Raw genomic sequence first — 127,422 nt, forward strand, 5'->3', positions numbered from 1 at the left:
GCTGTAAATAGACATTGGTAGCAAGAATAAATCATTGAAGCGGGGTGTAAATTGGAATTAGGGAGCAAGGCTCTTCCCTGCGGCCGAGGACGGCGAGCCACGTGCCTCGAATACTTGCAGCTGCGGTGCTGCTGCATCCCCATCCCTGGGTCGCCTGCTGCCTCAGCATGGCCTGAAATACTCATGTTTCACACACAGGTACAGCAAATATTGTATATTTATGTCACGGCTCAGAGGGGATTTATAGCCGACATTTTGGGGGGGGGGGGGGGGTTTAAATATCTTTTGTTACAGTTTTGGAGCAGCATACATAGCGAAGAAGTCGATGGAGCTACATTATTTCACGTTATGTTAGGAACTGAAAATATTACTGGAAAACTTTATTTATTCCTGTGTCAACCTTATTTCTTAGGAAATGCATGTATTTAAAGCGGCGTAGCTGAATAAAGTAACAAAGATAGAAAAAAGGCGGCCCAATACCAGGTACTTTTCTCCCATCCCGCCGGCTGGCAAGTGTTCTCCTGCCCAGCGGAGGAGGCGACTCGTGCCCTCGCCTGGCTCTGTTTTAAGGCACCAGCGTATCCAGCCTCCGCCTGAGATGGGGAACGGTTTTCTGTGATGTGGATCATTTGTACCTGTCGGCTCCAGTCGCTTTCCTGTTTACTCTCACTAATAAAACACCGCTGTCAGGAGCGAGTTGTTCTGGTACTTGGATTTCAACATACGTGCTCAATGGGACCTCCTTATTCAGGTTTTTGACTGTTTTGTGTCTGCTGTGCCTTGTTAGCCTCCTTCCCTTAAATAAAATCTTCCTTCAAAGCTGCTGGTGATCCTTTACAGTGAAAACCCCCGTGGCACTTGATGTTCTCTTTCAGCTTCTGCCAATCTTATTTCCCACGCCCGTGCTCCTGCGAACCTGTTTTCCCATCAGCCATAGAAATAGCTTATTCTGCATTATAAAACAGTATAGAAAAATACATATGAAATGGATGGAAGTCTTTAAGGATGAGCTGCAAGCCATTCCTGGGTACTTAAAAAAAAAAGCTCAGACAGCAAGCAGCTCTGATCCTTTAACTGAACCCAAAAAGCAGCTGATGCAATGCAGCTCCCCCAGCAAACGGTGCGTGTCCCAGAGGCACGAGGCGTCGCGCTGGGCACCAGACCCCCTTCTCCTCGCGCCGCTCCAGCACGCGGCGTATCGTGAATAAATAGGAAGTTTTTTCGACACCGTTTTGCAATGTGTTACAATGGCAAATCACCGAGGGTTCAGCCGAGAAGCGTGGCGTTAATTCTGCTTCGTCTGCGCTTGATTTATACCCGTCAAAGACAAAAAGCGGGTTGTGTACAAACAGCGATGAGCAAATCCAAGGAAGGTTTCAAGGAGAAATAAGCCGGGAGTGAAGCACTGAATGCGAATGCTGTTCAGAGCAGGCAAGGAACCCAGGCAGAAATGAGGAGACACCTTAGAAAGGATAATTTCCAGAAGGCTGAAAGGCAGCAGGTACCTGGTCCCGCAGGAGGGAGCAGAACCGCGTCCCCTCGAGCTGGGAGCATCACGCATGCAGCAAATGCCATGGGCTGAGGCCATTTCGGGGGTACCAGGGATGCAGCTGCACTAAAGACATGATGCTCGCCGTTATTTTGCTGTGGCAAACAGCGTCCGCACGCTGGGACGGGACGCGGGGGCTCCAGGTTACCTGCCTGAACGCTTGTGCAGTGGATCATCAAATGTCAGGGAACGGGAACACAATTTTCTAAAGGAAATTCATAGTCAATTTTTTCCTTTCACTGTTAATCCAACCTGAAAAATTGTGTATTCAGAGTGAGTGAAAGGCTTTATTTAAGACTTCCGTTATTAATGGAAATTTTGTAGCGGTTGGCTACCCAGACTGCGTATGGATTGACAAAACTACTAAAACAAAACCCATTTTCAGAGAACCAGACACTGATCCAAATTACAAAGCCCAGAGAGGTTGCTTTGTCGTGAAAAGCCAAACGAAAAACTACCTCTGAAGTTAGGATTGCACCAGAACTTTAATTTAGGGGCCATTTAAAGCCTTGGTTAATATCGTGCGCTCCCTGGGCAGCAAAGGTGACGCTGCACCCCCTTTCAAAGGAAAGCCGTGGCATTGCCATCGCGTGTACGTCACACCACGGCCACCGTCCCGTCCCCGTGCGTGACTCACTCCCCAGCCTCCGAGTGCTTCAGTAATGCAGATTGCTGGCAACAATATCAAACTGTCCTCTGGATCTGTCTTGAAGCTTTAGAAATAGCAGTTAAGAACCAAATCATCCCCGGAGAAGCTATTATCTACTCGTCTCATCATCTGATGCTAATGTGAGATCCTGGCAGACCGCGACGCGCATCCGTTGTTTCCATTCAGAAGTGGTGTGACGGGAGAGTTGTGAGTATAATAAATTGTCACGAATCCCTTTTCTCTCTCTCCCATCGTGAGTACTTTGCCCTCCCGGCCGAGCAGAGACCGTAAATCAGCCCCACTGAAGAACTTCTTAGGTCTCTGCTCGGAAAAACAATAAGATTTGCGCAAACAAGGCTTCAGGCTCCGGTAAACAGGAATTTCCAGTCTGAGCTGCCCATCGTGCTGTTTGCACGATGGTTTGATCCAGTCTGAGGCAAGCAGGGCAGCTCAGGGCTGCGCTGGCACAAGCGTCCGGTCCTCCTCGGTTTCTGCCCGTCCCCACTACTGCATCGCCCCATCAAACTCCCGGATTTGATTTATTCCCCTGATTTTGCAAAGAAGCGGAAGGATTGGAACAGGCCGTTACCATGCGTATTTATGCCTTGCGTTACTGCCTGTGGGAGCGGCCTTCTTGTTAACAGAGGCAACACCCTTTCAGATGAAGAACTGCAAAATCCAGAATTTTAAACGTAGACATTCCTATGAGACGTATGGATTGAGTAACTTGAACAGAAGTCACTGTCCTCAGTATTAAAAAAAAAAATCTAGTCAGCCTACTCACTGTTAATACGAGATTTCAGAGTTTCACCTTACCTTAAACTGAAAATAAGTCTTGCTGTAAATTGAAGTCTTGTTTTTACTGCTTGAAATTAATTGGTGACACAACCATTTCAAGACAGTGTAGGAAATCAAGCAAAAATTGTGTGTTCTTTAGTGATCAGTTTGAAAGATTTCAGTTCATCATTTATGTCAGTGGAGCTGCGGAGATACTTTTTCCCTAAGAATTATAAAAATGTATGTTCTTGACACAGCCTCACTCAGGAAAATGGTAAAAAAATGTCCTTTGCATGCCAAGATCGACACACAAAATAAAAGCAAATGTTCAACATGGAAGAAAACAAGAATAAAGAAAAATATGATGATGGTTCCATGACTCCTCTCACAGAAGCTCATTGTGCATCTTTCTCACGCAAAGCTGCTCAGGCTCTGCCGGTGCAATTTTACCGAATGAATGGGAAGAGGTTCATTGTTAATAAAAAACAAAAGCTGAAAAGGTGCTGAATACAAAGCAAATCACAAAAAAATACAATTGTTTGGGTCTCACCGGGCAGAGGCAGAGGGTTGGTATCAATCACCCACACGGACCCCCATCACTACTATCCCCGTTAACTCTGTGTGCCCCCAGGGATGCTCAGGGTCCCGGGGACGTGGGGCTGTCGTCTTTCAGGACTCAGAAAGGGCTTTCACCCCCAAACTGGAGAGAGAATAAACAACAAGTGGCATTCCTGGGTCTGAGCTTTGCCAAATTCCCCCTCCACTCGCCCCACAACCCCTATTTAAACTTGACCTTTTGTCCAAAACCCCACACTTGGAATATCTCAGTGAGCATTATTGATTGTTGCTTGCTTTCCTTCCCCTACCTCCCACCGAGGACGTAGCCCTCGGTCAGACACCGCCTCGGCAGGAGTTTGGTATCTCCCTTTCCTTAAGTCTTTTCAAATTTGCTCTTCTCTGGAAGAACACTGCTCGGTGCTGGTCAGTGAAAGCAATTTTGTGCAAGGCCTGGCTTATTCCCCCAAACTTGGGTCGGAAATGCTGGTGCACGCAGTGCTCCCCTCTACACCGGTAAGTTGGAGCAACACATCCGTGAAGACCCACTAGAAGGCAGTGTTGGAGAAAACTTCATAGAAACTTCTCGTTCTGAAAGCCGCAGGTCAACAAACCAAAGGAGTGGATTTTCGAAGATAGGGACCCCTGTAAAAAACATGAACTGCTTCGTCCTAAATTATTTCTGCTAGATTTTGCGTGACTGCAGGAAGAGGCATGGAGATCAAACTTCATCCCTGCCAGGGAAACCCAATAGCAATATTTTAACACTGGAAAACACAATTTATTTCATGCCTGTTAAAGGAATGCCCTTAAAAAGGATCCAAAATTGAGATGCGACCTGCTCCTTGCTGCCCACACAGATCGGGCTGCTGGGACACCAGAGACATCCAGTTGAAGTAAGCACCAAAATGACACTGAAACGAGCCCAATTTGCCAATAAAAACCAAGGATGGAGTTTCCAACCTGTTGCTAGAAAGACAAGAAGTGGCTCCCCTGAATTTCTTGGCAGCGATCCCCACTCCTGCGGAAAGGCTTGCGAGCCAGATCGCTGCATTTTTCAAAGACAGGCAGCAGCAGCAGCAGATATTTGATGAGCTCTATGAATAGAGCTGTTGATTCACTGGAAAATACAGGAAAAATTGGGGAAAAACAAATCAAGTCAATTTAAACTGCTGACACATTTTTGTATTGGTGAATGAAATGTAAAAAGTGTTTTGAAGCATCGCAATAGCTTGGTAGTCCACACAGAAGAATGAATTTCTGATTTGACGTTAAGTATACTCGAAATAAAAATACCAAGTGTGATTTGGTATACAAAGCCTTTTGGAACAAAAAAACCCACTTTCTGGAAAGTTTCTGGAAATGGAAATATTGGGTGATGGTTTTCAATGGGAATAGTCTGAGGAAAATGAAAATATAATTCATTAAATCTCTCATCTTGAATTAAAATATATAAATATTTTGAATTAAGAATTTATCCTTGCTCTCACGCCAGGCTGTGTTATTCAAGGGCAACCGGAGTGCAGCAAAATGGAATTACAGTCCTAAACACTGATGCAACTTTCCCCTCCGCTTTCGCCAGTAAACGTGTATGTCTAGAGGTTTGGCCAAACAGATGCTGCAAATGGAACAGAACCCCGGGAACTTAGTTCCGATTCACCGTTCAGGAGGCTTTCAAAAAGCTGCAGTTACAAGAAATTATTCTGTTCGGGGAGTGTTTGCTGTGACATGAAAAATCAGCAGTGTTGAAGGGATAAAAATTCAGTGTTTGAACTGGAACGGACAAGTCCTCCCGGGGTCTCTGAGCAGGAACGACAGACTGTTAAGCTGTAATAATCTACCTCGCCTTAAAGAAAAAACTTCTATAGGGTGATTAAATTGTTCTGGAATTATTTGCTTGTCTAAATGTCAGGAGAAGATTTTATACTCTTCAAAAAAATTATTTTTGGTGACATTTCTTCAACTGAAAGACTTTGCAAATGAAAACCAGTGTGTGCTGCCAGCACAGCTATAAAGGCTTTGTACTTCTTTTAAGCCAGCTCCTTTTAATGCATTTTACTAAAAAGTGTCTCTTTTAATGAATCTCATTCTGAGCATGTCGTTACAGAGCAGAGCTAAGGGGTTTGGGTAGCCTGATTTTAACTTAACGTGTTTGGCTTTCTCTTAATTTTCCCCTTAAATGTGAACTTCCTAAATTTATGATGCTCATTTGGGAAATAATTAAAAGAGCCCTCTCATGTACATTCTTTGAATCATTAAAGCAGGTCCTCCACCTTGGCTTCATCATCTCCAGGAATATTCATAAAGCAAACGTGCTCCAAACGAAGTCCCAGCCTTGACTCAGAAGAGAAAGGAAACTTCCCCAACCTGTTGAACGTTCATGCCCATATTACAATATCATTAATTACTTGGCTATACAGTAATCAGTCTCCATCTGAGGCCAATATTTAATGAGCGGCAACCAAGCATCAGGAAAAAACACTGAGGAATAAACTCGTAAAGTCTCATAAACCGCTGAAGCCATCGGTGGAAAGATCTGCTCCGAGGTGCAAAGGTTCTCATCTTTTTCTCCTACTTCTTTAACTTCTCACTGGTCCTCGTACCACAAATCCGTGCTGTTTCCTTGTTAATCCCGTACGCAAGAAAGAACGCGCCACCGGCTGCTGCTGCCAGCAGAGAAACCTGCAGCCCCACCGGCAAAGGAGCCAGCGCTGGGGGACCGTCACCTCCGCGCCGGGCTCCGGAGGAGCTTGCGCTCCATGAAAACCCCTGTGAAGACGCCCTGGCTGAAAGCACAAGGGGTTTTTTTTTTCCCTGCGCTTTACGGATAATCATTTACTGAGCAGCTCAACCAGTTCTGCAGGGCTGCCGGCGCTGGATGCTGCCCAGTGACCCAAGGCAGAGCTCAGCCAGGGCTCTCCCCAGGCTGGCGCTCGCTCTCCAGAGAGGTTCTTTGCACGGAGCCACGCTGGTGTTGTGTAAAGCGTGGTTAAATATAAGTTACGCTGCATTTGGATTTGCCACCTCCCCTACCTCGCTGAGGTTTTTTTCCTGGGAGTCTGTAAAGAGTCTTCAGTGCTTCCCAGGAGGCTGCTTTTGCATCCGCACGCAAAATGCGGGGGTTTTGATATCAGATGCAGAGGGTGTTTCCCAGGGTCTGGCCAGACGAGATGGGACAGGGCAGGCGGTGAGAGAGGCTGGTCGGGAGCAGGAGCCACCGCGGCACCGCGCCGTGACACGGCAAGCGTGAATAAAGCTCGTCCTTCTGCTTGCTGCCTTTGCGTGATTTCCGCTTCGGGAAACTTCCTCTGGGGTTGGTGGACAAACAGGAGAGAAAGGAGCCAAGAAAAGGCCACTCCTCCATGAAGCTTCGTTGGCAAAGTGGTTATTCCCATCTTCGTCCCATCGTACACCGTTCGGGATGCTGAGCCCAAACTCAGTGCTTAGGAAACGGCATAATTAAGGTTGCATTTGCTCCCCTTGTATGTCTGCGTTTTCATATCATCTTTAATTACATGATTGCATCTAGTTTTTAGCAACGAACACAATCTCTGGCCTCCTTCAGTGCCCGTACGGCCCGTCCTCACTTCACGAGCAGCTCTGCAACCTTTTGTTTGCTTCATTTCCCGGGGTTCCCCCTCCTTCCCCACTGCCCGGCGCTCGGAGCATGCTCCGGGCAGCGCGGTTAAGGGAGCTCAGCCCTGAGCCAAGCACATCCCCAGCCTCGGCACCGGGAAGGAACACCAAAATCACGGTCCCGCCACAAAACGCTACAGTTTTGGTGGGTTTCTTGGTGCTGCCTGGGAATGACGCGTTGGGGAAAGGGGGATGCAGCTCTCGGGGTGCCTGAGCAGTGAAAGCATCCCGGGATGCGGGGATGTCCCAGCTACATCCTTCCATCACGCCTACACGTGCCTCCCGGCGCTCCCACGGCAGCGGTGCTGTTTGACTTGTGCTTTCGACAAATTCCAGGGAAGAGAGAAACACAAAATTCAAGTGTTTGAATCACAAACCCTTGCTGTGCTTGCCATCTGTCCTGGTTTCGGCTGGGATAGAGATGATTTTCTGCTTAGTAGCTGGTACAGTGCTGGGTTTTGCATTTAGTGTGAGAAATCCCAGCCGAAACCAGGACACCATCCTGGATTTCCATTGCAGTTAATCTTCTATAGAAAAAAGACCATTTCTTCTCTCAGATAAAAAGTTGTGGGGGTTTTTAAAATGAAAATTAAATAAAGAGGTAACTTCTACTCATCAAGTTTTGAATGAAAAAGCAATATTCATTTGGACCTCGCAAACAAAAAAAAAGAAAGCGAAAGCGGGCAGGAGTGGAGGCCGCTCAGCCTGGCTCCCCAGGGCACCACCGCTCTCGCAAGGATGAACATTCCTGATGCTGGGAGTCTTCCAGGTCAGCAGAAAATATCCATATAGGGAAAAGAGGTGCACTCATCAGCCTGAAAATTAAGTTTTCTAGATTTATAAGAATTTAACCCAATAGATACACCAAGAAGTCATTCCATTTCTGCTCTTCATTAGCTTTCGGCTACCTGCTGCAAAGAAATAACTCACCCATCCACACTCAAGAGGTTATTGAGAAATTGTTTTATTAAGGCTCAGCCAGAAGATGAAAATAAAGCTAAGGGTGGCCGAGACAGCTGGGACCTGACCCCAGAAACTGCCAGGACACAAAGGGACCTTCCGCGAAGCGTTCCTGAGAAACTTAACCAGGCCCCGGTCTCTAATTTGAGAGGGTTTGGGAAATTCAAGTGGTATCGCGGGGACGGGAGAAAAGGGTCACACCAAGTTTCCAGCGCACGTGTGATGTTGGCTGGTTTGGCAACGTGCAGGTTGAAGCGAGAGCCCATCTCCTGCAGTCTCCCAAAAAACTGCATCGATTGTGTGAACCCGCTCCCGGTGTCACAGCACAGGGTGAGCCAGGCAGGACACCCGGCCACCCAGCCCCAACCTGACCGCCTGTGTACAAACCAGCAACGGCGAAAAAGTGACATTAATGCATGTAAAAAATGCCCAGGAAGTAGAAATTGGAGAAAGTGGGGGGAATAAAGATTCAGATGTGGTGGAGGAGCCTTCACACTGCTCCGTGGTGGCACCGAGCCATTGGGTCCCCTCGCACGTAACAACAAATGTGCCAAAAACTTCAACAGGCTTTTTTTTTTTCCTCTCACCTTTAAATAAAAAAAAAAAAAAGAAACATTAATGTTTGTAAGCTAGGTTTCATAGTATTAAAAGTGCTTTTCCTTGTTGGGCACTGCAGCGCTCTGGGTGCCTGTCCTGCAGTGCAAGTGTGGTCTCCATGCAAGGTGTGCATGGTTCCCGTGCTGCCGTGCAAGGTGTGTGTGGTCCCCACGCCGCCGTGCAAGGTGTGCGTGGTCCCCGCGCTGCCGTGCAAGGTGTGCATCGTCCTTGCTCCATCGTACAAGGTTTGTGTGGTCCCCATGCTGCCGTGCAAGGCGTGCATAGTCCCTGCACCACTGCGCAAGGTACGCGTGGTCCTTGCACCGTCGTGCAAGGTGCGCACGGTCCCTGCACCGCCACACAAGAAGTACAAGACAGCAGCAGCCTCTCGTGACACCACGTCTTGCACAGAGGCAGGGGGGAAATCCACGAGAGCCGCTGTAAAATCCTGCCGGAGCAGCTCAGGCTCACCGGAGGGTCCCGCCGAGGCAGGGCAGGCAGGCGCAGCAGGCGCAGAGGCTGAGCACGGCCGTCAGCAGGGCCGAGAGCCGCGACGGCCACTGGTACTTGAAGGCTTTCTTCACCTCGCCGCCGGTCTGGGCGACGTAGTCGAGGGTGCGCAGGACATAGCACTCCACGCTGTCGGCGGCCCCGTGCTGCTCGGCCAGCAACCCCTCCAGCTGCAGGAAGAGCCCGTGCAGCTCCGCCATCTGCGCTTCCAGGTCGAGGAGCTGCCGGTGGCGCGCCTGGGCCGCGGCCATGTGCTGCTTGGCCTTGAGCTCCTCCAGGTCCCGGCCCACGATGCGGGGCACCTCGAGGCTCTCGGCCAGCCGGTCCAAGTCCTCGGCCCCCAGGTCAATGCCCGCCAGCTCCGCCTGCCTCTCGATCTGCTCCTTCAGCCTCTGCCGGTAGCGGCTCTCCTGGGCGTAGTGGTGGGCGAGGACGGCGCGGTATCGCCGCAGCAGCAGCCATAGCTGGGTCTGGCGGACGCGGGGTCCCGCTCGCCCCGTGCCCCCCTCCGGCGCTGCCGGCAGGGCGCCCAGCTGGGGCTGCAGGGCCACGGCCTCGCGGGCGAAGGCGGCTCTGGCGGCGCTGAGCCCCTGCTTCTCCCGGGCGATGCTCTCCTCGGAGGTGCAGCACAGCACCGTCTGCTGCATCCTGTCGATGCTCTCGGAGAGCTGCTCCAGCCGGTCCAGCGCCCGCCAGAGCTCGGCCGCCTCCCGCAGCGCCCGGCTGACGGGGCTGGCGTCGTCCCCAACGAACACCGGGTTGTCGAAGCACAGGGCATCCTCGTGCGGGTCCCCCTCGGCCGCGGCTCGCTGCCGCAGCTCCGCCAGCCGGTCCCTCATGCTCCGTGCCGGCCGCCGGCACCATCCGTGGGACGGGCGGCACATCAGCCCCGGGAGGGGAGGCGCGAGGCCGGAGCTCCCTGCGTCAGCAGGAGCTGTTAAAACCTTCCCTCCCGGCGCCCGAGCAAATATTGATGGAGGAGGGCAGGCCGCCCTGCGTCAGCTGCCAGGCCGGACCCCACCGCACCGTGCCGCCGGCGGGGAGGGGAAAGGGGTTTCGCCGGGAGGAAGGCGGCCTGGGCCGGGAGGGCTGCCAGCACCGCCAGCGCCTGCGTCAAGGGAGAGGCTCTCCTGGCTCAGCATCTGATCCTCCGGGTTTGAAGACAAAGGGCTTTTATTCACCGAGAAACAAAGGAACCCAAAAGTCCGGGCTCGCTGGGGCAGAGGAGGGGGCCGCCCGCCCAGCATGTCGTCCCCCCCCCAGCCTCCCCTCCTGCCGCAGGGCCCCGTGGCGGCACCTCCGTCGTGCACCCCGAAAAAGGCCCTTCCTTCAAACAGCTTCAAAGGAAGAAAGGGCATGCATGCAAACACACCCTGCAGTCTATCTCAGACCTCCTAACGTGCTTCGAAAAGCACCTCCCGATGAGGATCCAATAACCGAAGGGCAAGCCATCGTCTTTCAGTGCCTGTTTTGGATTGAAAAGATGGGATGGAGGCAAAGCTTGGCTTCCCCCTCCCGCGACGGTCGGCAAGGCTCCGAGAGCCGGACGGTGCCCCAGGACCGCCGGCGTTGCCGGCAGTGCCCTGCACGCGTGAAGCAGCTGATGGGTGGATGGAGGAGGGTGCTTCGGGGTTTTCCAGGCTGGAGAGGAGCGTTGGGATGACACAGCTGTCCTGCACGTCAGGGCGAGGTAGTGTTTAGTCCGCGCACTGCTGAAACGCATAAAAATCACAACGTAATTCGAAAACATCTGCAAAAATTACTGTTAAAAAAAATACTTCTACAAAATGCATTTCCAAAGTGCATTGGAAGAATAATTGAATTGTTCTCTACCACATTGATATTTTATATCATATATTTTATAACATGTATTATATATGACCTAAACATACGATGATATAAAGTATATAACACCTATGATATCGTATCTATGGGACTGACAGCAAAGGGTGGTTTGACGAAGGCAAAGCAGCTCTGAAGAGAGTGCAATTTCTTCTCGCTGATGCCATTTGATGGATGTACTTAGCAGGAGGGCTTCAGCATCTGTGCAATACAAGTTTAATTTTGTTCTCTGTAACCAACAAGGCCAAGGAAAAAAAAGCCCTTCTGTTCCTGGGGCCTGGAGTACGAGCGTTGCGTTCAAAAGAAGATATTCATTCACATCTGAAAGGAATTGTCATTCGGCCCGTTGGAATCAGTGCAATAAAATGAAATGTCAAATAAGTCAGGAGATTAACGAGGGGAAAAGCCAAAATACTGTATTGCGAGAGCAACGCGTGGCGGGATAGCCTTGCAAGAGAGCTGAATGGCGAGGGCCAGGCTGACCCCAGGGAGGCTGGCCTTACTGGAATACCTTGTAAGAGCTATTTTTCAGTATTAAACCGTCTGTGCCTGACGGGATGCGAGGGCTCTAAAGCCTTTGCGCAGGGTGTGCGGGAAACGCCGCCCCGGGACAGTCCCCCACCCCTCCCCGCGTGTGTTCGGGCCGGCGCAGGGTCAGCCTTACCCAACTTTGCCATTGAACCGCTTGCGGGTGACGGTCAGCATCAGCCCCCCCGGCCGAGCCCGGAGACCCCCGGCCCCCCGGGGCAGCGCCCAGCCCGCGCTGGCCACGCCGCCGAGGCGGCTTTAAGCCAAAGCCGGTGCCGTCCATCCCGCGGCTGCGGGCACCGCTTGCGTAGGAAAAGCCCTGTTCAAACAATATTATCGCTGCTATTTAACAAGAGGGCAAGAACAGTGATGAAAAGCGAGTCGTTTTTTTTGTTTAGCATTAAATACCCCTTAAAAATAGGTAAGACCTCCTCCTCGAGCTGAATCTCACCGCCTGAACCGACCTGTGTCCCGCGGCGGCAGGAGGGACCTCACCCAGAAACCTCCTCCTCCTCGCCCGCTCCGGGGCTGCTGGGGCTGGCTCTGCGCAGACCCATCGCCCCGGACTGCACTTGTCGCGTAGTTTCCCAAGAAAGCATTAGCTGCGCCTCTCCTCGTGCCCAGGAAAACGGTATTCTGGAGCCAGGTCGGATGGTGATTTGGGTGACAGACCCCCAGCGAGCCCTCGCCCTTGCCTTTGGCCGCGGTGAGGGTCTCCGTCCTGTCCTGCTCGAGATCTGCACAGTTTATAGAAGTTTCTATATCCAGTTTATAAAAGCTTCCTTTTTTGTAAGTACAAAATTATCCAGTTGAATCAAAAAGTGATTTTCTTTTTACGTTGAAAACTCAATTTTAAACTTTTTTTTTTTTTTGGTCTTTTTAATGTCTAAACTATTTAGTAAGTAATGCAAAACCAAAGTAAGAGTTTATCTTTTTTTTTTTATTAAGACAATCCCACAGCTGGAAAATGAAACATCCTAGATTACATAAGTGACTTCAAAAAAAACTCTAGAAAAAAATCTTTACAAATTTACATTTGTACAATACAAAAACTAACAGCTCATTGCATATAAATATTACATTTGGTCTGCCAACAAGTGGCATCAAAATCCCTGAAGTATTCATTTAAAGGGACCTGAGATAGCGGATGTGAAGATATGGGCATAAATATCACCTGGAAAAAAAAAAATAAATCAATATAGAAAGTAGACATAATTCTAATAGTTTTGTGCATTTTTGGACTATTTTTAAATCATCCAGAACGTGAACCGTAGAGCCTAAATCACGTGAATTTCATCGCTCCAACATCAACTGGTATTTCTAAATGAAGTCTGCTATAATGACTCATGGAGGAATGAATAGCCTGTATTAGTATTTCTACAGAAAAATAATCATCAGACTTTGATTTCTGAATATATCCGAGCAGCTAACCACTCTCCGAGGAGGCATTTTTAGGAAGAGAAACAGAGGATTTTGCTTTTATCCGCCAAAGAGCGGCGCAGCCGCCAGGCAGGCGGGAACACCAAGCCCTCCTGCCAATGTTCAGGCCGGCCCTCGGCTCCCCCGGCCCCCGGCGCGGCTCCTCTCGCCAGCCCCTCTGCTTCTCACACACCCAGAGATCGGGAAGATACGCAGTGCTTGCCGACTAAAAAACCAAAAACTGAGAAACTGCTCTTAATTGTCCACCGGTTTAAATATTTTCCAAATATTTACACATTTGTCAATTCCCAAACGCGGCTGCCGTTATCTACCGGGAGTATTAACTCGCAAGTGCAGCACTAAGCTGCTCGGGTTTACTTCAAATTCTCACAAACCCTTATCAGGTACCCACATCCATGCACACAAATGTATTTAAGCACCATTTTTATAACACTAGAGTTAAGGCTGTGACAGCAATTCCACTGGAAATCTAATTTTTCAGGGATTCATAGCACAGTTGTGTAAGTTTGCTGTGGGCTGAACATGACATATTAAAAATGTACAAGCTTCCAACAGGTCTTTGCATTTCTAATACTAAAAAAGACAACTTTTAGACTAAATTTTGCAGGCTGTTACTTACTGTACATAAAGGAGTTTTTTTTTTTTTAATGTGTAAACCTCTGATATACTAATATTTGAAAATTATCTATCGCACATGCGCAGTAATTTTCTATAATACATACTTGTAAGAACACAATGACAGCTCCCTACAATACTAAATATAGATTTATCCTTGGATTGTTAACTGCTCCTCCAGTCTATCATGTAAATAATTAGCATTTTATAAAACTTTGCATGATGGTTTTTAAAAAAAAAAAAAAAATCAACAAATGTAAACACACAAAGACATTTTTAAAACATTGAATTCATGACACAGACCAACGACAGCAGGACACTCCAAGTCAGGGCTGACAAGACATCCTTAAACCTACAGCTATTCAGTTTTCCCTGTCATTCACCGCTCGGATTAAAGATGAAATATTAACCAAGTTCTTACCAAAAATCAGTGATTTAAACTTATTTTCTCACGTTAATACTGTGTGATTTTGAACGGTTGTCAGAAACATTCCAGAGACACCCAGGAGCAGCCTTTTCAAATGCCTGACAAGGTTCATCTTGCTTTTTGCAGTCAAGAGAGCCTCCAACATTGTCAAAAGCAATACACTGTAGTTGGTCTTTCCACATTTTTTAAATTACGTGAAAACTCTCTTTACTGTGCGCCCGGCGTCAGTTCTTTTCAGTGCTCTATGTACTACACAGTCTTTCCGCTTTCATGCAGGAGAAGCAGCTGAGGAGTACATTTAAGAAAACATTCAGGGAAAATGAAAATACGCAACAGGACGCAAAATTTTAAGCAGCCAAAAATCCTCCACAAATTATTTCTTCATGATTCTATTTAGCTTGTTTATCTGCAGGGTGGGGTTGATTGGGATAAGGGGGTGGCCTCTGCTTAGTTTATGGAGAAAAGAGCGATAGCAAGATAAGAGAGGAGGGATAAAACTGCCCAGACCCATCTAAGTCCAAGCACCAACATAAAAGTTTCACGGGTTATTTAAAACAGAAATACCGCGTGAGGCTGGAAGCACACGACTTCGACAAGGGTCACATTAACTGCAATTCACGTAGCGAGGGAAAAAAGGAGTAACTCAGTAGACACGGAGCACACGTGTTACGGGATACCAGGTGGAACTAAGTGTTGTTTTACGTAGCTGCGTGTAAGGCAGCACAACGGGAGCCGTCCTGCTGCCGTGCCTCCCTGCAGCCACCTACATCAGAGCAAGGGGAGGCACGTGCTGCCCCGACCGATCCGGCAGCCTCTCCTCTCGGGCGACGGACGGCCACAGAGGTGCAGGGCAGCCAAGAAGCCAGCCCTCAAACTTTCCATCTTCATTAAATCCACCTCCAGCAATTTGGGAATGTTGCTAGTAAACAAAGTAAGGCAGATATAAAAAATATGGAAAGTCTCGGGAAAAAAGAGGCATAGAAAGAATTAACTCTTACAGTCTAGCTGAAATAAAACTCATCAAGATATCATAAGTTTCCAAAAGAGTCTCCTAAATAACCTACGGGGGCAATAAAGGGAAGCTAAAGAAGAGAGGTGGAGCATGGCAAAGAGAAAAACAAAAGGTGATAGAGAAAATAAAAAGCAGGCAAAGTTTGGGCTCAGCTGAGAGAACAGCACATCACTACCGCAAAATAAGCTTCGTCATTCATGCCCTGGTGCGGGAAGAAATGGGAGCGCTACAAAGACAGCAGATCTGTAGCCAGGAGAAGTCTGAGAACAAAGATGCACACGAGACTTGCAGCCCCATCTCCCCAGAGGATGGAGCGCGTGGGGCTAACGCTCTGCTGCGAGTAAAGCCCTTCTCCCGGCTACTCGGGAGAGGGAGTGTGGAGATTGCACATCGGGAGAAAACTTTGAAGCGCTGAAGCCCGAGAATTAATCCTCCAGCAGCAGAGGAAGCCCTGGCCTGCCTGCACGCCTGGTTAGCCTTCAGGAACCTGATACGTCCTCAGACCCTCAGACCCTTTTCTTAGGCAGAATTTTGGAGTTTTTTGTTAAAAGAGCGAGGAGAGAGACTACAGTCCTGACTCTGCAACACACCGGGCAGCGCAGCCTCCCAGGAGCTCGGCGACTTCGCGAGATGCTGGCTGAGCACCTAGGTTTTGGATCAGGGAGCGAGACGGTACAAGGGTTAAATCATTTTACTGCTTCTGCGGCACCTGCTGGGTTGACACTAAGTTTTCTGCAACCATAAGTGGCTCCTGATAGGATGTGGGTTTTGAGAGAAAGTGTCCAAGGTACTACGAAATTATAATTATTCTACAGAACGAGGCTATGAGAAATCAATTGCCTAACTCAGAGAAAGAATCCAGATACAAAACCAAGTAAAAATAGCATCGCTAAAACCAAGTTATTTCTTTCATGCTCATAAAAGGTTCTCATGCACAAAAAAAGCTGTTTGTTTTTTTTTTTACAATAAGCAATAGTTCTGTTGTTCTAGCACACCCTGCTGTCTAGCTCTTAATCATGTAACACATTTGATTAATACTTACGCCACAGCAAAGTGATGCTTCACTGTTATCTTCACAGTACTTCATTACATAGAAAAGATACATTTAAGAACATATTTAATATTATTCTAATTGCCGCTAAAATACACAAACTTATAAAATGATTTCTCTGGAATCCACGTGTTTTATCTCTCCCCAACCCCTACACAAAATAAATAAGTAAGTGGATCTTCGGCCAGTCAGAAATAGATGAAAAGCATTTCTTTTGCATTTCAAGATTTTCAGGCTTTAGAACAGAAACCATAGTGTTTACATTAGCTCAACAGGACTGATCTAAAAGGGGTATGATTCTGACTATGAACTGATGCATACATGCTATTCCTGGTTACCATATGTAGAAGGACCAATCAGTCAAAGAAATAATACATTTCTTATAAATATATATGTGTGTATATATATACATATATATGAGAGAGATGATAGGACAGGTGTTTATATTTTAAAGCCCAATACAGAACTAGGAGAGCCTCTGCGCTTTTTTTTCCCCCATCAAAACACAACTGAATCAAGTCCAGAAATGGATTACGGCCGATTCAAAACGTTCCTTAAAAAATTAAAAGTGTGATTTTTGTACGGTACCATAAACTCATGTTAATGCTCTGAGCAATTTAGGATATACTCTCCTCCATCACAAAACTAAACCTCTGCATTTTTTCAAGTCATTTTGCATCTAACTAGAATTTTTGGAAAGCGAGATAAAATAGCTAGTGCTTAATATAGAAAGTCAAAAATTAAATTCCTTCTGCGTCTGAGAATATACATGGGTCACTCTTTGCTGCCTGAGGTTTTCCAGAATTATTGACCAAGCTGTGCACAGAAGAACTGAAGGATATTGGATGAAAGTTTAAAAAAAAAAAAAAAAACCAAACTTGAAAAACTCCACCAAAACTTTCTAGTCTCTCTTTTCGTTTGTTCTCTCTGTGTAATCTAACTCACTCTCTTAACCAAGCTAGAACTGTCAGATTCGTTTAGACAACGGGAGAAAATTGAAGTCCCATATATATTCCGGCCAGACCCTACGAAGTAAGAGGCTGCTCGTCTCCAGCTCAGCCCACGCCAAACTCCTGTTTCTGTTCACCGAGGAGCAAGACGACAAATGTCGTCACATACTGTACTATTACTACCAACATTATTTCTGTTTTCAAGTTAGCATTTTTCAGGATAACAAGAGTACAGTGCAACACGAATTCTCTTCTGGAAGCTTGAGATGCAAGAGTCTGTCTGGAGGATGTGAACAGGAGCTTATCCGTACTGCCAGCCACCAGAGCTCCCTGCAGCTCCCTCATCACCTTCAAGGGGCAAATTAAACCAAACGCAGATTTGCACCGAGCAAGTGGCAGCAGAAATGTGTGGGAGACAGTCGGCCTAATCTGCACAAACAAATCACCATCTGCTGAAAACATTATGCTTCTGAAAACTCTGATAATTACTTAGATTTGTTTTCATTGTGTCAATATAATGAAGATATAGTTACTCTACAACTTCGCGAGCAATTCCATCCCTCTACGCTCCTTCTCGCCTCTTCTTCAACACGTACTGAATAATAGCATCTATTTTCTTTTAAGTTTCCAGTAGTTGTAAATAGAGGTAGCTGAGCTACTATTAAAAATCACTTTATGCTTTGAAGAGGAGGAACCTTTCAAATGTTGAAGTTACCCCTTAGCTGCACAATCTCTATTAATACTATAAAAATATGAGAGGACAAAAAGAAAATAGATGCAAGTAACTTTTGCATTTGGCACCTTTTGTCTAGATATTCATACTTCTCAAGTATTCTCTTTTTAATAAAGTTAATGCACACATAGGACACACCACATCAAAGGTTTGCTACATATTTACAAGGCACCAACCCTTTGTCACTTTTTACATGAATAAAGAACCGATAGAAAGCACATCAGGACCCCCGTAACTGTAGTATAGACATACTTCAGTTCAGCACAATTCATGAACGTTTGGCCTGGGAAGATTAAAATAATCCAGATCCTTCTTACAATATAGAAACTGTAAACATTTTATAGCTGCCTTTAGGATTGGTGTATTGTGCAAAAGTTATAATTATTACTGTGTATAAGGATTTATGGCAGAAACTACATAAAAACTCTGTAAGAAGGTGCTATTTCTATAATACAAAAACAAAACGAGGGAGAGAAGTCATAATCGTGACTCAAAATGTCATGTTCTTATTGAGAAGCTGGAAGCCTCTTGAATGTGATGAACTTGTAGTGTGTGGGGAAGAATTTCTGTAATTTAAGGCCTAATGAATAAGGCTTGTTTTGACCAATGAAGTGTGGCGATCTGAAGTTTTAAAATAAACGCAAACTGACATAATGGAAAAGCACCACTGTGAAACGTGAGTGGAGTCCCCGCACAACTTGCTTGGTTGATTTTCTGGTAAAATCCCTGCAGTAGAAGGCCATTGAAGTTCTTTTAAAATTGTTCCAAAGTTTTTCATCTGTCAATAATTCCATCCCATGAGATGGCTGACCCTGGCTTTTTCTGTCATTTTCCGCACCCTGCCTGACCTGGAAGTACCAAGGTTCAAAGGATCCTCGGTGTGCACAAAATTGTCATTATCAGAATCGTCGTTGTACAAGACAGTTCTCCTGCCCTCGTTCCTTGTTTTGATTCGAGGCGGTCTACTGAATCGCCCTCCAAACACGTTTTCACCAAATTGTCCTCCAAACAGATTTTCAAATTCATCATCTGTAATTCGGGCACGTTTCGCTCTGGTGGCTCCTCGCGAGGCTCCTCGGCCTCCTCGGCCTCTTCTTCCTCCCCTGCCGCCACCTCTTCCTCTGCCACAGCCTCTGCCGCCTCTACCACCTCTTCCCCCTCTACTCCATCTCCCCCACCTCCCCCATCTACCTCTCCTCCCTGTCCCTCTGCCCTGCCAATTCCGTTTCCCACCGGTGATTTTTCTTTTGATTTTTCTTTTGGGTTTTTTGGATTGCACAACTTTGCTGTAGTCATGGTCTCCATCAATATAATCCTGATCTGTTCTAGATGTTGATTCGGAGTCTGAATCAGAGCCACTTCTGCTTTCAGAACTTGAGCTGGATCCCGATTCCCCACTTTCTGATGAAGATAAACCAGATTTTTCCTTTAATTCTCTCTTCTTCTCTTCCTCTTCCTCCGCCTCCTCCAGATGCTCGTCTTCTGATGCACTTATTAACTTCCTCTTGACTCCCGTCCGAGGTTCTCTGCCATCACCATTTGTAAGTGGTCCATCAGGAGAGTGATCTAAGCAAACAGAAAATAACCCTATCGGTTATCATCATCACGCCTGAGGCAAATATAGCATACAAAAAGTGGGATTCGCCTCATCTGCCTTTGAGGAGTGCTCTGGGGATGGTCCAGCTCTGAGCTACTCGCCGTACACGACCTTTGTATGCCGCGGAGACAAAGAGGTGCTCTAAGGGGAAAATTTATCGGTCAAAGTAAACACAGTTCATCTTATCTGGAAGCAAGGACTGCAAACTCTCTTGACTAAGAGTTCAGTGAAGATCCAGTCAATAAAAGGAGCCCGGAGTGACGAGGTTAGACACAAACGTCTAACATTTAGTCAGATGAATCCTACCTAGACTGCCAAGGCAGAAAAAACTCTAAAATCCATTTCAAACCTATATACATTAAAATAGTACTTCTTCCCCATCAAATGCCTGTTCTCAAAAGGCTTAGTCCAGGGAACACTTGTGGCAAGCACAATTTCAAGACAGTAAATAACCCAAGAAAGCTCACTAGGATCGCTGAACACCTTAACTTAAAAATATATAAATATCTTGCTGGCTTGGGACCCAAAATACTACATGTTTTCAGAGTTACGAATCTGACAATGAAGATTAAATATCTTCTTTAACACGGGATACGAAAAGGTCACCTGCAATATACAACACTGCTACAGCACAGTAGTATGGACTTGACAAAGGCTTCAGGGTTTCAGCCAACGCTCATTCAATGCCTACCTCAGTGGAAAGTCTGATTAACATGTCCCAGAGACAAAATACCACAGTTTTCAAACGGTGTTTCCCTTCTAATCACAACCACTTAGTCTTGATTATGATAAAAATATTTAAATTTTTTTAAACTTTTTTTCATCTTTGGTTTCAACTTGGTCAATAAGAGGACAAGGTTTTGGGGTGGGGATTCTTTTGGTTTCCTTTGATTTTTGTAACTCCTGAAGGAATTGTAATCCTCAAGCAGTTTAAGAGCAATCAAGCTTTTCGATCTGGAGAAATTTTAAAGGACCTCACTGAAGTGCATGTGGCATCATGTACATGCCACACTTCAGACAAGAGACCACAGAACTGTAAGAAGTAAGGTAAATTCAATTCTTTAGTATGGTTTGGGAATATAGTGTAATGCTAGACTGAGGCAAGAATATCATAAGCATCAGACGGAAGCAACATCTTTCATTTCTAGTGAAACCAGTCATTCAAAGACCAGAATATTTGTTATTTCTCACCTAGTTTCACTGGTGTAGATTTACTCCTGATTGGTCTGCTTTTCCCTGGATCAATGGTATTTCCACTTCGGTTCTGTGCATTTGAGCCTGAGGAAGATGGCTGACCTTCCATCTCTTCACCAGTGGCTGAACCCAGAGGTTCTTCTGCTGTATCTGAAACTTTAGACAGAACACCACTAACGTGACAGAGTAATTTTTATCCTCTATTTATATAGGGTTGTAACGCCAGGCATTCTGGGCAGGTTTTGTATCACCTGAGTTAACAGCCCAAGTGAGGAGGTTAATCTCGCCAAGCTGCCTCTGCAGTCATGAAGAGACAGATTCCTCCGGGGTGTAATCCAAAGTAAGCTTAATGTATTCATAATCGCTGTATGAGAGAAGCTCGTATACGGGAAGTCCAGGCTCTTGTCACTAGATTAATTCTTACCAAGGACAGACCCAGGTTCCCTATTCTCTGACCCTTACCAATAACTTACCAACAGCTGGAGGGCCAAGTTCAGCTAACATAATCTACAGACAACATATTTCCATGACCTTGCTACTTGCTCTTTCAACAGGTGGGTTTTGCATGTGTCTCATGAATATGAGCTTTAATCTGCACATACAAGTTGCTGCAAGAGAAAGGATGCATTTTAGAAAACTTCTCCTCACCATGAGATGAAACTGAAGAACTAGTCCTAGTCAAAGGCAGTGAGGTATTCTGGTTGGGTTTAGGTTGAATCTTCATTTGCTTCTGTTTCCCTTTTGGGCTGAAGACGTAAAATATCCCAAAGAGATAAAACGGTTAGTACCAAAAGACTCAAACACAAAACCAATTTCCCCTGCAAAGTGCCTTGTTTTTTGCAGCAAATGCATAACACAAGTGATCTCTTTTTCCCAGTGCTTGCACAAGTGTAGTAACCCTAAAAATAGTTACAATATCATTCTGTTTGCTAAAAGCATATGAGTTTGCAAGAACAAAATTTTATCTCAGCTTTTAAAACAAATACTCAGTTTACTTAGATATCTGTATCATACAGAAGTCAGAAAAGTGTTAGACAACACCTTTTTCAACAGTTACTAAACAAAGGCAAAAGAAACTTGTCTTCAATTTCCTCCAGAGGGAATACTTCTAATCATATAGTCTTTCACTTACCAGAATTATGCACAAACTACAAATTGAGCATGGAATTTGAGCTCATGATTTTATCACCCAAAAGAGCAATGGCATCAGGAAACGAGCAATACTGCTACTGACTGCTTATTCATGAAGGCACGTCTACTACTGTCATCTCAAACGACACTGATAGCAAGTCTCACTATCATTACGTTACCTAGATGCTCTGCTAGTTGAGGGTGAACTGCTACTGCTTCTTAGCCGTTTTCGGTACCGTGGCCTTTTCCTCTTCTGACATTGCATTGCTGACTTGTACTCAGAGATTATATTTTTCATATGATTTTCAAATAAGGCAGATAGTCGAAGTGTCATGCTGTAAATCTGGAGTGAGAAAGCATGGGCATACTTATTAGAAGTTGAATAACTAGAAGATCAGCAAAAAAAAAAAAAAGAAAAAAAAAAAATCACAAAGATGCCCAGCCTTTGCAGCACAAAAGAAAAATTCATGGTGACATTCAACTATGAGGTTCTTTACACATAATTTCTTTCCATGGTAAATGTGTATTCTCGCAACAGAAAGTGTTTCATAAAAGGATTTAATTACTTACAGTACAAAATATTTACAGAGCTAAAGGAAAATGGATATCTAGATTACTGAAATATAGCCTCCTTTTTTAATGTCCGTAAAGCATGGAAGCACGCCATAAGATAACTTGAAGTACCAAGGGAAAAACAATTGAACCTCGCTGCCCCCTCACCTTTGCTGTTTGCTTTAATTCCCTAGTGAGGAGTCCTTACACCACCCCTGCAGAGCTGCACACAGAAGCCAACTAAAATATCCTCATTCCTAATTTCTGTAAGCCAGATGTCAAAATCCTTAAACCATTTTCCTGTCCTCTTTCTAGGCCTTCCCTCTGTGTAGCCTCATCCACAAATTCCCTCATGGCTATTTCTCCATATTTCAGACTGTATTTACTTCTGTTCAAGATTTTACCTTGGATGTGTTTGAGTTATGACAAACTAATAGTTCAAACTCAGCATAAATAAAACAAAGTTCTTGATTCCTTCCTCATACCCATACCCTTCTGCTGCATCCAGTTTTCTGAAAATTGTGTAAACACCATCAAGAAGATGTTATCGTCATCTTATACTCAGACCTCTTCCCATTTCTTGCAGTCTGTCTGAATATAAAATCTCTTTGATACAGAGTTTTCTTTACATTCATATAACTTAATTTTTGCCCAGACCCTTATATTTTAGCAATGGCTCTTTCTTTAGCTCTGGTATGTAGTACCCTGCCTTTCTTGCCTCCATTCAGGATGCTGTTGCAAAGATGGTAAAATGGGCTAGAAAACCTCAGGATGTCGGCACACGTTTGGCAGCAGACGATCCTGCAGTGGCAGAAGGCCCAGCTGTGTGCCCCAGCCCTCCAGCAAAGATCACCTCACTGAGGCACTTCACAGTATTTAAGCAAATGGATATTGATGGGCCACTCTATTAAAGTAATTTGGGAGTTGACTCACAAGCTGTTCAGTTATTAATACACAGGGAAGTTCCCAGGCAGCGTGCAGCAGTAAATAACTCACCAAGATTACTCTAATGTCAAGCACACATAAAACACCCTCAAATCACTTGTCTTCTTGCAATCCTCTACTGATTTCCCTTCTATTAAAGCGAGCAAAAGTTACCGGTCTTTATCTTCAGAGCTTACCCGCAGCTCACCTTTCAGCCCTTATTCAACACCGACAGTTCAATCTACCTTCAGCGATGGCAACTTTGTGCTTTCTCTCATGCTCCCTAACACTCGGCTGGAGTTGCCCTCTCCCACAGCATCATCCTACTTCAAGCTTACTCTCATCGTCCTGCTTACACAAAACACAGTAATTGTTATTCCACTGATGAGCTAAGACTATTACTCCTCAAGTGACGAGTAAGGTCGCACAACCTCCTGCTTCCTCCCATCCAGCGCCGTTTACACGTGCACTGAAAGCTCCTTGCAGCACACTCTGCTCCTTCTCCTGCTTGACAGCGCCTAGCATAATAAAATCTTGTGTCACACCATGTTAGGTGCCACATGAAAATTTTACAGTAATATTAAATTCTATGTATTATTGTGCTTTAAGTAACAGTATCTCAGACTAGTCCCAAATGGCATGCATTTCTTAACCATTTATAGCTGCTCCTGTTTCTACACAAGAAATATTAGGCAACTTTGTGACCAGCACTCTTATCTATGCTAAATGACATGTTTCAGAGATGTGATTTTGTCACAACTTAAGCAACTTATTGAATATGCAGCTTTTCCTTATAATAATAAGGACATTACAATTTAATGTCTAGAAACACGGTCAAAATTCTGTCTACTTTTATATTATGAAGACATCACCCACTCAAATTCTATTTTGCATCAACAGTGGTAAAAACTGCATCTGTGTCCTCCTGCCAACTTGTGATTTTTTTGAGCATAAACAATATATCATTAAAACATATGAAAATTGTAGAATCGTTTGATCACTTAGCAGCTTAGGAAAAGCTGACAGGCAATGTACTGCACAGGAACACATACCAAACATAGCCATGTTTACATGATCAGTCATGCACTAAGTAGTCATTTTACCTAGCTCATCTAAAAATATCTATATTCTAACATTTTGATCTCTCCCTTCCCTCTTGCCATATCCTGTTTAGGGCTCAAATCCAATACTTTTTTTTCTGCCTAAGTAGATTCCTATTCCTGCACACAGAAAAAAGCAAGATTAGCACCTGAGAAACACAGGCAACACTGTGTGAAAGTCTTGCCAAGTATACTAAGTAAACTAGAAAAAAATTAAGTATCATAATGCTCTCAGCTCCTCTGGTAGTAGAAATATTGCATAATACTTGCATTAACAGTAGATTTAAAAAAGATTTTTTTTTTTATATATATATATATACACACACACACACACGTGCAGTTATCAAGCTGATAGCCTTGTTTCCAGGAATAAATTATTGAAAAAATAACAGCAACTGGTGATCAGGTTTCTGCTACAAATATTCAAAGAAATAGTTGCAACAGTAACCATACAGTTTCTCAGAACTTTAAGTTCAGAAAGTTCAGGCGAAAATGAAATTCAGAAGTGATCTGCGTGAGCAGAACAAAGCAAATTTATAACGACAGGTCACAGAATTGACATACACTACTTATTTCACAATGCAGTGCTTTGCTCTTCAGATACAGACCTTATTTCATGCACTGTAGTCATGTAGGACCAGGGTCTTTGTAAAGAAGGCATTAAAATTCATTACTTACTCGAGACTTTTTATTAGGAGTGTAAGCTTTAGAGTTGCAGAATATTAAACGAATATCTTTGTAGAATTCCAAGGGACTAGTGTAGTTTCCTGCTTCCAAGGTTTCTTTCACAGTGCTGAAGTCCATAGGAGTGTCTACAATATCTCGATAATCCTATAAGAATACACAAGAAAATAATAAAGGCGGTCAAATCCTACAGCAATAAAAACACCTAAGTGTTCATCCACAACAGTGGTTCTCAAGTAATTATTTCTACTTGAGAGTTACTGCAGATAATTCTCTGAAAACATCAGTGCACAGAACACGGTGTGTTCCAGCTCATAAAGGGAGAGGTTAGAAACATGCCCAGCATGGATGTTTTGCCAAAGGATGAACAATAGGCTTTTTTAATTTTGAATATGGAAGTTGTACTTACAGGATAGGAGAAGAGATCAACTGGCTGTCTAAAAGGCTCAGAGTCCTCTCTTTCATAAATCAGGTTTAACAACTGCTTGCATTGCTCTTTCCAAGCATCGGGACTTGCTTTCATGGGCTGTCTTTTTATTCGTCGTCTTACCTGCAGGGAAACAGATGTATTTCATAATTTTTCAGAATATTCAAATTTTTCACTTTAAGTTCCTATTAATTTACCAGCGTTCTGATTCAAAGCAAATTTCCACAATTAAAACCAGAATTGCAGTAAGATTAAAGCATAGCTGATGGCACAACAATATGCAGTATGCAAATTGCAGAAATACGCCTTTTCTGGCAATACATAAACACTCAAACCCATGAGAGGTATGCAATATTTCAGATCCAGCCTTGTTATTTTTAACAGCTTTCATCCAAATTTGAATGAAAATTAAATCTGTTCTAAGAATCTTTCAAACCAAATGAAATTAAAAAAAAAAAGATTCTTCAGCAATTAAGTAAATTTTCCTGCACAATAACTTCCTTAGTCTGCCAACACTTACATACACATGCAACTGAATTCACACAGTTAGTCCTACAGACTATCGGCTGTGACAAATTTAAACCATTCCAGACCTAAATGAGTGTTTCAGTACCTGGTCTATCTCCCTTCGCAAGCTAGACCAAGCCGAAATGTTTACTCACTCGTCTTTTTCCAGAGGAAGTTCCCGGAGCGTCTGAATCTACATCTACTTCTGCCACCTAAAGGCAAAGGTAACGATTACACACACGCGTGCTGGTACGCGCCCTCGGCGATGGCAAAAACCCAGGCACCCAACAACAACAAACACGATTTTAAACTACTGAAATGCAATGAATGGTTCGAGCAAAACAGAAACGAGTTTCAAACTAGAACTGACATAACTTAAAAAAACCAAATTAGGTGGATAAGCTGTTTCATCTCTTTTCCAAGTTTGCTTCCATAAAAATTATATATGAACATGTGAGAAATATGAATGCCTTATTTTCAGTCCTTAAGACTCAGCTAAGTCCCAGTCCTGCAGAGCTGTATTCCCCTGCCTAAATGTTCATGCTCTGAGCAGCTGTACTGAGTTGATTCAGGTTTCATGTAGTGCCTTACTTACATCAAGCGTATGTGATATTCTTTTCAGAATCTGGATTTGGAAATTACAACAAAAACTCCTTTGTACACAGCTTTCTACCAGTAATTAAAAATAAATTATTTTGAGAGGACAGGAAAGTTCCTACAAAGAATCTGAAAGTAATTTCTTTCTTACTTTAAAACATGTTATAAACCAAAACATATTATAAACCAGCTCTTTGAAAGGCTGGAGAGAAAGGAAGGCAATATAGTAGCAATTTTGGACACTTCTGATCACTGCTTGACATGGAACAGATGAGATTCACAACTGACACAAGAAGGTTGAGTTCGGAAAGGAAGGTCTGCTATTTAAGTCATGGAAATCTCTCATTTTCTTCAAAATAATCTTTTAATAGTCTGTGAAAATAGATGCCGTTATTATATCTTCAGTTTTACAGAAGTAATTAAATTATTACATTGTAGTACAGATTTTAAGTTTCAATACAAATCCAAGACAATAGCGCCAGCCATAAGCATATAGGCGTTCAAGCAGCATCAGGTTTAACTTAAATATTTCAAAACTGCAACAATGGAGTATGTCGTGGGGAAGGGAGGAGGGAAGAAACCTCCTAACTACATCTTATACTAGCTCATGTATTAGAAAGCAACACCGAAAAAGTAAAACAAACCCAAGTGACTTAGGTTATAACAGGTCACTTCTTTGCAACAGAAACTACAGCACATTTCAAAATGTTTACAAACTGCATTTAAGGGGAGAAGGTGTAAGGAGAGAGAAAAAGTTAAAGGAAGTGATATCTAACCCGGTTTCTACCTGTCATTTCACTCCACGTACAACTGATGGGAAATGACACAGAATTACATAAGAAAACCAGCTCTGCTGCCTCACTGACAACAGGAGAGCTGTTGTCCTTCTGGTTTGGCAGACTGAGTAACAGCTCCAGTTCAGATTTCCCCTACTTGACTAATACTTCCTCACACAACAAAACATCATGTACTGAGAGAAGATTAAAAATAGGCAGTTCCAAGAATCATTTTTACTTACTTAAGGGAGCTTATTGCCCCAGGCGAGCAACACAAATGGCGTAAGTAGGCTTATCTCAAAAACTCAGTGCAACTACCCATAAAATAAAAACTCAACAAAAATCTTTGCTCAAATTTCTTCCAAGTGCTGAATTTAAAAAGGCAAGAAGTTCTGATGATCAGACTTAATGGTCTTACCTCCTCTTCTTCTTCAGTACTGCTTAGGTCTTCTGCTTTCACCTTGTTATATATTTCTAATATATCAGTACAACTCTGATCCCTGCAGGACAATAACAAAAGCCAAAATACATAATCAAATATCTCAGAAACTCAAGTTGTCAGGTCTATAAAGTAAAAAACATGCCTACCCAATGAAGCGAAGTAAGACATCTGTTACAATTTTGGCTGCTTTGACTATAGGACTGTCTGGCTCGTTGAAAGTCCTGGCATTATGTTCAATATATCGTACCTCCCACATCAGTGCAGAGATTCTCCTAAAAACAAAAAAATGGAAAGGGATGGAGAGGAAGGTGTACATTATTTTCCTTCTGAGTTCAGTAGGATTCCTCAGCAAAAAAGGAATCAGGTAATTCAGATCCAGGAGAAACAGGTTGCTAGAGACCAAGGTAAATGGTTTCTGTCCACATACTGCTGACTGCCCCAATGTGCCAGGCTGCAACAGCTTTGTGGAAAAGAGATGTCCCTCCTCAAATCAGCAATGAATGGAATGGAAAGAGGAAACAAACCGACTGAAGAAGACTGCTGCCTGCTCCCACTTAGAGAAAGCCTTAGAGATAAAGTGGTCCTCAGAGGGAAAAAAAAAAGAGCAGGACATTATTTATCCCCAAGTTAACTGGAAAAACTGACATTTCTAGTTTACAGCACTATTTAGCCCACTTCTGGCAACTGCAATACAACCAAAGCATCTGGTTCAAAGGCAGTAGAGATACAGATGAAGCAAATACGCTCTGCCTACAATGCATCCAGAGAGTAAGGCTCAGTATGTTAAACAAAAAAGACACTCCAGATCCAGATATACCAGCTTTTGCCTTAACAATGTGGCCAAAAGAAATTATTATTCAGGAAGACACATTTTGCCCAAGGCCAAATAGAATCTAATCTTCTGCTGTTGGCTCATCAAAGAAATATATTGCTGAAGTGGCATTACATAGTAATCAGCTAAACATATTGTCCTCGATGGGGCTATAGTAAATGCAGATTACAAACAAATAAAAATCCAACTGACCTATAAAACCTGTTTTCAAGTCTCCTCCTGATCGTGGTGAGGTCAGTTGGATAAGCAACAACAGTGCAATACATGGGATAGGCACTAAGGTCCACCGGAACAGCAAAGGGATTAGAAATGTCTGAAAGACAAAAGATCAAAATACCAGAAGGGAAGTTACAAGATAACTAGATTCCTTATAATGGTTTCTGGGTTTTCGTTCTAAGAATTCAGCAAAAGCAACGCAGATCTACAGCTGGATATGTCATTACCCAAAGAGTAGGATTCTTCCTCTTGTACCATCTGTTAACTACTCTTGAAAAAGCACTTTTTGTTTAAGTATTGCACCTGAGATTTGCATGCCAGCAGCCAACTGTATTGCTAAGAAGCAACATGGCATATGCACTTACAACAGGAATACTACAAGCAGCAACATAAACTAAGAATACAGACATGTCCTGTGTATAAATATAGGATAGAATTTAAATCATAGCGTGCTATTAAGCAGCTACAAACTAGTTACAAGGTATTTGTTGGTGAGGATGTTTGGTGAGGATTTGTTGGTTGTTTTTTGAGGGGTTTAATTCAGTGTTTTGCTCGTTCATATTTAGATATGGCCCACTGAGAATCCCCATTAACTTGAAAGGAAGCAGGTCAAGCTCCAGAAAAAAGGGAGCGTAACTGAAAAGGACACCATATGAAATTCAAAAGGCTTTTTTCAATGATTTAGCTGAGCACATTTCAAATACTCCACACCAACTCCCAACACTCCATCCTATCTACTCTTCAGTCATGTGCCACCACATTGATATTCTTAATCCTTCCACCTTTTCTCTCCAAACATACCAAGGGAAAGAAGTTGCTCAATCCCCCGGATTACTCGTTCACATTCTTCATCTCTGGAATGGGCCCCCCATTCTCCTTCCTGGGGTTTGTAGAGAAGAGCTGTCAGCTCATCTGGAGTCACAGGAACTCCAGCACCAACCTCCTCCGGATAAGCAGCTGAATATGAAGAATTCAACAGCAGTAAGTACTAGCAGTGGCAAAAACCTATTTGTATACGGACACGAATTCAACACACACTTACTTCCTTCTGGAATTGGTTCCATGTCCCATGGACTCATCCTCTCTCTTTCATTATTGTCCCAGCTATTAAAAAAAAAAATACATCCACATGCATAAGTTAGAGCTGAAGATAATGATATATGTTTTCTCTACCAGACTTAAAATAAAAAGGTCATGCCTATTAGAAACAAGACATGTCACTAGCTACTTTCCAACTCCTTATTTTTCTCTTGTATCTCCTATATATTCACTGCACTGCTGTTTACACTAAAAGCGTTGTTTTATGAATAAGTTCATAATTAAATAAATTTAAAAAGTGGCTGATTATGTATTTAAATGGAAAAAAGGATCCTGTTTCTTGGGGTACACATTTAAGTTGCATATGAACGTCTAGGAGACCCAGAGCATGTAAACATACATTACAGCTATGTAAATACTTACTGAACACAGTAGCACTGGAAGGAACTATCGGGATATTCTGCCTGGAAAGGCTGCTGACTCTCCACAGTTCCAAACCACCAAGCGTCATCTATTATACTGCGAAATCTATCCCCTATAAGGAAGAAGATTGCATTCAGCAAAAGAACAACATAAATAATTGTTAAATACTTCTTTTTAGAGAATCAACTTCATCTTTCATAAATGCACTACTTCAGTTCTTACATTTTGCCCTACAGGAATCAAGCCCTTTCCCTAAAGGGAGGACTTTCACGTATCTAGTACTTAGTCACAGCTGCCTCTGTGCCTCAAATCACAATATAACAGTAGATTCTTCTGCTATCACAGGCCTTGTAACAGTTTCTCTCATTTCTCTTTTTTTCTGCTACAGGAATTGCAGCAAACGTCAAATAAAGTTTCCAATGATCGCTATAGTATCATGTGTGGTATAGTCCTTTACATCACACAGTAGAGACGCCATATCCTGTTAAACAGCTGCAGAAATGTTGCAAAACATATGGAAGCGGAAAAAAAGTAGTCACCTATTTGCCAGTTCCTTTCTTTGGCTTCATTATAAAACTGATGCAGCACAAGGAAGTCAATAACATCTGGCATATCATGGTACCTTCATGAAATAGACAAAACAAATTGCTTCTATTAACCCATGAACATAGTTCCACATGTACAATTACAGACAGTCTCCAAACACAAAATTTCATGCATTTTGTTCTCATTGTTTGACTTAATAACTAATTAATGCCATCATCATGCCTTGCAAGAGAAAAAAGAAAGGAGGGGGGAAGCTTCTAAACTGCAGGAAAGTCTCTTGAAGAATGCCATCAGCATTTCAGTTACTTACTTTATGGAAAATGATTCTCCTGTCATTTTGCCTGTGATTGGATCTAGGAATGCAAGCTTCAAGCAGCAGAGCGTAGGAGGCCCAACTTCATATTTAATTCCTACAGTCTTCACAAATTCTTGTTCCTATTTATCAATAAGCATGGAACAGTATTATTTTAACTTGCTAACAACAAAAACATCCATGTTAAAGTACCAAACATATTAATAAAAAACAAATATATTTCCACTCTACAGCCCAGGTAATTTCACCCATAAAAGTTTTCATTTCCAAATACTAAAAATCAATCACAGTCACTTTAAAAAGAAAAATGAAAAAGATATAAGACGCTCATTCCCTTGGTAGATTTGTGCACAGGATACCCAACAAATTATTTCACTTTTGTAATAAGGTTCTGTCCTGGTTTTGGTGGGGATAGAGTTAATTTTCTTCTTAGTAGCTGGTACAGTGCTGGGTTTTGGATTTAGTGTGAGAATAATGTTGATAACACTCTGATGTTTTAGTTGTTGCTAAGTAGTGCTTATCCTAAGTTCAGGATTTTCAGTTTCCCATGCTGTGCCAGCAAGCAGGTGTGCAAGGAGCTGGGAGGGAGCATGGCCGGGGCAGCTGACCCGACCTAGCCAAAGGGGTATTCCATACCATGGAACGTCATGCCCAGTATATAAACGGGGGGAGTTGGCTGGGAGGGGTGGATCGCTGCTCCGGCATCAGTCAGCGGGTGGTGAGCAATGGCATTGTGCATCACTGTTTGGGGTTTTTTTTTTTCCGTTTTTCTTTTTCCCCCCTTCTTTTTTTGTTATATTCCTTTTCATTACAATTATTATTATTACTATTATATTTCATTATTCTTATTATTGTTAGTATTATATTTTACTTTCGTCATTAAACCGTTCTTATCTCAACCCACGAGTTTTACCTTTTTTCCCCAATTCTCCTCCCCATCCCACTGGGAGCAGGGGGAGTGAGGGAGCGGCTGCGTGGTGCTTAGCTGCTGGCTGGGGTTAAACCACGACAAGTTCTAAGGAACATACCCGCTCTGGTTTTAACCACACTGACAGCACCAAAGGTTATACCTGACCAAACCCACGGCCTCTCACCCTTGCACAACAACATACAGGGGAAATAAAAGGAAATTCTTCCTCTTAAAGCGGAAATTCAACAATAGCCTTTATGTTCACGTCCTGTCAAACATCAGCTGGTGGTAAGACCTCTATCCTAAGTGAAATGCTATTTCCTTTTCCTTATAAACTGATGATGCCTTTGAAGATTACAGCTGGAATCCCTGAATACCTAGGACTAGTAACTGGATATTTTTCCAGTAAAGCAATTATTTTCATTAATAGAACCACCGGCATACACATATATGAATATTAGCACATACACGTGCTCTTCTCTTGATATGAAATCTGAGTAAAGTAGAAAAAATATATGGCAACACTGTGGATTAAGTATTAAGGGACTCAGTGGTTCAAAGCAAAAGGATAAGAAAAATCAACATAACTATGTAAACCTAGTATCTACCCAAGCAATCCATAATACTTTTATTTTGTAAAAATATGTTGTAAGATATTGTCTTGCCCTTCCAAGAATTCAAGAACATACACAATTATATGCTTAGCTAGATCCACTGTTTAACAGAGCTTGTGCATACATTTAGGTCTTTACACCACGATGTCTTACTTCTTACCATAGCATTAAAAACAATACAATACATAGAACCTAGATGTTCAGGTCATTGTAGAGTGTTGATAGAACTATAAACAGCTTTTGAGTGGTGGGTTCTGAATGAATTAGTGTATAAGAAAAAAAAAAAAAAACAAAGTCGTAGAATAATTTAGGTTGAAAGTGACCCCTGAGAATCATCAAGTCCAAAATCCTGCTTACGGCAGGGCTAACGTCTAAGTTAGGTCAAGCCACTCAGAGCTTGTGCTATTGAGCTTTGAGAAGTCTTCAAGGATGGAGATTCCATGCTCTCTCTAGGCAACCTGTTCCAGTGTTTAACTACTCTCATTCTGACTTTTTTTTTTTTATTTAATATTGTACATTTTTTTAATCTATCAGGCAAGAATACCACACTAGATAAATCTTCACATTCTTTAACGTCCTTCTGGCTTCCTATTATCAAGAACTGAACAGATGTAAAGGCTTTGTGTTAATGAAAACACTAATTTTAAGATTTACAATTTTAATTTTGATATTAACATTTTAAAGTAATGCTTTCTTCATATTTTTCATACTGGTTTTTAATGTCAATTTAACATTACAGAGACATTCAGCTCTTTGAAGTATTTGTGTAACTTACCCTGAGTTCCATTTTGTTCCACGGTTGTTTTTGCATGTTAATACTGTAAATTTTTGCTTTCCTTACTGCCCGCACATAAGCTTCATGGCCTTGCCTAAAGTATATGATCTTAAAATAAAATTAAAAAAAAATAAATTATTTTACTGGTAGTTCTCTTCCTGTTTATTCTAAAATTTCTATGAACACATCAGGCATCATCCCTTTCAGAACATACTGCACACTTCTTTATTTCATTATAAAGCACTCTTCTCCTCAAAAATACTTCTATCAGTCCCCAAAGTGGCACCTGCTATGTGCTTTCAACCTTGGGATCATTAAGAAGCGTGCAGGTTTGTCTGAAGATGCACAATCAATTCTCCCTGCTACTCACAAGTTACATGTGCACAAAAAGAGACATAGGACTGCCACCTGTAAACAACTGATTGCCTGAGAATAAAAAAAAAAAAGTTATCAAAACTCAGCCTATCTTGAGCACTGAAAATATTGCTAGATGTAATAGTCCTGACCAAAACAAGCTCATCAGCCTAGGTGGGAATTTCAGAATTGCTACACTCATTACCTCATCTCCCATTTGTGGGACAAAAGGTGAGCGGCGGGGTATAGTATCCAAGATCCACTGCGGGGCAAGCCATTCCTCACTGGGTTCACCTTCCATCGAAAGCAGTCCACTTGGTTTCTTAAATATATTACATTAAACTTAGAATGCAAGCTGTAATTACCATGACAGAACATACGAAAAACTGATCATACAGCACTTAACTGAAGATAACTAGATATAAGGGCAAAGCAAATGCTGGAATGTCAACCTTCCAAAAACCTCAACTAAATAGTAGGGAATAAGACATGTTCATTATAAATATAATAGAAGATTAAAATGTTCATAAATAAAGAGATTATATTTCTTTAGAAACATTCTAAACGTCGTCTTTAAAAAATACTAGGAAAAAGAAATCTGACAATGCAGATACAATACAGACGCATTATAATTTTACAACAAAACCACCTTGGAGTAAATCTAACTGCAGTGAAGAGCATAAATCTGGGAGAAAACATGCCACCTGTAATGGAGAACTACCTGCATGAAACATGGAAGTACATCTATGTCACACAGCAGCAAAACAAACAAAAAAATTACTCTGGTGCCACAGGTACTACAATTACTGTGCTATCTATACGTTCATTCTTACTATATACTTGTTTGTGAAAAATTTTACTTTGAAAACAACCACTTAAAAAAAAAATATTCATAAAGTAAAAAAGACACTAAAAAATTAAAAATGCTGACCTTTTTTCTAGGCTGTTTAAGTTTCCTTCGTTTTGGCTCCAGTCCTTTTGTTCCCTTCATATTTTCATCTTCAGAACTACTACAGATTTTCCGAGCTGCCTGCCTGGTTTGTCTCTTTGGAGGCTGGAGATTAATTCCAGCATCTGCTGTCCAGTCAGAATATTCACTTGATGAATCACTGTAGATAATAAAAAGTTGGAAGAAAGAAAACAGCACTTCAGTTTTCACACAATGGAGTGAAAGGTCCAAACATTCAACCTGCTCTTCTGGTTATGTGGAACAGATGTCAGGATTAGCACAAAATTTCATTCTCATGTGAATTTAAAGAAAAGCTAAAGCGCCCTCTAATTTGGGTATTTCAGCACACTATTTTATCAATTGCAATCTCACGGTAAAACCACAGTTATGGCTGATACCTATTTTCATACTAATTATCTCACTGATTCATAGACTGACTTCATAAGAACTGACTGCATAAAATGCATGAAAAATTTAGAAAACTAGAGTACTCTTCTAAAAATACAGTTCTGACTTCTTTAATATCCAAATAACACACAAAGAGTATTTATATTAGCTCATGGCCCTTCCAGCCATAAAAGCATAACATTAAGAATAAGAAAAGAGACTGTAGAAATTGTACACAAATACATACTGACAACAGAAAAATCAGGAAATACTGAAGTATGAACAGAAGATAGGTATGCACTTCTATCAATATTTCTATTGCATATGACTAACTGGCATTGATTTTTTTCAAGCAGTTCTTAATTAAAGACAACATTTTCTTACAAATGCTCTTTCAAAACTGCTTTGACTTTGGGGGAAAATCCACAATACAAAATGCTTCATGAAGAATTGGAAAAAAAGTCAGTCTTCAAAATTAAGAAATTTTCACACTGGTTTTCTGTTAAATACTGTTATAAAAACAACTACAATTACTTAGTCACTCAAATACATAAAAGTATTTGTCTGTTCACAGACTCCACAAATTTTGTTGGTTACCATTTTAAACTACCTAAGTGTACTAAACACTTTGCTTCAATCTGTCACAAGGTGTAACAAATCTGTACTGACTTGTAGTCACAATCACAATATCAACTGTCTTACTTAAATTATATAATAAACTAATGTTAACAATTAAGAGACCAGTAAAGCTACCTGGAACTGCTTTCACTTTGCCATGCTGCCACAGGATCATCCATAGATGCATCACTTGTGCCAACAGTCTCATCTTCCTGTATTAAAAACAAAAGCTTTCACTTTTGGGCCAAATTTAAAATGCATCATTTTTGTTTGCAAGCAAGTTGTATGACTTGTCTCACCTGAGGAAAGCTTTGTATTTAAGGACTGGTCTAGCTTAAAGTAAGTCCACAATTTCTTTCTGTATCTTAATTAATATTATACTATATGCTTATATAATTCCTATAGAAAGAAATGTGAATTTTGATGGTGTTAGAACCACAGAATGAGTTCTTATTAAGTATTCGATTAATACATTTTAGTGTCAAGCGACCGGCTTTATAGCTATTCTGTACGTTCAATGCATTTACGAAGTGACAATGTCAGTCTCTTTTTACTTTGCATGCTTCCTTAATGAGAACAAGTTATATTTAATCTGGTATATTTTAAGTTCTTCCCTTGCCAATATCAATGATTAATACCAATACTCAATCTCTTTCAACAGCAGTCTACAGATGTAGATGAAATCAAAGTACTGAATATGACCTAGAATATACGTGCTGTATGAAATCCCAAAATAGCAAGTGGTTTAACACAACCCAGTTAAATTTACTTGAAAATGTTTCAGATTTCCAAAAATACCCAACCTGTTTTAAGCTACTTTTGAATACTGTACTGGCACTGAGGTAAACGATCCTTCATTCTCTGAGATCAACATACTACAGTAACACCACAAATCCAAAAGACTCAATGATCTGAGTGTTTCTTCCTACGTGGAGAAACTTGGAGCCTTAACGGTAACAGTGCTCTCAGCACATCTGTTGTCAAACCACGCTATTGGCAAGCAGGGAACCTATTGAAAGAATCGCTTGATGTATCAGACCTCTGAGGAGCTGTCTGATTCTTCCCGTGCACGTGCATTTTGACTTGCTCCTTGCTGATTGTGTTCTATCGTGGAGCGTGTTTGGTAGGCATGCTGGCGTTTGCGTTGGTTTCTTCTCAAAGATCTTCCACTTCCTGGTTGGTAATCGTTCTTTTATCATGGGACAGGAGGGACAAAAAGAAAAAGATTAGAGGTTTAATAATGAATTACACAATTAAAAGATGCCTCATTAAAGTGACTGTATGTTGTATCCCATTTACAAATGACAACCAGGAAATCTAGAATTAGGATTGAAAAGAGATTTTTTTACACACTTGCGGTTCGTTTCAGTGCACATGCAGGTGTGGTTTTTTGGTTCAATATCAATTCCACTTTTTAAAGTAGCAGTCCTTAGAAAGGAAGTTATGGAGAAAATATAATTTTTTCTAAAAAATACCTGCCATCTCTGGATAAGATAAAAGCGAGTCACTTAAAAAAGTGTGGCACCTCTAATATTTCTCCTAGTTTCCACAAGTCAAACTGATCACCCACTGTGGCTCTGCTCTTTTCCTTTCCCAGCATCTTCCCACTACTGAAGGCTTAAGGATAGAGATTTACCACTGCTATTTGTATATTAGAGTATAAAGACAGACAAATTACAGTTACAGAAGGAAGACAGAGAGACAGAGAAACAATTAGTACTATTGATCTTCTAAATCATTTAATAAAACTGGTTTGGGGTTTTTTGTTTGCCTTTTTTTTCTGCTCAGTGCTCAGAACTGCTTCACACCCAGGTTCTCTCTTCTAGTGAATTAACTCACCCGTTGTAAGGTGTGGGATGGCTTTCTCTTCTTTTCAACAGTGTATAAATTAATTTCGATTTCACCTTTGGCAGCTCGACACTCTTCCTGGACCCTAATTATACATAGGAAACATCCATTTTATTCAATAAATTATCATATAACTTGACAGTCTCATTAATATACACATCAAAATATTTCTGGTTCCTTTGCTATAAGAAATCTGTGCACAAGTCTTCCTAGCAGCATCCACACAAACTTCACTCCTGGAATCACAAGTTAAGGAAGCAAACTCGTTAGCTGAGCATGCACAATTATTTTCAAGTAAACTGAAATGAATTAAAATTATTTTCATGGGTATTTTTTAAATAAAGCTTCAGGAAAATGTGGTATTTGAACTACTGAAGAAAGATTCAATTGTGAAGAGAAGGAATTACTATTCTCCACTCTCCAGCAGAGGCTACCACTCTAATCCTAACATCTGAATTTCAAAACAAACACAACAAACAAAAAAAAGCCAACACATTTCTGAAAAAGCATTTTTTAAAACCTGTAACAGGTGTATGGAAGGATCATTACACATAATACAATTTAATCTTTTTTCCCTGTCTCACTTAGCATCTTACTTGCTGATGCCTGGAGGAAGCTCATTCACCACTACTCTCCTGCTCCACGCCATGAGATCTCTCTCCGTTGCCATTTGACTTCGGGGAGCATTGTGATGCATTTGCCGGACCCCTTCAATCTGACCACTTCTCCGGAGGCCAACGTTTGGTGGAGATGTAACATCCAAACCTGGACTTCGAAGAGCTAAGGAAGAAAAAGATTGTTCTTTGCTTCTACAAACCATCAATAAAATCTAGAATTTAAAGCTTAAGGACTGCACAAAGATTCTTTTTTGGCAATAACAACACTTAGTCTATGTTAAGTGGCTTTGTCTTTTGCTTCAGATGAACATTTTTGTGTATCGGCCTTGGACTACTGGAGACGCATATGCTACTGTAACATCACTGTGGCTTGCTGTATCTTAAGAGATATCCGAGGCAAGCAAAGAATATAATCTATGAGAAAAGTTTTAAAGGCACTTAAGTGACCTTCAAATCAAAGTCTTGTCAACTGTTTAAAGGCTCTGAAATGATGAATCTTAAATTCTATGATAGAACAAGAGATGAGGTTGACATCTAAAATAATAGACTGCTGCAAGGTTTAAGGTTTCTGTTGTACCTCCATTTGTTCTGTATTTGTAACGCTTATCTACTGTGCCACAGGCACCGCTCCTTCTCTGGGCTCTTCATCAGGTGGCACAACGCAGTGCGACATACTCAGGAGAAAACAGACACTTTAGGCAGCAAAGTGAGACAAAAAGGCTGATAATATCAGAATCACTGCCATCACTGCCTTAATTTATCTCATCATTTGGGAATGCATCAACACAATTTCCGCATGCTTAAATATGGTTAACCACATGAATATATTGCATTCATGGTTGTGCAAACCTATATAAAAATATATTTGGCTATTTAAATATCAGGTACTTTATACATACTCTAATTGACTTACACAAACGGGCAGTTCATGTAGCAAAGTCACTGATCAATGGAAGTTCTATTAGGTAACTACTTCAATTTCTATACTGCTCATATCTGGAAATTCCCTTTCACACAACTACAGGGACATACGCATAAAACTGAGAACTGGGATTGCACAACACATCAACCTATCATAAGAAGCAGAAAAGACTTCTTGTGAGTTGAAGCTGGTTTCTAGGCCACCTTCTTGACAATACCAATTTAGATCAAAAGTGTATTTTCAGCATTTGTCACTAATATTTTTCCTATTCCTTCTTGAATTTAAAGACAAGCAATTCCAAATCTTGCAGTCCTAATGAATTTTGCCAGGAAATCTAATTCAAACATATGTAATCAGTCATTTAACCTAGAACTAATTTATTAGCGGATGTAAATTTTTTAAAAGCTCAGGATGACTTGCAGCACAAGTCCACAGCATCTGCTCTCTTACATCAACTGCACTCAGTCAGCTGCTTCAGTCAGCTGTTCACATCTGATTGAGTTTGCTTTAAATTTTTAATCACTTTGTGTATTGAAAATAAAATCACAGTAGCAGAACACTTACCAGGAGAATAATCTCAGGCTTTCTAAGGAAACACTAAGACAGAGCAGACATGTTTATTTTATAAACAGTGACGCTCAGCCTTAGCATTTATGCTGCAACAGGAAGCCATTAGTCTGTCACAACATTGTATTCCATTGACATGCTCTAATTATATACTGTTATCTTGACATTACGCAGTTACAAAGTATCATCTCTGCAGTGACTGACATCAAGACAATACAGTGAACTTCATGTTTATTTTTTAGGAAAGGTTTATAACAGGAATAATTACAGTCTAATAGTTCCAGGTAACCAGATACAGCCCAGTTAGACCATTGTGTGCCCTCAGCTGCACCTTAAACTTTAAATTCCTCTGCTAGCATCAGCAGAACATCCAACTGCTCCACACAGGTTAACAACGTGTATAAGAACAAGAGAGAAAAGCATCCTCAAAGACAGTCTCAGAACTGACATTAACACGTTTTGATTAGTACCTTACTGTGCTTTAGGAAAAGAAACGACGGAGGCAAAGAGGGGACACTTACCTCCATTAACAGAGTGGGATCTATTGAGTGGAGGGTTTGGAAGAGTTTCTCCTTCATTAATTAGTCTCAGATCTTGTTCCCTCTGTAGCTCTCTGATCATTCCATCAAGGATACTCTCATCCTGGTCATTAGTTTGCTGCCCAATCACTTGTTCAACTACTTCACCATCACCTTGACAAGAACAAAGCCACAACTGCTTATAAAATGGTTAATTTCTGTTTTACTAAACACCATAGAAACAATCAAACTTAAAATTGTGCACAATTACTTCTCTGCTCTGCAAAACATCTGATCACCAGCTGGCCTTCTGCTCTCATGTAATAAATGGAGGCAAAGTTTAAAAGAGAAGTTACAATAAAACCCTAAAATTGCAGACCACACTTAAAATATAAACACAAACCCTTAGAAGCAGCAGAAAAAAATTATGCTTCAGTAGGTAATAATGGAAGATCTCTTCTCGAGATCAGCATTTTACAAAAGTTTATATCTACAAGAAAAAAAATCTGTTTCAAAAAACAAAAGCTATTTTTTTCAATGTCTTTCTTACTTCCCTGCTGCCTTACTCACATACATAGTTACACCAAGGTTTATGGGACAATTCTTTAAGCATGCTGTCATATACCTAGTAGAAGCCCACAGATTTTGTAATACTGCACTCTCCTTGTCTTGCCTCCAGTCAAGTTGATTCCATTCACTTCCTTTATGTCATAAAGCCACCCCATCTCCTCTTCTACCTCTATACTGAATTTAAACCACTAGTTTCAGAAGACAACTGAAACAAACAAATCCTTATCGTATCATCCTACTAAGCTGGTGCTCAATACTGTGCAATACATGTATTATGCATGAGTTTTAGACAGCATACCATTAGCTACATATCCCAGCTGAGGAATAAGTTGTTCATCCTTGCAATTTTCCCTCCCTGGTACCAGCCGCTGGAACCTCGTGGGATGAGGATTTCCATCAACGTCCACCAAGAATGGAGGAGGCATAAGATGTGGAGCCTGTTGAGTCTGTTCATCCAACACATAGTTATTTGCATCACGGATCAGTGGTCGGTAATCCGTATGGAAGAACATCTGATCTGGAATCTGCAAGAAAAGCAATTTAGTAAATAAATCAATGGCCATTTGCAGCTGTCTTGCTGCTTTGGAATGGCTCCCATACCCATAAACCACAACTCCTACACTTAGGATCAGCAGAAGAAATGTTATGACAGAGAACAGATTCCTACCACAAATGTGTTTTATTACCAAAGCCTGATGCAAAAATTCAATAGCAAACTATGCCAACAGAGGTGAATAGTTACAAGTTAATGCTTTGTTCCCCTGTCTAGAGATTCTCTTGTCTAAATCTTTTTGATTTAGGTAAACAGCAACTGCTTCATGATCTAATTAGTATTTTGTCTGGGGCAGGGCGAGGGAATAAACAGTAACACAAATACTTCTAAGACAAAATCAGTTCAAGACACAGAACAGTTTAAAATTCATTCAACCTACCTTTTCATAATATTTATTGCATCCAAAACCAAATAGTAGCAGATGTCCATGAGAGTCTGTGCAGGCAAAATGCTGTCCATCTGGTGAGAACTTGCAATCAAAAACAGCTCCATGGCCTTGGCCCTCAATCTGTATACAAGCACAGAGCATTCCTTTCACAATCATGCGTTCTCTGTAACAGCACTTTTACAAAACTTTCACCTGTGCTCCAATAAATATTTAATCCTAATTCTGTGTAATTTCTCATCTTGCTCAAGACTGATGTACACTTATATTTTTTCCACTTAATTATTAAAGCTTCACTGAACAATGAAGTAAAACCTTGCATTTTCTCTTTGTCCCGAAATTTCAGTACAACTTTTAATGTATGTTCTGAAACAATTACCTAGAAGTCTACATTTTATGTTAATGGAAGACATAGGGCAAGCCTGCACCAAAGATCTCAGACATGTACTGGCTCCGTACAAGCAGGTTGCACAGCCCCAAGTGCCAGGAGGCTAGCTCAGGTCCTGAAGCAGTACAGCTGCATTTGCTCAGCGCTGGAACCAAACCGACAAACCCGGCACTGGGCGCATTAAGATAAATACAGCACAGAGCCAACCAGAGCGTTTCCCAGACCACAGCATTGTGCTACGACACACAGGCTTACTGGTTTCCATTGCTCTACCTTGGGAGTCACTATAATCTTTTGCATGGTATAACCATGCCCATACACATGAATAATATTCAGATGTAACAGATCCCATGAAAGACTTGCTGCTATACTTACAATATGCAAAAACAGACTTTGGTATTGCTTACTGAAGAGTACACAGTTTTCTTTTTAATATGTAGGAGTTTTCCCCTAATCCTGTTGTAACATTGGTCACAATAGGTATATAATGAAATCTGCTTTTGCTTCAAGATCAGTTTTAGACAAATGTGAAAAAAAAAAAAACCCAAAACTCTTCCCTGATCATTCTTACCATGTTAAAGTAATTGCGAATTTTTGTTCCTTTGTCTATATCCCAAACAAAAATATTTCCATCATGACCCGCCGAAAGTACAATCCTTTGGTCAAACGGATGGGCTTCCAGAACAAAAACTTCATCATCATGACCCTGCAATGAAAGCAGGGTGAAAAAGAAAGTAATATTTCTCCCTGTAATATCTCCAAACATGCTAGTATTCAGTGTGAGGACATCTCAGTTCAGGTAGTCATCCATGACAGCTCAATTTACTGGATCTTGACATTTCTGTCAGAGGCTTGGCATTATCACTGCCCACTTTGTGGGTGCCTCAGACTGCAGCTCAGCACAGCTGAGATGGAGAGGGACGGGGAGGAAGGAGAAATCAGCAGCGAGGACAGCTGCAACCCTCTACTCTGGGCACAAATGGTGGCCTTCAAAGGGCTCCCTTGTCAACCAGCAACCATCAGGGTCTAGCAGCATTTTGGTCATCAGCTCCTTTCCCCATGACACATACTCCTCCCAGTAAGCATAAGACAGGCGGCACACTTCAAGACAAACACTCCTCCACAGGGGGAATGATGAGGCAGTTTAGCCTCAAATCAATTTCAGAGTTGAACTAGAACCATTTGGGATTACCCACTTGAATTTTACTCACAGATAAGCTATGAAGAAGCTGCCCTGTGGACGAGTTCCAGACTTTGAGAAGGAAATTGTTGACTGCAGTGATGACAGTGGCATCGTATCTATCCCAAGCCACCATAGTAACCTTCAGTTTAGTCACCTTGTCCTCCCCAGATGCTACGTTGTTTCTAAAGAAATCAGTAATTTAAAGAAGAAATAAATCAGTATCTACATACGGAAACATTTAACAGTGCTAATTCAGTATGAAATTAGGCAGAGCATGGCTGCCAGCACTGTGACTACTGGCTAATGCAGGAGAATGAAGGATGGCTTCTGCAGTGGTAAAAACCACACACAGAAAACATTCAGTACCACTAAGATTTATAGAGTTTTATTTCCTTAAAAAGGACAAGTTTCTTTTCTGTTCTTCTTAAGCGATCATCCTCACCTACCCCAATTCTTTCTTTCAAGGTATTCAGTTCTGTTAAGTTTTTTCCTACAAGGCATTTTTCTTATCAGTCATCAATATGACTAAACTCTATAATGAGTAAGAACCTGCTAAATAAATCCAATTCATACTTTGACAGCTAACTTATTAAAAATATAACTGTATGAAATATAAAGAATTCTGCAAAGCAAAATGCCTAATGGATTTCTCCATTTCTGCTTTTTGTCATTGTGCACATTCAATTACAAGGCCACTTACAAAGTCACTCGAGGATCTCAAAAAGAAAAACTCGAAACCCAAACTGAACCTGAGAAGCAAATCACCATATCTCACCTCTTACTTGAAAACTTTAGGAAAAATACAATGTTAAGAAACTTGCTGGATATATATATTAGCATATCAGCATATGATCAATGAGGTTCTACTAAAACCTCTTTCCATAAGATGAACTCTGTTTGACATTCTTACTTTGTGTGTAAAATACTAAATATTCCCCAACCATTAGAGCAGGGAACTACCAATGTATTAATATTTTCTTTTGAGGGCTAATTAACTGTGTAACTTAACAGACAGAGCCATGGCATTTCCAATACACAAAAAACATGCACTGAAATTAACTCAAAACGGAAGTAAATAAATAGTTTTCAACATGACGGAACACTTTGTTTTGCATGTAAATGTGCCTATGAAGTGTATTCTGTTTTGGTTTGTTTTACCCTGTCATTTTAGTAGCCATATCCAGGACCACACTCTTCCAATCTTGCTGCTGATAGTGCCATATTCTTGCTGTTCCATCTCTGCTTCCACTGACAAATCTTAAGCTATGGAAAAAAAAGGGGGGGAAAAAAAAAAAGTAATGAAATTCTGAATAAGGATAAGTCATCGCTGCTTTTGGTCTAATACCCACATGCCCATCATAGGATCTTATTTTCTCGCTATTCAGTAGCTTCGCTATGGAGTTTTCCATCCTCAGCAACAGTGTGGGCATGCTAAATCCTGTGGTAAGAATATTTAGGAGCTTGGCAGAGGACTGTCATTCACCTTAGAAAAGGTCGCTACAAGCACTTTTATGTTACTCTGCAACAAACATGCACACACGCACACGTACATAAGTATATATATACACTTGGAAGTGTATACTTGTGTATATATTTGTCTTACTCTATATATGCCCACACATAGGCGTGTTTAACAACTCATAAAATATCCATGAGCTGCTGCCACAGGAAACAGGCAGCTACAAAACGCTGGCAAGCCAAGAGCACACCCATTCACACCAGCATGGAAGCTAGGATGTATTTAATCTTTTTTCAACAGTTATTCTTTATATTGTTTGTGCATCTCTGATCTAGAGAATGTAATTAAAAGACAGTGAGGTTACAATTTTCATATCAGATATTGTACAGTACAAAAGAGTTTATATCCCACAACATTAATTACATTTGGTTACAGCTAGCAGATGGCCTTGGAATTACTTCAATGTCGTAATTCATACAAGCTGCACATTCTCTTTTTAATGACATCAGCAAATCCCTTGAGCGGTTCATAGTGGCAGCAAAGAAAAAGAAACTGCATGCCAGGAGTCTAGCATAAATTATAATACATTAAATTAGGGAGAGGGTGAAGACAGAGAAAGGAAATACCCAAATTAAACACAAGTAGGTAGCCCTGCCTGTGAAGTTGAACACGAGTATTTTCATTTTTAAACTCCTCCTTGTTTAAAAAATTCAAGCATCCAGCAAATGCATTTAACTACAACATAAAGCTTTGGCTATCAATGTCAAAGAAATAATTTTTGTTGAGAATTTTTAAAAAAGCTCCTCAAGTGATACATTTTCACAGGATGGCCAACACCTTCAAAAGCATATTCCATTTATAAAATTACATGTAAAAGGCAAGCCTATTCGATTTTATTTCAATAAGTGATTGTTTCACCTTTTCAGTTTCCCTGATCTGAATTTTTTCATCATGATGAAAAAGTGTTTAAAAATGCTTGTGACAAGTTTATTTTCTGTTTATTTTTACTTCTTTATATTAAAATAAAGAGGAAGCTATCACTTTTCCATTAAAAGCATCACTATAGCATATAATTTTCAGTGACTATGTGACCTAATACCCCCACTGAGACCTGTGCTCTCACAGTGCCTGGAAGGAACTGTTAGTACAATTATAGCAGTACATTCCCACATAATTTTACACGACAAAGATCTCAGAGTACAGGTGCAGTTCCACTGGCAAAGCTACAGTTTTGCTTGGAAGGCTCCTGCTTGCACACATCCCTTAAACCTCCTGCCAAGCAAAATAAGGAATATGAGCAAAAGCTGGCATAAAATCATGTACATTAAGATGCTGATCACTAATCAAAGCTTGTCACGCCACTCTCCAACACAGCTGTGCTGCAGAAGTTTGACACACAAACATGCCTATAGGCACCTTTATACATTTCATCATGAGCATGCCGACTTTAATTGCTACATAAGAGATAGTGTCCTGACTTAGCACAGTTTCAAAAACTGAAAACTCTGCAGGTTGGAACGGTTCGCTTCGTAAATTTTAAGACCACAGGATTACATCATCTAAACTAATTAACTGGAAATTCATATATTTGCCTAGAAATTCACGTTTGCCAGGTATGTCGTCAGAGATAAGTAAATTATTACGAATAATAATGAAGACAAATGAAATGATCATCAAGACCCAAAGGTCTTCAGGCTGTGCCTCTGTAACTGGCTCTGGACAGGCGGCAGCAACCAAGGACTGTGAGTTCAGAGAGTATGTGATGTGCGTGTAGAGTAACTGTCCCATATACTCAGTTCCAGAAACTGGTCAAAGTAAGTACTGTAGCTCATCATTAGTCACATAAACGAACACAGACTCACACAGTCTTCACGCCAGGAAATGTTAACATTAGCCCATTTAATATGACACTTGGTGATGTTAAGCTATCCAGCCGTACCGGTGACTCAGTGAAGACTAAAGATAAGTGTGTTGCAAGGAGACACCACAAAAATATGGTAGGACACTACTGAAGTATTACATAAAATATCCAAATCCTTCTGAAAAGCCAAACAATTGTAATGAGAAGAACATGTGTAAAGGAAAATTTTCATCTCAAATGTAGACAAATTAAGCAGGGGAATTTTATCTGCTAAGTAGACTGGACCCAAATTTGGGATGTGAGGATCAACTGCACCTTTACATCCCACTGAAGAGCTGTTCTTTGCTTTTTCACCCTTGGAAATAAGTCAGGTGTTTTGGGGTTGGTTTTTTCTGGCAATTTCAGAGTTACAAAAATGGAAGATGAGGCATGAGGGCCTGGTTATTCATCATATCACGTTTATCACTCTAGAACCTCATAGAAGTTGAGCTCTTACGAATTCTGAGTGTGTTTATAAAAACAAACACTATTCCCATATTTTTCAGAACTCTGAGCACCAGAAGAGACAACTTGCTTATTCAATGTGCCCAGAGAGGGACTGGCAGAAGAAATCATTCACCAAGGAATTAAATGAGACAGATAGTAAAGGGTGGATGGCCTTATGATTCAGCAACATATCAGCAATGTCATACTATTTGGAAAATTTTTTCAAATTATGCTAATCATTGGCTGCTTTCTGGTCCCCAGCTGGTATAAACGATACAGATAACATACGCAAGAGAAGTAAATTTTAGCAAAAAACCAAACATATACATAATCTATCAACAACACTATCAGCTTCAACATGATTCTCATACAGATCATAAATAAGAGCACAGTGAAGTAATGAAAAAAACCCCCAAGATAAAAGGTAGTTCTACTGTTCCTCGTTTCATTATGCATGATACTCATCGTTTAGATGCCATTATTTCCTTGACTTCCTTCCATTTCACTTCTGACAACACACCAAGTCTTATTTCCCCTTTCATGTTTATCTTCTTTTCATAAACGACTGCACTGAGTTTGTACATCCTTTCGGTCAGTGCAGACAGCATTGCTCAGATGCTAATCTAAGGGCACACTTCTTTGGAAGTCAGTGTCACATTCCCATACTACTTACTACAGAGAGGACAGAGCAAGAGCAGTTGATAAAGAAGTAAAGCGACCTCCTCATCTGTGCCCCGGTACAGAAACAAGGGAAATACATCTCCTTTGAATGCAACAGCTACCGAAAGTGCTACCGTCGTTGGTAGCTTGGCCTCCCCTTTGCCTCTAACTTGGCCATCAGCACTGGCTATGGCTGGCAAACAGACGTGTGGTACAGTCACCACGCTACCCCTTTGCTTCCTGCAGCTCCAGAAAACGGGATCCCCAAAAGTCACTAACTCAAACGAGCCACACAGATAAATCAATATGTGTACGTGCTGATTTTTCATCTTGCTCTAACAGGACTGAAATGATAAAGCCAACAAGCTTCCCCCACACACACATTTAACTTGATATTCTAGTTAAGAAAAAATAAGAAAAGTAATTGAGAAACCAAATCCCTGGTCCCATTATAAACAACGAATATATTCAGATGTTATTGCCATCTTTCCAGTTAAAAGCACCTTGCAAGAGAGGGTCCTTTAATGAAGATCAGACCACAGCTCCTTGCAGACTTGCTTGTCTGACCATCTGTGTATGTGTAACAGTGCTAACTTTTGCTTAGAAGTACATTTATTATAATGCTCTTACTCCAGAAGTAACCCTTTCTGTACTTAACAAGGCTACCTGTGAAGTAAGACACTCTTACACAGAAAGGATACAAAATTTGGTTTCCAGTTTGCTCAGTTTAAAAAAATACAAAGCCAAAGCACAGTTACAGAACGTTTTTGTTACAGCAGAGGACAGCAAGTTAAAATTTGTGGATATGACACACATCTTGCAATATACTTTAAACAATTTGTCTAAGATTAATCAGAGCCCATTTGGTCCTGTTGCACCAAATTTTCTCTGAGAAGTTATTTGGAAAATTAGATACCGTACTTCTCATGTCAAAATCCCAGGACAGCCACTCACCTGTCGCCGTTGTTACAGAACTGGACTGCGACCACTTTGTCCTAAATAGGAGGGAGGAAAAAAATAGTAATAAGTGCTTTGTAACCTGAAACACTCATCCAAAAAGATCTTAATGACAGGCTTCTATTTAGCAAATTGCATCTTCCCATACATCTCCTACAACATACTATCTTACAAATTCAAGAACAGAAAAGTCACATTTGAAGTTAAAACCTCCCCAGACATACTGTGTTAAACACTGAAACAGAAGACTTTGGAGAAGTGCTGGTTTCGTGTTGCTCCAGAAGTAGCTCAGAGACAGAAACGATTTCTGACTCCGTCTCCCTGACTCTTAGACGTTCATGAGGAAGAAGCTGCAGCAGCTCTACTCTTGCCTGAGCCCAGTCTTCCTGCACAGTGCCACAGGACCATACACACCCCGGGGTAAGCTCCGCCGGGGAAACTCTGCACCTTTTAGACTCCACAGAGTTAGCAGGAATAAGGAAGCCCAGGAGCTCACAAGGCCTAGTAGGTACAGCACTCAACAAGATGGAGAAAGAACAACTCAACCAAATCAATTATCACAGCAGGTTTGCAATTTTTAGACCTAACATTAAACCGCATCAAAATACTTCATTAAAAAAATGCAAACCTTGGCTTTATTTCCATTTTTAAATTGTTTAGAAACAAATATTATGTTTTAGACACGATTTTGCCTTTTTTATTTTGCTAAATACTTGTGTTGGCTACATGCACTTGCTATCTTTACTCCCACTGATGTCTCTAGCTCCTGATAACCAAGTGTCCAATTCAGGATTTTTTTCAGGGGTGGGCTGACAGCAGTCTGTGGTATTAAGAAGAGTAGACTTTCAAAAATTAAAGGAATTACAGTTTATTCCAAACCTGAACTGCTGAATATAGAAAACATTTTTTCTTTTGTGAGCAAAAGACTTGTTAGATTTGCTGGCTTGGAGCTCTGAGACTTAAATGTGAGACCCATGACTCCCACTGAAGTTCACTGAATCAATTTAGACCTCAGCTTTAATCCATAAAATATTGTTAAGGTGGGCAGCTGGGCTATTAAGGTTCAAAGATAAATGCTCCAAACTCCTCACAAGTGACAGCCCTATCAGTGTTGCTATAAGCTTGCCTTTCTGATATATTGTTTACCATGCACATAATAAATAATGCAATCATCACCTGCTCTCGGTAACAACTAAGAAATGAAGAAAGATTTGATACTGGTTTAGTGACGCTTCTTTATGGGGCTTCATTAAGACTGAGACATTCAACGGTTTTAATAAAAGCTATCAAGACTCAAACGCGAAAACTAACATTGAAAGTCATCATATAGATATTTAAAATAGTTTGAGTTTTTACGAGAACCCTTCTGCATTACCTGAGAAAGGATGCTTTTACGCTTGCTTTATTTTCTAAATGAAATTACCATCATGATCCAAAGTTTGACTGCACACTCTAAAACCAGAATTACTTTGTTTTTTCTTGTTATGTGGATTTGTGGTCACAACTGAAGTTAAATACTCAATAGTAAATTTAGTAGGAAAAATCACATCGTACATGAAAACTGCTTTAATTCCTCATTCCAACACAGACTTTCTTCAAGAATATGGGAAAATCATCTAGTCCCTCAGTTTCCTGGGGGAATGAAACACATAAAGCATATTTTGCACACATCTCCTGCCTCAGAGGAATTTAAAAATAAACATACCACAAATTTTCAGGCATTTAAATACCACAGCGTTGAGAGCCAACTCAACTCTAAAGACAGAAAACAAGTCGAATAGGATGTACTAAATCGAAGTTCCTGAAATAAGGTAAAGCAGGGAAAAAAAAAGATTTACTTTCTGATTTGTCTCTTACCGTATGAGATTCTAACTCAGCCATTTTCTCCGGAGATTCCGAGCCCAAATAATAAATTCTTATCACGTGGTCAGTACTACCTGTTGCAATGAACATGCCACCTAAGAAAGACAGTGTTTTCTGTGAGAAGAAAACCCATCCAAGGAACAACTAATTTTAATTAGCGCTTTATTGTCAAAGCAGCAACCTACAGTTTTAAACAGAAAATTTCAATGTAATCAAAACATACGTCCTGAACAAAGTGGTTAACTCTGACAATTTCTGCTTTGATCTGTATTTTCTCAGACCATAGCAGCTTTAGCATAACTATGAGCTCCACAATATTTTCCAGCTGCAAACCTTTCTGACCAAAGGAAGAGAATATTGCAAGTTACAACATTCATCCAACAAACTATTTGGCTTTCCCTCAGAAACTACCACAGTGCTCTCCATCAGCCTATGTGGAAAATTAGACGGGGAATAGTTTCATATTCGCACTGGTAAATATCAAAGAAAATATTTAAGCGCATCTTCAATATCTATTTGACACACATCAGAGAAATTATTGCTGAATCGGGAGTCAGTGATTAAGCTATTTTCTTGTAATGCTTGTTCTGTTTACAATATTGCACAAAAAGGGCACTATTGTGTAGTTTACTGCATTGAAATGGTTTTAGTTATTTCAGGATTTCTGGTTTTAAAAAAGGAACGTGGGCAAGGCTCACATGGCTCTAGAATAGCTCTCAATTTCAGATAGCAAAAACTAATGAGAAATTGCATAATTTTGTTTGTAAAAATCACTATTTTTGAGAATTCAAAGCTGCAACAAAGTTGTCAGTTAAGCCAATATTTTCAAACACATTAACTTGATCCTCCTAGAACTTAGCCAAATTTGGAAGATTACCAAAAGTGTAACCTTTGAACACAGGCCACCTGTCTGCCAGATTTCAAGAACGTTTCACTCAAAAACTTCACAAGATAAAACCTTAAAAGGATGTTACAAAGAAAAATCTCTGATATGCAAAACAACAGACTGAAAGCATAGCCTTCCTTGGAAGTGGTCAAGACATTTTAGCTTCAATTATAGAAAAAAAAGAGAAAAAGCAGCTTGAGGCAGACGCTTAGCACGGAAAATTTCAAACAATCACAATTTGACAGTGCTATAATTAACTGAAAAAGGGTTTAATAACATTTGTATTTAAAAAGAAGGAACACTCCTGTCACCACAGGAATTATAGTTCATAAAATACTTTCAGCTACCTTACAATGCATACATACCGGAACTGAAAGATGAACAAGATATCTGAACACCAGGCCTGGACCTCTCTGCAAATTTTACAGGTCGATCCCTATATGCAACAACACAACATTTTTACTTTTCATTACTTTATTCCGATGCCATTCAACAAGAACAATGCACTGCAGCTCAGTAGGTTAAGGTCAATATGCCCATCCTAAATCTCTTTATTTCAGAATTCTCACTGAAGTTTGCTAGAACTTATTTTTCATTTTAGTAGTTTTCTTCCTTAGTTTAGTAAGAAAACCATCATTTTCTAAATTGAAAAGACTATTTAACTTATTTATCATGATACTCACCAATTCAAATCTATTTAAAACAGAACCTGGCAAACGATTAGTCTAACAGCATTTACTCCCTATTAAGTATGGGTTTGATGCCATCTACGTATGTGTGGTGTTCTGATTAAAAGCAAATAAATTCTTCTGCCTGTACATTTTGTACAAGGATTTAGTCCTAAACATAAAAGCTGGAAGTTCTTCCTCAATACTGGCTTGCAAAGCACAAAACCCAGAAATAATAGCCCTGATCTCTGCCTCCCCTCTGCGTTGTAATGCCATAGACTCCCCAGCACACATAAGAAAGCGCTCCCTGCCCCACACACTGGTACGGCACTCATGCTCAGTGTGTCTATGGGAGAACACATCCCAAGAAACTTGTTTATTGAGAAAGAACACGCCCTTATTTAATTATCTCAGCATTCCTCTCCACGCTAAAACTCAAAATAAATTTGTTCTTTATTGAAGATAATTATAATTATCTAAACAGGCTTACTTAAATTTCATGGTGTTAGCGTGCCACTGCCAGAAACAGATTGTTCCGTCAGCACCCGTAGAAGTGAGGTATCGTGTTGTTCCTTTCCTTGCTGGAGAGAACTAAAAATAAAGTTGTAACAGTTAAACCAGCTAATTTCTTTCTCCCCTTACATGCTGGAAACTTGTAAATGGACGTTGACAAGAATCTTTTTCACGAACATATAAGCTTTCTCCCCGGGAGTACAGAGAGCAGTATCAGGGACAACCACAGAATCTGAACTTCCATAAAAATAAAGCTGAGGAAATGGAAAACACCTACATTTTGACTAGCAAGTCTTTCTACCACACAGAAGTTAGTAAATTGGAGAAATGAAACAAGCATAGACCCTTTTAATGGCGCAACAAGATGAGGAAATACTTCTTTCTAGGATAGAACTGGATCAAACATGGTAACAAAGACAAAAATGATTCCTGCATCCAAGCGCAATGAAAAACAGCGGCACAGTAGGACCCCCTCTCCCTCCCTCTCCCTGAACCTCTCCTCTGCCTCTCTGAGGAGCAGGAAATCTTTTCATTCTGAAGTCTCTCATTTTAATTTCATAACTGCAGCAATACCTTTAATCCTCTGGCTACCTGGTATTTGATAAAGGGATCAAGCACTGTTTCCTCAAAAAGTCACGACTGATTGTGATTATTCTTTAAATTACCAGAGTTTTACAAAAAGCTCATGAGGGCTGTGTATATACATTAACAAATAATACACAAAAACAGGTTGTAAAATACGTCTCCAAAACAATCACCTTGAAGTAACTAACTTGTGGCATAGTTAAAATCAGGTGAAATTGGAAGCGTAGGCAAGAGGGGGAGGAATGAGACTCCCAGGGACTACCGGCATGTTGGAGAAGACTGATGAGTCAAAGGCAGCAAGGCTGCAGAAGAGAGGATTCTGAGCCAAACATCCCCACTCATTCTCCCCTCTATGTACATAACCTGCTAAATGACAGGGATTGTCTTTTTTATCCTGGAATTCTGTTTTGTTGGAGGTTTCTGCCTGGCAGTTGTGTTTCTTTTAAAGCAAATAAACTGCAAATTACTAGCCATTATTGACTGTGCCCCCACTAGAGAACTGAGTGCTGACAGTTTAGTCATTTTTTTTCCCCTGCTCCACTATTGCTCACTGGGCATTTGCCACACAACTGAAACTGCATGGGCACAAGCACAGATTCTCTGCAGGCCCTGATCTGTGCTGTACTGCGGCTGTTGCAGCGTTTATGTATGCTACAATATTCAGAACAGGTCTTTACGGTACAGGCTAAGATAACGAGCAAATAAGTAATGTGGAATAAGGACTTTTAGCTGACAGTATTCCTCTGAAATAGAAACATTCTCTACGAACACACGACTATGGGTTCAACCGCCGTGCAAGGACTACCACCAAAGATGCCACCCATGTCCCCCTGGCTCGGCTAGTTGAGCTGATGCTCTCCGTGACCATGCGTTTGCTAGATCTAAGGAAGGAGCAATGGGACCACATAGTTAAAGGCAGCTGGCAGAAGCAGGATCATCCCCTCAGGCAGTAGCTGGCCACTGCACAGGAGTGAGTTTGCCAGGAAACAACACCCTCGAGTTGGGGCAAATCTACACTGCCAAACAGAGATGAAAAGATACACTTTATTCCCGATTGCTAATCGACATCTCTTAGTACCATTTTAATTCAAGGGTTTAGGAAAAAAAAGTCATTCCTTACCTGTATGGAAGTAATGGAAGCTGAATGGCCCTGCAGCACTGCGACTGGGGCACAGGTTCGAAGACACCATACTCGGACTACTTTATCACAACTGCCTGCAGCAAGCAGCGTGTTCTCGTAGTTAACAGCCATGTCAGAAATTTCAGCCGAGTGTCCTCGCAATGTTGAGAGCAGGCGCCCATCATCTGTAGCCCAGATTTTGACCAAACAATCATCTGACCCCTAATGCCACACAAAAATTTCCAAAGTTTATATAAAATAACATACATGTTTTATGGGTACATAATACACATGTGCACTGTAGACAAACAAGTATCTAAAGCACCTTTGCGTCATGAACCTGCTAGAAGAACAACTTCAGCGGGATTCCACAGAGGCACAACCATCTGAGTTTGGGAATCATCTTGTGGGGTCAGGGATTTAGATATTTATAAATCAGAAGCCGCTGTCCTATGTTTCATACTAAGATATGATCACTGCTGCTAATACAACTCCTCTCGGTACAGTTCAGTAATAATTAAGGTAAATTTAAGAAGATAAAATGTTTCATTACATACTGCCAAAAGACACATTTATCTGTGTGAGCCGGATCAAGCCAGCAGTAAAATCAAAGTGATCATAAGACTTAAGCTCTAAGGAAAAAGAGCACTTAAGCATCTGAGGGATCTCAGAGCCTCTGCCGTGCTGCTGGAGCTGTAAGGCAGCTGTGCCATGAGGTTCAATTTCTGTTAACAGAAGGAAGTTGGACCACTCAGAGAGAGAAACCGTGCAACATCATGTGCAACTGAAATGCTATGTCAGTGAGATTTCAGTTCAGGACAGGACACAATTCAAAAGCATATCCAAGGCAGATCACTGTAAAATACTTTCACCTGTAGTAGCAGCTACATAATTTCATACTCAATCCCAATATTGCTAAGAATTTTTAGACAGTTCACAGACCTTTCTACTATTCAGATACTACAAAGAATACTAATACTACTGGCTAGGATTGCCACTACTTATTCAGGAACACAACACAATAAAACTAACTGCAACATCAACATCATTTGACTTTAAATTACATTTTATTAACTGCAGCTAAATTCAAACACCAATCACTTTCAGTTGTTCATATAAGTGCAGATGAAAAAGATTTCTTTATGGCATAAACAAAAACGGAAAGGCCCTCACTATGACCCAGAGTAATTATCATTAGCTACATCTCTATTTGACCAATGTATAATAAGTGGAGAAGCTAGCAAGAACACAAAGACAACAATTAGCCTGCCAGGTAATCTGTTTCTAAACTCCTATTGATAAGAGACAAGGGCAAAGACAAGAGAAGACATTAACAATTAAAAGATGCATTATTAATTTGAAAAATCTGTTAATTTTTAAATATGCACAACAAAAAGCAAGGGCAGTATCACAGAAATGTATGTTAAATGTTCTGGAGAAAAACTTAAAATAATATTCATATATTCACTGACATACTACAAATTCTGGAAAGTAAATTTAGTAGAGAAGTAAATTGCAGATGAAGTAATGAGGTCTTCTATTCATCATCAAGTTTTTACTGAAATGTAAGGAAAGGATTGCCAGCATTTCCAAGGTTATCGAAAGGTAAAGTGTAGTTTTAAAAAAAGTGTTAAGATTTAACCCAGCAAGCAGTATGCAAATTAATTCCAAATTCCAGAATACTGCAGGTGCCATTCAGCAAGAAAGATGATAAATAAAGAAAAATGAGCACATGTTTCAAGTGAGGGTTGCAAGCTCTGGACCGGAACAGCCCTGCTGTAAGGTTCTACATGGGGAAGCAAACAGCTGACTAAGTTTCAGCCTACCGGAGCCGTGAGCAATTTTAACGTACCAAGTCAAGTGAAAAGTGAAAATTAGCATAGAAAGAGATGGCTTTTCCATACACTTAAAGATTTTTCTTCCCTCCTTTTTCTGGCAGTCCTGTCTGCATCTCAATCAGTGACTAAGAGGCTGTTGCAGGACTCAAGAAATAAAGAAATCAAACCAAGCAAAGCAATCTTCCAAGAAAAGTACAATTTTTAAACTTACTGTAAAAATTCTTCTCCCACTCCGATCAAAGGCTATACAATAAACAGATGATAGATGTCCCAAAATCCTCTTATGCATTTTCATGTGTTGGTAGGTGGATGTTGGGAACAAGTGGCTGAAACGTCCACATCCAGTTAATTGCCTGGCAGAAATTATATTTACTGGGAGAGAAAAACAAAACAAGAGGAAAACTAAGACATGAATTTTGTCCAGAACTCAAAGTAAAAAAATATTAAATCAAATATAATGTTTGGTAACAGCTTTATTATTATAATCCATAAATTTGAGCCTTTTCCACCTTATCAGAACATTCTGTAGAGTATTGTAAAAAGAAAGCCCATTCCTGATGAAGCCTTTCAATACCTACCACACCACACACTGCACCTGCTTTCTGATACAAAAATTAAAGCGAAATACAGAGTTCCCATCACAACTAGAAGTTATTCCAAGTGTTCAATTCATGAACAGGCAACAGGTACATTTATTCCATATGGATTTGGAAAACTTTATATTAGTAACATATAATTTCCTTAAAACAATTAAAACAAATTTATTTTTGGAGTATAATAATAGTTTAAGCGCTTTTTTTGTGATAAAAATCTTTCTTTGGAATGGGTTCCAGATCATATGTGAGGGTCAATGGTCTTCCACGTGTTCCTCACAAAACCTCTCTCATTATAAGCAGCAGCAGCAACATCATTGCATTTCTACGGCAATGTAATTGAAGAATAAGAAATATGTGGCACCAATGGAAAAAGCCCCAGTCAAAAGAACGGCAGGCACAAGAAAAAACTGCAACAACAACAAATTATTTCATATTGCTAAACCTAGGAGTCCCTACAAGAACAGCCTGAATTCTAAATGCACAAAAACATCATGTAAGAAAGAGCACTGTTAGCAGTGTCACTGATGATAACTACGAATCTTTCCACTAGACAAGAAAAGGAGAAAACAGGCACATATGTGCCTTTGCCGGGACACACCACCAAATGAAGATCGTTATGGCTGTAGAATACAGAAATCCTAATTCTAATCTTTGATTTGATGCATAATTTGAGATCATTTTGGGTATTTAATTTTACCTATCCTAATTTATATCATTTAAACTTTTGATTTTAAAGTTTTGAGAGTTTTTTTCAATGGCACTTAAAGATCTAACATTGCTCTACTGGTGGGTTTTGTTGAGTCCTTGTGATAGAGCAGGCTCCCTGAAGAAACCCCTTATCTTGTCTACTGCACATTGAAGTAGGCAGGGCTTCACAGGAGCAGCATGAAGCTCTTTGGTGCCTTTCAATCCTTTAGTTTAAAAGTATAGTGAACAATTTGACCCATTTTCTTAATTGTATCATCATATCATTGCCTACCTACACAAAAAAAGATTATGGAATACGTTAAAAAAAAAAATCTACAAAGTCAAGAAGCATCATTTCAAAGGGTTACTAACCCATAACACACTTCTGTAAATTTATAAGATTGAAGTATTTATACACAAGCAGAGAGATAAACGAGCAAGGAAAATAAATTGTTCCCAGATTTATAGAAAGTATTTTTGTTTCTCAGTTTTATGCTCTGAAATTTGGACTATTTTTAATCACTCAATGCAACTGAAACACTACATATGAGAAAAAAAAAAGTTGCATAAAAGGTGTAGATGCTTGCAAAAGTCATAAGGCTCCCAGCGTGACCTCACCTTCAGTCAGTATTTGTTTTTCATGTAAAAACACATACTCAGCAGCACTAAAAAAGCACAACACACTAAATCAAATTAATTTACTATCTACCTACTATTCAATTGATACCTGATATTATACAGGAACTGTTACATGAAACTGTCTCCCCTAGCAAAGTAAAAATTAAATCTTTAACCTTTTTTCCCCACCTCTTACAGGAGGGCACAGAGATCCCGTAGTGATAAATGCTGTACAAAGGTACTGTCAGGTTTGCCTACACATTATTTTATTTACTATTTAAGTATGCTAGCTTAAAAGCTAAGTTCTTAAAAATATTACACTTCCCTTTCCCCCACACTGTGGACACTGTTATGCCAACATAGAGATGTAGTCATTTAGCAATATGGTAATTCTGCTGTGCCTTTCAATGCTTAAATCATTTAAATACATAATTGTTATTATACACTGTTGTGTATCTGCCTTTAAACAATTTCAAATGGCTTTGAATTTTTTTTTAACCACACAAAGAACTGTGTGAATCAAAAAGCTATACTTGCATTTCAAAATATTTCCAAAATAATCACAATACCTTCTGTGTACTACAGTGTTCCCATGCAATCCTTCTGAAAATTTACCACTGCTGTTTGTTGTAAATCACATGAAGGAAACACTAAAAGGTATAACGAATAGTCAGGCACCTAACTCACACAGCCTTTCATTTGGCACTTGGCACGTAACTTTTCCGGTCGATTCCCAGATTTGCAATCAGTTCAGCTTCAGAGGATGTGAAAGTAATTTCACTTTTCTCTGTGTCTACTTCCCTGTTTGCACAATGGGGATAGGACTCCTCAATCCCCCATGGGTAATTAAAAAATAAAAAGCACTGCTTATGAAATGCTTCAATCACAAGTTTCAGAGAAATACAGAACTATTGTTGTGCCATAAGGAGTACCATCTTTATCAAAGCAACAGCATCTTTGAACAAAAAGTAGAAAGTATTCAATGTATCTGATCCTCACTATAAAAACGCTTAGGGTATACCAGAAACATATGCCACACACACAAAGCTGTGATTCAGATTTTTGTCTTCCCACACTTTATAAACTATCACTGCCTTCAAAAGGAACTGCAAATTAAAAACCCCCAACGAAACAAAACAAACATCCCCAATTCCAGTTCTCATATTTTTTGGTAGAAGATTAATACACAATATCTAAATAGGGAATTACCCACACATGACAAAAATCCCTGTGAAGTTTGCTTTCTTCAGTACAATGAAGTTATTGTACTCATAAGGCCTAAAAGCATTAAAAAAAACCCCCAATTCCCACACAGAGAAGTAGCAACATAGCCCTAAAAACTTTTAGCAACCTATCTAATTAGCTGCTATACTTCATGCCATACTGGGTGTAACAGCCGCCAAGTCTACCCCCTCACTATTCCCTGCCAGGAAAAACTTTCAAAACTGCATTGATGTTATTTCACATAAAAAGTGAGCCTATCTAGTCTTCTTGTTAAGTTAGTTTTGTCCACAGACAGAAGGGCCATCTTCTCAGATGAAGTTCCTCACTTCTAGGTGCTGAAATGACTGCTACCTATGTGCAGAGATGCCACCGATGCTGCCGTGAGAGGTGGGCTTTCCCTCCCTTAGCCTGTGCTGGGAGCAACCTGCTCCCGCCTCAGCACCAGCACAGCCAGCTCCTGGCTTACAGACGCACACTAGTGCCTCCTCGAACTACCAACCTGTAGTACTAACTGAGGGCGACACATGGTAAAATGCATGCATTTTTCTGTTTCTTTCTCACAGTCCTTAGTCCTTGAAGATCACACCTTCAGGGAAATTACAGTCCTTAGTGCAAGTACAGGCACAGTTGCAGGGGGCAGAGGGGAGTCACGTACACTGTACAACAGTAATTCTTAAATCACAATCCATTCTACTAGAGATAAGAGCACAAACGTAAAAACCTTTGCAAGAAAGCTCACCTAGGAAGGATAAAACCAAAACCCTGCAATAATAACCCATCAGTGAAAACAAACTTTAAAAAACAATCATCAGACATCACAAATTTCAAAGTTAAGTCACAACTTCAGAAGGAATTAAAACGTTTCAGCGTGGACGAAGTCACCTAGCTGCAACAGTTTTCAAACTGCTTGAATTCCTCCTCTCCCTATAAACCCTTGCCTCACTCCACTTTTTGCAAGCAAAAATAGAAAACAGAATACTGGTACAAATGTTTGTTTTAAAAATAGTTTCTCTAGTATTAGGGGTGATTACTTCACATCATACTATTTTACCCTCTGAAATAAGCACTATAACTTTGTAATGAGGACATAACATCTTACATAGCCAGGACATGTGTTGAGTAAGCTGTGACCTCATTGTAGGGCCTGATCAAGCATGAAGATTGGGTACCACTCGCAGTGTGCAGAAGAAACACAAGTCTGGATTTCATAAGAACACTGGGAAATAAAACACAGTTGGCTCACACATGCAAAATATCTTCTCAGAGAGTGGATGTGTGGCCACAAAGACAGCTAGACCCAGTAAAAGCACCAAAAGAACAAAGTGTTCCAGCTTTCATAGCTGCTGACCTCATGGAACTCATTTACAGCAGAGAAACATCATCGATTTCTGACCTCATCAGAGCACTGCTATTTGGCAGGCCTAAGGTAGCTGGATCACCTTGACTGTAAATTTCCATACAGCTGAATTGCTTGTTCATTGAAACTATGCTATGAACCTTCTGGTTCCAAATTTTGTGTTATTTTCACTAACAACAGTTACCCCCACAAAGATTTTCATACTCAGGTTAGAATAGCTCTAGTAATCAACTAAAGAGGGCAAACAACCTTCTTTCTAACCTGCTTTGTGTTGCCCGTGGGAAAAAAAAAAAAAAAGCCCTGATAAAATCGAAGTAGTATTCAAAAGCAGGTTTATCATATGTGAAAAACTCCCATTGCTGAGGTACTGTATGACCAATCTTTCAGCTTTCTGACTGGAAGAGCATAAAGGGAGTCCTAGACATACCACTACTGCAAAACCTGCAAAGAAACGGTCTAAAAGACCGTCCTCACTGTATTCACCGTGTTATCCTGTCAGCAGCAGAAAGCTATGACAGCATTTTCCCCTCCTCTCCTCTCCCAGCAGATCACCACAGACCTCCAAGACTCAACACACAAACAACACGTTCCTGAGAACGACTTCCACAGGTCAGCACTTTCTCGGAGACTCCCCCAGCCAGAAGATTCCCGGCTCTGCACAAACGTGCTGGGAAAAGGCAGCACTGATGCCTTGCTCCAGTTCCACTGTGCGTGACCTTTTATTTTGGAGTACAGATCACAAGGTCCCATCCCAACCCCAACCAGATGGAAAGGCAAACCACTACAGCTACCGACTCTTCCAGCTGGGAGGGCAACCACAAGCAATCCCATTCTCGCAACAGAAAAACACACTTATGGTGGCAAGCTTAAATCTTTATCACTGGAAGGGAAACGATACAAGAATACTTTTAGCTGCTAGTTCTATACCTTATTTACCAGTCTACACAGGCAATTACACAATCATTTCATCTCACTCATGAACAGGCGTTACTATGGGTGTCTATTACTTCAGCCCAACTACTTCAGCAAGTAATTCCAGAAAACTCATTCTGACTAAGCCAGTACAGTATGGGAATTCACAATTAGGCCAAAATATTAAAGAGGTTGGGCATACTTCTTCATCTTGTATTTTAAAACGAGACACACACACACACACTGCAGCATCTGTGGCTGTCACTGCTCACCAGAAAAAAGCACCCATTTTGCGCAAATGTGCACAGAAGAATTTTGTGACTGCCACTTCAGGATTAACAATGGAGAATCCCAAAACCAAACTCCTGCCTCCTGTACAGCTTAAGTATAGTCAAGTTCTTATTTTAATCTTTATACACATTTTCCTCTCTTACTACTAGTTTATGTATCTACACCAGGGAGGACTGTATTCTTCCCGAAACCAATACTTATAAAAGTTAATTCCTGGCCATAAAAGACCCTTTTCCATATAACACCTTTTCATTTCTTAAAAAACAATACATAGGAAAACACCAAAACCAACAAATCATTCTGTTCTCTAAGTCACTAAATAGTCACCAAGCAAGCAGCACAGACCTTTGTCATGAAAGCACGACAAACGCTGAAGTCCAATCTGCTAGTACGGTTCATTAATAATACCGCATATTCCAAAAACACACTGTCTGATTCTCCTCTTATGAAAGAATTGATCCAGGAGTCCTTACAGAAATACAACTATAGAAGTTGAGTGTGTGCAATAAATCTATAATCTAGCCTATTAGCAATCCATCAGCCCAACTGCTAACAATAAAGTAACTGCAGAACCAGCCTAAAAGAATAAATACATAGATATGTACAGAAGTAACTATACTAATATATGGAAATAGGTTTCTTTTTTTTCATGTCCACAGTATGACTCATAAATTAGCTGACAAAAGCAGGAAAAGTACTAATGCAGTAGTTCCCTATGCACTAGTTCCAGGCAAATAGCCATTTCTTTTTCATACAGAAGACCCATAATTAACTTTGCTATTCCGTCACACTGCTGCCACAACACCACAGACCTTATGCAAAGAGTGCTATCGATTTCAACCACAAACAGCCCAGGCTTTGTCACTTTCGTGTCTGACAAAGATCAGTTTTTAGTAATGAGAGAGAAAGTGCAGAAGCACAAATAGAGGAACAGACATGGTAGAAACAGAAGACTGTCATCATTATCCCTACATCTCCAAAGGGATGGGAGAAACATACGTGAATGGATTCCCTAACAAACCAGGGAAAGTCTATACATTTGCACAAACACTTACACAGTAAACACAGGTAAAATACTTTAATACGAAACATATCATGACCGACAGGACTTACATTTATGCCTGCAAGAATCAAATTTGTTTGCTATAAAAATAGTTAATGAAAGTTCAGACCATACAAGGAAAATACTTTTCAGTTTAAGCAAAACAGAGAAGCTCTTTGATTATATGTAAGCTGAATGCCTACATATATCTGAGTTTTATACAAGTTCTTTATTTAACTGTGTGGACAACTGAAACTGAAGTAATACAAATGTTGGTTTGGTGATTATTTCCTTTTTGGAGAGGGATGTTGCAAGCAGTCTGTTTTCTGTCATAATCGAACTAGAATGAATTCTTGAGTCAAAAAAGTTCCCCGAGAGCCAGGCGCTTTCTTCTGGCTAAGATTCCTGAATGAAAAGATTGTCTACATGCTCCTGTGACCATGCCTATTCAATCTTATAGCACATGTACATATTATGTAGGTGTATCACAAAAAAATACTCAAGCACGTTGCCCTCCAAACAGGAAGATGACGTGCAAAGTTTTTCAATGTGGCCACAATGTTTTAACATGTGTACACACATTATGGAAGATCCAAGCCTGAATAATACAAAAACGGTTATTCCACTGGCAGTGAGAAACCTTTTTTAGACGAATTAATGATGAAATGTCAAAAAAGCCATTAACGCAAACCCATAGTAGCGTTTCACTCAGTAAGAGTAACTTTCAGCTGGAACAGTACTAAAAATACAGAGAAGTAAAAAAACAGCTTATGTGTGTTTCAAAACTCACCCACGTTTGGTGGTTTCCCATAATTTACAGGTAGTTCGGGAGGACGGCCTCTGTGAAGAGCTGCAAATGCAGATCCTTTCCATAGCGTATGTCTGAAGTCTGTACCGGCAAGATTAACAGAGGTTAGTGAAACAATCAGCCAAACCAGGTCCAACTGACCTATTCTTCTTAGACGCAAGAGCATCAAGCACCACTCCCAGCATCCCAAAATAAGATATGCCTTTTTCAATAGTTAGTCAGAGATCTAACACTTAAAGGAGATTGCTACTCTGATTTCTAGTTCCTAAGCAATATGACTGTAAATGGTTTCAGCTTATTTTTGCTTCATTTTGGGGAGTAGGGAGTCTAAATTGATGGAAAGAAAAAGAGAATGAAAAAAGTGGGTGCACTTTGTATTGAGGCAGGACTGAACTTTGGTATGTTTTTAGTCCTTCTGCAAACCCAACACATACAGGACCTCTTCTTATGAACTGTACATTTGAGAACACATATACATGCACACATTTGTTCCCTGAAAGTGGGAGAAGTGAGATTTTTTTTTTTTCAATAAATCTGTTTTCCTCCAATTGGTGGCAATGTGCCCTCCTTTCAGATTCTCCTCTGCACTCTACCCCCCCAAAAAACATTGTTTTTAAAATGAAGACTGTTTTCTTTAAAGACTCTCCAGCTATCTGCTGCCAACTGGCCTCAGAGAGCCTTCTCTCTAGAACAATAGTGATTTTTCTGAGACTGTTCAGAGTGCCTCAGAAATTAGACCTGGACTTCTTCCATTTCTGGCCATCTGGAAGGAGAGAAATGAGCTTCCACGGTGAATAAGGACTGAAACAGAAGGATAGCGCCACAGATTGGTGGATCTCTGTATCACCCTTTAGATCTCTGAATATGAAGTGCACAAGCTTACGTGACTCAAGGAGCCTCCCGAGAACACCTTCTGATTAAAACCCAAACTGTACCACAGAGTATTACAATGATACACATTAAAAACAGCACTCATACTTTCTAAAACAGATCAAAATAGCTATAAATACTAACGGTAAATGGAAACTTCATACTGATACACAACTAGGGGGAGCGGAAATCCATGTATGTCAACTTTGAAAAAGGTACGCTGTTTCATATTAGTGAGTGTGGTTTACAGACCAAATGGCACAACGTCACAGCACCTTTTTCCGAAGGGGAAAAAAACCCACCATAAATCTAGCAGAAATCTCTTTGCAATAAATTTATCACACGGCTTAGGAAGCACTACATCTTTCAGGGATTCATCTAGCCTCTGTCCCCTAATTCACCTAAGAAACTTCTGTTTCCCTGCACAAAAAAATGTTTACTTTGTTGCTGTTTTCTTCTAAGATGCAAACTGAATGTGAAATGAAGGAATGTTTCTCTGCAGGCCTCCCTGCAAACCTGAAATTCTCCACCCAATTATAGCAAAGCATAGGCAAAACAAGACTCAGTCCCATAACTTTGCGTAAGGAAACGTGTTTGGAAACAGCACATCCCTCCAGGTGATATCCAGAGGATCAGCAGAATGCTACAGTCCTTGTAGCATCAGAGTGTGACTTCACAGGATGCGGTAAATTAAGTGCTCAACTGCCACTGAAACAGGAAGGTCCTGCTCTCCCATCCCTGCTCCTCTCCCAGAACAATGCTCCTGCTGCCTATGTCACTTCCAGCACTCTGATCCTTCCATGAGCTAATTTAATTCACTACAACAGCAATAACAAATTTTGCAACATATTAGCTCTCTGAATCAGCACATCAGAGGATCAAGTAAGTTCTGGCTCCTACAGGGAAGAAGTGGCAGGGACACGGAGTGAGGAGGGAAGGGAGGAACCACTCTTTTCAATAGCAGATGGCTCTCAGATCTGTTTAGTTATAACACAAAACTGTGCTCTCAGGATCATTATCTCAAGCAGAGCAGTTTTTCAATAGGAATAGGACTGGTGCTCTATTCATGAAAGGAACGGGGGTTTTCGTTCAAATTAACTTTAAGCAAGCACAAGCAGGAATTATCACTGAAGAATCAGTCTCACCTCCTCCCACCCTCTAAATGGTGCCCCAAATGCCACCCTGCCCTTCTAGCTGACACATCTGCCTGCACGGCCAGGGAATCAAATAATGGAACAAATGGAACAAATCAGCCTGAAAAATAGCCCAGCAAAATATATAGACTGCTGGGTTATTTTAGACACAGGCGTGTGTATATGTATATGAAAAAAATGGCTATTTTTCAGATGGATCAAATCTCTAATCCAGTTCATCACATCATTTACACAAACATCAGTCCAACATGCTGGGGAGGGGAGGTAGAGGAAGCAAGTAACGAGATCAGGCAACTGTAGGCAAGAGCTGCTTCAGATGGCATTTTCAACCAAAGAAACACATATGTAACAGAGCCAGCAATAACTGCATTTTAGCAAGACTGTGAGAAGAAAGCTGACAAACACAGGAGACAAACCAGGGTTCATGCAAACACACACAGATACCACAATATGAATCCAAACAAAAGGGGTTTTGACCATTAAAATAAAATTCAGTCACACATAAATTGAGAATCTTACCTTTTGCTGCCCTTAATAGAGACTGGCGCCCGACACCTAGCAAAGTCTGCACACCTAGGACACTCTGTGGGATTTCCTTGTCTAAAAGGGGTCCAAGTCTCTCACAGATCCTAAGAAGATAATCCGGAGGGATGTGTGCATTGACAGCCACCTAAACATATAAATAACGCAGTCATTTGAAAATTGGTTTATTCTTGCTTCTACTGGTATTTCTTTGTTTGCTTCACATTCAAGTGTTAAATAAAGTTACTGAAATCAAGTCTAAAACCCCTGAAACCCCCTCAAAGTTAATTATACCAAAGATGTCTTCTCAAGTGACATGGAGTGTTGAAAAAGTCGGACCAGAAATTCCAGGTGGTAGTAGCTACAGTTGTAATTTAGGATACCCCTTAATAACAAACAAAAAACCCTGAAACTCAGAGTTCCCAGTACAGTACTCTGATCAAATAAAATATTGCCTGGGGACTTATTTTAAGCCTTTTTTACCCTTCAGTTCATTCTTTTCACATTTCTTGCTTAGCTGAAACACCCTTGCCAGACACTCACATTACTGTAAGAAGCACATGTGCTAAAACGTAAACCCCCCAAACATTATCCTAAAAGCAACACCCAGTCTCCAGTTTTTAGCTACTGGGAGTAGGTATCTTTAAGACCCACGCGTGTAGGCTCCTAATTTGTCACGTCGAGAAAACACTCTTTTTTTTTTTCCCCTGTAGACAGAGACTGTTTTCTGTGGAGAGACAATAGTTTTTCCGACAGCCTGTTCAAACAGCAAATAAATTGTGCCTCATTATCCAGAATGTCTTGCACTTGCCTGACTTCTACTATATTTACTAGCTGGCAGCAAAAACTCAACATCAGAGCTTATTTAGCCCCTTCAACACAGGACATACAGCTACATCCATCTCTTTTTTAAAGATCAACAGTAACAGGTCACTCAGCTCTTGAGTACCTGTGATTGACGATGAAAAAAACAGTTGTATTGGAACTACTTACAACTTCTGTATCTGTTGCAGTATCATGAAGAAAGAGATTGTCATAAACCAGTTTTTTTTCTTTTACCAAGCCACAAGCTAATGCCAGATAATACTAAAGCTGACCTGAAAGGGCCAGAACAGTGCTCATTGTAAAGAAATAATAGCAGGCACGTGCCTGCGCACACCCCTCTCTCCTACATGACCACTTCAAATGTGTCCAGTCACAGGCCAATACCGGTGACAAGGCAGTTCCCTCCCGGCAGGGTAGGACAAGTTTTTGTGCAGCTGCAGTGAGCCAGAATGATTCCCCAGTCTGGCTAAAACCACGACCAAGCTCCCCTCTGCATCAGCTCCGGCGCTCATCTACTGCGGAGGGAGCCGTTTCAGCTCCCCTGGCTAGGAACGCTCACTCGACAAAAGAAGGAAAAGGTTTTCTGCCAGGTTTAGCAAAGCTGACTGTGATTCAGAGAAGTGTCAGAGCTGGTGGAAAGCAAGGAACAGGACCACTTCTTTCAACAGCAGAGCATCATCAGATAGGCCCAGGTATCCTGCCTACCCAGACCCCAAGGATATGCCCAGCTCCTGCCCCAGCACACTGGAGGGAGCGGCCATGCATCGGGAAGGAGGGAAAGGTAAGTACTTCACTCAGACCTGCTGCCAAAACATTGTTCACTAAACTATTTCATCAAACAGATTATTACTACATGTCATTGGGAAATCGTTCGTTCCAATTGGGCAACAGCAGTGGTGCTACGGGGCTCAACGCAGTGAGTCATGTGTTGTATAATGTAATCACCTGCATCACAAGCAGGATCAACACCATCCCCCAAATAAGATTTTAACAACAAAAAAAAAAGGAAAGGCTTTTCTAATGAAATATACAAATCATCATTGAACTAAACCCAACCAAAAACTCTTCCAATCTGAATGGAAAGTCTTACAGAAGAGAGAGAGGCTTCTCCACGCATCCTTTCAGTCACTGCATGTTAAAGATATGGCTCTGGCCTTTTGATGGAAACAGAAGAACCATACCTCTGCAGGAAAGATAAACCTGATGACTGCATTAACATGGTCCCATTCCATGACTTTTCATACTGTGAGCATCAAGGAATGACCCCATGAATGCTGTCTTGCACTGACTGGTTTCTCCAGCCATTCTAACTCCCTCCCCACCCCACCCACCACCCCCCCAAATCATAGTTCCAAAATTATATTGGTACCTTCCCAATTGCACAGCCAGTGAAGTTCAGTGTATAAGCATGAATTGTCTTTCATTGTAAATTACATGACATAACAGAAGTCAAAATGAGATAAAAGGATTATCCAAACTTTTGTATTTGCCTATCGTTCTTACTCATTCCTGAAATATGATGGATGTGTTAATGCTACAAAATACTTTATTATCCTGCGCTAGCCTCCCTTCAGCATGTAAGGGATATGAAAGGATCTGAAACAAAGGCAATTCTAAAGAGAGAATCTGCAATTTAATAAAATCTGAGTATGAAATTCTTTTTTACATCTCTGATAATTAGTAACATGCTTCTCAGTCAACAATTGCCAATTCTAGCGATTTATCAAGCTTAAGATTAAAAGATTAAAAAGGAAAAGAGTAACCAATCCAGAAGCTGTGGAATTTTACATTTTACTGCTAGGGTAGGAAAAAAACCAAACCATACCACTCTCTCTGGAAATATAAAATTTCACAGAAAGTCCAAACCATTCTCCTACTGTAATGCAGCAAACCGCTTCCCTTTTCACTCAGGAGCGCGCTGTTTTTGAAGTATCACCACTATTCTATGTCTAGAGAGAGGTGCTGAATTAAGCCTGGCAGCAAATTCTGCTACTGCGGCGACAGAGCAAAGTTATTCAACAAGCAGTCCTGATTACCTCAGTGCATCTACTCAGAAATGGAAAGGGACTTTGTTGCTTAAAGACCCGCAAATGAAGCCACAGTTTTATGAAGAACAGCAAAGGGAGCGAACATCAACACCTGTGTGGACCGGCCAACATTCAAAGATGAAAGACGGACGCGCCAGACTCACGGAGCACGTGGCAGTTATCTGCACACGTCTGGCGGTAATTTGCCTGGGACATCCAGACGTTAAGCAGCTCAGGATACCAGACATCTGCTTGATCGCTGCCCAGACCAGAAAAGTTGGCAAATCCATCATGGAGCCAGAGTTAAGCATAAGTGAGCTGCTGAAGCATCTAGATTTTAGTGCACAGTTTTATTAGGTTGTAAACTTTTCTAAGCGACATTTAATGTGGAGCATACTGCACAGACCAGGCACGTATCAAAGTGACCATTCACTTTATTAACACGCCCTACTCACCAGATTTGCCACCTGCAATCAGAACCATGCCACACTACAGAAGAAAGGCTGTACCACCCTTCTTTCCCTGCACACTTTCATGTTTCTACAAGCCAGAACAGCCCAAATAAGTGGCCCTTAATCTGAATATTATCACTGTTGTTATTACCAAACAGCTACATAGGCAGGCAGCAATAGCAGCAAATTCTCCCGGAGATTTTTTTCCATAATAACTTCCAGATAAAACTCTTAAACCGCAGCCCAGAGCAAAACAAGCAATTCTATTCAAGTTCCCAAAAGAACTTGAAACAAAAATCCTTCCTTTCACCTCTGCGTGAGATAGCTGTAAATGGATTTTAAGTATCTTTCCAAAACATGAAGCTGCAAACATACAGCTGAGAAAAACAAAGTCTCCCAAATCAAATTTTCATTAAAAGAATGATGGAAAAAGGCAAAGCTCAGCATCAGTTACAGCCACACCTCTTAGCGTATGCTAGTCCAAACCCCAGACGGCAAAATTAAACAACGGCAAGAATATTACCACCTCCTCAAATATATTAGAAAATATTTTTAGAGTATTAGAAAATACTTTAGAAAATAATTAGACAATTAGAAAAAATTAGAGACGAGTAATACAGGCCAAAAACATGCTTAACGAGCTTTTAAAGAGCATGTTAAAATAACATAGGAGAGCTGAGAACGTGCTAAGTGAGAGCAAGTTCTGCACCCTGGGATAAATTATAAAGACAAAAATGTTTTGTTGCCTTAAGATGTGAAAGACCCTATAAAGGTTAACATGTGAGAGCACAAGAATGCCACAGGACCACGGAAGAGTTCTCTGACGCAGTAACCGTACAGGTCTTACGGATCTAAAAACTTTGAAGAACTGGGTAAAGTGAATCCATTCTTTTAAACAAATCTACGTAAACAACCATGACTGAATGTAACACAGCCATGACTGCTTGAACCAGTATGCAAATAAGTTGCTACAGTGATAAGCAGCTGCAAGTAAAGAACTATTAGTGAAGTCACGTCAGGGCTAGGAGAAAGTCATACCCCTAAACCTGTTTATGCTTCTGTTGTTGGAAGCACTACCATGTAATCTCAAAGACTATTGAGCAAAGGATCCTCACTGGACAGCTAAGAAGACAGGCAAGAAGCTTGTTGATCCCTGAAACAAACAAACAAAATCCCCTGGTATGACTGCTGACAATTTCTCCTCCAAGGCAGGTTTCAATAAACAGGAAACAAACAAACAAAAAAAGACTCTTTGTGATTACTACTTATTATAAGATGTCTGTCTTCCCAGGGATCGGAACGAGATAGCTCTGCGACATCTCTTTTGGGAAGCCCAGCGAAATATTGCTTCAAAGCACAGACTCAATTTGACACAAGAGCTGCATAATGGAAGCAACGCAGGCAGCCACGCAGACCTTCGAAGGCTCCTCCGTTCCCAGTCCCCTGTGGGCAGGCAGGCAGGCAGGCAGTTGTGCATCAGCAGCAGATTTCTAACCTCTGGGCAGTCGCACGACACTTCTCTCATTTGCCAAAATAACAATCAATTAAGAATCAATTGACAACTGTATCAAAAAGCAGCAGAGGAGACCAAGAGGACCAAGGCAGCTGAGCAAGCAGGAAATTACTCAAGACCTCAAATATGGAATCTCAGCAAAAGGAAGCTCAGATACTGGACTTGCACAAGATGTCAACAGTATGCAAATACACATGAATTTAAAAAGCCATTATCCACTCGGTTTCCCCAGAGAGAACGGGCTGGAACTACCATACTACCAGATGACATTCTCCTGAGGTGACAAAACCATAACATCTCTCCGCTGCTAATGCTGGGATTGGCAAGATCTATAAATAACAGCACCTCAGACTCATAGCTAGTTTTAAATCAATGCAGATGGGCAAGGCAGAAACTCAAAGCCAAATCCAGTAAGCTGTTCCATACCAGCACAGCCGTTCACGGATGCAAATTCTCCACTGTCCAACAATAGCTGGTTTTCTGTTTTTCCTGAAATTATACACATCTTCAGCACAAAGACCAAAACAGGCTGAGCCAGAAGAGACAGCCCATCAAAAAGTTCTTGAAAACCAGAGCAGAGCCAGTCATCTTTATCAGGAATAAACAAAGATAATTTCGTACGGCAGTCCACTGGAGACTGTTCTGATAATCTGAGTTGGTTCAGCTTGACTCGTCTGTACAACAGCTGACTCCACACTGAACTGCTACATTTAATTTAAAATAGGAGTACTAATTGCGTGCAAGTTTGACGCACTTCAGGCCTTCGTAAGGAGAGCGAGGACCCTCCCCTTCACAAACACGTTTCATGTCTCAAGACCACCAGCAGTCAATAACAAAGTAAAAACCGCTTTGGAGTACACCTGGACGATTACCTAGACAGGCAGCCACATGTTGCACATAAAAAGTACTGCAAAGTGGAAATAAGCAGAAAAGACAAAGGGAACACAAATGCATGTAAGCTAGTGTTCTCTGCGTGGTTTTGCTCGCTAGGTACGATTCTTCTTAGTGTGTCTTAAATGACTCTTCTGCCTTGTGGTACCTGACACTCAAAGTAAAAGACCAAGTTCAAATAAAAAGGAAAAGGAAATCTCAACAGAGAGTTTTTAGATCTTGACTAAAAGCTCGAGTGAAGTGGGAGTAAACATTCCCTAGATAAAAGTCACCTAGTAGGCGATTTGGTTGTTACATCTTCATCGTTTCCAAAAGCCCTAAGAGCAATAACAACATACTGAATGGCAAGAGTACCAGCATATTTTCTGAAAAATATCAACGCTAACCTGAACAGTCAAACTGAGAATGGAAAACAAAGTTGAAACCTCAGCAATTAGAACAAGAAATACTTTGTCAGATTTGCCAAAGCAGAATATTGAGCAAACAAACAAAGAAAAAAATCAGACTTCTCTGAGCTTGTAAACTCTCATTGGGTGCGATTATCTCAGGCCTGCCTGACCAGTGTAGTTGCAACACTAGGCAGGGATTGTAACTGAATTTGGTTTTCTGTCTGTAAGTGTTCAAAAAGGAGAAACGGGTAGAAGAAACTTTATCTCCAATTGCTAGCATCTATAATTTATTTTTGGTTCATTATGTGACTGAGATAATTAAAATGAAGGTCAGAGTTCTTTGTGTTCTTCGCAACCCTGGCTTTGTTCTAAACATGACATTCAGACATCTAGCTAGCCCTGAAGCCGAGTAGTTCAGGTTAATATACAATCATATGCAACCCAAGGTCCAAATTCCAAATACATCAGACCCTAAGCAGTGAGAGGAAAAAAGGCCTTTCTTCACCATCCTCAACAGCGAAAGCTTCAGTCTGAGGATTAACAGAGAGGAGCTCAGTTCACCCTACCTAGCATCAACCTGTCTCGCTGTAATGACTCATTTATAGTCCTGTTCCTTGCTGTAAATCATGTTAAACAGTTAAATAATACTAGATAAAAAGGCAATCTAAAAGGATTGATTACTGTTGATTAGTTTAAGACAGAAGAAAAAAAACTTATACTTAATTTTGATAATTCTATACAGCGAGAAGGAATTTCCCATTAATTCCAAGCCTCACTTTACACCGGTTTGTTTCCTGTTTCTGAAATTTTAAAGAAAAGGACACGGCTTCAACAATGCCATCTAATACAGAAAAAGAAGGTTTTAAGGCTTTTCTATTCGTGCCCCATAGAACGAAAGGAAAAAATGTATCCGTTAATGTAACCGATTAAGCAAAACCAGTATGTCTGAAATCAGACTTCATGCCGCCACTGTTAACATTCCTCTCAGGTACCAGGTACAGTCACAAGCTAAACCTGAAACGGCCTATAGTTAGATTTCAGGTTCTCTAGGAAGACCGTACAACATTAAAATTTATTGAACGCAGTACTTACTCCGTGTCTGTTCACTCAGTATACAGTCCCGGAATTATCCACAACAGGTATGATGAAGCATAACATCCATCTTAAATTCTTAACACACTTTGGAAAGGGAAAGCCAGCAGGTACAAACGTCTCATCTCGACGCAAGGAGCTCTCCCATCTGCATCTGAGCTTCTACAATATTGCTGAAGTGGAAAACTAACTCTTGAGCAAGCTACAAAGCAGTCTGAGCAACAGTCATGTCAAAATCCCACATCACCGTTGCACTGTGCGAGATGGTACTTTCAGTTCCTTCCAGGTGAGGAGACAGTGATGATCACACGTACGCAGTATATCAATATTATAAAAGCTATTAGTAAGTTTACGGCATTCCAACTGCAAAGCGCTAAATCAGTACCACACATTATTACCCAGAGCTCCTAGAAATGAAAACAATGCCATCTGCACCCTTCGGAAACAAATCAAAATGACTTCTCGGTTTCACTGCTTTCACGCGGAGGCCGGTACGAACACGCACATCTCACGGCCGCGAAGGGAAAACGGCCATCCCCACGCACCCGGCCCCTCGGCAGTGCGGAGCGAAGCTGACCTTTCTCAACGACAGATATTCATAGGGTTTATATCTAGCAAAAGTAGCCACTCCATGTATTTCATAGGCATATAATAGTTTCAACGTTACACTTCCTAAAAATCCCTTTTTTTTTGTATTAAAGCAGGCCCAGCCGCCCCGGTGAGGAGCAAGGTTTCAGCACAGCCTGCCGCCGCAGGCCAGGAATCCCTGAACCAGACCTGCAGCTCTGCCCGGCGACGGGCCCGGCGGCACGTCGACATGTAATCCTCCCGCTCGGCCAGCCCCGGCCGCCGCGCTGCCCGCGGCCCCCCGCCGCCCCCCGGGGCCGGGCCATGAGAGGAACCCGCTCCCGGCGGCCTCCTCCAGCCCACGGGTGCCCGCGGACCGCTGTGTTTTGGCCACGCTGACGCTTCCCCCGGGCGTGGGGCGGGGGGGGGCCCCGAGGCCCTGTCAGCCCCGAGGCCCTGTCAGCCGGGGGGGGGGGGGGGGGGGGGGCAATGTCAAACCGCCGCCCCGTGAGGTGGAGGGGGCACAGGAGACGCTGCCGCCGGGTTGCCAGAAGCCGGCCCAGGCGCCCCGACGTCCCCGGGCGGGGGAGGCCCGGCAGGCCGCGGGGAGCCACCCCCGCCCCGGCTGAGGAGCGGCGGCCGGCGAGGGGCGCGCAGGGCGGCGGGAGGGTGGGGGGGACAACCGGGAAGGGGGGGGGGGACACACACACACCGGCACCCCGCGCCCCCCGCCCCATCCCGCCCTCCCTGCCAGTTCCTCCGCGGCGCCGCAGCCAATCGGCTGCCGCCTTCCATCGCCTCCCGCCGCTCTCCGGCTTGTAAGACGCGGCGCCATTCGCCGGGCTGGGCCCCGGTACGTGCCCTCAGATAACCCTCCCGGCCCCACAATAGCACGTCGCAGTCAGTCAGCACCAAGCAGCCCCCGCCGCCGCCGCCGCCACCGCCCCGGTGTGTGTCCCGTCCCCCCCCCCCGGCCCGGCCGCGCCTCCCCTTCCCTCCCCTCCGCACCCCCTGCGGCCCGGCGGCAGCCGCGGCCTCGGCGGGGCGCAGCCCGCAGCCCCGTGAGGGAGGACGGGCGGGGGCGGAGGCGGGGGGACACACACACACACACGGACGGGGAGCGGCGCCCGGGGTGGCGGCGGCGGCGGCGGCCGGGGGGGGAACTTGTCGGGGAAGTCGGGAGCGAAACTTGGCTCACCAGGTCCTCGAAGCTCCGGCGGTGCTCCTTGCCCTGCCAGTCCAGGCGCCGGGGGATCAGCTGCGGGAGGGAGACGGGGAAGGGGAGGAGGGACGGGGACGGAGGCGGCCGTCAGACCCCGGGCCGGCCCCGCGCGGAGCGACCCCTCCCCGGGCGGGCGAGGGGAGCCCCCCGCCGGTGCCAGCCCGCCCCGGGGAGGAGCCCCCTCCGCCGCTGCCCCCCCCCGGCCCCGCCGCCCGCAGCGGGGGCACCCGCGCCCTCCCGCAGGGTCTCCCGGAGCCCCGGGAGGAGATGGGCTGGGTTAGACGGGGCAGGCCAACCCCCGACCCCCCCCCCCCCCCGCCGTCCCGAGGGCTTCCCCCGTCCTGCCGGGGCAGGCGCCTTACCTGGTGCTCCTCCAGCTCCTCCACCAGCACCTGGGGACACACGGACACACAGACACACAAAGGACGTGAGTCCGACGCCCGCAGCGCAGCGGCTCCCCCGCCCGCCGCCCTCCCGTCCCGTCCCGTCCCGTCCCGTCCCGTCCCCGTCCGCCCGCCCCGGCCGGAGCCCCCGGCTCCCCGCTCACCTGGGCGGATTTCTTGCAGGGTCCGGACTGCAGGAACCGGGCGATCAGGTAGTAGAGCTCTGCGGAGGGGCGGGGGGGGGGGAGAAGGGGACACGGTTACAACGGGGGGCGGCCGGCGGAGCGGAGGGCAACCCCCGCCGCCAGCGATACCCACCGGCTTCGAGCTGGGTCGGGGCGGCCGCCGTCGCCATCCTCCTCAGGAGGCCCGAGGGGGAGGGGAGGTGGCGGATCGCGCCCCGGGGAGACGCCGCTCACTACTGCGGCCGAGCCCCCATGGAGGAGCCCCGCTGCCCGTCCGCGGCGCTGGCCCCGGTCCGGCTCCCGCCCGGGCTCATCGCATCGCCGTTCGCCCCATAGATATCCCGGCCCGAGAGGCAGCCGCCGAGCGGGGTGCAGGGCGCGCCGCCCGCCGCACGGGGGCGGTGCGCGGCTTCGCGCGAGGGGGAAGCGGCGCCGGGAGGCGCGGGGAGGGGACGGGGCGGAAGCGCCCGGCCGGAAGGGAGGGGCGGTGACGCACCGGGGGCGGTGCTCACGCGTCAGGCGACACTTCCGGCCGGCGGCTCGGGGTAGTCGGTGGTGGTGGTGGCGGCGGCTGGGCCGCGCCCCGCCCGGGCCTTGTGGCCTCCCCGCCGGGGCCGCCGTGACGGGACGGGGGAGAGCCTGGCTGCCCCGCAGCGCCGTCCGCCCGTGCCTTAGGGGCCTGGCCGCCGTCCCCATGGGGAGCCCTCCCGGCCTCAGCCCTCCCGGCCTCTGCGTCGGAGCTGCAGGGCCTCGAGGCGGCCTCCTGCCCGGCAGCGGCTGGGAAACGGAGACCGGCGGAGGCCCGGAAAATAATTAGTTTTTAAAAGAAAGCGCGGGGATTCTGGAAGCTTTAGCTTCTTGTCAGGCGGGGAGGGGCACGGAGCCCACGCGTGTTTCCTGGAGGGGGACACGCAGGGGAGGACTGCGTGGGTGGAAAGGTGAAGGCGGAGAGCTGACAGGCCTCGCTGGCTCCCGTTAAGGAAGGCCTAGCTGTAGGAAAAGGTCTGAGGAGGCATTATTAGGTACGGAACAGCTGTATGGGGATGTACTGGGGCTACAGAAAAATACGTTTCTTTGGGTGCGTTCATTAAATTGTTTAATCCACCTTAAACATAGACAAAGGTGCTCAAGAGACAAGTGTTGACATGGATGCCTGGTGTTGGGCAACTTGAGAAGTGTCTCGCTATTTAAAGGAGCCGTTGTGCATCTCAGTGAGGTGGGCTGTTAGCGGCGTGTCCTCGCCGCGGCACATACAGTCAGCGATACGCCCCGAGGGGCATGGTCCTGCCAGCGTTACAGAATGGAGGGCTTTGGGTGGCTTCAGGAGCCACCAAATGAAAATGGTTTGCTCGCAGTGTCCAGGAAATGAAAATATGATTGGTGTGGCACCTGTTCTCTTCAAGGAAAAAAGGGTTCAATATCAGTCACTGTAGATATTCTTAAGGGAAACAAATAATTTTTCCATGGGAAGCATCCTGTCAAAGCTCCAGAAATTTATGTCACTTTAGCAATAAGTTGCTAAAACGTATTAAGTGAATTGACAGCCTTCTTCAGTGTAAAATTGTGTTTTGCCACCATAAATACTTGGCATTTGGTATTAGAACTCCCCGAGCCTTGGCAGTGTACCAATCACTGTCATAACTGGAAAATAAAAAAAGACAACTCATCTTCATGCTTTGAATACCAAGAGCTGAATCATCATAAATCGATGCTGTTGAAACATTAAGAATAAATTCATTTTTAGCATATATTTATAGCATCTACTCATGACTAGGCTTTCTGTGCAGTGCTGTTTCAGAGTTGTTGCTGCTGTTACCGTCAGGATGCAGGCCTTCCTCCTGGCAGCCTCTTCTCAGGATGCTTCAAGGTACCCGACCACGCGACAGCAGCTCTCTGGAGAAGGAGACTGGTACTTGACGTTCCGCTGCTCCGCATAATTCACCTGTATTCCCCTACCCCTTCATACGGCTGTGGAAGTTGTTTATTTTGTGCCAGGAGCTCGCATTAACTGGATGATATGTAGACCTCATTTCTTCTTCGTCCTTTAAAGTCCTCAAGCTGCTAATGAGAGTTTAAATATATATAAAAAAATCGCTTACCGTGGTAGCTCTTGGAATCTTTTTTAAGGCAGGTTCATTGATCAGCTCATCACCAGCAGAGACGTGAGGTGCCACCTTAGCGAGCTGCAAACCTCGGTTCTAGTGGCTTTTCGATAGTAACAACTCTCCCACCTTTCCAGCATTACACCAGAGCCTCTGAAGTTACAGCACGGGTGCTTCCTGTGAGTAAGAGAGTGTAAAACTGCAGTTCTCAAAATAAATTACCAGCTAGGAAAAGAGCATGCTGATATTCACTATCCTTAGAGGTAATGTTTCTCCCACCTGTCTTCAGAGCTGAGAATTGCAAGCTCATCTTTTTATGCATGACGGGAATGCAAAGAAAAAAACACGGATGATGTTTTATAATATGCCCTGAAAGTACATATCAGTCTTTCTGAGCTAAATAGAATTCTATGTCAAGAGAAAACACACCACCGTAAATATTGTATAGCACCACGTCCTGGTGCGTTCTAGTGCTAACAGTTGCCTAATATATTTCTTTACGAATGTGACGTGTTTCCTTGGCACCTTTTGGTCGGTGCCTTACTGAACCTCTCTACTCATGATTTGCTTTTATTTGAGCTTGGGGGTGGCAGCACACGAAGCTGCACCACCACAATAGGCAGGATTATTCTTTTAGGGCCTAGCTAGTGCTGGTGGGAATTTCTGCAGTAACTAAAATGGGCTCGCAAATGGAAAGCCTGGGATAGAAAATGCTCCCGAAGTAAGCTCATCTGTCCCTCGCTTGTGTCTTTCCCACACTATTCCGACTGGAAGCCTCGCCCCATGCTGTTTGCCTAAGTGCTTATGAATACATGACCTCGCAGCTCAGCGCTCAGAAGTGCTCCGTGTTGCACCCTCATCGCAGCTCGGATGGATTCATGCGTCGACGAGAGGAGGAGCGCATTAGTAATCCCCCAGCTATTTGTTATGTATGTGTTGCAGAGTACAGGTACGCAGGCTACGACATCCTGCATTCGGGTCAAGTACAAACAGAGCGTTAGTCATGCCCGAAACAGCCGTTGCGTAACTCTTCCCTTGGCCAGGCTCCGTCAGCGCGATCGTGGCTGTGGTTTATGCTCTGCAGTGACTCCCGAGCCTCTTCCCATGTTGCTGGTTCCCTGGCACCTCTGCTTCCTATCATTAACATTGTCCCAGTTGCTTTATTATTCCCTAAGGCTGCTATAAGGACTGTGATCGATACCTCTTCCCACTTCTCCTGGGTTTTCCCCTTAAGGAGTCATCTGTCTGGTGAGTAATGCCCATCCTCAAGCGTAGCTTTCATTCCCCGGGAGCTCCGTTTCCACAGCACACTGCAGCTCCACGCAGATCTTGCAGCTCCGTGACTCATCTCTTTCTGGATCGTCTGCATCCAAGAAGCACCATGCTGGGGGATGATAGTAAATCTCCTAGTGAAAGCAAGATTTTATGGTTGTGCTTATTCATCTTTCTCCAAAGCAGAACTCTATTGTGTAAATGCCAGCAGAAGCAGTGGCACCGAGTAGCGAAGAAGAACGTCCTGACTGCTGTGGTAATTTTGCTAATGAACAACAGAGGTATTCAGAAGCAGAGATGCTTTAAGGAAGAAGCTGGATTGTAGCAGTTTCTTTCCATACTGCTCTTTAAAAAATAAATAAAAATGAAAGCCTTTAAAGGATTTTAGGAGTAGAAACCGGTAATATTCAAATACCCGTCGCTTCCACCCGTTTGGTATTGTAGAAACCTCTCGGCACTTAACGATAAGCCATTTCTCAGCTTTTTGCCTCTTTCTGGTTCACCCAGGGCTGCGCTACTGCTTGCGCTCGGGGCACTTCTCGTACCTCGGTCACTGGCAGCCCGTACCTCCTCTGCAAAGTGGTCCGTCACATCCCGTAGCTGTAGTTGGGAGTTAATGCAAGCCAGCAGAGTTCACCCCCGTTTAATTTGACTACAAAATTAAATGAACTTCCCCATAGTCAGCTGGTAACAGCAGGTAAATGTGTCTCTCTCTTACTTTATTTATCATTATACTCTCCTGATGAGTCAAATTGTGACTTCTGCTTTAACATAGCGTGGAAACGTGATTGCAGTTTTTCACAACCAGACGGAAATGTACAGTTGCAAATCAAAAAAAGAAAGTGTAGAGTGGAATCGTGCAGGTGTGCTGGGTTGTACCTGGATTGTACATTACCTTTTCAGTAAATGTAGATGGGAATGTGTATGTCTGAATCCATTTGGATTTAAACACTAGAGCAAGCTGAGCCTTTTCAGCTTTTTTTTTTTGAGTATTTTCCATGCACATTTCTATGTACATCCTGCTCATCTTGGGCCTTTCATATGCAGCTAAATGGTAAACAAGGATAGTAATTGTTGCAGAAATTAAATCCAAAGGTTTGTTTAACTGATACAAAAATAAGTGCTACGTAGAAGGAACTTAGGAATTGGTGCCTTGTACTATGCAGTTGTAAGCAAATATGGATATTGAAAAGTCAAGGTTTACTTTAAGATGATCTCTAAATGCAGCAACCTCAAAATTAAGTTTTGGTATCATAGCTTATTTATTCTAAAAAAAAATATGAGGTGCAAAATAATTAGCAATAATGACAGTCATGGGTTTTGCTGGAGTGCAGAGGTCCTGTGTGCAAATCAACGTCCTGTCTTGCAGCACAAACCTCCAAATTTCCACTCCTTCATACAGTTTTCTCCCTTGATAAGAGCTGTTAAATAATAATTAAATAGCTGTTAGATATTATACAAGATCTGCTCTAGGTTTCTTTCTATTTTTAAAAATTGAATATTTAATTTCCCTGCTGCATCATACCAATCGTTCCTCTAGATGGTGCCCGATACCCGAGAGTTGGGTGTAATACTATCCCATATGAAAGGCGATTGAGAAATAGTCAGGACGCCACTCTCCTTTGTTTCTAAATTCTATCTTATAATAGTTCACCGAAGTTGATAGATTACTTGTTCTGCATGATGTAAATATGGTGTTTCTTCCTCTTGAGAATCTTAAAATCCATTCACTACAGCCTGAAATGCCACCTGCCTGCAACAGTGTCATCTGTTACTCCGTGGACCGATCCATATCTCATATTTCTTATGGCAGCCATTAACTGCTGTTAGCTGTTGATCGGCTAGACGGTGTGTACATCACTGCTGCAATTGTGGGAACTTACTATTTGCCTAGTTTTCAAATAAATTAATTCTCTCGGAATATTATGCAAACATTTATCTGTGTCTCTATTTTACATAGAAATGCAAAATTTCAAATACGGATGAAATGCATATGAAAATGGGCAACCGTGATCTATACGCTCATAGCTCTGTAAGCAGAAGGACCAGGTAAATAATGTCAGTATTCCAGCATATATTCAGCATCACTGAATTTCAACATTGTACCTGAAAGTGCTTGTAACCCCGCAAGTTTTATAAGCAGGAAAATTACTGTTTGTTGTCAGCGACAAGGTAGTTTTTGCTTTTGTTGGTATTACAGTTGCAGTCGGCTACATCCCTGTCTAAGGGCCTGATCCTGACCCTGTGTCCCCAGGAGCCCCCGGCTGGGATCGAGCACCCCGTCCCCAACCTTCCCAGCTGCCTAACGCAGCCCTGCTCCCGCGACGGCCACCGCCGCTGCCTCTCTGGGGGGTCACAGTGCTCAAAGGGGCTCTCGCCCCAGAAATGCCACCGGATATTTCCTGGTGGGGCTAATTCATCAACTTCAAATCTTGCTAAATGTTTTTAAATAATCCTTTCATATTTGGTTTGTGATTTTGGGGGGGGTTTAGGGCCCGATCCTGCATTTTTGACTTCTCCTGGAAGTGCCCGGGAGCCTTACAGCCTGGGCACGCAGTGTCCGACTGTGACTGGGAACTCATCACCTCTCTCCCCGCGTAGCTGGACATGCGAATTTTACTGGAACTCCCTCAGCTAAGTATATCGTTTAAACAGAATTATGTCCCTGTGTATCCCATACCCTTTCTCTGTTAAGTTGTGAGGATTTTTATGTGTTTTAATTCTGTTTGTCAGTTTTACAAAAATATTAGCTATTTTTGTGAAGGAGGGCACAGGGTTCGCAAGAGTTTTTAAAAGTGCTGCTTTTTTGAAATAAAAAGTTTAAAAACGGTTTGAGGTATTTTTTATATTTATTGATATTGATGCCTGTAAACTTTCACGGCAACAATATCTATAACTTGTAGACATTGTAAATAAGCTCGTTAATACTTTTTAAATACGGTCTTATAAAAAATAGAAATTAAATATGAATTACTGCATGAGGTGATGGATTAGAAAACTGTCTTGTATAAGTTTGCCCACAGGAGTGTGAGTTTATAATGAACTTTCTAAGTCACTAATAAAACTAATGCTCCAGTTTGACGATGAGGAAAACAAAACAGGCTCTGTGAGCCACACAGTAACACCAAGATAACAAAACCAAAACCAAATGAAGGAGAAGTCATCCCCCTTCAGCGTGCTCTTTATGTACCCCTGTCATATTCTCTTTCAGGCATCTCTTCCAAATAAGAAAGCCCTACTCTCTTTAACCCCACAAGGTGATTTTTGCAGACCACTACTCCCTCCCCTTGTGTTTTTCCACCCTTTCTGGGTATCCATCCTGTGAAGAGAGGGCTGAAACACGTGGGCGCACCACGGGCTCGTGCAGCGCCATAACAACGCTTGTTTTTATTTGTTCTCCGTGTCCTCCCTAATAATTCCTTATGGTCTGTTTGCCTTCCAGCTGCCTCTCGGCGCTGTGCGTAGCTCTATGAAAATGTCAGTGCAGCGGTGCCAAGATCTCCTCAGCGAGCGATAGTAGATTGGGGCCCGTTCCTGTGTGTTTGTAGTGATTTGCATGGTTTTGCCTCCATCAAAGTTTAGTTTCATTTGTCGTTCTAGTCCTTAAAGCTCAGGCCTGATTTAGACAAGGGCTTTCAAACTAGGGCTAAGTAGTCTGACAATTTCATATTTGAGCACTTTTCTGGAACTCTCAAGATGCTGTCCCGTACAGGAATTTTGTTCCCATTATTTTTATTTATTCGGTTTAAAGTACCTTCTAGTGATCTTCAGTTTGAGATGACTTCTCCATCTTATACCTCATAAAGAAAGGCTTTAACATGGAACCTCCGTAAATTCCTCTGTAGTAAACAGTGACCCACATATTTCATTTAGTTCTCGTACTTCCGTCATTTAGTGGACATACACATTCTCCTGTAGCCTTCCAGCTTCTTATCTTTGGGAAAAGTCTTTCCTCCGATATCCGCAGGAGTTCAGTTTTCAGAATCTCCCTTTTTTTATTTTTTTGGCCTTAACTTATTAGGGCCTGCCAGAGATATGTTTCCTCTGTCATCTCCATGTGGAGATGACTTACATTCTTGGAAGGTCCCTTAAAGATTTTCTTGATAGAAGGACTAATTTAATTTAATCTCTGGTGAAGTGTTTTTCAACACCTGCAAGTACTTGCCCTTTTGGCTGTTCCCTTTCGTTTCTTTTACACCAATAAAAGAGCTTTTCTTTAGCGTTTGTGAAGTCCTCGAGTTCTGTGTGGCTGAGTGCTGGGCTGGTATCTGATGGGAAAGAACAGGCAAGGCCAGTAGACGTGAGGTGAAGCTGTGAAGGCAAATGGTGGCCATAAAGACAGAATTCTGTCATCGGTCTTTATTTTCCCGAGGTGTTTCGTTCTTATCGCTGGATTATAATGAGATAAGCGTGGAAGGCAATTGCACAGACTGTAGAGGTGAAAAAAAGCATCTCCTGTTTATTCTCCACATTCTCCATTAAGTCTAAAGGATCCTGCCATTTCCCTGTTGAGGATCCTCTTCTCTCCCTGTGTTTTCCGATGCCTCTCTGGACACCTTTCTCTCTTCTGTTTCTGTGGCAGTCTAGTAGATCTCAGTTGCTTAATTTTTTTTCTTTTTTCCTTTCTTTGCTCCTTTCTCCTGTTTGGGTGACTTAGTTTGCTACAGGTAACATCTTTCAGACCTTGACCTTTTTTCCAAACCCTTCTTCCCATCGTGACTTTGTTGCTGCTGCCTATCGACTATACCAGCCCCCCAGGCTCTTATATTTGTGCTTGTTGTCTTTGCTATGCCTCTTTCCGAGGTGCTTCTAGAACGGCCGAGGAACATTTCCTTGGGAGATACAGTGCACCCTTAAATGGGGCATCGAAAAGTCCCATCAAGGGCGATGCTAACCTCTTGGCACAGGTTTTTATTCACTGCTGGCTGAACGCATCACGTTTGAGCAAACATCAGAGAAATGCTGGGAGCTGAGCACCGGCGGAGGAATTTAAGGAGAACAGAGGCTCGTGAGATGCTTCGATACTCTTTAGGAGTCTCGTCTTGTCTTTCTTACGAGCACGTAGAAAAACAACCCACGCCGCAGCGCTCCCTCCCTGTCGGGAGAAGAAAGCGACAGGACAAAAACTCTTGCTGGAACTTTCCTCCCGCAGCACTTTCATCCCGTCTACCCTGAGGGCAAACGGCGTGAGCTGCGGTCGTGTTTGGGGAGCGAGGAGGACCCGTCCTGCTGCCTCAGCACCGTCCCGGGGGGACGCAGGCATCCCCGAGCTGGGGACTTTGCTTTGTTCCCTGCAGCCCCACCCGCCTCCTCAGCCAAAAATGAGATTTTTCACCAACTGCGAAAGTCTCCTGCTCGTCGTTTAATATTAGTTTTGGCAATTTGCACCCGGAGTCTGAGCTACCTCATCCAGGATTCAGTACGGCAGCCCTGAGGTCCAGCCCCATCTGGGGTGACAGAGTTTGTTTCGTTTGACAATATGGATTTAATGAACAGGCTGCCCAGCGCTGGGAACCATTTCTCTCGAATAGCTGCAAAATAAATGATGGGACATTTTCCAGTGCAATGCTGCAACCACCCAAAATACCACTATAAAATTCACAGGCGCAAACCAGAGTGACTGCATTAAGCAAGGCTTAGGGGGATTATCGAATTAAATTGGTTGCCCCTTCCACCCTTCCCCCAGTCAAAGACATTAGAAATCTAAATGCAAAAAAGGGTGCTAAAACAACACAATGGGCTTCGCTAAAACCTATAAAAGCAAAGAAACTCATTGTTAAGGCTGTTGCTTTATTCTAGACTGCTATTGTGTTTAGGCACAGCGTTGTGTTTCAGAGGGTTTTCTGTCGGGGAGTGGCAGAGCCGTGGGTAATCGTATGAACCACGGAAACTGCCGCGGCTCTAATGCTCCCGGAATGGCTCTGCTTCGGTAATTCCCCCTGCGAAAGAGAAATGCAACATAACCGCGTACGGCGCAGGACCGCTGCCTCCACGCCTCCGCCACCACATCCTTCTGCCTGACTTCGGCGCTCGTTATTTACTGCCCGCCGTTCCCGGCTCCGTCCTTTTCCCAGGGACAGCAGCGTCACCAGCATCCTGCTCGTTTCGGGGAGAGTTTGTGCAATGAAAGCTTTGCTTTAATCTCTGCTGGATTTATCCAGATGCATCGGTCTCTGCAAGGCTTACACGGGTCTCAGGTCTTCTACGTGCACGTAGCCTTGATTTGTTAATCTGGAAATGGTTTATTCAAAATTAAAAAAAGAAAAAAAAAAAAACCCCAAACAATCCTTTAAAACTGCTTTGCTTGAACTGCTTTGACTGTGCAGTGGAACAAGCGCCCAGGCTCTCAGTCATATATATGGTCTGGCACCCATGTAATAGGTTTTAGGCTAATACGTGGCATGCTGTGCCTGCTTTAATTAAATGAATTATAGCAAAAAAAGCATTTCCAATTTAAATTTAAATATTTTCATATCTTAGTGATACAATTTGTTTAAATATTTAATATATAAATATAGAAAATCAAATATTAATTTCCGATACACTTACAGAGCCCGTTTCACCCAAATGACCACAGTAATATTTCCTTACCGGGGAATCCCTTTTCTTTGCGTCTTTCTTAACGTCATTACAGACCCTCGTATTTAAAGTCTTTATTTTAGTACAGTTCTCTTAGTCATAAAATGCATTCGTTAGGCTTGGAGTAAAGAAACGAGACACCTGTGTAGCAACAAATAGGATTTGCAGAGATTTTAAGCTCTTTGGGGCGAACACGGGCTTGTTCTTGCCCGCGTCAGAGCCTGGAGGAGCACCGCCAAGCACAACGGCACCGCAGCCAGATGAGTGTCGTTAATGAGTGCTAATTAGTAAAGCCACCGGGTTATCTTTGACCTTCTCAAAGTCTTACTGCAAGGGCTGGGGAGAAAGGATAAGAAATGAGCAGAGGAATATTTTTTCAGTCCGAGTTCTGCCCTGGCCCCGGCCGTCCTCGCCCCGCGCGGCTCTCCCCTCTGACTGCCTGGGGTCCCGTGTCCCCCCCGTGCCTCGGCAGAGAGCGGCGATGCTTCGTCGTGCAGCTTGGAGCTGAAGTTTCAAGGTATTTTGCACCGCCGTGGGAAGCCGCTGTCCGGGAAGGGGCTCGGGCTGCTGACCGGTTGTGCCAAGTCTAGCCTGGAAGAAAACCAAAACGGCAGTGGTTCAAAACCTGAATGATATTACTATGGCAACAAAATAACTCACCTTAAAATAAAATGTGCATTGGAAAGCAACCTTACATGCTCAGGGAACAGATAAAGAAAGTTCCTATATTTTTTTATATTTTTTTTTAGCTTCCTGAACTCTTGACCTATTACCAGACGCTGATGCAGATATAAAAAAAAAATTCGATTTCTGTCAGCAATGAAATGAAACTGAACACAGCCAAATCTCCAGCCCTGCAAGGAACTCCCCAAGGGATGCCACCAGTGTTAGGAACTGGGTTAGTTTGTAACACCCCGATGCCCGAACTGGCCTTTAGCTTTACGTTGAGGGGGTGAGCGGGGTCCCGCCTCGGCTCGGCTCCATCGCAGAGCGGGGCTGGGTCTGAGACCCGGGCATCCCTGAAGGAAGAAAGTATTGCCTCGGTGGGATCTTCTAATAAAGCATAGGTGAGCATGTTTCTGTGGGAGATGGTTAATGGCCTGAGGTCGTCACTGTACAATTAAGAGGAATAGCGTGTTGTTCTGGGCTGAAATAAAGCCAGAACGAGAGCAAACCCACTAATGATCTGCGCGGGCCTTCTTACCTTCCTTCTCTTCCCAGGCTGGGGTAGAAGATCCCCTCGCTTGCTGATGTGGATGATTTTCAATTAAGACGAAATGAAGGAAATCTCTATTTTTTTTTAATACATGGACACAAGAGTGTATCCGAGCACTTTCTTTTTTGTCTTTAAATGAGGTTTCTTCACATACGGGGAAGGATAATACCTACTTCCATCTAGCAACGGTGGACACGGATCTTTCTTTTCGCTCTTTCCCTCACCTGAGGTTTTACGGGGGTAATGGAGCGGGTGACAGCGTCACAGCGGGAGGGGACGGGCTCCCCCGCGCAGGACAGAGCGTGGCCGCCGCACGTCCCCTGCGCTGAGCCCAGCCGAGCCCCAGGGTCCCACCACGGGCGGGAGAGAGCCCCCAGCCCATCCCTGGGCGCAGCCTTCCGCCGGTGCTGTGGGACAGGCTGCAGTCTCCCACGGATAACGTTTGGCTTCGAAGAGCAGCGGATAGGGAAAGCAAACTTGCTTTCTCCAATGACCTTCGCCGGTTAGGAAGAAAGCCAAAATCAAATGGAGTTTCTGTCACTTCATATTTAATTTCAATCGATTAAACGTAGCACATGGAAATTCATGAAACAATCTGATTGCCCATGTTTTCTTGGATAGAGTTAAAATGTCTCAAAAACTCTCTGGAAAACTGGTACGAAGGCTCATCAGCACAGATCTTTGTAACGACAGAGAGGGAATAGGGACAGATGTGCCAATAAAACAGCCATAGTTATTGTAGGAACCCAAAATATGAGTATCTGAGCACACTCAGTGAGAGCCACAGTTAGCAAGGAAGATGAGAGTGGGAGACAGACATTGGGCACCACAAGAAATAGCATTTTCCTCTGTTTAGCGGATGCAAAACTCATGGCCATACCTAGCAGCGTTGCCTCGTTACGTTACCTTAACTCTGAAGTGGAAAGGGTTATTTCTGAGGGTGAAATCCTGACCCCCCCCGGGTGCGAGCCGTGGCCCCCCAGGGAGGTGCTAAGGCAGGCGGTGCTGAGGACGCACCGCTGATGGAGGCTAACGTCCCGCTCCCCAAAGGCCGTTGAGCAGCCCACGTTGTATGAAATTCAACTCGTACGACAGGGCAGGCCTTGATTGTTTTAAAAATACCAGGTCTGCAGTTTGTATGATATGGTGTAACTCTTCCAAACCCAAAAGAACCGCACCAAAGTCCCGTCTTGGCATCGGGTTCAACCCTAGCTTTGTGGCCGTGCATTTTGGTGTTCAACACGTGGTAGTGATTTGGTATCTTTATGGCTCGGGAGAGGCTGATCTTACTTGTGTAGAGCATGTTGCACAAAGCCAACTTGCCAAAGGTACCTGATAAGCCAGGGAATAAAAAAGAGCAGAGGTAAGGTTTTTTGCGAGTTCACTGCAAACGCAGAGCTTCCAGCCCTGGAGTACAACCGCGAGGCACGTGCCTCTTCTCTGGCGTCGTTCACAGCCTGGGTTGGTTGGATACCCAGAACAGGCATCTTCATCTGCCGGAAACGTTTGTCCAAACGTTATCCTCCCAAGTCCTGCACGTTGTGCTCCATCACTGCAGCGTCACCACAGCATCACCACAACGTCACCCCAACAGCACCGCGGCAGCACCGCGGCAGCACCGCAGCGGCTCAGTCCATGCCCCTTGCGTTCCTCCCCCCTCAGAGGAGCTCGTTGCGCTGACTTCAGTGATTTTCTCCTTCTTGACCTGTGCCCTCTTTATAAATGTATGCTCTATGTATTTATAAGATATGCCCTCTATATTTATGTATAGATATATGCTCTGTCTTTACTTTGCTTATCAGAATGCTGTATAAGATGCTGTCAGTAACCATTCAAAAGACATAATGTGCTCACTGCTTCCCCCTTCACTACTGGGCCAACTATCCTGTCAAAAAATAAATGAGTTTGCTTTGACGGTATTTGTTCTTGACAAATCCACACTGGCTGCTTTTTTATCATATTAGTAATCTCCAAGATCTCTGTAAGTTGACTATTTCATATTTTTTTCCCACTACCTTCCCAGGTATCGGAGTTAGGCTGACTCTGTAATTCCCCACTCCTCATTTTTGAAGACGGGTGCCGTGTCCGTCCGTCTGAGCCCCTGGGACCTCCCTGTCACCTTCGGGTTAGCGCGGATGGTCACCCATAGCGATGTCCACGTCCAGGCGGCGATGCTCTCCGCGGCCTGCGCTTGTCGTCCCGCCGGTCCCGGTCGGAGGTGTTGCAGCTGCATCTCCTGATTTGCCCTCATCTTTTGTACTTTCTACTCCAGCTGAGATTTTAATCTCCCTCGTGGGACATCTCCCGTCCCAGCTTGGGAAGCCTCCCCTGCGTTCCTCCTGGAAAGTAGCCGGCACGTGTTTCCCTGTATCTCTGCAGTCCTTCAGGTCATCCGTGCGTCCGCAGCGCTTGCTCGGCATGCTGCGGTTTGCCGCCGTCGGGCAGCTCGCTCGGCGGTCCCCCCTGCGGCCGGGATTCCCTTGCTGACGCCAGCTGTGTCCCTTCTTGACGTGAGCAATCAAGTCCTGAGGGTTTCTTACATCAGGGGAAGGAAGCGGGACGGATGCTGCGGGGGCTGCATGAGGTCCTACACCCGAAGTGTGACATCCCTCGATGAGCATCTCTGCTAAGTGTCTCTTTTCAAGCCCACGCTTTCTTCACAAGCATTTCTGCGCGTCTTTCCCTGGCTCTGCCTTTCTTCTGCAATTTCCCGGAGAGGCAGAGGGGCTCTCCCGGCCACGCTCAGCTTGATTTGAGCCAAGCCCAACCTCGGTGCGAGCCGGTCCCGTAGAGAAACCCAATTGCTATTTTATGCCTTTCCTAAAGGACAGGTGAGTGGCAGAAGCACCGTGTCCAACAAAAAATTAATCTGATTGTCAGGAATGTAGCGGGGAACTGTCTCTGATCTCTAAACCCCAAAAGGGGATGATTAAGCTAATTGCTCTCCTGCCTTTGCTGATGCCACTGCAAGAAGACGGGAGAGCCAGGAAGAAGTTGTGGGTCCTCCCCGGCCGGCAGCGTCCCCGGCTGCCCCCGCTGAAGGTTTCTTCTCTTTCATGGTCATTTCTGTGGCGGGTGCTGCCCGTGTTCATCGTGGAGCGCACCGTGGATCTGACTGCGAGGGCAAGGCTGGCAGCTGAGCTCTGCCTCAGTTTTCTGGGTCTTTTATTTGTTTGGATTTTTAAAAAATAACCTCGCGCACATTACAATTACAGGGCAGTTTTTTCAATGTAAGGAGGGGAAAGAAATCAGCGACTCAGACTTCCAATGCATTTTATACCCCTTGCTTAATAGCGTGATGCTAGCACCATTTTCATGTTTAGCATTAGCCTTAAATTGCACTCGAAATTTGGAGTTAAATCCCCTTTGTATAGTAAATAGGCTTAGTGCGGTGGTGCCAATCAGCCTGCCTGCCCCCCTCCTTTTTTTTGGGGGGGGGTGTGTGGGGTATTTTTCAGGAAAAGAAAGAGCCCGCTCATCTGACATAATTTACTAAGATTCCCTACTCCAGTAACTGAAACAAATCGGGCTATTAGAACCATCATTAGGAGCAGATGTAGGCTGCTTTGGGGATGGCGAGGAGCTGCCGCTGGCTCCCATCTGCCGTACCACGCTCAGCCCCGGCCCTCGGTGCCGCTGCCCGTCAGCTCTGTCTTTATTCTCTTGGATGACAAAATCACAAACACCATTCAAGACAGAAGTTAATATGCATTTGCTCCGGAGCAGGAAAACCCTATAGCTGCTGACTGATAACTAAACGTTATTCTGACAGATGTGAGATCCAGAGTATTAATATCTGAAGCTCAAAGCAATGAGGGGGGACTAATTATTGCTGAATATTTTTCATGGACATAGCATGAATCTCTTTCAAACAATCCCAAATGCCATTTCCGTGTTTGTTCCCTCCAGCCAGGTTTGTTTTGCCATCGTTTCCGCATTAAATAGGAGCAACGGGTGGCAATTCAGTGGTTTATCTGGGAATGCCAAACTCTCCCAGGCTTTTTTCATCCCACGAGCATCCCAGCCGGGTTGGGACCACGGTGCTGCCGGTGAACTGTTCCCAAGTTTTCTCATAATCCTGGCTGCTTTTTAAACTGGAGCGAATAACTTTGACTGTCTCTATGTCAGGGAAACCTTGACGGGAAACGCGCCGTGGTGCGGGCAAGGCTGCGCGCCGTGCCGAGCTGGAGCAGCACCGTGCCGAGCTGGAGCAGCACTGTGCCAAGCTGGAGCAGCACCGTGCCGAGCTGGAGCAGCACTGTGCCAAGCTGGAGCAGCACCGTGCCGAGCTGGAGCAGCACTGTGCCAAGCTGGAGCAGCACCGTGCCGAGCTGGAGCAGCACCGGCAGCTCCTTGGTGGGTCAAGCCCTGGCAGCAAACAGGAGTTGTCCTGCCGGGCTCCTCTCCTGCTTGTCAAAGGCAAAGAGCATTTATGGGGTAAAACATAAGGACACAGGAAAGCACAGCACCCCTGTTCCTGCCCTGCAGCGAGCCTTGACTAATCCAGTGCAAAAAAAAAAAGAAATAATTGTCCAGCGTTTCAGCTGGGAAGCAGAAACGTGGTGACATTTGATTTTGAGATCATCTGGATGATACGCTGCAAGAGGTGGATGTTATCCTGAAAATCATACTTATCCCCAGGGACTTTGATAATGATTCAGATGGAGAGATGTACCTGGTGCTCCAGCGCGTGATGGGAGATCCAGAGCTGGAGCTATTTTAAGCCAAGCAAAAAGGCAGCCGGCGTTATGCAAAACCCAACCGTTCTGTGTGTGTTGGGTACAGAGCATCGGACTGTAAATGCGTAAATAAGTGCTGAAGGCTCTGCAGAGCCACGATTTTTCCCATTTGCTTGGCAAAGTTCAGCCCGTTCATAAAAACCGAGGAAACCCCAGCACCCCCCGGCAGGAATCGCCGGCAGATGCGGCTGTGTAAGCAAGTCTGGACTTCCAGTTTTTGCAGTGATGAGCTGCTGCAGAAATAAATACATTTAAAATAATAAAGTGCTTCCTCGATGCTCTGCTGCTTCACTCGGCTCCTCCCAGGGGAGAATAAGGAGACTCCTACTGTCATCTCTCCCTCCCCAAAAAGCCATCGCTCTTCCCCGCTTTCCTGTCCCCCTCCCAAGGTAAATCCAGCTCCTTTTGCGGAGCTCGCTGCGATCCTTCTCCTTCGTCACAGCCCCTCCGCCGTCCTCCCCTCCCGCCTCGGTGGGCTCTCTCCGTGCAGCTCCCCAGGCGCGAGCACGGCCGGGCGGGTGCAGGATGCGTCCCGTTGCCCTGAACACCCAGGAGTTTCCAAGCCCACGTATGCTTCCCGGAGCAGCCCAGCTCCCAGCTCTTGAACGGTTGGTGTGAACTACGGGCGGGAGCATCTCCCAAGGTCGGACCGCTATGGTGGGAGAACCAGGACTAACCCAGAGGGGTAAATCAGAGCGTCGGGCTTTTTCCTAGCTGGTGTTTAGGTCTCTCAAAACAAGTCCTTCCTTTTTCCCGCTCTGTTCAGTTCAGCCCCACGGCTCGTGGGAGGGCGGCAGGGATGGAGGGGCTGCTGCAGCGTTCCTGTGCTTCCAAGGCAGCCACCACAGCGACGTGGGCCAGCCCCCCCGCACGCTCCTGCTGCACCCCTCCGAGCAGCGGCGAGGGTGGGTGCCAGCAGCCCCGCGGCCGCCCCGGGACACCCAGCTTCCCCGACAGAGCTCAAGGCGCTTTTGGAAAGAGATTTTTCCAAATGAGCAGGTTTGATCTCTGGGGAAGAGGTGTGTCTGAAGTTATGACTTGGGGCGCCGGGGGCTGCAGAAAAACTCTTCCCCTTTGACTCCTCCACCACAATTAGCACTTTTATTCTGGAATAAAAACAACTCCATTCCCCAGCACCTACCTCGCTTTGAAAGCACGGCAATAATTTCTGCAGAAAAGCCTTTCCCCCGCCCCAGACCGGGGGATGCAGGGCGGGAAGGCAGGCTGCAGCAGCCCCGGCAGGATGCGGCCGCGGAGCACAGCTCCGTGCGGGATCCCAGGGCTGTGTCCGGCGGCAGCCCCGGCCCCGTGTGCGGGACCTGCCCAGCTGGAGCGTTGTCCCTCTGCCAGACCGGCCCTGGCATTCGGAGCCAAATCGTGAGCTCCCTCCAATCGTTGATTTTAAGCTGTACTTTGGAAGGAAAAAAGAAAAAAAAAAAGAAAAAAAGTCAAATGCCCATTTTTATTTGCTTCCTGAGCTTTGGGTGTACTCCGTTCTCAGAGTTTCCGCTGAAAGCAAGGGGACGATAACCACGGTGTCTTTTTCAAATGGAAGCAGAAATCCTTAAGCAAGAACCTCCCAGAGCTTCGGCGGGGGGTACCGGCCCCGGGGGGGCGAGGGAGCCTGCAGCCACGTCCTTGGCAGCATTAACGCCCTGTCCCTGGCTGGGTGCAGCCGTACCGAGGAAGAGCATCGCCTTCCCGCTGCCACCCACCCCGGCCACCCTCCTCGCCCGCACCGCGTCCTGGGGGCTGCGCAGAGCCCCTGCTCCCTCCGGGGCTCGCAGATCCCGGGGGCTGCGCAGCTGCTGCAGGCTCTGCCGGTGCCGCTGCAGAAAAAGGCTGTTCCCGAGGATGACACTGGAGCAAATACTTCGCTGGGCCTGGCAGGGGCTGGATGTGGGACCGTGTCACTCGTCCACCCCGCTCTGGGGTCACCGTGATGCGGGGCAGCGGCTCTTCCTGGCCCCCTCGAGGACACGGGGGGCCCACCCACGCGATGCCCCGCAGCCCGGGATGCGGGGATGCTGCAGGCCCCGGGGAGGGACCACCGGAGGGACGGGCGATGAGGTGAGGGAAGGTGGGAGCTGCTGGGACGTGGGCGCCCAGGAGGGAGAAGCAGAGCCGAGCTCAGACCCCACCTCGCTGCGAGGCAGAGGGGAACGCGCGGGACGGTGCTGCCGCTCGCCGGCTCTGGGCTCGGCACCGAGCGAAAGGCAGGCTGGTGCGGGCAAACTGCGGGCAGGGGACCCCCGGCCCCCGGGCTGGAGCCCCCGGCCGGTGCTTCCCACCGGGAGGGAGGTCCTGCTGCCATTGACTGCATTTTTCAAGGTGAAGTCTAAAAGCAGCGGTGATATCCAGCGACGCAGCTATCAAGTTAGGGTTTTTTTCCCCGGGTACTCTTTTGATTACAGTGAATGAAGAACTTAAATATTTTTTCATAGTACTCTGTGTGCATTTCACTCTCTAAATCTCGCTTTGTGAGAGCTTTGCACCCATTTCGACAGCAACAAAAATAATTTACTTCCGACTGCTTCTTCCATAGCAAAGCAAGGAAAGTAGATTAGAAGAAATGAGGTTGTGTAGCATAACAAAATACTCCAGAACAACTGAGGAGGAGGAAAGAAAAGGTACGGCTCTGACATTGGGCTCGTTCAAGTAGGTGCATTGAATAGGTGCCGCAACAATGCTAAATAATTGAGTATGTCACGTTTTAATGTCATCGGCACAGAGTCCAGACGCTGCCTCTCTCCTCTCCATCAGTATTTCCTTGCAACGCCACATTTTATTTCATTTTATGCAGCCTCTGGTCATTTGGAGAACGAGAAGGAGTAGCAGGCGTAGTTTCCCCGCTCCCCGGCAGCGCAGGAGGGCTGAACGAGATGAAAAGGATTTCCCAGCATTGATTTGGGGCCGGCTCCGGCTCCGGCTCCGGCTCCGTCCGGCCGCGGGGCAGCCCCGCTCCCGCACCCCATCCCTGCCCGGCTCTCCCTTGCAAGCGCCCGCCTAGGAAAAGTAATCCCTTGCCTTACCTCCGGGTTTAATTACTCCCTGCTCCAGAGCTAATTAGGAGCGCGGTCCATCCGGAGGTCGGGGACGGAGCCCTCCCTCCCGCTTCGTGCCATCTGCCATTGCCATGACACTGGCTTTGCTTTTCACGCCTGGCTGGGTGCGCTGGATGCGCGGGGTAATGGGGCTGCTCCCCCCCCCCCCCCCCCCCCCCCCACAGGTCTTTAGAAAGGAAATAATAAAAAAAAATAAGCATGGTTCAGACTGCTGCACGCTGCCCTTTTCCTTTCCACTTTTTCAGCCTTTTAGCATACAGTTTTCCAGCAATTGGGAGGAAAATTGCCCTGAAAGAAAGAAACCAAAATCTGTCTTATTTTTTAAACAAACCCCCCCGCGCCACACAAGCAGCTGCAGAGAATTTCTCTTCCAAACGGATGATGTAATGGGCTTTGTCAGCCAATGCTGTAATGAATAAAAACCTAGACCCTAAAATCATCCAAGCTTTTGATGAAACTCGTAAGGTTCCTGGTGCAAGCGATCACCAAAACGAGCTCGAGCCGGTGGTTTTGTCATGCAGATCTTGACTGAAGCGAGCGCGAGAGGCGAGGGCTCGAACCGGGCAATGACCCAACCCAACAACCGGCCTCGCCGAGGGAGAGGAGAAGCGGCTGCGGGGGAGAGGCCGGCGCAGCAGCGGCTGCGGGGGCACCCGGGGGCACCCGGGGGCACCCACCGAGGGGGTGCACAGCCCCTGGGGGCAGCTGGGTGCTGGGACGTCAAACAGGGCTGTCAGCATCCACCATGGAGTCACTCCTGTTTTAAAAATGTGACCTACAACCACAAAATATATATATATGTATACTTAATATATTATATATAAAATATTATATATATATTACACACATATATATAAAAATTATAAATAAAATACTGTAAATAACACCCATTGCTGCTGTACCGATGGGCACATTGTTGCTCTCCCCGGGATGCTGAGGTCGGGAGACTTTGCAGCCGGCGCTGGGCGTCCCGGCTCAGCTCGGGTCCCAGCTGGGGAGGGGATGGGTGCCAGCCGCGGTGCCAGCCGGGTGCCAGCTGGGTGCCACCGGCAAGCCACGGCAGGACGTTAGGGACAGGGCTGGGAATGAGAACCAGGGCTGGGAGCCCGCATGGCCGGGGGGGTTTGCTGTTCCCGCAGTGCTGATGCTCCCGATGGGATGAGCCGAGGCCAAGCAGGGGACACGGAAACGTGATGCTCTGCAACATGGGAGGGGAAATTGAAAAGGCAAATTTTTTTTTCCCCAACAAAAAATCTGCCTAAACAAGTTCAATGGAAAATGGTCAGCGAGCGCCGAAGGCCACTGCTCCCGCGGGACGAGGTGCGGGCACAGCACGGCCCCTGCGGACCCCCGGGAACAGGCGCATCCCTCCCGGCCGGCTCACGCACGCAGCCGAGGCGGCTCCTGGCTCGTGCATCGTGCGGGCGCTTCTCCTGGGTCAAAACCAGGGGTGATAGCGCTGAATCATTTTTATAAAGGAATTTGAAGTTACGACTGGAGCTTTCTATGGATAAAAGGCGAAGCGTTGCCAATCCACGTAACACTGAGGGTTTGTGATGCCGCGCGAGGCTTTCCAGGCAGAAGGCATGACTCCATCCCTAGCCTAAACCCTGCTCCAAAGCCGGAGCCGCTGGAAATGAGGCGTATTGGCCCCGTAGATTACAACCACTCGCACTAACCAACACGTGCACTAATTGGGGAGCTTCTGCAGCGCATATTCCTCGTGTGATGTCCTGCGATGGCTCGAAGCCAGTTCGCGCTGCTGGCTGTCCAAACATGCATTTGGATCATTTTTAAAATGTGCATAGCCTACCCCATGGCTTGTAAAAGATATATGGAGCAATTATTATCTGCTCCATAAAATATATCTGGCTTTTAGAAAAGGTGCTGGTGAGATGCTTTCACAGACCCATTCTAATTTACCAATTGGCGCCGTGGCCATTGCCGACGTCCCCAGGAGCTGACCGTGGCACGCAAGCAACCGCCACTGACCTCTGCACAAACCGGGGCTCCTTCCGCACACACCAAGCAAGACGTCTTCCAGTCATCGGCACGTGTCTCCCAACACCTTTAAACCAGTTGTTTCTAGACAACGTTTCTACACCGCGTTGGTACAGACCGCAGCGGCGGGTCAGACCCGGCTTACGGCAGCCCAGCGCCGGCAGGACGCCGTCTGCCCCGAATTCACCGCCGGGCTCGCAGCTGCACGCCGAGAGAGAGAGTTATGAAAGCAAGATGGTTGTTTTGTTCCGGTTGTTCGTAGCTAACAGCACTAGGACTCCCAGTGCTTACTGCTCTGGGTTTCATTAGGCTGTTCTTGCAGGACCCTGTTCTCGTGGTATTTCAGCGCAGATCATTTCCAGCCCGGTTTACGTAACGTCAGGCTCTTCTTGGTGCAAGAAAACCCATTAATTACAGCTTTGAATGCTCAGATACCAGACTGCGCATCTCCAATTACGGAGCTGAGTGCCCACATACTCGTGTGCGTCCCAACTGTTCACTGTGGATGTGAAAATAAGAGGCTCCTTTTCCGGAAAATGGGACAAAGTTGAAAGGACAGCTCGGCAAGTTGGCACCTGCAGTTCATTTAAGGCCAAGACAGGGATCTTTTTAAAATAAATCTCTAACGAAAGATGAGCTATATGCTCTTCTTCCAGTGAATCCCACCCTGTTTTCATGTCAGACGGCCGAATTTCCCGTGACACGCGAGGCAGCGGGGCTGGACGTGCAAGAGACCTTTCTACAACAGCCTTTTTCCTTACCTTTTTTTCTCTTTCAGCTCTTGTATGGTCTCTCTGTTTTATTAAAGCAGTTTCTTTTATGCAAATCCTAGAAGGTAAACGTGAGCTATACTAAATAAACATAAATCAGTGAGTGCCGTAACGGCTGTGTTATAACGAACGGGCCCACGGCTCCTGCAGCCAGGGCCCCGGGGATGGCAGAGGGTATGGTCCTACCAAAGTTTGACCAGGCAGGTGAAGGTCTGCGGGGCAGGACCGAGTTTCTGCTGTCGGTTCCAGCTGCCCATTGACTGAAAAGTCCAAGGAAGAAATGAAAAGAAAACACATCTCTTTGTGAGACGTGGACCATATGAGAGGTATTAGATTTCAATCCAAAAAGGCAGCGGAGCCGAACTGCCACACTTGAGGCAGAACTGGTACATGTAGGATGATGCCGTATGATGCCGCCTAGATTTCAACTTATAGCAAGTTATAGGTGCTGCATGGAAAACCTCTGGAAGAAGAGCAGGGCACCGGGAGGGCTTTGCTGTGCTTTAACTTCCGTATCCTCCATGGATGACCCTGCTGCCTCCCTGCTCAGCTGGCCTGGTTTTCCATAGTTCTCATTACGAATTATAACTATCACCTTTTATCCAGCACATTAAATTTATACAAAGATTTAGAGAATGAAATCCTCACCTTATTAAACCTGATGGAGAAACTTCTGTTGACTGCAACAGAGCGGTGACCTCATCTTCGTATCCACTTGGATTTCTACAAACCGCTGTTCCTTTTCCTCCAAGCTCACATACCTCAGTAAGTAGGAGGTGCAAAATGAAACAAGAGTACTTGCTTGCTTCTTATCCACCGCAGGACTGGCACAAGCCACCGTCCCCGTCACCGGGGCAGCAGGAAAGCGCGGGCATCCCGCCGGCTACCCGCAGGTTCTGCTGCATCCCGAGGGAAAGCAGGCTGGCTGCCCAAAACTCAGCCTCTCGGTCCCTGATGGTGGGGACCGGAGGATGGGGACACGCAGACCCCGAGTTTCCGTGCCGAAGAGGCGGCAGGGCAGGCAGGGAGGAGCGCCCGTCACCCCGTACGTGCTGCTGCTCACAGCGCCGTCACCCCCCCAACCAGCCGATTAACCTCCAACTCACAGGGTCCTCCCTGATCATCAAGTTACGTTTGCAGTGCGGTTATACAAGAATATTCAGACATGACCACCACCTAGAGGCTAGAGCACTAAATGAAGCTAGAAAGATTTATAGTCAAGATGGGCCAAAAAAGGGGTTGGAAATATTTCACGAGCCCAAATCGAGCAACAATGAGAGCTGGGTATCTGGACCACCTTCCTCCAACCCAGTGCTGGCCCTCACCTCAACTTCAGCCTACGCCACAGCAGGCAATGGCAGCACCAAGCAAACCTGCCACCCTGGGGGGATGCATTTAGGGAAGGAGTTTTGCAAAGAGCAGAAGAACGCGGTGCCCTTTTCCTGCCGTGCGTCCTCCCCTGCATGAGGCGGGGGTTAAGGAGGAGCCCGTGATTCAGCTCCAACGGAGAACGATTCCTGAGCACACGCTTGCACGGGGGCACGTACGCAGCAGCTGAATTCCTCGGCTTCGGCCGCTGAGAAGCCAAGGTCCAGCAGCGCAGGGCTGGGCAGGGACACGCCACACAGCAGCTCGCCAGTCTACGGTACCTCGGTTACGTCCACGCTGAAGTCACCGCTGTGTGCCTGTCCCCACCGACAGCCAGAGACGTGTGCCGTTCGACAGCGGGCAAGTTCTTCTCCTTTCGAGGTGCCAGGAGCGCGGCCAGAGGGGCTCAGACCGAAGGAGCGTACAAGCCCGTGTCCCCTTGCCTCCAGCTCTGGCCGGAGGTGACGGGGAAGGGCAGAGCCAGGGGACGGCTCCAGGTCCTCTCCCAGCCTCCCCTGGTTTGCGACTTTGGCTCGTCCTGCACTGGGGACGCATCTTTGTGTTCGAGAGCCCCGCTGGGTCGTCTTCCAAGAATTTGTCTAATCGCTTACTAAACCGTTACGATTTTTGGGATCCATTTGGGCGATGAGTTCCGCGCCTTAATTACACATTGTGTGAAATATGTTCGTTTTGCATCTGCCGCTTGGTAATTTCATTTGGTGCCTCTTTGTTTGCTTTGTCTTCCAACACAAGAGCCATCGACCCCTATTCACTTTCTCTGTGCCACTGCATGAGTCTATACATCTCCCTCCTCCTTTTTTCCCCCCTGTCTGTCAATTCTTTGCAAGACAAAAAGGGTAATTTATTTAATTGTTGCTGATATAATGTGCTAAAACTCTCCTTTACCCTCCAACAGTTAATTACACTTGTTAATTATTTTAATTACTCCCAGGGTAATGCTCCAGGTATAGAGGAGGAACCCACTGGGCTACACAGGCATAAACACAGAGCAGAAAAGTCAGCGTTTACTCCAAAGAGCTACGTTGATGTAGCCGGTCTATAACAGCATGGGTGGTGAAACCGGAGCAGGGAAAGCTTGGCCTGGATTTGCAAATTTCTGTTTGCAGCATGGCAAGATTTATAGGAGGCAGCCTTAGGGGAAGGCAGGCAGATCCTGCAGGATTTCCCTTGGACTGGGCTGTCGAGGCTTGGAGAGGTGACTCCAGCCCTTCCCTCCTTAGCAGAGACGATGCGTCCCATGCAAAATGGAACCGCGGCTTGGCGATGTAGTTACGGCCGGCACCTCTGTGACGGTAGATAGGGTTATATGAAGGAAGAAATCAAACGAGGCAAACTTTCAGCCCGGCTGGAAAGCTGAGGCTCAGTCCTAGGCTTAGCGACAGCCTACCTCTAACTACAAGACGTGTGCCTAGGGGAAAGGTGGCCCCCCTATCAGAAAAACAAAAAAGATCATTCGTGGTCTCGCAGAGCAGCATCTGCCAGCACCCTTGTAGCCAGGATGAAATCCGAGAGTGGCCGCAATCTAAACCTTCTCTGCAGTTTCTTTTATCTCACTGGGGGAAAAACAAACAGAAGAGAACCAGAAAGCTTTGTGGCTAAGATGTCTCACATCTGGTTTTAGCTCCAAGAAATGTACTTCCACCCCCTCCCCGAATTGTTAAACAAACAAAACCCCGGCGATTTTTTCTGGATTTTGGCTCTCGGATAACTTACAAGCAGCTTTGACTGCGAATTCCAGGCTTGTGCTGCCCTTCATCCCTAATGAAAGCAACGCACCTCGCTTGGCCAGGAGGGAGGCATTTCCAAACGGCAAACCAGACAGCCGTGCCCTGGGACTGCACGCCGGTGCTGGCAGCCACCGGCTGCGCGCTGGGGACGCCGACGCTGGGAGGGAGAAGCGGTCTTGACCACTCTATTTTTAGGTTTCAATACAGCATTTTTGCCTGTGTTATTTATGCTTCCCCCCCTTTTTTTAAGAACGTCTGGAAACGTTTAAGATGCGTCCAATTGTATTAACATGCCTCTGAGAGCTTTATGGTGTCAATTTGATTTCCACTCTTTTAGAAACAGAGCTTTCTAATTTGCGATTTTATTCCTTTCGTATCACATAAGCACCTACTTCATGTCACTGCTTTCAGGTGTTACGTCAATCTGAAGTCCACGCTAATGCATTTGGACATCGCTGACGTATTTCCATCTGACACGTTTTGAGCAATTCCCTCGCTGGTGGCACAGGAGGAAGGCGGCGTTTCACTCCTCCGAGATCCTCTCCCGCCGGCCCCTCGCTGTCCTCTTCCAGCAGCGCTGGCAGAGGCAGCTAAATCGGGGCAGATGAAGGCTGTGGGAGCCGCACACTGGTCCTCTCCCCATCCCCTCCTTGAGTCACCCCAAGCCCAATCCTAATCGCACTCCTTCAAAAGCAGGGGACGGTGGCCAAAGGAGACACCAATGACTTCTGCCACCCACCTCCACGCTCGCTTGGGACCAGCTCCCCTCTCTTTCGGGCACTGGGACCGTCTCTGGCCAGAAGCCACGTTAACATTGTTGTCTCAAAATGAGAGAGGCTCCTTGAAAGCCACGCAGCGGTGGGGCCCGAGGGGTGTTCTCGGCTCTCTGGAGCCCGTCCAGGGCATTAGGTTTCAGAGCAGGGGCTCCCACGCCAGCTGCATGGGGAAGGAACATCACCACTGGGACAATTAGAAAGAAGAGCCATCCGTTTCTATTCAGGGGATTCAATTTTCTTTCTACTTCATCAGATTAACACCAATGTAACTCCATTAACTACCGGGGAGTTGCTCTTGATCTGAAAATCAGACCCGTTGGATTTTCTCGCTTTGGCGTGCAGTCACTTCGTTCAAAGGAGCGAAGGCGGAGGTAGGATGTACCGACAAAAGCCTTCCTTGTATGTGGTTTGGGGGGGGGGTTGGGGTTTTTGTGTTCTTTCCCCCGTTTACCCTTTTTTTTTTAAATCCCAAGGACCTCACGGTGATTTTCATTTCCTGCTTGCTGATGGCAGCCATGCTTTTTCTCTCCTGTTCCTCCCGCTGTGCCGCTCCAGCACATTGCTGATGATGGACACCAGGAAGAAGTCTAGAGGTGCTCCCTCTTGTTTCAAACCTCACTCTCCAGGACGGTGAGCAGTGTTTTTCTAAGCCTTTCATTGTTCTGACTAAACAATAAGCAAATGCTTGCCCAAGTTCTGTTGAAGATCCTGTAAGAACATGCATTATGGTGAGGAATGGGAAGTCTCGGTACTTTCTCTTAAAGGCATCCTGAAGTTACCTCAGCCCCACACGGCACTAGGAGCCTGCACCAAAAGTTACAGGAGTCATATTGATGCACCAAGCCTGGCAAGAATGACAAAACAAAAATCCTAGTGAAGAGCCCTGCTTTGTCCAACGATTGCTACTAAACAAAATCATTACGGTGAACTTCCTTAGCAGGAAGACGAGTCTGAAGCATTAACATGATCACTTCGGTGTTGCGCTAAAATTGGGTCGTTGTTCACTGCCATCTCACTACGTTAACCTTGACTCTGTAGCTGTACACCATCAGGGTTTCTATTTGGACAGGATAACGTGGCCCCAGACACTGATTCCCACCCGAACCACTCTGCTGTCCTCTTGACACCGCGACACCTTCCGGGCCTGGCACTGGTCACTCAAATGGCCAACAGTGCTTAGCACAGCGGACCACAGACCGCACTCACCCTGACGCACGGGTTTTCTCTGCATGTAAGATTTAACGATTTGTAGGTCACGGCATCAGCAGTGCTCACAGTCTGCTTGTGGAACAGGACCTAAGGTTTGTCAAACTACCTCAAACAACAATGAATATCTAAAACATTATAACCAGCAGCATCGCCTCCTTTCACCAGGTTTCACTGCAAAATCCAAGTCAACAGCTGCACACATATCTTGCCCAATAACCGACGAGCTATACAGGCATCTCACCATTGCAAGCTGCTGCCAATCCCACTGTAAATCTCTTCCCCTAGCTAAAAATATCATTATGCCACCTCAGTGCCACCACTATCTTTAGACTGACGAATCTGTTTGCCACATCGCATCTTCTAAGGTCTGTACTTGTTATGATTAATAATGATAATCAAACTCCCGCAGCCGATTTTGCCTGCCTAGCAATTCTATGAATCTTTCATAACCAGCATCAGAAGAGGCAAACACGTACTGCTTGCACCCAGAGCGCTGCTGAACAGCCAGCCGAGGATCTCGGGGAAGTTTGTCCACATATTCCAACTAAACCTGAAAGCGGGTACGCCCAACCGACTGGGAGAGAAGAGTTTTCTCCCTTCGAAACCCCTACTTTTCGGACAACCATGAACTAAGCAAAGCTTGTGAGCTGACGTGGAGCTAGCCTTTGATTCAGTGTCTAGACATCAGGACCAAGAGATGAGGGGGATTTGGCAGAAGGCAGGCCATCTATTTAGTTGTGCAACTCGCTCAATACCCCATTGCTCAGAAAAGTTATGAATTTGAGCAAGGAGGTTTGTCTGAAGAGTTCTTAAGCAATTTTCTGTACTTATTTGAAACAGGAATCTGATTATAACAATAGTTATAGAATTAAGAACAACTCTCGCCCTGGCACTAGAAGAGGAAGAAAAAACCAAAACCAAACACTCAATTGTATGTTTCTCTATAACGACCTCCCTATTAAAATGGAGAAACATGACTTGACATACAGAATGACCTCAATTAGCATACGACGGGCTGATTAGACCTTGGCATATGGATGAGCCCTTTGCTAAGAAGAAAATATCAACTATATTCATAGCGTCTGCTGTTATTTAAATACCAATGCTTGAAACGCTCAGTGACTAGAGGCTAAAGCCAAAGAGAAATGGTTCAATGGTACCAAGGTTTGGAGAGGGAGCTCACCTTCCTTGCAGAACTGAATTTGCTATTTTAAGCCCTTTTAGAGAAACCACTGGGGGCGGGGGCAATACGCAAGTATAAAACATTTCATTCCAATATGCATTCTCTCCCTGAAGCAGTACCGGCCCATTGGTACCTCTCATCGACTTCAAGCAGCAGTCAGACCCTAAAAATGATTGTGCCGTGTGTCCAAAGCACGCTGCTGTGCTTGTTAGGGATCTTTCATTATTCAAAAGCAGGCTAAATTCAGTACATATAATTTTTACATGTAAAAGGGTCAGGACGACATTTGAACTATTGTTGGATCGTCTTCAAGCTGGGACACGCAGAATCTCCCCGGTTTTACCCACAGCTCACCACACCTCCACCAGGCGAGGGATTCCAGCTACTTCACTCCGTCAGTTTTCACTGCAGGAGAGACTACAGAGTACGCCCGAAAGCCACCGTACCTAGGCTGCGCTGGATTAAGGGAATATACTGCTGAGGTAAAGGCCCCTCAATACTCTCTCACCTTTACTGCGGAGGAAGACCTAGCTCAGTTAACCCTGATGCTTTTATAGAGCAGCTCTACAGAATGCAAGGCGGTGCAGCAGGAATAAAAATCCCCGGTGCTTTAGGCCTTGAAAATTAAATCCACATTAAACATCATCTAGTAGCCAGTGCCCTGGGGTATACTGATGCTGAAACACACATTTAATACAAGACACATTGCATTGGGATGCTGAGTTAGGTTTTGGGTATGAGGTAAAATATGCAAGCTCTTGGTATTTCACATTTCTGGGCTGCGAAACAATTTAATGCAAAAGATAAGGGCTCTGCATTGCAGACATTTTTCTTCTTATTAAATATATAATGTATTTGGTCATCAATGTGAAGAGACTTTATATAAAAGGAGGCTTTAAGAGGAAAATCTGAAGTGTCCTTGATAAAGTTGCATAGAATAGCTGTAGCAACAAAAACGAGGCTGGGTAAAACCAACACTCAACCCCCATTTAACTACTGGTCTAGTCTAGCTGTCATTTCCCAGAATAATGAAGCTTGCAGTAATGGAAAGCACTTCTGTACACAGGTATGTTATCATGCCAGGAGAAGCTAAGTGAGTCCAAGAAAACATTTTGTGAGGAACACATGTGTAAAGAAGAAAGCTATAAACAACAGTTATGGAAGTGCGCGCTTTAACCAGGACTACGAACGTTCCTACATCAACGGAAAACTGTTTCATACTATTAAGGGTTTGATGCAAACGTGGCAGTCTCTAAGCTTCTGCAGTATTTCTAAGAGGAAAGAACCCCCCTCTAAGTCATAATCAATTAATAGCCACATAAAAGAAAACCAGACGAGACCCTTCAGAATTTATAGTACCAGCTATAATGCTTAAGGCGTACTGGACAACACCAAGTGTGCCACCTTTACTCGAGCAAGTAACAAGAGTTTACAAGGTCAGCCTTCATCGGAAAGCGCCGGCTCAAGTTCCCAGCTGGTGTAAGCCAGCACGTTTCCTCTGAAATCATCTGTTCCCCTTTCGGCTGCCGAGCGGCTGGCCCACGAAGTCATTTCTGTTTCCACAAGTGAAGAAGAGAGGGGCTCGAGCCCGGATCATGCTATGGCCCAAAGCTCTCTACCCGCACAGGTTCTCTCCGCCTGAAGCCCTGCACTACTGCAGCTCTCCTGGAATTTGGTAGCTTTCCAGCAGCACGTTTGCAGCACAAGCAACAAACCACAATCAGCTTTTGAGGAGTCTTTTTTATTAAGATAAATCCAGCAAAATTCCTAACAGTGGGTACATACAACCAACCTGCCCTTTTAAAAGAAATGTTTGTATTTCATTTAAAAACATGATTACACTTTTATTTATTTATTTTTTTCAAAACTGACAAAATAAAATTACATTTGGGAAACAACAGATTTCCAGCTCTTAGGTTTTTCATGAAAATAGCTCACCTTCTTTATAAAAGCAACCCACAGAACCACTGGAATGTTTAACACGGTTATTTGTTTTGAGACCTCCCCACTTTAAGAAACCATACAACACATACAAGGGTAAAATTAAAATCTGAAGTCTGTAAGCATGACTTACACAAAAAGGGACACACTGACAGAAGTCAAAAGCTACCACCACTTATTCTTTCCATGTACCATACAAACTATTACAATCACAAAATTTAAAAACAATGATTTTTTTTTTTGTTTTGTATTGTTTGTTAGGGATTTAATTCCCAAGTAACCGAGATGAAGATGTTCCATAATTAAATTCATGCTAAAAAAACCTGCATTTATAAAATAGTTGATAAAAATATTCCTCTCTGTTAACAATACAGCATGGAGGTACGGATACCAAATGATGGAGATATAGGGCAGGGTTAACATTACTCGGACTTGGCTTCCTTATCATCAGATGCTTCAGCAGCTGGTGCCTATAAAAGTGTTTGGGAAGAATAGAAATATTATTCGTAATGCTAATCGGATTCCATTCTAACAAGCATCAAAGAGATACTAGTTTGTTAGCACAGACATGGACACCACTTTGCGTAGACAGACAAGAACGCACAGCTACTACAGAAAATATCAACACAACATCATGTCGGCCGGTAATTCTAAAAATTAAAACACTGACGAGTATTAATTGATGATCGAGTTAATTTTGGAATGTTAAGTGCCTCCAAAGAGGCAGAAGTTTAGAACGTTTTTTAGCTCAGGATCAATCATACGCTAGGGAAAGTTCAAGTCCTCAGCTCTGTAAGTCACAGGGAAGTGTAAGAATTACACATAAAACCGTGACACTTGTCTGTTGTCCAAACTTCGGGGCAATTGGTTCTCACCTGTTTTCTCTAAAAATGTCTGCTATTACTTTTTAAGTCAACACATCAAAATGGCAAAGCTCTTATCAAAGATCCTTTGAAGTACATTAGCCCAATATTAATTTTTAGCAAAGAAGCTCCTGAATTAGTTTTAAAAATGAAAGAATAAGCAACCCATTAACTGGATAATGATACTCAACACATGAAGAGAGATCACTGTAAATCAAAAGCAACAGAGAACACAACAGGCTAGTCTGTGCCTACGGGGGCAAAGGGAGCCCGTAGCAAACGTGGCGCTTCTACTATCAGCAAGAACTGTGCTAGGAAAAGGCCATCAGGAGCTGACTGAAGCTCGTAGCTAGTCCTAGCAAATGGCAGCTCTTAGGTAAGTAGCTGATACAGTAAGAACCTGTAAGAAAGAGGCTTGCAGATCAAGAGACAAGACCAAGTTTATTTTGCAGATCTCTTGTTGAATTGTTCTGAGGCGAAGAATTGTTTTAAAGAATTGTGTAAAACTTAAAACCAGATTTCTGGCACAGGACCAACCCGTGCTGAGCAGAAGAGGCAATCCAGCAGTCCAGAGAGGCTATGCAAAGTCAGCTCAGGGTTGGATAGCAATCCTACTGAGCTCTATTGTTCCCCACATATTCTGCATTGCTCTTGTGCCAACCCTGAGAGGGACGCTACGATAGCACAGGCCACCTGTGGAAGGGCTCTATCACACAGCAGGAATGAGTTTGAAGGAGAATGCTATTCTTTCAGGCTCTCCCTGGGAGTTGCCCTGTGCCGATACTGCGGCTGGTCTGTCTTTACAGGACGGCAGTGAAACACACCACCTTCTGACCAGGAGGCCCAATCGTTAGCTCCTGCAGATGTATTACCAATACATCTGTGTTTATTCCCATGTTTACTGTAGCTAAAGTACCTCATTAGTTTTGGTATCTCCGTTTTCAGAGTGGTTTTCTTCTTTAGCATCCTCTTGTTTAGTTTCATCTTTGCCTTTGGCTCCTTTCTTCCCTTTTGTTGCTGCCTTTTTGTCCTCCTTTTTATCATTTGCTGCCTTTTCTTTCTGTTAAGAAAACAGACCGTGATACGGTAAACGCCGATTTCCACCTCGTACATCTGCATAGGCACATTCTCAACTCCAAAACCATCTACACAACCCGCTTCTACACACTGAACTTCCTATTGACAAAGATGAGATGAAAGTTTCCAAGGAGAAGTGCGTTCCTTCTACTCTGTCCTGAATGTGCGACTGGGAAGTGCATAATATAAAAGCAGCCATGGCTGGGGTTAAAAGAATTCCTATTTTAAATAAGCATTCAATTAAATTAGCTAAAAAATGTTGAACTGGCCTGTATTTCTGCTGGGCTGCTGAAAGGCATACCACAGAACAAAAAGAACATGTACAACTAGTGGAAATACCAGAATAATTCAGATGTGCTATTAATGCCTATTTAGAAAACTGTAACAAAGCTGTAGTCAAAGGACTTTCCCCCTTCCCTGCCAGAAATATTCCTTACTATAATAAACCATTTGTGTGATAGACAAGTTGGGGGCTCAACAGCATCACTTCAATAACGGGAACTTTGCATTTATTATTTAATGGCAGTTTCTTATATGTTTCTTATATGTGGATCAGGCTAAATGAAAACAAACCTTGATGCTACAACTTCTGTAGTAATAGTTTTCTATATGGCAAGGTCAGATCCCAACCCCAATACAGTAACAAGCACGACTCTCATTAGTTTCACTTCCAAGAATCTGCCTCTTGCTGCCAATAAGTAACTGCACTAAGCAAACTAGCTTAGTTCCTCGCTTGATTAACCTAGTTCCATCAAAGGAACCATAAATATCTGCAAAATCACTACTCACAGGTAAGTGAAGACAAACAGATAATTACTGAATATATATGTATCTCTACTCAGAAGATGGAGCTGTCGCAGCGACTAGAAGTTACAAAAAGCATACTTTCTTATTTCAACACCTCGCTTTTGAGTGTACAAAATTAATATACATTAAAAATGAGCTGCTTGCTCAGGGTAAAGTCAGATACAGAGTATAAGGGGCAAAGTCACCTGATTCTTCAATGATACTGATGATTAAAAATTCACCAAAATTAACCCCAACTCCTATAATAATGCAGAAAATTTAAGGCAGGAGGTTAGCAGCGCTCAAATGGGTGAGGGTCTCTTTCCCCTCTAACCTCCCACTCCCCAGTGTGACCTTGCTGAGGGATTTCAGCCCATCTGGGGAACTACACTACAATACGGTGTTAGGAGCCCCCTTCTCCTGGGCTGTGCCCACTCTCAGCAAGCCTCTCCTCCTCTCTGAGGACTGACTTATCAGTGATATGTGGTGGCTCTTTCCAGGAGAAGGAAGAGAGTCATCAGAGGAAGAAAGAGAAGAGTATGCCTCCACTCACTCTTTTATCCCTCTGTTGGCTGAACAGTCCTCCAACTTTCAGGAGAAGGAGAAAAAAGATAAATATCACAGTAATATCAGCACCCAAGTATTCTGGTACTGTTTGGCAGTAAGATTTAGAATTGCAGTACTACTATGGTACTGGTTTGCTCTGTCACTTGGACAGACCTTATCAGGCCTTTGAAGCACATGTAAGTCGTCCACTGTGAAGGGTTCCTCCGGGAGCGCCCGTACGCCCCAAACTCATGAGCACAGGCGTGTTAGTCACTTGCTCTTCCAGTGTAAGCCATAAAGGATTTTTAAAGACTTGGGGTTGTTTGAAGAAGGGTATCTTTTCCCTTACCCCATTTAAAAAAGACAACAAAGTATTAACAGAGCTAAAACTGTAATTCTCTGCAGCCCACTCTTTGCTGGTAAAGCCCCTCTCAAGAAAGCATTTGAGGAGAATCCACAGACACTGGCTTCCATGGCTGGACTGACCGCAGAGGAAGTGTCTCGCAGCACACAGCTCTGAGCGAGGATCCCGGGATCTCTGCTCTGTTCCGCAAGATCCATGGCTTCTGGGGACAAGCTAACGGCTATTCTGTAAGGGATCAAGCCCCCTTCCACAACCGAGTGAGTCCAGGAAAAAAAAACACCCAGGGAGACAATGTTATTTTTCAATTTCCAAGCTTCTTCCACCTTCAGCTAGTTCTGAGCTAATACCATTGTATTAATTTTCCTGAATATTTTTTCTATACAGATGGCAACATCAATTCAGTAATAAGGTCATGTGTTTTATAAAGTGATAAAACTTTTTTCCCAGCTCTATGTTTTTCAATGTGGCTAAGTTTAAACGGTGAAATCTATTCTGACACACAAAAGAAACATTCAAAGAACCTGAAGGTTATGAAGTTAAGCATTTGGGGGAAACAAGAATTAAAGATGCCTGCACAATTCTTATTACATCCCCCTTTGCAGAGATATTGATCCAGTATGAGGAGCTCTAGAGAGCCAAAAATGCAACTCAAGTATCCTGCCTTCAAACCAGCACCTTAGAAGCAAGAGGACCAACGCTTTCCAAGTCCAGCTGGAGGGCAATGTGCGGGGCGATGACCAAGGCACGACTCCCAGCAGAACTAAACCGTGTATGATCCCAGAGGGAGACCGCGCCACACAGCTTGGGCAGTAAGGGACCAAACTAAGTTTTGACAGTCACTTACAGTCCTTAACTTTTGAATGCTTATTTTCACAACTTCTAAGATTCGGTTAACGCAGCTTTTGTGTACAAGCCCTGAGATGTTTCCATAAAAATAAAAAAGCAAACTTGAAAAAAAGAAAATACCAACAACGTGCGTCGTATGCAACTGCACTGACCTCTGCATGGGTCATCAGCAGAGGCTGAACCCAGGACTTTTAGATCCCCAAGCCAGCTCTCTGCCACTTGGGCTGGAAGAGCGGCCGCCAGCAGCAGGCTCTCCTCCTCCCGGGGGAGCAGCCACTAGAGGGAGATGCAATCCAGAGCGTGCCAGCCGCTCGCACCACAGGAGCGCGGAGCAGCAGGGTTCCCGGGTTCCCCTGACGCTCCGGAATGGGATCTAGAAATCCGGCTGCACGAGCAAGACACAGATGTGAAAAACTTGCTCTGCACACCACTGCGATTACAGAGCTGAGATGCGGGGTCCCCAAAACGACAAGCGGGGTTCTCCTCCTTGTCCGTTTCTCATGACATCTCTGCTGCTCCATATAGCAGGACTTGGAGGTCGAACAGTTTTCATCATCTGGAGGTCTGCTGTGCCATAGGCAGTTGCAAGGCCTTTTAAATGTACAGAAAAGAGCTCCCGGTTCCCAGCCTGTCACCCCCTTCTGTAACTAAAGCACCTCTCACACCTGTGCTTTGCCCATATCACCATCCAAAACCACAACAGAAAATGTATGATGGGAACAGGTTAAGAAGAACCCTAAAGTTTTGTTGGGGTTTTTTTTTCCCAGCTGCAAAATCCTAACACAATCTGAATATTTACAGATTTAAATCTTTAAAAAAAGCACTGCAAACTGTGACCGCTGGGGAAGTTTGTGACAGGAAGGGGGTATAAAGAAATACCTCATGGATTGCAGAACTGTCCCCTTTTAAATTTCAAACTGTTGCTCCAAAGCAAAAAGGGGCTTTAAATAGTTTCTTTTCTAACTATACTGTCAGATATGCCAATATTTTTGTCATTTCCAAAAATATCCAGCTTAAGGAAACGGGTATGTAGAACTTTATCCCTAGTGATTAAAAGTTGATAAACTGATAACTGAAAAGAGTGCCTTTGGATGAAAACATAGTAAGAAACTGTAATTAAAAGCATGATTTTCAATGCCCTCTAATTGACTCTCTGATCTCTATTCAAAGCATCGTTTTCCCAACAATGCTTTAGATGAAACTTCGGAATGGCCTCGCAAGGCAAGCAGTAAAGCCTCACCACAACTGATTTAAAAATCTGTTCGGTTTACCACATTCCTTCACTAGGAACTGGATGAAACTACCTTTACATCTTTCACGTTCTTTTAACTCACATAATTCAATCTTAACTCTTTAACGAAAATCATGAAAAACCAAAATGGTTAGTTGTGGATGTTTTTTTCCCCCTATAAACACCTTGAGAAAGAAAAGCATAACTTCATCTCAAGAGATCTCGGAACACTTACCTTAGGTGCTGCCTTTTTGGGCTTCGGCTCCGGTTTAGGCGGAGCAGGTTTCTGTACAAAACATACATAAGAAACAGAGTCAGATGAACGCTATAAATGTTTTAGCAATATGTTGATAACTTTTGAAAACTATTCAAACAAAAAATAGCTTAGAGCTGCCTGCTTCATTCTGTAGTACAAAGGAGTAAATGTCAGAGACAGATCAGTATGTTTCGTTATCCAAGCCCACGTTTCCTCCTGTATGTTACGGTGGTTATGGTACAGTTGCTGATAGTAGTAGTAAGTGGATCATGACTGTGTCTGGGTGTCACTGTCTGCTGTGAAGGCAAGCGTGTGTCAAAAATGAAAGGTATTAACATTCGGACATAACTCTACGTACGAATACGCATCTTAGCTTTCACTAAAATTAAGTACTTTCTTTTTTAAATAGCAACCATTATCCACTTGGCATTCCCAAGATGGCCTAAAAAAGGGCTGGGTGCACTAAGTGTCTGTAGAAAAGGATGCCAAGAGCCTGTTTAAGGCTGTGACTTTGGGCTGAACCCTACCGCATGACACAGATTTACACCCTCTAGGTCTCAGTTTACCCAAGACTTGGGCCCGTAAAATCAATGGGCAAATTACAAATATAAGGAGAGAGCAGGCAATTTAGAGAGCTATGAGCAGGTATTTGTATGGAGAAGACCTACAGAGAACAAATGCATCCTGAAATCAATATTCCTTGACTCTGGATACTCATGCATCCAGATTGCATGTTAACTAACACCATGTTGTATCTCACGTGAAATGTCTAAAAGTAAGCCTGTAATGTGTCGATACTCAAGGACTGGAAACACAGAACAGGAATTTTACTTTTAAATATTGCAATACTCTAACCATGCCTTTCACAATACTGGTGGAAAAAAACAAACAGTTTCTCTATAACTGTCCCCTAGAACTTAGCATCCCACGTGATGTAATATTAAAAGAGTAAATACAGATACTTACAGCGGATAGTCTAGCCGACCTTCTCTTTGGCTGCGTAAAGAAAGACGTGTCACTAAAATTCAGAGAGCATATAAAGCAGTGCTTTCTCAGAACTGCAACCCAGAATAACGCGACACATGCACTACGTCAGGAAGCCCCATACAAATTCTAGGATTTATGCAATTACGGGCATTATGGCGATGACTTCCCAAAGGCGCCGTTTTGTTCAATAGTTCTCACTCTATGCCGCCGCCCTTTTACCCCGCTGAGGTGGTAAGTGATGAAGTTTCTTTCCTTCCAGGAGTTGTGCCATTAAGGCTCTGCCACCGAGCCACTGCCTGTAAGGCTAAAGGGAACACGTCCCCATTGGAACCGACGGCCTCTGGCCTCAGCCCGGCGGAGCTGCTGGCTGCAGCCGGGACACCCAGCGCCCACCTCAGCTGACAGGCCAAGGGATGGGCCTGGGCACCCTGAACCCAGGCGCGGGGCCCGGGCCTGCACCCACCCCCGGGGGCCGCAGACCCTTGTAATTTATATGGAGCACCACAGAAGTTCTTGGAGGAGTGGGGACCGGCACCAGAGAAGCAGCTCCTACCTCCTCCTTTGCCTCGCCTTCAGCTGGAGCCTGCAAGGAAAGCGAGAGACTGAGGTGAGAAGGCGGTGCCATCCCCCGCGCTTACCGGCCGGAGACCTGAAGGGAGCCCGGTGGCAGGCAGGGAACCCCCAAAACCACCCGGTAGACCCCACGGGGGTGAGCCGCACCGCCCGTCTCCCTTCCCCGCTCCCCGGGCCAGCAGCGAGAGGGGAAATCGATCCCCCCCCCCCGCCATCCCCATCGCCTCACGGACTACAACTCCCACAATGCCTCGGGGCCGCCGGGCGCACGTCACCGCGCCGAGGCGTCTCCGCGTTTAAAAAGTTCCCGCCAAATTACCTGCCACAACAAGGTCGTCGCCGGCCCCCGCGCAAGGACAATGCCGGCCACCCGGCCTCGCCGCGTTCGTACCCGCCCGCGGGGCTTCGACCCGGTTCCCGCCGCCCCCGGCCCCGCCGACGGCGGGGCCGGGGGCGGCGGGAACCGGGTCGAAGCCCCGCGGGCGGGCGGGGGTCCCGGCGGGGGGGGGGTCTCGGTGGGGGGGGCGGCCGCGCCGCCGCCTCCTCCTCATCCTCCTCCTCCTCAGCCGCGCCGAGCAGGGCGGCCAACGGGGACCCTGTCGCGGGGGACCTGAGGTCGGGACTGGTGAAGGGGGTGGTGGTTGTGGGGGGTGAGGGGGTGTTTGGGGGGGGGGTGTGTGTGGAGGGATCCGGTGGAGCCCGCCGAGGCGAAGTGAACTAATTATGGTGGTGAATTCCCTTCCTTCAAGGACAGTTTCAAATTCTGCGCCGCCTAATGGCACCGAATTACCATTGCACAACCATCTGGTATGACAAGAAGTGGGAGAGGAGAGGAGGAGAGGAGGAAAAAAAAAAAAAAAAAAAAAAAAAAAGGAGAACAAAGGCAAACGCAGGAGAAAGAGGCACCGTTTAAACCCAAATCCTCTCGAGGAATGGCCCGATCCGCCCTAAAATGCTCCCGGAGGTGGCCGGGAGGGCTGAGGCCGTTCGGCCCCGGGGTTTTCGGCGCTGGGCGAGCGGCAGAGCCCTCCGTGCCTAGCGCTGCCTGCCTGTGTTCTCCATAGGGGCAGCAGCAGCACTATGGCTGTTTGTAATCCAGCATGGAGACACTGCTCAGCCTTCTCCTTGCAAACAAAACAGCCCAAAGTGAACTCACAGGCTCCCCTGCCCGCGCCGAGCAGCCCCAACACACGCCCTAGCCCTCTCCCTCCAGTCCCAGCTCCACTTTAGCACATACACAAAAAATTAAAAATGCAAAAACTCCACATACACACACACGCGCGCGCGCAAAAATTTACAGATAATTTTGCAAATGCTGCTTTGATCTCTCCCCTTCGCTCCCCATCTGTCTCCCCTATTTTTTTTTTTGTACTTACCTTTCTTTTGGGCATAGTTGCACCTTAATAGTTGATTGCAAAATATATAGGTATATATAAAAAATAAATGTGACCACCAAAAAACTGTTTCAACCGTTCTGCAAAATTGCAAAAAAAAAAAAAAAAAAAGAAAGATGTATAAGGGACCAAGAGTTAATTGCAGCAGAAACTGAACAAAAAAAAATCCCCCCCTCTTTATTGCAAACAGTAAAATACACCAACACGCAACCAAACTGCATGAATGGGGAGCGCGAGATGGGCCCAGCCGCCGAGTGACGGCCGCGGCGGCCAATGGGAGCGCCGGCAGAGGCCCGGGAGGCGGGGCGCGGGCGGGGGGGCGGGGCGGCGGCCGTAGCGCGAGAGACGCTCGCAGACGGAGGGACGGCGGCTCTACGCTGTCTGCGCAGCGGAGCCGGCCTAAAGCGCGCGGTGAATACGGCGCCGCCGCCGCCGCGGCGGGGAGGGCGCCGCCGGCAGCCCGAGCGCGGCCCGCGGCGGGCGGGCGGGCGGGGAGGCGAGGCGAGGCGGAGCGGGGGCAGCCCCCGGCCCGCCGCCTCTCCCAGCGCCTCCGCGCACGGCCGCGTCCTGCCCCGGCGGCCGCAGATTTCCCCCCCCGCCTCCCACCCCCCCCACCCCCCCCGCCTCCTTCCCCGCGTTCCCCCCAGAGGCCGGGAAAGAAACTTCCCCGAAAGTTACCACAGGCCGCAGGACGACAACATGGCCGCCTCGGCGGCGGCTCCGGCCCTCCTGCCGCGCGGGGCTGCGGGGGGCCGCCATGCCGCGGGGCGTTGCGGCCTGGCAGCCGAGGGCGGTCGGCGGTAGAGGCCGGGGCAGGGGGGAGCTGGGCCGGCCGGCGGCGGCCGCCATCTCCCGCCTTCTCCCGCCTTTGCGGTACCTGTGGGGAAAGGGCCGTCAACCTCCCCCCCCCGCCCCGGGTTACCTCAGCCCGCGGAGGGGGCTGCGGCCTTTGTCCGCCCCGGCCCCGCGGGGAAAAAATGGGGTGACCGTAGGGTGTAGCGGCCTCGGGGGCTGGGCAGCAGCTGGGCAGGGATTTTCGGGGCCAGTTTTGGCTCCAAGTTGCCATTTGGGCTGTTACATCTCGGCTGAAGCGTGTGAGGTCTTTCCTGGAGCTGGGCCTGTGAGTTGGAGGTAGGCCGTAAGGTGAAGTCTCAGACTTGTGCACGGGTTAAGGAAAATTTGCTCTTGTTTCCATCATAACTAACTGCAATCTCTGTCAGGGTTTCCGCCATCTATTTTGTGTATTTCTTTGGGGAAAGCACAAGGCGTGTATTAGTACCACCTGTAGGACCAAAGCACTTTGCAACTAGGACTTAAAGCAGGAGCTGCTGCTCTGAGGTGTGACTGTTCCTGCCAAAAGCCACTCTAATTTCTTTCTAAAAACCTACAGTAAAGGAGATTCTGCAGTCTTCCTAGACAGCCTGTTTCAGCACTCAACTGTCCTTAAAACCACAAAGTTTTCCCCAGCATCTAAACTGTACTTTAGTTGTGAATTTAAGTTTCTTTGCCCTGTGTCTACCAGATATAAAGAACAATTAATAAGCATCAATTTACACTAACATTTTAGATACTGTATCATTTCACATAATACTATCATATTCTCCCTTAAACTTCATTTTTCTAGACTAAACAAATTCTCATAGGTGTCATGATCTCATAGGCCATGTTTTCTAAACCTTTTATCGTTTTTAGGCTGCTCTGGACTCTTTTCAACTTTGCATTCTTCCTTACATCTATATCCAATAATCAGGTTAATTAGGTAACCTATCTCAGCGTGGCATTTGCCGACTTTGCAATAGCATCACCATATTGGTTCAGATTCTTTTTCTGATCCCCTGTAATCCCCGGATCTCTTTCAGTGCTGCTCTCTGAACAGCTGTTCCCCCTGTTCTTGACAAATTCATGGTGACTCTTTGATTTGTCACTTTTTACATTGCTTCATTCTCAAAAGCGCTTATATGTCAATAGTTGATTATTTTCCTGGACTTTGGAGTTAAGCTGAGAAGTTTTCCATCCACGGGTCCACCTTTCTCCCCCTTCCTCCGGTCAATGTAGAACCATCAAATGCCATGATTCTTCTGTTGCTACACACCAGTTACTCAAAAATGTCTACGACTGGCCGCCTAAATACTGGGGATTGCATTTTCCAGGCACTGCCGACCTCAGTGTAACCACATAACCAAATACAATTTAGTCTGTTCTTTCCTGCTGCTACCTGTTGCTGTCATCTTCCTAAAAAGGTTGTGTTTGGTAACTGGTGGCAATTCACTTTATTTGAAGGCTGAAGCAAAGAAGGCACAGGGGTTTTTTGTGCCTTCCTTTATTTGTTCTCCTTTTCTGTCAGTCGTAAGATTTTCTTTTGTTTGCTCTTACTTCCAATGTGTATAAATAGAACATGTTCCTGTATCAATGGGTTTTTTTCTCTCTCATTACCTGTTAATCATGTCACCTTCAAGCTCTCCTGTATTAATCAAGATTTTAAATAGTGTTTCCAATAGTTTTTTCCATCTTCTGAACTAAAAATTGTCTGAAACACATTTCAAGGGCTCTTGGTCTTCCTTCAAGAGTCTGTGTCCGATAGCAGAAGTTCTCCGTTACCAACAAGGTTTGTGCTTCAGTTGCTTTTGTCAGTTGCCGTGAAAGGTTTCGCCTGTCTCCCTGCGGTTATTGTTTCATTCTTTCTATATTCTGTGAGAAGTCTTTGTACGTTTATGGAAAAGGAACAGGGATTTGTTGAAGAGTCTGTCAACATCTTCTCCTGAACAACTTGCATGACAAGCAATTTGGTTGAAAGCTTGGATCAAAATGTGCACTGCAAATTAAGCACAGATTTAAAATTCACTACTAATTTTTGCATTATATTTGCTATGCCTTCTTTTTCACCTTTCTATTTTTTCAAACATTTTGACTTTTCTAAAAATGTTCATTAAACCACAAACTGACCTAAATAATCATTAGTTAGAAGATCACGTCCCTCTTGAATAGATAGGATAAACTGCTGTGAGATACTGTTACGCTGAAAGTATAAATGGCTGTTACTATGCAGACCTATAGAAAATTACAGACCTGGTTGTAGTGTATGGATATTCTGCCTTCAGGCCAAGTGGAAGGAGCAATTAAATATTCCTTTATGCAATAATAACTGGAAAGAATAGGAAGTCACCTATCAAATCAATGGGGAGGTGGCCATGGCTGGTTGAATTTTCTTCGAAATCACAGAAGCAGCCGTATGTTTATATGTGACCAAAACCAAGCAGCAGGTAAAAGAAGCATTGACGTGCATGGCCATGCGATGAAGACCTTCCGTCCTTGCTGTTCACCTTCGGTGTTAAAGCAAAGGAGACCGTGGTTCCGCTCACTACGACATTAGTCACAGCACACCGTATGGAGCGTACAGTGGCTTTAATGACTGTACAGTAGCTTTACATTGGGCGTGGAAAGACAAAAAGGATTTGATGACACGTTAGAATGGCACGGACTGATGCACCTAGTCTGGCACATAGACTGCTGGTACCAAACTAACCAGTTAAACCTTTTTGATAAATTAGGCCTAGGAGAATAAGTTTATTCTGGAGCATTAGTTTGCACCATGTGACCTTTTTTGGCGTTTTTGGCAAAACTGGCATTTTTTTATTCAGTACAAAAAGACCTAAACCTGAATTTATGATATCGTATCACCGGACTATGTCAAGAGTAAATCAAAGCAACAAAGCAGAAATTAATCTTTCTTGTGCTACTGTTTCCAGGAGAAAACTTCATGCTAAAATTTGAGTTCTCCTTCTATAAGCACAGGTATTCGAACCAGGTTATTGACTCCAGAGGTAAAAACATCCAGTCTACAAAGAGAAACATATGACCATGTCAAAACAAAATGAACCAACACAGCCAGCACTCTAAATAGTCAGCCTGAACGGCCCACACGTGTTGAGAAATTTTTAGAAAACTGGGAAATTGCAGACAACCTAAGTGCAAGAAAACGCTTTCAGGCTGAAACTATCATGACTCGGTTGAGGTTTTGCCCCCTGATCTTTGCAAAGTAGGGCAAGACTCGTTCAACTCAATTTTAATACCCCAGTGGTCTGACTTCTGGTTGCTCTGTGCCTATTAACCAGTCACCTCAAGGATCTACATCTCTCCAACATCCTCCAAGGTGCTGTTAACCACATCTTGAATGTTGCATGGTTTTCAAGATGTTCGCTTGTTCACAATATCTCACGTAGATATTCCTGCTGTTGCCCAAGGCAGGAACGTCTTGCAGAGGAGGAGAGCCTGTTCCTGATGTCAGAGAAGATCTGTAGTACTTGATGAATGTTTTCCTAGATCACCTTCTTGAGCTGAAGCAGATCAAGATGTTCACGAATAAAGGCAAAATACACCAAAGTCACTCCTGGGTGATTGCCTTCTAGCCTTCCCCAAACAGGCGGTTAGATAGGCGTTGCTTTCTCATTCCTTTGTGCTAAAATTCATGTGAGTTTTGAACATCAGGAGATTCCTTTCCACCATGAGATCTCAGTAGTCTTGCGGCTCTCACGGTCGTGCTGTTCAGACCAGAGGCATTTTATTCCCCGAGTCATTTGTCTCTAATGCGTAAAGACTTGGCCTTACTGAAGGTACAGTGATTATGCCGTTCTTCAACACCACTATCTCTGGAATCGGAAGGGTGGATGAGACGCATCCGCGGGTGCTGACAGTGCGGCTGATGGCACGGCGAGGCTGCCCTCCCTACCTTGCTGAGTCTGCCCTGACAGCTTCGGTTAAACCAGAAGCAAGCATGACGTGGGCTTTGGAGACATTCAGCTCTCAGCCTCGTTCATCTAACTGTGCAACAGCCCCATAATCACGAGTTCAGAGGCAAGGGAAATGAGGATTCCGGGTGTGCTCGTAGTCACGGCACATACGACAAGTAATATTAATACGTACGTTGTTTTGTGGCAAAATACCACAAAACACGTTTTCGTGCTATGTACCTGGCATTTAAAGTGTCCGTTGGCCTTATTTTATATAACTTTGGGGATGAGTGGATTATCAATCTATAGAAGATGTTTGTGCTTGGTTAATTTTATAGTTTGTCCTGGGTAATTTTATGGTTTGTCCTGGGTAAAAATCGATTCAGTATTGATTGCAATGGAACATTTAGTGCTTATTAATTTGGGAACATGAGGGTGTAACTGTTGGTTGGTTTAGGATTCTCATTGAGTCTGTCTGTTCATCTTTACTTCAGTAAAACCTTTGGCTTAGCTACAGCTTCCTACCTAGTCCCCGATAGTAAGGGGGTTGACTGCAAGCACCAAAGTCAACGCAGACTTTTATTAAACACAAAATACAGATAAAAAGAAATTTCAATCCATTCCAGTCAGACAAGCTGACTGTCAGCAGCAAGTTTGTCTTTTAGTTATTTCTTTCTTCCAGTTTCGGTTCTTTAAAAGAAGATGTAATTTGGAAAAGCCGTCAAAACTAAGACTACTACTAAAATGAAGCCAGAAAAAGCACAGAAGAAAAATGAGTAGTTTCATCAGCTGATCGGTTGCCAACACTGTCTTTTATTTGCCTTTTCCTCCACAATTCTCGCATGGCGTGCACTGCTGTACAGGTCTCGGACACGTGATAACTGCCATTACAGTAACAATTCTCTCTCCTAAAAAACAGGAGGTTATGGTAGTGCATGTGAGAAGATGAAGGCAGGTCTGAAGAGCGGCGAGAGTCGTGTGTGTGGGCGAAGTGTTGCCAGTTCCTGGCCTTGCATGAAGCACTGCATGGGGTCCTGTCCTCAAAACTGGGATACACCTTTATTGCCAGGTCGCACGGTGGCAAAAAATGCAAATGCCACACTGGGATGTGTAAATAATATAATCTGCAAAACAAGAACAACTTCCAGGGAGCTACAGGCAGGATTCATCTCTCCAAAAGCAGATGCTTATATTTGAGGTAGTTGTCTGGACTCCCTCTTAGCCGGCAGAGAAAAGCAGGCACCTTCGGGGTCTGGTGCACTCCATTCTAGGACAGATGTTCAATCTGGCATTATAAACCAGAACATATATTTCCTTACCTAACACAAGGGAGATTACTAACAGGTTTGGTGACTTCTCAACATAGAAATAAGTGGAAATGTCTACTACTCTTATAACATCGGATGAACTCCATCAGCTAACTTAACAGAGGTGATGAGAACAAGGGAGGCAGCAAGGGCAGAAAAGACAACTGCAACGGGAGATGTCCAGTGTCTCGATGTAGACCACGTAGGTGTTATGTCTGAGGGTGAATGGTTAGACACTAATAATGGCTTTTTATGGAGCAGCTGGTCAGGGAAGCCATGCAAGGAGCGGCAACTCTTGATTTGGTTGAGGGCAGAGAACAGGACCTAACTAATAATTCTTTGAATCAGTGACCATGACGTACTTGAGAGTCACCACTCTGATCAGAGCAACAAAAGCCAAAGAAATCCCCTGTTGTTCTTAATTTTGGAAAGGGGAACTCTGTAACGGTGAGAAGGCTTCTTGAAAAAAGCTGAAAGGGGTAGCTAAAAGAATAAAAGGGTTTTATGCAGCAGGGAGACTACTGAAAGACATCACATTGGAAGCTCTGACCAAATGCCTGTTGCCTGTCACAAAAGCGCGTAGGAGGATCAAGCATGGCTAAAAAAATGGCTAAAAAATCAAACATGGCTAAACGGCGGGACATGGGAGCCTATCAGAAACAAGAAGGCATCCTTCAAAAAGTTGAATTTGTGTTTTAATGAGGAAAACAGCAAAGATTATAAACAAGTGAAATGTAAAAATGGTTGTGTAAAAAACAGCGTTTGACACACAACTAGCAAAAAGACTTAAAAAGCATAGTAAGTCATTTTTCAGTCTCAGGAGCAGGAAGCCTGAAAGACATTTTCTAGAACGAATCGGCTATTGAGATATAAAAGGAATATGTAGAAAAGGCAATATTGGAGCAGAAAACCCAAATGAGTTTTTTGCATCTGCGTTTATTGTGGAGGAGGCTGGGGAAGTTCCCAGACAGGAACTCACAAGATCGCCTGAGGATCTGTCTCGTGCTGAAGCATCGGTAAGGGTTAGAATAAATCAACAAAGCGAGTAATAACAAACTAACCATTGCCAGATGGTCCTCACTGCACCCGCAGAAGTGCGTAAGCCTTCCTTTAGAGCTGCTTCCACACACAGCCTTAGGAGGTGGCTGATGCCACCAGGTTTTAAAATCCGTTCCCGGGGAGACTCGGCACCTGAGAGGGTTGTGACCAAGTAGGCACAGTGAAGTTTTACAAAGCCACGCTACCTTGAGCCCTTGTTTTTGTAACAAGTCTTTCCAACAGCCATTTGAAGATGCCCAGCACACAAGGAGAGGGAAGGGGGAGAGCAAGCCTGTCAGCGGACCCTTTGACCAAAACAGTCTTGGTCCTAGGAAACCCCAAGCCCTCTTCAACTGTGAATGCACTGATTATCTCCAGCTATGTAAAAGCTTCTCTTCAAACAACGGCATGGCAGGCATCACGTACTGATTGTCAGCCCCGCTTCCCCTTCTTTCAGCTTGCTCTGAGCTCACAGCAAGCAGGAGCTGCAGGTTTCTCGCTGGACGGGCTCAGGGAAGGCAGGATTTAGTGTTCAGAGCACAAAAATGTGTTCTGTCCAGCCCGGGTCCTGAGTCAGTGGGAGCCAGGGACCAGGCAAGGGTGTTGGCAGACTTCTGGATTCTATCTTCTGCTTTTCTGGGCAGCAACCCTCTGTGAATGCCCAGTTGAAAAAACTGGCCTAAAACGGCATTAAAAGAGTGACTATTCCTGTTATTCTGGCTGAAATCCTGGTATCTGTAGCATTCCCTTCCATGTACTTCCCTCAGGCACTTCAGGGTAACTGAGTGCACTTCAGGAGCGTGCACAGGGCTTGTCAGAGCCCGGGCTGGGTGGTGGCTCGGAGCTGGCAGGATGGACGGCCAGTCCGGAGCACAAGGAAAAAGAGAGATTAAACCCGAAGCCAGGAGTCGTGCGTGGCCAGCCCATTTCTGGACAGAAGTCAGCAGAGAAGGTGTCAGGGGCAGGGAACGGTGACAATCCCCACGTCGGCTGCTGTAGCTGAGCCCCGTAACGCTGCTGGCGATAATCGTGTTGCAGCCTGGCCGGCTGTGCACGCAGCAGCAGGGAGCCGGAGCAGGATCTGGGGTCTGGCTGCCAATACCCAGCGCTGGCCGAGTAGGTGATCCTGGCAAGAGCACAGCCTCCGCTGCGGCCTTACCTGGCCGTGCAAACGTATTGCTGGAGCAGAAATGCAGAACCTCCAGCCCTTGGACTAGTTGGCACCTCTGGCTTCAGTGTAGTTGTTTTTTTTTTTATGCATAAGATGTACTTTGCCAAAAATAGTTGAAAGGGCTGTCCGGCCTTTTGTCTTAGATAAGGCTTGGCACACTTGCCCAGATCAATTCTGGCAGGTCGTGGGGTGCAACAGGAACAAAGCTCTAAAGCAAAACAGCCGGTGCAGAGGACCCACGCAACATACATTTCGCAGCTGCTGCAGTGCACTGTGTCTGTACCTGGAGTCATCCTCCAGCTTGGTTTCATCCAAATGCCATCAAACAAGCCCGCTGCAAGGCTGCTCCACGACGCCAGCATGCCGCAGCACGGCACCTACTACCAGAAGATTCTCTTTGAAAGCGCGCTGCTGATCCCAACCAAAGCACCAGTGCAGGTGCACCCCGGCCCCCAAAGTGGAGTTACAGTTCAGCACTTATAGAGCCCCAGGCAACTTTGGCTCTATAAATGCTGAACCGTCAGAACAATATCACATTATTAAAAACATTACAATCACCCGTTCTGCCTTTATTTGCAAGCTGAGAATCAGGCTGAAGGTTATAGTCTGCATCCCCTGCACACAGGCCGCTCCTCCGGCATGAGCCGCGCTCTCTTTCTCCCCAAGCAAAATCCAGCCTTGACAAAGGGGTCGGCGAACGCAGGGGGAACTGCTCGATGCTCCTGTAACCTGCAGTTCACCGCCGGCTTCCCGGTTAACCCGGGGTCCCTCGCCCAGCCTTCCTCCTCCTCCGCCTCCTCCTCCCAAGCCCGAGGAGCCGGGCCGGGGCCCTGCGCCGGCGGCCCCGCCGCGCTCCAGCAGGGGGCGCGCCCCGGCAGCCAGCCGCGGCGCCGGGCGGGGGACGCGGGGCCGGGGCCGGGGCCGGGGCCGGGGCCGGGCGGGGGATGCCGCCACTGCCACCCGCTGGGTTTGGAACCGGCGGGTTTGGTCCGGAGAGCTGAACTGCCACCAAAGCGATACGAAGCTGCTTTCATTACAGGGGAGGTGTGTTCAGCCTTGCTTTGATCCTCCACTTCCCTTTAATAGTGACGATTCCGAGGGTTGCGTTTGGTACGGTGAACACCCTGCACAAACTAGCACCAGTGCAAGCGTTAATCCAGGAGTAGACGTTGGTTTATGTTGTGTTTTATGTCATGCAGGTCCTCGTCTCTATACTATGAGGGACTTCAGCGTAACTCCAGTAGTTCCACCGTATAGGTAATCAACAGATGAAAAGCAGTCACACAGAGTGCCATGTTCTGTGCGGTGTGGTTTACTTCCTCATGCAACCAACTGCCATGTGTCTTGCACAATCATATACAAAAACAAGGAAACCTGGCCTTGCTCTGCTTCCAAATGAGGAGGAGGAGGAGAAGCAGATCTCTTGGACTTCCCCACCCCCTTCCACAAACATGTTGGAGCAGGGGAGTGGAGTTTCCACCCACCATAAATCAGCAGGGTGCTGGCATAGGCTGTAGCAGGACATGGCTCTTGCAGAGCATGGGTGAAGTCAGAAGACGTGCTTCGAGTCACAGTTTGCCTTCTGGCTCCAATTATTGGCAAGCTTGGTAGGCTGGGATTGGAAATGAATAGACTTCTTACTTCCTATTGAGAGCGCTGAGCTGACATTTCTTACTGATCACACGTTCCTCCATTTCGGGAGTTCAGACGGATCCAGATCATCTCCTCTAGCAATAGTACGAGCACAATCAGAGAATGAAACCTGGCACGGTCTCATGTTACTAGCCAAATATTTGCAGTTGAATTCTGGATGTGTTTCTCTCCGTGGTTACAGAGAAGCCGTGGAGCATTTGGAGCACATGTGCTTCCTGACCTTTTGTACAAGAGGGATTTTGCAGCTGATTACTGTAATATCTTTCATTGTGAGATTCTACTACATTTCTTTTTTTAAAACAGCTTGATTTGCCAGTACTCAGAAGCCCCGTCCTTGTTGGTGGTTTAAGAAAAAAGTGAGTAGATCTTTGCCTATTACTGGCAACATTTTTACCTGAAGTCCCTGGATGACTCCGGGGTGGCCAGTCCATTGGGCTCCCCATCGGGGAGCACTTACACTCTTGCTGCCCCTGAAGTCAGTGCCAGTGCTGCCACTTACTCAATATTGCTGCTTCATAATATATAAAATAGTATAAACCAAAATTCAGGTGTTTAGTTTTCCTTCTAGTGACAGTAGTAAAAGATGCGGCCTGACAAGATGGCCTTATGCAAACACACACTACAGCAAGTGCACAAAGGAATCGAGGAGACAACAATCATTGCTGAATATTATATACATACTGTTTTGTTGGCTGCACAAGAACAGGAGATTTTCCTCTTAGAGGCATAGTATCAATTTATTAATTTTGTTTGAGGTTTTTGTCTACCTTCAGAAGGATAATTAAACACTTCACAACTATTTGGTAGTGAAAACAAAAATAATACCGTGGATTTTACATGAGTAGCCTGGGAATAGAAAACATGGTGCTTTTCTGCCAATAGAGTAGAAAATTTACTATTATGAGTCAAGAAAACCTAGTCGTTTCAATAACACCCAATTCATGTATTGCTCTTAACTTAATAAATCTTCTTTCATGAAGATAAAATGCCTTCTAAAGTGCACTTTTGAGAGCAATGATTATATCAGGTTTTTTAGTAGGCAGAAAGACAAGGTGCAGCTCACTCCAGCAGAATTTCAACTCGGAGGAGCTGAAGTGCGTTACAAGGAGGAGAGGAGAGCTGGCCGGAGAGCAGGCGGCCAGCCAGCAGAATGACAAGTGAGCCCAAAGTTCAAATAAACCTATCTATCCCGTTCTCTCCCTGCATTTTTTCATTCTTTCTGATAAGCTGTGGTTTCTACCTCTGGCGTTCCCTGCCATGAATCAGGTTACAGGCGGGCACGTAGCGTGGTGCTTCGGAGGAAATGGGAATTACCAGGGCATTTCTCAAGCAGCTGTGACGGGGCTGTACAAACACATCTGAAGAAACATTCCTTGAAGAATTTTAATCTCCTGGACTTAACTCCGTTTCTTTTAAAGAGATTAAAAAGTACACCATTTATTTTTATTAAATTTTGAAATTCCCTGAACCAGGGCATTTTTATTGTGTACCATCATCCTAAATAAATGTGGGTTTATTGCGTTTTCAAGACATACATAAATCTCATGACAGTCTCAAAGATTCAGATAAGTATCATAAGTAATATCAAAAGTAGGCATGTCATTCTCAAAATAGTTCTTTTTCCTCTTACTATTGGCAAATTAATAAAATGAATATAGGTGACTTAATTCAATGGACTTTTTAACTCAACAGGCTTTTTAAAAAATCATGTCTGTGGGTAGAAAAAACACCTGATAATTTGTGGTGTTTGTTTGGAAGGCTTATTTTGTTTGGAAAAATCATTTCAGAAATACCTCCCCCCTTTTTGCCAAGAGCAGAACAAACACCTTTCTTTCATCTGAGCTGGCAGGTGTTAAAATTTCAGCTTGCTATGTTTGTCACCGTAATTATTTTCCATTTTCTGTGAAGTTGCTATCAGAATGTATAATAAAATATATGTAAGGTAATATTTGGAGTACCAGAGACAAGTGGAAGACAGGTGGTGAATATAAATTTCCCTAAATATCGTGTCTCCATGACTATAACAATTAAGAACTCTTCGAGGTCTCATCCAGTGGTCCTAATTAATACAAATGATGAAATAGCGTGCCATGGAACTGTGGTGCGTGATGGCTGGCAGAGGCCCGCTGGGCCTTCTGCACAGCCCCAGTATCCTGCATTAACCAAGCAGAGCAAGAAGTCCCCAGCCATGGCGCAGCCAAGAGCAGGGGAGGGACGGGAAGCAGAGGGGCCAGCTCAGGAGCGGGCAGACCCACGGTGGCAGCGCTGACACGCGTTTCTTTGATGCTTTATTTGTGTGGCAGATACTTAACAGTAATCATGGGAAGGTGAAGAACTCGACTGGATGCCCAAGCACTCTGGTCTTTTGGAACGGGCCGACACGCCACTTGGGCAGTAACCTTCACGCTGGAATAAATTTTAGAAGGAAATTCTGAATTCGAAGTATCATTGCCCGGTAACATCTACCCATCCCAAGCTCCTGTCACCCCTCCAAGTGACAGGCCAAGGCAACGGGAGCCCGCGGGTAGGCAGCCGCAGGCTGGCTCCAGCCTCCCTGGGCTAGCGAGGTGCCGCCTGGTGCTCCCACGCCACGGGCACCCCCTGCACGGGCCAAGGAGATGGCGTGCTTCCAGGGCCGAAGGGAAGCTGCTGAAGGGCGGGGAGCGGCAACGGCGGAGCCCGGGGACGGGTCGGTCGTTCCCGGCTCGGCGGCCGTGAGGGGAGGCGGCCGCTGCCATGGCGCTGCCTGCGCGGCTCCCGCCCGCCCCGGTCCCCGCCGCCCCTCGTCCCCTTCCCTGAGGCGGCGGCCCCGCCCGGGTCCCC

General features: G+C 44.6%; 3 protein-coding genes across 4 annotated transcripts; all 3 read right to left on the minus strand.

The window, feature by feature from the left end:
* Window positions 1–9,190: 9,190 nt before the first annotated feature.
* Window positions 9,191–10,072, minus strand: LOC127019480 (syntaxin-1B-like). The gene has a single exon (XM_050901518.1). The coding sequence runs from the start codon at window positions 10,070–10,072 to the stop codon at window positions 9,191–9,193; it is 882 nt and encodes a 293-aa protein (XP_050757475.1).
* A 6,061-nt stretch (window positions 10,073–16,133) lies between these two features.
* BRWD3 (bromodomain and WD repeat domain containing 3) lies at window positions 16,134–76,003 on the minus strand. The gene is made up of 40 exons (XM_050901499.1): window positions 75,945–76,003; window positions 75,791–75,849; window positions 75,606–75,635; window positions 75,220–75,279; window positions 66,263–66,413; window positions 63,702–63,800; window positions 56,396–56,556; window positions 54,347–54,568; window positions 52,619–52,719; window positions 51,826–51,896; window positions 50,569–50,669; window positions 48,709–48,749; window positions 44,447–44,551; window positions 43,317–43,470; window positions 42,677–42,811; window positions 41,712–41,840; window positions 41,078–41,303; window positions 40,213–40,383; window positions 38,182–38,365; window positions 37,577–37,670; window positions 36,777–36,926; window positions 35,873–35,949; window positions 34,715–34,892; window positions 33,989–34,105; window positions 33,430–33,537; window positions 31,128–31,252; window positions 30,811–30,893; window positions 30,272–30,383; window positions 29,853–29,914; window positions 29,612–29,767; window positions 28,787–28,907; window positions 27,909–28,034; window positions 27,739–27,820; window positions 26,103–26,159; window positions 25,423–25,563; window positions 25,008–25,160; window positions 21,933–22,096; window positions 21,271–21,368; window positions 20,620–20,778; window positions 16,134–19,397 (listed from the first exon to the last, which is right to left on the minus strand). The coding sequence occupies exons 1-40, from the start codon at window positions 75,979–75,981 to the stop codon at window positions 18,613–18,615; spliced, it is 5,385 nt and encodes a 1,794-aa protein (XP_050757456.1). The 5' UTR covers window positions 75,982–76,003; the 3' UTR covers window positions 16,134–18,612.
* A 29,561-nt stretch (window positions 76,004–105,564) lies between these two features.
* HMGN5 (high mobility group nucleosome binding domain 5) lies at window positions 105,565–114,902 on the minus strand. 2 transcript variants are annotated; one of them, XM_050901832.1, is made up of 6 exons: window positions 114,686–114,902; window positions 113,290–113,319; window positions 112,716–112,745; window positions 111,729–111,779; window positions 107,560–107,703; window positions 105,565–106,250 (listed from the first exon to the last, which is right to left on the minus strand). In XM_050901832.1, the coding sequence occupies exons 1-6, from the start codon at window positions 114,698–114,700 to the stop codon at window positions 106,203–106,205; spliced, it is 318 nt and encodes a 105-aa protein (XP_050757789.1). In that variant the 5' UTR covers window positions 114,701–114,902; the 3' UTR covers window positions 105,565–106,202. The 2 variants fall into 2 exon arrangements, with proteins under 2 accessions (XP_050757789.1, XP_050757788.1); XM_050901831.1 differs by lacking the exon at window positions 114,686–114,902 and having other exon boundaries at window positions 113,290–113,361.
* Window positions 114,903–127,422: the final 12,520 nt, after the last annotated feature.

The sequence above is a fragment of the Gymnogyps californianus genome, chromosome 9 (assembly GCF_018139145.2).
Source record: "Gymnogyps californianus isolate 813 chromosome 9, ASM1813914v2, whole genome shotgun sequence".
Lineage (NCBI taxonomy): Eukaryota > Metazoa > Chordata > Aves > Accipitriformes > Cathartidae > Gymnogyps > Gymnogyps californianus.

Bases quoted from the DNA above. Each gene is read 5' to 3' on its own strand.
- BRWD3 (XM_050901499.1), bottom strand. From the start codon at position 75,981: ATGGCGACGGCGGCCGCCCCGACCCAGCTCGAAGCCG. The intron at 30,894-31,127 runs GTAAGTAACTGA...TATTTCATGAAG, and splicing joins GGAGAATCATTTTCCATAAA to GTACCATGATATGCCAGATG. The intron at 29,768-29,852 runs GTAAGTGTGTGT...CTTCATATTCAG, and splicing joins GGAACCAATTCCAGAAGGAA to CTGCTTATCCGGAGGAGGTT.
- HMGN5 (XM_050901831.1), bottom strand. From the start codon at position 113,361: ATGGCACCGCCTTCTCACCTCAGTCTCTCGCTTTCCTTGCAGGCTCCA. The intron at 112,746-113,289 runs GTAGGAGCTGCT...TTCTTTACGCAG, and splicing joins AAGGCGAGGCAAAGGAGGAG to CCAAAGAGAAGGTCGGCTAG. The intron at 106,251-107,559 runs GTACTTTAGCTA...ACACTTTTATAG, and splicing joins GAGATACCAAAACTAATGAG to GCACCAGCTGCTGAAGCATC.
- LOC127019480 (XM_050901518.1), bottom strand. From the start codon at position 10,072: ATGAGGGACCGGCTGGCGGAGCTGCGGCAGCGAGCCGCGGCCGAGGGG.